This window comes from Crocodylus siamensis, chromosome 1 (genome assembly GCF_052110815.1).
Source record: "Crocodylus siamensis isolate JL-2025a chromosome 1, ASM5211081v1, whole genome shotgun sequence".
In the NCBI taxonomy this organism is placed as follows: domain Eukaryota; kingdom Metazoa; phylum Chordata; order Crocodylia; family Crocodylidae; genus Crocodylus; species Crocodylus siamensis.
In genome coordinates this window covers 185,781,468-185,925,646 of record NC_143395.1, presented here as the reverse complement: position 1 = coordinate 185,925,646, position 144,179 = coordinate 185,781,468, and the positions used below count along the sequence as shown (strand labels likewise).

The following is a 144,179-nucleotide window of genomic DNA, read 5'->3' as shown; positions in this document are numbered from 1 at the left end:
CACTCAGCGGGCCAGCATTGGCAGTAGTCCCCCCATCCCCCAGCGGGCTTAGTTTAAAGCCTGGTGGAGCAGGTCAGCCAGCCTGGCTGAGAAGAGCCTCCTCCCAGGGGAGAGAGGTGGAGGCCATCTCTTCCCAGAAGCTCGCTGCCTCTCTCGCCAAAGAGCGGGCTATGGTTATGGAAGCCAAAGCCTTCCCGATGACACCAGCTCCGCAGTCTTTGGTTGACTGCGTGGATCCTCCTCTCCCTCCTCAGCCCATAGCCCGAGATTGGGAGGATAGACGAAAACACCACCTGAGCTCCCAGACACCTAAGCCCCGCTGCCAACTCCCTGTAGCACCTCATGACCTGGCTGGGGGTGCTTCGAGCTGTGTCATTGGTGCCCACGTGAATAAGGAGCATGGGGTAGTGGTCTGTGGGCCGGAGGAGCTGTGGGATCCTCTCCGCAATGTCTTGGATGCGGGCCCCCGGGAAGCAGCAGACTTCCCGGGCTAAGGGGTCGGGGAGGCAGATTGCCCCCTCAGTGCCCCGCAGGATGGAGTCTCCCACAACAAACACCTTTCACTTTGACTTGGGGAGAGCGGGGCCAGTAGCTGTGGTTGAGCCTGGGTTGCCTGCGGGAGCTGGCAACTGAGCAGGCTCTGCTGGTGCTGCAAGAGGTGTGAACCTGTTGCTAAGCTCCAGTGAGGGAGGGGCCTTGGTGCGGTGGGCCTTAGGGCCCTTGACCACCTTGGTCCATGCCCCTGACTGGGCAGAGCGGGAGAACCCAGAGTCCTCCTTAGTCGTGGAGGGAGACGGTGCTCTCCCCTGCGGCTCCCGGGGGAGAAGGGCCTGGCAGTAGGAGTCTATCTCCTGCTCGCAGTCCCTGATGGCACGCAGTCTCTGGACTGTGGCCTGGAGTTCCTCCAGCTGGCGCGCCAGAGACCCCAGTAGGGAGCAGACCCCGCAAGGGGAGGTGGCCATGCTCCCAGGCCCCAGAGCCTGAAAAAGGGACAGGCAGCCCCCGCAGCGAAGAGCCAGGGGCTCTGTCTGCATGGAGCCCAGAACCATGGGCTCTGTCTGGGCTGCCGTCTCTGAGGTGCCCAATGGGGGGGCCAAAGAGCCCGAGGGGACCCGAGGGGTGTGGCACGTGCCCATCCGTGTCATGCCTCTGATAGGCTGGCTACGGCTGGGGCTGACTACTCTGTGGGGGGGGGGGGGTCGCAGGCAGGGTCTCGTGCCCTCCCACGCCCTCTCCTGCGCGAACTCCGCGCTAACTCGAGCGCCTGTTTACACAGCCTGTTCGCATGGCTCCCTGGGGGGCTGGGCCAAGCAGGGTCCCGGGCGGGGGCCCGACCCAGCCAGCACCAGGCAGCGGCCTCCTCCCAGGGAGCAAGGAGCCAACCCCCTCCCACCACGAGCCTGCCCACCCCCGGCCACACTGGGGGTTGGCAGGGGGCCCCGCGACTGCTGAGGGGGTGCCCAGGGGGCCCCGGGGGAGCGGGGGCACAGTGGGCCCCACCCGTGCGCCTCCCACCACTCCGGAGCCCAACTGAGCTTCCCTTCTTCTTTTCCCCTTTCCCCTGTTTGGAGGGCCCCCCCAAACTCCACACATGCGCAGCGGGCCCGCTGCCGGGGAACGCCGGCCCCCCAGGCCAGGGGGACCCCGCCCGGGACCTGGGGGGCCCTGCCCCACAGGAGGGGGACCGGCGAGCACCCCACTCCCTCTCCCGCCACTCCCCGGCTGGCTGCAATGAGTGCAAGGATGTGCCAAGATATTCATTTTAATTTTCACTGACTGTGAAACTTGGAAGGAAACAAAATATCACAAGTACCTAAGAAGAGGATGACAGGGGTGCATAACAGGAAACAAAAAGCTCAGTTAATAACTGCAATAAAAAGAGATGCAAACATGCTGGAAAAAATACTTGAAATCTGTTGATGACAACCCATGCAGTAATAGTGAGATGGACAGAGCAGTCATCAGATAAAAAAGGAAGGGTTGATCCACAATTTATCTGCCAAGAATCATTGCAAAAGAAATGCAGAGATCCAAACAAAACAGAAATGCTTCATCTAGATCAGAATAATGGTGATGCCATTAGTGATAGAGATGAAACGATTCCCATTATAGGTGCTGGCAATGCCATTTCTGATCCTGCTTTATGGCAACTAATATCATCAAAATTTATTATTAGTGGTCTATGAAAAGTTTAGTAATACTAACTAATGCTAACCTTGATAGAAACAATTCATGTTAGTTGTTAAACACTAGCATGCAGCATCCACCGGCAGTAATAGGTGACATCTGCCTCCGAGATGCGAACTCTTGTCCATACACTAAGATTGCATGTTCAGCATCCACTGAATTAGTTGGAATGGAAAAGCAGTGTTTTGCCAAGGTGTAGGGATGCCAATCAGAAACAGACTCCCAGAACACAGTCAAAGGCATCTAGCACTCGTTGATAAAATTCATGTAAGAAACATGTTCCTTTGTCTTGCTCTTTCTGCCATTCAGTGATTGATTTCAGTAGCCAAGGGTCAAAACTCAGAAAAGGCAACTGAGTGGGGTCAAAAATCCAAACAGTACTAAAAAAAAAAAGGCAGCCAGTTGTTTAAGCCACAGTGGTAGTGACCATTGGTACTTTTAGTACTGATTCAACTTTACAGCTATTGTCTGGAACAATTCTTGTCCCCATTATTTTTCACATCAACAGTTTGAAAGTTGTTGTGATGCTATATCTTTGACCCAGCTTATCAAATCCAACAACTTATTATGTGCTTGGTGGATCAAAGCCTGCCAACTTTCAAACCATGTTACAAGCTCCATGAATCTGATCGCATTTTCAGCCACAAACTTAACTTGGTCTTCAATGTCATCCTGTCTTAAGAGATTGTGTAGTTTAAGCAAGCACTGTGCACCGGGTATGGTTCAAGCTCCTCACACTGGTAGTATTTCACATTCATCCTGAGGTGATGAACTGCATTAAACTACAAATTCTACCTTTATGCACTGGCTCTGGTAGAAGTGACAGTCACAAGTAGATCCCCGCTTTGATTGGCAATGGTCTCCCTGTATTGAAGCTTATAGCCTGAACAAAGTTGAAATGCTTTTTTAAAAGATGAAACCAGGCTATCAACATCAGGAAAATATGTACCTCAGGTGTCACTTACTAAAGAAAGGATGCATGCATTGCAGATGACATGAATTGCATTGGGCATCATTTCATTGAGCATATCACATAAAGTTTTGTGCACACACACTACAGTATCAGACAGAAATGCTGAGATCTTGTTAAATTCTAAGCTGTAGTTTACAACTGGGCTCCCAAGGGAGGTAGTGCTTTTCTCTACCCTGGGGGTCTTCAAGAGGAGGTTGGATAGGCATCTGGCTGGGGTCATCTGAACCCAGCACTCTTTCCTGCCTATGCAGGGGGTCGGACTCGATGATCTATCGAGGTCCCTTCTGACCCTAACATCTATGAATCTATAAACAGCCTTCACTACAATTTGTGCTACAGTAGAAAAATTGGCAGCTATGAAGTGAACCAGCTCTGTTTGAAAAACAGGCATGTCTTGGTCTGTCCAGTTCCCAGGTACAAAACAATATGCAGAACATAGTTATTGTGTGCATCTGTTACTTTATCTGCTACAAGCAAGATTAATTCATATTCTGCCAATACAAATTTTGTACACCAAACGTGCAAAGCAATTACTCCTGGTAGATAATCTTGGTGAAGCATGTTTGCACATGGGAAACTGCATTTGACAGGTGTTTATTCAAGTAGTCCCTTAATTTAGGGTTATCAGTTTTCTCCAGAGGAATGGTGGCAGCCATGAATGCCTTGACTTAACCTCTCATCTTGTCAAACTGTTTCCAGTGGTTCTTTTAAAGACCGAGGACATAGCCACTTGTTTCTTGCTCTAACCTTCAGCCTCTGCTGCAGCCTTTTGCTTTACATGTGATATGCAGGGATCTGGGTTTTCTATTTCCCACAGGGAAATAGAGAAAAATGCAGATTTCCCCCTTTTACCAGAAGAAACTGTGGATTTCTCATTTTAGTAGAGAAACCCATGGATTTTGCAGGTTTGCAAAGAGCTCTCTGCAGGCTGGCAGACTTCCAGCCAAGAGGGGCTGGGGGGAGCAGGAGATGAGTGGTCAGGCAGGGGGCGCCATGTGCATGTATATGCACGACTCCCGACTCCAGGCAGCCTGGAGAGCAGCTCCCACAGGTAAATGGGGGGGAGGGGGGACAGGGCTGGGAGTATTGCCCACCTGGGCAGTGAATGGGGCTTGGGGCCCAGGGCCACAATACACTGCTGCAGATCCCCAACAGGGAGTGGGATGGGGCTGGCTTCCCACCACTGCATGCACTCCTGAGGGCGCCCCACACACAGGGGAGTGCATGCCTGTGCCTGCCCCATGCACAGATCTGGGAGGATGGGTCCCATGCACAGGGAACCCATCCTCCCAGATCTGTGCATGGGGCAGGCTTGGGCTCCTCCCCTGCTGCCCTCCCCTGAGGCCTCCACAGCCCACTGGGTGCAATCCAGTGCTGCAGAGAACAGCAGGGCCACACGGGGATCTCCTTGCCACTGCAAGCTCCACACTGCCCTGGTGAGGTGTCCCCTGTGCGTGCCAAAGCAGCAGGGGCAGCAGCATGGGTTTGTGCCCCGCACTGCTGCCACACAGTCAGGGGACACATAGCCAGGGCAACTCAGAGCTCGGAGTCGCAATGAGCTTTTCTGTGCAGTCCCACTGTGCCCTGCAGCACTGGGTCACACTCGCTGGGCTGTGGAGGCCCCAACAGAGGACAGCAGGGTGGGAGCTCGAGCCCACAGCAGGCAGCCCACTCCCCACTGTGAAACTCTTTCACTTTCCTGACTGATGCTCTTACTAAGTCTATGTCATTAGCTCAGCCTTTCAGGAGCAATCTCTCAAATCACAGGCTTTATGGCTGCAGGGATTTCTATGCTTTCTTTGTATTTTGGTAAACTTTTATTTTGGGGGGGTGATTCCACGCAAAAAAAATCACAGGAAATGCTATTTTTTCATGACGATCACAGAAACTGATGGTTTTTTTTAATGGTTTCCAAGAAAATCATGAAACCGTGATTTAAGTAGGTCCCTTTTTATGGCTCAATCTAATGCTCAGAATTTGAGATCTCCTAGTGACCAACAGTCTACCAAAAGTAAAGGACATGGATTTTTCTCTGAATGACCAGAACTGCCATTTTTCTATTACATTTTTATTCAGAAATCTTGAAAATGGTGAAGTTCTGAAGTGGCACTGGCAGCTCTACCTGGAGTCCACTGGCAAGGTTTTCTGTTTCTGCTGTAAGCATTTTGACTTGAATCCAAAATCTTCCCTAGCATTTGAAGGGTTCAATAATTGGAAGTATTTCTCAGGTGCTCACGCATCATGAAAAGTCACCTAGACATTTAAATTCCTGCTGAACATGGGTCGATGCATAGAAAAGGATGAAACAGGATGATTGCATTGAGATGGTGCTTCAACATGTTATTAAACAAGAGACAAAACACTGGGAGAATATTCTAAAGAGGTTCATGACAATAATACTTTATCTTTCTAAATATAACATGGCTTTTCGAGCTCACCCAACAGGCTCTTCTCAGCAAACAATGGAGACTTCCTGGGTTTGGCAACATTATAATTGTATTATTGACAAAGAAAGTGCTGCAAGACATTCTTAAGAAGTTAAGGAATGCCAATTTCTACTCTATGATGTTTGGCTTACATCTGGAGTACAGTCCTTCTGAAAAGATCCCTTTTCACTGTTAGATTCCTTGACGTTTTGGATGGCAAAGTGACCATCCAGGAGCACTTTACTAGTTTTAAAACTGTGGATGAGTCCACAAGGGAGGGACTAACTGATACTATACTTACTACTCTGAAGGAATGTAACAAATATCTGAGACTGCTGAGCCAGTTCTCTCCTCTTCCCACCCTTGCACATGAAGGTTACAGCACATGTGTAGGTTATTCAAAGGAACTCTCCAGGAATACTTTGACAAAAATAGTATGTCAAAAAAGAAAGTTGTTTATACTAGTATGCCTGTGTCCAGCAAGATCATTGGCTCTTTCCCACTGCCCTCTGTGCAACACAGAATCCTTGAATATTAGTGGAGTAATCTCAAGCCTAGACATAAACGTAGTAACAGCAAATCTGGTAGCAAAAGCAATCAAACTAAGACCCCTGGAAGATGTTAATATAATGGTACAATTGGTATCTGAGGAATTTTATGCCTGATCCCAAAAATAATGCATTCTGCTATGCCAGATGTGCATGGTGAGATGTATGATTTTTGGGATTGGGGATAAAAGTTCTCAGATCTCAACTGCAAAAGTGCTGGGGCTGAATCAGGACCCAGAACTTCCCCCTGCACAATCCCAAGGATCAGGCAGAGGACAGCTTTTTCCCAGGCATCAGGACTGTCCTGTGCCCAGTCCCAGGGATCAGGCAAGGAGTATGTGTCTCCCAGACTCCAATATTGTCCCATACTCAATCCAGACAACTGGAGACAGCTTCTCTCCTGACTGATCCCAATTGTTGACTGATTGTCTAGGTCAGGGAAGGGACAGCCCCAGTTCCAGGTGCATGATACAAACCAACCACAAAGATGTTCCATCTTAACTGTGGAACGTCTTTGTGGCTGGCTGCCATTTTGTCAATCCAGAAATTGGCTGAATGCATGGCACGTTGCAATTTGTCACACAAATGGAATGTCTGCCAGAGCCCTAAAATAATTATTCCAAGTCTTGCTGAGATAAGTGTAACTTAAACAGGGCATGCACATCCAACCACAAAACTAAATAGGCAGGTGACTGCTGAGAAGTAAAAGGCAAGATCTGATGAGTACTTCAGTAACAAATGCAGAGCGTAGCCATTTCCTGATATATGTTGAAAAAAGGGGTGACAGTACATGTTCACTGGAATGATAAAGAGAAGTAAATAACAAGCCCTCCCTTACCGCCAACAAGGGACACCATTTGAATAAATAACTCTGAACAAAAAGTGAAGGCAAGCCTCATAGAAAAGGCAATATTCTTGTTCTAGTGCATCATTAAGGAGATCTAGTTGCAGAGACAGATGCCCTCTTCCTTCTAGACCTCAGTATGCCACTTATTAACATGTCGAGGTCTCAGATATACAGACATCCCTTAGAAAATAAAGGACGTGATACAAAAGTGTACCTGTAAATACAGATGCCTCAAGTAGGGACAAGCTGAAGATTTAGCCATACAAATATGAAACAGTGCAGCTCTTTCCTGAAATGGCTTCGTGGCTATCTTGTTGGGCCAGCTTGAGTTATTGCCAATACCCTCTGCCTTAACAATACAAACATCCCAGCTGGCCATACTAATTCCTTCCATTAGAAAACTGCATATATGCTGCTTAAAAAACACTGATAAAGTGGAATTCTTGCATTGGATGTTAACTATAGCATAGGTCCTGGCTAAGAGCAACCCTGGAAATGGGGGTGACATTGCCTTATACAAATTGGGCTATTAGTGGTCCTACTATATGTCATTTACTAAGTTATATAAATGAACTCTTCTCACCTTCCTAATGTGTTTGGGCCCCTTTATTTAAACACTGAAACTAATTTGAAGTTTATTCATTTTTCATTTTTATCTACATTTGAGAAAATGTTCCTTCACACTCCCATAGAAAAGTGTCACTGATTCAGCCATTCAGATATGAAGAATAATTGGTCTATGAGGTTCAACTAATAGCAAAATCCATTAGTGCAAATAATTTTCCATTCAATGTAATATCTATTTATTTCAAGTTACTGCACTGTTTTTTCATGGTTTTCTTGTCAGACTGTCTGTGTAACTGTCCAAATTAATTAAATGGACCATATCTTTTTTTCAGTGGGACCTAGGCATAACACTTTAAATGAAGCTGGGAAAAATGGAAAGTTTAATGCTGGAAGAATATCTTTTCTTCTTTTTAATTAGGTTTTTTTCAGATTTCAAAAATAAAATATACCAACTGCACAAATGAACAGAATACAAGAAACGATTCAATCTTCCTTTTTCTAATGCCTATGTAATGCTGAGAGTTTTGCCCATAACTAAACACTCTAAAGATGATGTTCAAAGCTCTTTTTTGTTATACTTAAAGATGTTCTTTGACGACAACAGCAAAATTCCGATGGCTTCAGCAAGCTGGAGTTTTATATGCTATTCTTTCTGTCTGAGTTACTAGTAAAAGATACAATACCTCACTATTAGGGCCAGATTTTCACATGCCTTAGCTGAAGAAAATTCCTGTTTGCTTTAGCACATATTCCATTCTACTTTGCTGCATCAGCACGACTGCAGTGGCTAAATCTGAACAATTCTGTTGGAACCTACACAATAGATCAGGCAGAACCCTTTCACAACCTGGACACAAGCAGCAGGTCACGACACTACAAGGAAGTGACCTTCTCATATAGCCATTTGCAATGCCTTCATGGAATTGCCTTTGATTTCAGTGCATAAAAGTGAAGCAAAAGAGCATAAGATACTGTTAATTGAAGAAGGGAGCTGGCCAGGAGTCAGTGTCTGCATATCAGTAGTTAATAAGAGATCATTTTTTCATCTTGCTTATAAATTTCAGCTGGTTTTTCAGTGCTTTGCTGTTCTTCATCTGCTTAATGACTTTCAAGGCCTCTTGATAAGTTAGTGGATCTGCAACATAGTCCTTTATGGAGTGCTGTGGAATTAGAATTTTGGTTCAGGAACTCTTGAAAGTGCCCCTTCCATCATGTGTTGATGGTGGAGCTGTCTCTAAGAACTGCTGTCTCATCCTTGGACCCAAGAGGGGCATCTCCATGGACTTATGGCTCATACAAAGCTTTGGTTGCACTGAACAAGCTATGTATGTTGTGACTGTCAGCAAACTTTTGAATTGCTTTTGCTTGTCCCTTCCACTACTCATTCTTTCAATTTTGAATTTGGCTTTAATATGGCAACAAATGTGTTGCTTCAGTTTGGAGGTGATGTCATTCTGCCAAGCTTTGACAGTTCTCCTTTTTCTGTCAATGAGAGTTTGTATTTCCTTAACATCATCAAACCAATTTCTTTGTGGAGAAAACAGATTTTTCACATACCTCATGGATGCCTTTTTTGAGATTCTCCCAGTGATCAATGGTGTTGAGATCATCTGGGAGATTCAAGAGTTTTTCATTAACACGCTGCTGGAGATGATCAGCTTTATCAGGGTCTTTCAGGCACTCGATATTGAACTCTTTCTTTGTTGTTTCTTTTATGTTGTTTGGGGCAACATGAATGGGCATTAAATGTATTACATGACTAGCCAATTGCCCATTAAGAGTGATAGGTTTCAAAGGAGTGTTTACATGGCTGGCCCCAAAGGGTGAGCGGTGGGTGGGGTGGGGGGTGGCTATGTAAACACTCCCTGCACTGCCGCCTCCTCCTCCAGCCTGTGGCATGGAGGATCCCTTTCCCAGCATACCTCCACGTCTTCCACCCAGCAGCAGGGCTATCCCCCGCCTCCGTGCCTCCCTTCCCTGCTCCCCTCCCTCCCTCCTTCCCTGCCACCTCCCCCTCTCTGTTGGTGTTGTAATAGAAGTTCTGGGGTGCATGAGTGTGTTGGACACCCCACTCTGCCCAGCAGAGGGGGGTACTGCCACACTGACTCCCCCACTCCCCCCGTTTGCCTCTCCATGCCCCACGCAGCCAATTGCTGCCCTCTTGGCAGCACAGGCACAGCTGACAAAGAGCATTACAGATACACAGACAGACACAAAGACAGACAGACTACGCCCTTTATATATATAAAATGATCTGTGCAGTAGTCATGATGGTCATAGCTCTGGTGATATAGATACTACGACAGTCCCAGGCATACATAATGACATAGTCAATCAGGTGTTTTGAGCTGGGAAACATCCATGATGTCTTCTTTTTCTTGCTTTGGCAAAATAAAGAGTTTGTACTGAGATCACATTCCAGACATTTGCTTAAAGTCCTTGCCCACTGTAGCATTGGAATCACCAAGAAGAATTATCTTTTCTTTGGAGACAAATGACAGGACTTGGTCAAACTTACAATAAAATTCTTCTTTTGTTTCATCAACTGCATCAAGGGTCAGTTGAAGATGAAGGGTTATGAGATGCTCATTGATGGAGGCTGGAAATCCCAGGATCTGAGTAATAGTCTTGGTAGCAAAACCAATGCTATGGTTGTATCTGTGTTTTTTTCTTTTCCTTTACAAAAGGTGTGACTATCATCATACTCTGTGCGCCGCTCCTCTCCTGCACATCTGCTCTCACTAAATGCAGCAACATCAGTATCAAATCATGCAGATGCTCTAGAAATGAGTGCTGGCCTTCACTCCGGTCAGTCACTCTTCTGTTTGTTCATGAGGATGTGGATGTTCCAGGTCACAAATGTCATTACTTGATTTGGACCACAAATAGAGCAATCCCAGTGGGTACAGTTTTCCAGTCAGGTGAAATGCCCTATGTTTAAGGCACCTTTTCTAGTCCCTTTTCTATATGGGATGAGCAGTGTAAATCCTAAATAGGCCTTTCTCAGTCATGACTGCAGCTGCTGAATTGCACACTTGTCTTAGTTCCAAGAACAAAACAACCATCATACAGTCATCACCTACATGTAGATCCATGGGAATCCATGGGGCTTTTGGGAATCACTAGCATCTGCCTGTTGACACTTGCCCATTGCTGCAGGACTCTCTCTTGAAGACAAATGCCTGAGTGTATCTTCTTTTAATATGGGGATGCCACTGAACATCAACAACCACATGATAATTTGTGGGGTGGAAAAAAACTTAACTTGGTAGCAAGAAAACCTAGATTACTGGAAGTTTCTATTCTGCTGCCATCATCATCTACCTTTGCAGCTATTGAGAAGTATTCTTGCTTCATCCACCTGCTCTCCATAGAGGAATTAATTTTTTTATTTAGGATACCTATTAGTTTAGCAACCTCACTCTCAACATTGCTGTTATGAGTGAGTGATCTTACCAAGAGTACAAAACTACAGGTGGCACCACTCTCAGAGTTATTGACAGCAAGCCTCCATCCTGTCAAGGTTGTGGTCCATGGGAAGCATTGCACAAACAAGTATCAGTGGTCTCCCCATTAATTCTTAACTTTCTTAATAATGTATGGAAGTAGAATTGCAGAAACACTTGAGCCATTTTCTTGCTAACTTCAATTTGATGAATCCCATGATGTGATACCTAATTAATTCCTTCACAAAGTAAAAATTACAACTCTGAGAACTGTAATTATCTTTTTCTTTATGGTAATCGCATCTAGAGACATCCTGCTGAGTAATCAACTTTCAACAACTAAGACTCACTTTGCTTATCAGGGTTACCAAAATCTTCATTTAGTGACAGATTAATGTACAGACCTCTCATTGATGATTACAGATAAATATTTATAAGGGATGCATTATTTCTTATTATTATGGGTGAAATTTATCCTGTGTGCACCATTCATGAACCACTTTAATTCTGTTTTGAGGGTTTACCCTCAAATGGTACAAAAGCCTTAGAATCATCTTTTCCATAAGGGGGAATTTCACTATGTACCATTGTAAAGAGAGAGGAGGAGAGGCAGGGAGGGAGGGAGAGAGATAAAAACCAACATTCCCAGTTTTAAAAGGTATAAAAGTTATCAAGTGACTGAAGAAAGCTTTTGTGCCCTATTTATCTTTTTCATGAAGGAAAACTAGAAAAAAAATTGTTTATTTTGTTAAATAGACAGGAAATAACTCTGACAACTCAAAAACACTTTTTAGCTTTATGTTAATGAACATATGTACATTAACTAGGCACACAGTAACTTTGCTGCAGGGTAGTACAAATAGTAATTCTTAGTAGATAGGATCTTTTATTATTTTTGCATGGTAGTCAAAGTTTACACTGGCGTACAGAGGAAGATGATATGCTACATTAGATTTTAATTCAGCGGCCAAAGAGCCCAACAAACTCTAAAATCTGGGAACAAACACCAGAACTATCTAAACTAGAAACCAAACTCATATAGTTAATGTTCAATCTAATTAATGACTGGAACATCTCTCCAATTTATATGGCGGATACTCCATCAGTTGGAGAGTTTAAGTCAGGACTGGATGCTTTTACAGAGAATATCCTCTAGCTCAACTACATCCTAATGATGGAGAAATCACTCAGGGAAGTTTTGCAACCTGTGCTCTAGCCCAGCAGTTGGCAACATTTCCCAGTGGTGGGCCAGAATGATCCAGCTCAGAAAGGCTTGTAATAGGACCCGGTTGCTGCTGCCGCCACCACCACTTCTTCACTCAGCCCCCCTGCTGTGACATGAAATATGAAATCTCTCTGCTGTCTGGCTGTCCAGGAATTGTGGTTTTAGGTTGAGGAAGACATTTATTTCTGATTGGGTTTAGACATGTACTGGCACCATTTACTATCTCTCGAATATAGGAATTAGGTCTCCTAGAACGAAACTAGAAGGTAGTGATTTTAAAACTAACAAAAGGAAGTTTGCTTTTTTCCACACAGCATGCAATTAAAGTGTGCACAAAAATCTGACCGTTAACTAGATTTAAAAAGGGACAAAAATCTTAAATGACAGGTTTATCGGTAGCTATTGTGCATGAGAGTTAGGGTTATAACCTCTGAATCAGAACTTCCTAGACTTTAAGTGCTAGAGGCTGCAAATAAGAGGAACGGTGAAAAACACCATCATCATACCCCATTCACTCTCCCTTTCAACATCCACTCTGCCACAGTGGGTACATGTAAACACCATGATATTTGCCTTTTCAGGCACTGCAAATGCATGGTTGTTTGCACAAGTGGAATTTCTAGATATTTTAGAAGTCCTTTTGGCACATTAAAGTAAAACTGCTCAGAAGTAGTTTAGTTTGGCTCACCACAAATTAAAGCACCACATCTATGGATTTGTTATGTGCAAACACAAAGGTACTAAAAGACCTGTAATTACCCGCCTTTTCTACCAGGTAGTGCTGCACTACTTTTGTAGTTCAGGCCTTTGTCCACTAGATGCCGCTTTCGATTGCTGCTGCTTTTTTTTTTTGGCACCTACTCATCCTGTCACCCTGCTCCCCTACTCCTACAGCTGCATGCAGGCAGGACATGTTGCAGGGGCCCCCAGCTGGGGGGCGGGGCCATCTCATCCCACTGTCCTGCATCACAGGCAGGGCACGTCCATGTTATACAGAAATAAAAAGATGGAGGAGCAGGCCAGTAACTGCCCAATGCACACTGCAATCTACTACCCCGTAGTAGTGGTTGTGAACATACCACCACCACCGGTACTGTATGTGCTCCCCGCCACACATACACCCTGCGCCGAGCACCATATTCAAAACTGCGCAATGGTGGCAGCAGGCAGCAAATGATCAGTTTGCAACTGAGGGAGCGTGGCACCTCTTCTTAACACTTTAATATTATTGGGGTAATTTTCCTATTTCCTATAATTGAAATTCCAGAAACACAAAGAATAGTGCAGGCAGATGCTGTATGGGTGACTGGTGTCTCTTGAGTCAAGGGGGCATGTGCCCTCTCTGACACCAGTCAGCGACTGGGAGGAGGGGGGTCCCCAGCAGCCAATCGTGCTGAGGCAGCCTATCCCCCCCAGCCAATCTTACTCACCAAAAAATGGCCACACTACTTCTAGAAGTCCTGCAGCCACTTCCAGAAGAGCCATGGCTGCTTTTTCTGGCAGCCCCACTCCCCAGCCAACACTTGTGGGGGAGGGGGGGATGGGGGGGGACACTGGTGCTCACACCTTCCTCCCTGCCCACTGCCTAAACAGGGAGCACGACCTGACTGGGGTGCACCACCACCTACACATCACCACTGAGACGCTGCATGCCAGATGCACCCACCCAGGATATGCAGCATCACAGGCCACATATAGGCAATGTCAGAAATACCCCACCAACTAGGGAGGAGGTAAAGACAGTAGTGTTTGGACTGTGAGACAAAACCTGTCCTCTTCTTTCTTCCCCTGCAGAAGACTTACAAGTTCGGAAACTGAAAAGAGTGAATAAATGAAAAAACGAATAAATAAGACCAGGAGAAGAAATAAAAGAACAAAATTAAAAAGTACAATAGAAATATAGATATACATATGTAGTGATAGTATCAACAGTGATGTATAAATAAATAGGGTATAAATAATACATAGTAGTTTATAAATAAATAGATACAGTGGTGCAGGGAAGGAAAATCTAGACTACTTCATTTCTACTTTTCTACTAGCATCTTTTTTTTTTTTTTTTTTACACATAATGACTTCTTTTTTATGAGAAAAAGTCATGTAAATGGACCACCATTTTAATGTTGAAATAAAGTTTTGAAATTCATACAGTTCCTTCTGGGTGTACCGTTCTTTTCTTTCATAGGCAGATTGGCATGGGAGTCTGTGCAGTTTGGGGGTGGGTGGGAGAGGTGATGACTGCAGCTTAACATGGGGATCCCTGCCTGGCTTTGTAGGGGTAGGAGCATTTGGGGAGTGATTGGATTATTGGTTTAAGTGTGCCCCTATTGTAATTGAGTACCTGTCGGGGTATGCCCTCGACTGCCTCCCCGCATCGGGGCCGCTTACCGGTCGCCAAGTATCGGCTCAACTGGGGTTGGGCGTTTTACACATGCTTGCCTCGCCTACCACGACTTTGATGTTAATTGAGTTGGTTTGGATGGTCCAGCGCGTGTCGTCCAAATATGAGACTCCTCGGCGTCCCACGGGTCCCGTGTTGATGAGGGCTCCGCCACCCCTACACCCTCGCCCGTTCCACCAGGTGGTGGCCGCCAATCTGGCCCAGCCACGTGTCCATGGATCACCCAGATAGTTCATAAAAGAAAATGTAAGGGTCATCACAAAATGCTAAGGCCAGTGGTTCCCTGGATCAGGCGACTGCTTTAGTCTTCTGCAGACGGCTGCCGATATTCCCCTGTACGCCGTGGAATCTAAACCCCCTCTCTCCAACCCTTGCCGAGATCTTCGGGAGGATTTGTCCAACTCCTCATTTCTAATTAAGGCTCCAAGTGGCCGCTCTGCCCCTATTACCGGAGCTACGGTGCCCACAGTCAAGGAGTGCCCTTATATTGAGTTTATAAGGTACTCGGCTCCTGCCGAGTCCCAGCCGCTCCCGGCTGGTCAAAACAACAGTCCGAGGCCCCGCTGGGCCAGCCACCTGGGCTTAAAAGCCCCGCTGGGGCTTACCCCTTCCCCAAAGGCTCCTACCGCGTCTGAGAGCTGCTCGCAGCCACCGCAACATGCTCTGGCCGGCTTCCACTCTGCCGCCGCCTTCTTCCGGTTCTGCGTCCCTCCGTCTCGCTGGCCACTGCTTCTCTTTTATGTCGGTCCTGGGAGTACCAGCCCCTCCCTTTCCCACACACCTGGAAAAGGTGAGTTCCTGCCCCGCGTCTTGGGCCTGTGTGCACGTGCCTAGTGAGCTTCCACTTGGGCATGGAGCCCCGGAGCCTGCCAGCTCCTTCTCTCCCTCACAGTACCAAAGACAGCACCAGGGTGGATTGGTATCAGAGGTCCGATGCTTGTGGTACCCCCAGTCCCAACGTACAGGGATCCTGGCAAATCAGAATTCTGAGGGGGAAGCAACTTTTGGTAGCTTTGCAAGAAAGGCTTCCCTCCCCCCCCCACACACAGAGAGTGCCCCATCCCAAAGCCGAAAAGAAAAAGTGGCAACACTGCACGAGGGGAGAGCCCAAGAAAAAGTTTGAAAAAATGTAATTAGCAACTTCTCAGGCAACAATGAGTCTAGGGCTTGGCATTTGTTTTTTGTGTCACCTCCCCCACACCCTCCCCTACCCCTGGTGAGCCCTGCCAGTTCCTTGCAGGCAGGCCACAGTGTGTGGATCCCCAGCCAGGTGCAGAGAGAGAAGCTTATCCCACTGTTCTGCACCGCTGCCCGGCTCCCCCACCTGCATGCAGGCTGGTTGGGCAGTGTGGAAGTTGCAGGGCAGAAGGTGGAGTAGTAGGGTTGGGTTCCCCAGCAGGGGTGGAGGTAGCTGTCCTGAGCATGGTGTGGGTAGGGGCACAGTAGGACAGAGATCCCTGGGCCCCAAGGACTCTTAATCTACCTCTTCCCCCTACCACCCCGTGCCCCAATCTGCCATGCTGCTGCTGCTCTGCTTCGGCATTCCCTGGGGTTTGACCTTGTCTCCTGTTTTGCATGAGGATACAAAAGACAGGAGGCATCCCATCTCCTCATGGACACTCAGTCTCACATGCTTCATGCTGTTAACATCCAGTCACAGATGCTCTGCATTTTTCTCCCGATTTCTTTGCGATTTTGCATTTTGCCCTTAATGGCCTCTAAGTGAGTGAGCGGTAAAGGTGAGCAACTTGTGAAGAGACCCAACACTGACAGTGATGCAGTGTTAGAAAAACTACAATATCTGTGACTGTATCACTAACATTAATGAGTCATTGGATGAGGTGAAGCAGTCAACTATCAACACCTCTTGGGGAAAACTTTGGAAGGAGGCAGTCAATGAGTTACAAGGACTCCCCACAATAGAGGCGGAGGTACAGCATATTGTGGAGCTTGCATGAGACATGGGAAGTGAAGGGCTTGAGGACCTACAAGTCAGTGAGGTGGAGGAATTGACTGAGGAGGACCTGAATGAGCTTGTCAAATCCCCCTTGAATGATGACAAAGAGGTAGTGTGGTACAGTCAAAGGTAAATCCTGTCAACCTTCAGGTCATTCTAGTGGCCATGACTCTCTCAGACCTGGTGGTTGAGATGGACCCCTTTATGGAAAGAAGTTTAAGCGAGGGCTGTAAGACCTCATGAAACCATACAAGGAGGTCCAGAAAGTTCTTCAAAAGAAAATGAAGCAGCCATTCATCATTGGTTTCTTTAAAAGACCCACTGCTCAACAGTGAATCTTTTTTAACCTATTACAGGTAAATAAAAGTTATTTTTATGCACTGCATGTTCTTTTATTATTCATATTCAAGTCCCTAACCCCATTTTCCCCATAAGCCTTTTGTCTTACCAAAAACTACGGTTTTGCCAACCACAGGAACTTTCAGGAACCTAACCCCCACAGTTGGCGAGGGAAACCTGTATTAATCCAGGCCACCCATCACCCCTGCTGCAGGACCTTCAGCAGACAGGGCACCCTGAACCCATTTGGGGAATGGTATCTCATAGTTTGGGACAGGCACCCCTGCAAGGCAGACATCCAATAGAGGGACTTTTTTTTGAGAAAAAATCATAGAAATGGAGCACCATTTTAATGTTGAAATGCATTTTTAAAATTCATATAGTCCCTGAACTGGCATCTTTTTTTTCCATAGGCAGATTGGCAGGTGGGAGGATGGAGACACTCATCCCACCATCCTGCACTGAAGCCTGGGTACCCTACTCCCAAAGCCGCATGCAGGATGGCTTGGCAATATGGGGGCACTGAGCAAAGGAAAGGAGGGTGTGGGTTGGGGGAAGCCAGCACACATGTGCACAGATGATGGCCTGGAAGTGCTACACAACATGCTGCACGTTTCACAGACATTTATGAAAGTATATTTGTACTACTTACTCTGATTATTTCTATTCTACTCATTATTTGAGCGATTATTTCTAGTGATATGATAGAGGGCAAACACCCACTGACTAGACCCTGACACTGAGCAGGCAGCCAACGTCATAGTTTGTTCCACATTGGCACTTCCATAATTTAATAGCTTTGAGTCACAACTTACATAGAATAGTTATAATACTTTAACAACAAAGAATTTTTTGTATTTGAAAAATTAAAATGTATGGTGGTCAAGTGCTCAAAGTTTGGGATCCGTGAATTTTTTTTCTTTTGAGAATCACCTGTATTTTTATGAAGTGTTGCATTGTATTTTTTTGTGTTTGTTTGTGGTTCTGTTTTTGTGCATTTGCACTGCATACATACATTGTGATCAAGCACTAGTATGTTTATTCAACAGCACCTTCACACCACAAGTATTTCTCCTTGCATTTTAATATTTGTGTCTTTGTGTTTTTTGCGTTTTTGTGTTTGCGCTGTTTGTTTTCTGGCTTTCTGTGTTTGTGAATTCACATGCTTTGTTTGCTTGTGTTTGTATGGCAGGCAGTTTGCATCTTTACTCTGATTATTTCTGATTATTACAACAAACACCCACCAGGCAGCAGGAAATATGACAGTTACCCACCTACCCCGCCCAGGCACTGACACCTACCACGCAGTAGGAAAGAGGGCACCCCTCCCCCACAAGCTCTGATTAGTATGATTACTATGATTATTTCTGATTATTACATTGAGCACCCAACAGGCAGTAGGAAAGGCGCCGACACCCCCTCCCAGACGCTGACACCGAGAAGGCATTAGGAAAAAGAGGGCAGTCACCCACCATCTTGGGCAATAACACCCACTAGGCAGTAGGAAAGAGGGCCATTGCCCAACATCCTGCGGGTTGACACCCAGGACACAGTAGGAAAGGCAGCACTCAGCCTTACGAAAAAGGGCTGTGTTCCACCGCCCCGGGTACTGACACCCACCAGGCAGTAGGAAACAGGGCACATCCACCCCCACCCCAGGCACTGATTACTCTGACTATTTCTGATAATCACAATTATTCTGATTAGTATGATTACTATTATTATTTCTGATTTTACACTGAACACCCACCAGGCATTACGAAAGAGGGCCATGGCCAACCAGCCCAGGCCCTAACCTGACACCCAGGGTGCAGTAGGAAAGAGGGTACTCAGCCTTAGGAAAGATGGCTGTGGCCCACCAGCCTGGGCGCTGACACCCACCAGGCAGTAGGACACCCAGGACATAGTAGGAAAGAGGGCACTCGGCCACCCTCCCCCACCCCCCCAAAAAACTGACACAAAGCAGGCATTAGGAAAGGTGGCTGTTTTAGAAAGCCTGCTTAGAAAACCAAAGAAGATCCAAGACAAACTGCTTGGAAATCCAGAGAAGATCTACACTTAATATTTGGAATAACAGAGAACAAAAGTCAAGATAACATGCTTATTTACAGCAACAGTCGCTTGATCAGAATATACAAAAAGGTGGGACCTCAGCTAGAACCAGAAACCACACAGCCTTGATAAGCAGATCACACATGGAGGCAGGCTTGCCTGGAATTGTGACATACACACACTGCACACTTAACAGACATTTCTGAAAGTTGTTTTCTAAAGATTAGGATTACTTTGATTATTTTTTATTATTACACTGAATAGCTGGAATAGCTAAAATACCCTAACTTGAGCAAGCTGACCAGACCAGAGGAGGTTGGGCTCCACAAGCAACAAAAGAACAGAATAATGACTACAACATAATGGCAGAACACCCTCTCCCTAACACTGACTATTAATTACTTTTGGAAGCAGATCATTATGATTAGAGCCAGATTAGTATTCTTATAATCATTGATGATGATGATGATGATGACGACAACGACTCTAGATGGACCTAGTTGAGCTCATTTTCCTCACAAGATACAAAGTAGCACAATCATTAGGCACTAAGGCACACACCAAGCAAGCCTGGGCTGGGACCGCAGAGTTTTTGGCAGGCACCGGGGAGAAGGCAGACAGCAAGGCAGGGAGGTCAAGAGGCAGCAGACAGACAGAGATACATTTGTTATTATTGTTATGGATTACCATTAGGAAAAGACATTACCCCAATACCAAGACTTTATGCTAATTATCTTTGTGTACCTGATGAACAAAATGAACTGAATGCCCAACAGTCAGCCGAATGTCAGCCAGCAGACAGCCATGACTGTATCTTGAGAGTTCGCCAAGTAGCGAACGAGGCAGGCACTCATCCACCACTCAGCCATGACTTCGTACTCTTTTGCATCTCGACAGTACTCCAAGCTGTTTTGCACCTGGGAGAGTACACAGTCATATACTAGAAGAAATACACTGAAGTCCAAATTTTTGGCTGTTTGATGCACCTGTGAATTATCTACAATACCAAAACAAAAAAGAACAGGAGTATTGCATCCATCATTTTGCAAAAGACTTAATAAAGCAAATCTGAGTAAGTAGATGCTTGAACTAGCTGAACGTTTCTAATTTTTCAGCATTTCAAAATATTGTACAGTATAGGCAGGAGCACAAGCGTTGTAGGCCAGGACACTGGGCATATAGTCAGCCCTGCAAGCAGGATGCACACAGCTTGCTCCACAGACAGTTGTTACCCTGACCAGAGACAAAAACATTCTAATTATTCATAAATAATATATTAATATTAAAAATAAATTTAAAATTGTAAAAATTTAAAATTATTATTTGACATGCATGTTAAGTTGCTTCTATATCAACACAATACAAGCCCTTATTGGTTGTTTAGAAACTATTAAAAGTCACAGCAGAGAGGGGGGTTAATTTTTTTTGGTACTATAAAAAAATCAGCAGCAGCAGTATGATCGTAATCAACATCATTATTATTCTCGTTTTTTTCAGGATTATTAATCTCAGGATAATGCTTATTTCAGTCATTGAGGCACGCAGGCAGGCAGTGATACTAATAGAGGTTGGGACCCTGACAGTGGGACATGACTCACATTGCCAGTTGAGACAATGCAACTGTGTACAAGGAAGTAGCATCAGGCATCGTTCTCAGGCCTTTGCCCAGCTGGGGGGCAGCAGGGGCATAGGGAAGGGGGCTCTTGCTGCTGTGTGAGCTCCCAGGTGAGGAAGGGGTGGCAGGTGCATCCCCACCAGATCTGTGCGCTGCTGTGGGCCTTCCTGCTGTGTTACCCTTCTCATTCCTTCATGACAGTAATGAAAACCACCCTGTTTACTTGAAAGTTCAAGTAAACAATTCACCCGCCCTGCTTCAGGGCCCAACTTAGCGTTAGGTCGCACTTACCAAAGTGTATGCATGGAGGACATTCACCATGTTCTTGCAACTCCCACATCACATCTTGCACTCAGCCGCTGCATTCTCATTCCTGTGTCCCCTGGGGTCCTTGAGGGGGCAGAACCCCTGCTTCCTTCCTTGTTTGGGTGTAAAAAAAAAACTCCAGACATGCTAGCACCAGGCTGGAAAAGAACACCAAAACCCCCTGTCCAAAGAGAGTGCCAAAACACTGTGCAAAAAAGACATGTAGCTTTTCACAAAAGAGTGCACCTCCCCCTAGTGCTCCATGCAAAAAGTTGGCAGAACTGAACCAAAAGACTTGTTGGGGGGCAGCCCCTTTGGGTAGCTTTGCACGAAACAGTGCACCGCAAACCCCGAGCACCTCCAGCAAAAGCAGCAATACTGCGCCAGGGGAGATCAAGGGAGAAGGTTTTACCTTTGAAAGAGGGCAATTAGCAACTTCTCAGGCTGAGCTCTCCAGGGAGCAAAGGCCTTTTCCTTCGTAAAAAGTTTATTCACCTCCCCACTCCCCCAACACCAGCATTGTGCTTGATCTTAGCCAGTGCTTGGGGTTTGATTTTTGCATCCCACAACCCCATCAGCAGGGATTTTGCTGGCCCTTCACAATTAGGGAGACAGAAGCAGAAAGACAGGGCAACATGAGGCTTTTTTGTAAAGGACACCAAAACAGGCAGTGTTGAAGCCCTCAGTTACTTGGGCTTCTTCACCTGTACCCCAACCCCATCCTACCTGGAACTGGCCCTGGCTCCCTGAACCACAGTGGTGCCTGCCTGGCCCTACTGGCACTCTTGTGCCCCTTGGCTGACTCCACTGTGGTTGGGGAAACAGGCTTAGCTGTAATGCTCCCTGCTACTGCCTGGACAGAGGCAAGCCAAGCAGAGCTATTTTGTCTTTTCTTGGATGGTGCCCACTTTTTAATGCCATGCTTTAGCAAGTGCTGCAGGACATCAGATACCAACTCGTACGTCTTTGGGGCATCCACGAGACACCGCATGGCCACGTCCAGTAACTGGTCCATGTAGTCTAGCAGCTTTTCCTGGAAGGGAATTATGTTGTCTGCAATTTGGTTCTCCCAGACCTCATCACACCAAAGCGATGCCCAGACTTCATCCCACCAGCTATTTGCAGCTGTCACTCGGGTTTGTGACAACTACACCAAAGCCTGCATGCTCTCTCAGGACCATTACTGCCTCCCTGCCGTGCGTTCTCTGCCAAGCAGTTTCATTTGGTTGAGAGACAGTGATGCTACACTAGAAAACAGTGGGTACATCTACACATGAAATTAAGGTGAAGGAATAAACTCCAGGACAGTTTGCACTCCCAGGTGCAGCACTTACATGTGTGCCCAGAACAGGAGCAATTTGAGCCAGGGCAGAATAGGTCTGGGCTGGCAGCAGGCAAGGTGGGGTCAGCCCTGAGCTCCAGGTTGTGGCATCACGTAGCAGAGGCTGGCTGGGTCATGAGTGTACTGACCCTGTGGAGCAATGCAGCCAGGAGTCTGGCCCCACCTGCTCAGCATCTACATGTGCATTTCAGCGCAGCTAACTCTGCCATAAGCTAGTACTGTCAGAGACGGTACTAGCTTATGGCAGAGTTAATTAGTTTACTGCACCTTAATATCAATGCATGGACAGACGGTGACACTTTAGTGCAGAGCTAATTAGTCTACTACATAGTAAAGCACGTGTGCAGATGTATCCAGTTTATAAAAGGAAAAATTGCAAACAGTACAAAGAAGATAAATTAGATCAGTGGGTGCCAAGTCTTCTGGCAACCATGCCATAATTAGCATCACATCCTTCTTTTGACTGGCATCAGATATCAACTTCCAAATTTATGTCTGGTATTATTGCTCAATGTTTGCATTCCATCTACCCACTCTGGGCATTTGTAAAGATTGCAGCTTTCAATTAAGTGCTGTGCTCCATGTCAGACACCACATTCAGACAAGTGGCTGTCCAATATGTTCATCTTGTGAAGTGCTGTTGTGAAGTGTCTATATCCAAACCTCAGACTGTTCCATTTGATGCATGCTTCTGTCAAGATTGTGCCCAATGATGGACTCATTTGGTTTTGGTAGAAAAATGCTGTAGGAATAGTTCTGACCTTTCCCAGAAGTTGGCTCACTCTGTTTAGCATAGGTTTGGTTTAGCATCCTCAATCTCTTCCAGGAGTTTGTGGGCTTCATGTACAAAACAGTTTACAACTTTTAAGCCTTGTTAGCGTCATAAGCCTCCCTCTGTTTGGCCTTCCAGCTAACAGTTGATGGAGCAGGTGATTTTCATCATCTTTTACCTCTATTGCCAGTCATGAAGTTAGTGTCCGTCTTCTTATATTGTTTGGCCTAATGCCCAAGTGTACAGGAAGTGCATCTGTGTGTATGTAAATTTTACAGCCCATTACGAGTCTCAGGACACTGTAAAGCTCCACACCATGTCCAAGAGTCAGTCTGATCCCTTCCTCCTACCTGATCTGCTGCTCTGGTTTCTGTGTCTCGCCCTATCTGCCACTCTGCTGTCTCCTCCCCAGTTTGCCATGTGCTACACACAGAACATGTCTACATGTGTACTTTACTGCACAGTACATTAACTGCAGTGTGCAGTAAAGCATCACTGTCCACAAGTGAATGGTAATTGGACCAGCAGAAACTAATTTACAGTGCCATTAGATCACCAGTTCCCAACCCTGGGTTGCAACCCAAACGAGGGTTACAAGAGCAATGGTGATGCACACAAAAGACAAGCTGTGCCACGTGCCAGGAGCTCCCCTGCCCCTGGGCTGCTACTGCTGCACTCCACTCCCAACAACGGGTCGTGGGAAAAAAAAAAAAAGGTTGGGAACCACTGTATTTGATAGTCTCAGACAGGTACTATCTGTTGGGAGAGTATATTACTGCACTTAAACACATGCTTACATGGTGATGTCAAGATTAGTTTACTCCAGCTCAAATTGTGCCGGAGTTGATTCTGTCATGTTAACTGCACATTTACACATTCCCACAAAGCCTATTAGTGCCACTTGTAGTACCTTTGCTGAAGGTTGGCCACCCCGACCTACATCTTATGGATATGGTAGCCTTAAATAACATGGTTAAGGTTGCCCTTAATCATTAATTGGGCTGCATCTTCATGCCATATTCTAAAACCACCTTATAACAAAAAAGCATATCATTCCTGAATTTAAATGCTGAAATGATAGTAAAGCCAGCAAACATTTGAAGCTAGTGCATGTGCTGTAATCCATTTTTTCTGGTACTTTATCACAAATGGTCTTCCAGAAATGTAAGACATTATTATTTTGCTAAACTGACAGACTTCTATTTCACTGAGTTATTGTTTTATATCTCAGACAGTCAAGCCAAACTTGGATAACCATTATTAGATTTAATTTCAACATTGTGATTGTGTTAGCCTACAGATTTAACTTTAATTTGTCACATTTAAAATTAATAACCCTAGTGCTAAAGCCTTTGATTCCCTGACACCCCCATATATAGAGGTTTCCATTTTTTTTTTCCTGTTAAACATTCAGATGACAGTGTGCCTCATTTCTTAAAGTCTCATGTCATATAAAAGTTAAATCCCAAGTTCATCCAAACGCAACATCTCTAATACAATATCTAATAGACACACAAAACCAGTATTCTGCATGATGCCACATGGGTAAAAGCACAGTTACTACTTAGAAAACATTTTTCTACTATTCTACCAAGAAGTACCTGCTAAAATGAGGTTACATACAATTTTGCTTTTAGTATGGATCTCTTTCCACAATATACCTTGCTTCGAAACCAATGAATTCTTCCCCGTATACTGCATGAGTAAACTGACAACCAGTGGGAATAATATGTTTTGCTAATGTCCATGTTGACTAAACATATTATCGACTAATTAACTAATTAATCAATTCAACTTTCTACTCCATACCTCTCAAAATTAACCCCCCTCCCCCCCGCAAAACAAAAACTAGATCCTGAAAATAGATACAAGCTTCAGACTTATCCTGGCGCATGTCCATGAGGGGCCAGTGGGGGAGGTTATGCTTAGGGGCAACCAACATGGGTCCATTAGAGGCAGGTCCTGTCAAACCAACCTGGTGGCCTTCTACAACCAGGTCACAAAATCCTTAGATGCAGGGGTAGCAATGGACATAATCTTTCCGGACTTTAGGAAGGCCTTCAACGCTGTCTCTCACCCCATTCTCATTAAAAAACTGGGGGACTGTGGACTGTGGTGTCGACACCTACAGAGCTAACTGGCTGGAAGGCTGCACCCAGAGAGTGGTGGTGGATGGGTCATTTTCGACCTGGAGGGATGTAGGCAGTGAGGTCCCCCAAGGCTCAGTCCTCGGGCACGCACTGTTCAACATCTTCATCAGTGACTTGGACGAGGGGGTAAAAAGCACCCTGTTCAAATTCACAGATGACACTAAGATGTGGGGGGATGTGGGTACACTAGATGGGAGGAATAGGCTGGGGAACTCCCTTCTTGTCAGTGCAGAGGCAGAAAAGGATCTTGGAGTCAGTATTGATGCCAAAATGAACATGGGCCGGCAGTGGGAGTGCAGTCAGGAAGGCCAACCATACCCTGTCATGCAGCCACAGATGCATCTCAAGCAGGTCCAGGGAGGTGATCCTCCCCCCTCTATGTGACACTGGTCAGGCCGCAGCTGGAGTACTGTGTCCAGTTCTGGGCACCGCACTTCAAGAGGGATGTGGACAACATGGAGAGGGTCCAGAGGAGGGCCACTCGCATGATCGGGGGCAGTAGGTCAGGCCCTACGAGGAGAGGCTACAGGACCTGAACCTGTTCAGCCTCCACAAGAGAAGGCTGAGGGGGGATCTACTGGCCTGTTACAAATTAGTCAAAAGGCATTGGGGGAGTCCCTGTTCCCCCGAGCACTGCCAGGAGTGACCAGGAATAATGGTCACAAGCTGGCAGAGGGTAGATTCAGACTAGATATCAGGAGGCGCTACTTCACTGTCAGGGCGGCTAGGATCTGGAACCAACTTCCAAGAGAAGTGGTGCTGGCTCCTACCCTGGGGGGTCTCTAAATGGAGGCTAGATAAACATCTTGCTGAGGTCGTTTGACCCCAGTACTTTTTCCGCCATGGCAGGGGTCAGACTTGATGATCTGCTCAGGTTCCTTCTGACCCTACCAACTGTGAAACTATGACTTTTGCTAACGTTGCCCAAGCAATCAACTTTTGTTAGAAATGTTAGTAGCTAGACATATTAGTAATAATGGAAGTGAGCTTAAGGGGCTGCTGATGAGCAGAGATCTGGGTTTTCTGTTTCCCATGGGAAAACGGAAAAAAACATGCATTTTCCTATTTGACTGAGAAACACAGATTTCCCATTTTAACAGACAAATGTGTGGATTTTGCAGTTTTGCAAAAAGATCTGAAGGCTGGTAGAGTTCCAGCCTACATGGGGCTGTTCCTCCATGCAAGTCTTGTGGGGGGAGGGGAAATTGAGGCCCCCATGGCGGGGTGGGGGAGGTAACAGAGTTCAGCAGGGCTGGGGTGCTGCCCAGCCCAGCCCAGGCAGTGCATGGTGCTTGGGGCTGGAATGCATGGCCACAGGACCCTGGCAGGGAGCAGGATGGAATGAGGCAGTAGGGCTGTGCAAAGCTTCAGGTGCTGATTCAGAGGAGATTCAGCCTGATTTGGCAACCAAATCTCCGAATCTGAATCAAATTGGGAGACCAATAAAAAGGTCCAAATCAATTCAAAGCTCTCCAAATCAATTCAGAAAAGATTCAGAGAGCTTCAGAGATTCAGGCAGTCCTGCTCTCCAATGCAGGGAGCTGGACCCGGACTCTGTTCTGGTAAGTAGGGGGTGAGGGGGCTGGAGGAGGGGGCCATGGTGGGACTCTTGCCAGGCCCCAACCCCTGCCTGCTCCCCCAAATTCACCCCAAGCCCTGCCCAGTCTCCCAGCCCCCATGGCTGCCCTGCCTGGCCCCAGGATCCTTGCTTTTAAAAAAAAGCCCCACACTCACCGGCTGCTGCAGCAGCTGTCAGGGCTTCTGGGGGCTTATGGCAGAGCCCCCCCACACACACCACAGAGCAGTGGGGGGGCAAGGGGTATCTACCCTCCCCTCCCCCCCAGCCTGGCAGCAGCTTTAAAAACAAACAAACAAACCAACCAAGAGCTGGGATGCTGGGTCTGGGCGGGGCAGCCATTGACAGAGCAGGGAGTAGGGCCCATTTGATTTGGAGATTCAGCCGATTCAGTGGGAGCCAAATCTCTGAATCAGATTCAGTCAAATCAATTCAGGACAGCGATCTGAATCACCGAATTGAATCACTGTCCCCCGAATCGGCCAAATCTGAATCCAAAGCAAATACTAGCCGCTTTACACAGGCCTAGTGGGCAGCTCATCCAGGGAGCAGAGGAGGTTGGGCTGGCTCCCCACCACTGGGCACACTCCTGGGGAGGGTAAGGGAGGCATGTGCCCTCTATATCTGTGTGCAGGGTGGATGTGGGCTGCACACTGTGGGCTCAGGCTCCCTGCCCTCCTCCTGGGGCTTCCACAGTGCAGCAGGTGAGACCTGGTGCAGCAGAGCAGAGCAGGACTTGGCAGGGAAGCTCTGAACCACTACAAGTTCCACACCACTCTGGCAAAATCGCCCCTGCCCACCCAGCAGCAGTGGAGGCAGCAGCATAGAGTTGTGCCCTTCACTGCTGCCAGGCAGGCAGGGGGTAACTTGCTTCCCTGCCTGGCCCCACTCTGCCCTGCTTTGCTGAGTCCCACCCACTGGGCTGCAGAGGACCTAGGGGAAGGCAGCAATTTGGGGAGCCTCAAGCCTGCAGCAGGCAGCCAACACCCAAGCACACAACAGACTTCACTCCGGCCATACTGCCCGTGGGGGAAGGGGAGCCGGGCTCTGTGCTCTGCTCCCCACTCAGGCCATAGCAGCTGCTGCTTCTTGAGGGCAGCAGCTGGGGCTTGGGCCCTGATTCAGGGGACAGGGAGCTGTGGACACAGGTCCCTGGCCCTGTAGCTGTGGCAGCTGGAGACTGCCAGTAGGGCTGTGGTTGGGGAATAAAGAGCACCAGCAGGGGCCAGGGGGCTGTGGGTGGGGAGTGAGGAGCCTGGACCTGCATCCTAGTGAACAAAGACGACAGGGAAAGCTCTGATTTTCCATGATAAGGAAAACACAAAATCAAATACCAACATTTAAAGGTATTTAGAATTTATTATAGTGATTGAGGCACTGGTAGGCTTCCAAAATTACTTTAACATTGTAAATATATCAATAAAACATTGTGTTCAACTGATATCTATATATTCTATATATATAGTGGCGTTTCATTTTAATCATGGATTTTGGGGGTTGTATCAGAGAATTTGTGATTTTTAAACAGAAAACCAGGATCTCTGCTAATGAAATAAGGAACAATTGACCTCTAGGGGCATGTATAGATATTTGGGGAAGTTAGATTGGGTTAAAAATGGCCACCCAATCTAAGTTAAGTTGGCAAAGGGGGCTGATAGGATCAGGAGGGCACGTGTGGTCCACGGGTGGAATTGGGGAGCAAGAAGGATGCATAGGTGCTGGCGGCATCAGGGGGACTAATGAGAGTCTATGAGGGGAGTTTGGAGGGGTGCTCTCCCTTTTACCAGGAACAGGGGCTAGCCCCGCAACTTCCCACCCGCAGACATACAACTCCCTCCCATTCTGCCCACAGCCCCCATCTTACTTCTTCAGCTCCTGGCATTGAATGCCAGTAAAATGGCACTGGGAGTGGTTTCCAGGATGGGGGAAGGGGGGTTGGCAGGCTTGTAGGGTGGGAGAAACTGGTTGGTCCACAGTGGGGTGAAAGGGGGTTTTCCATCTTGTAAGGGTAGAAAGTGGGGGGATGCTTAAAATAGCCCAGTGCTACTGGGGTGGGTAGAGAAAGTGTAGCCCCAAACCTAGGGCCAGTTGGTGGCCTTTCCCAGCCCCAGGGGCTGCAATAGGAACTTTAATGTTCAGTTAAATCTGTCTTGTTGAACTCAATCCAAGTTAGATAATCTCCAAGGTATGCTTAAACTTAGATCTGGTCAGCCATTTTTAAACTGATCTAACTGTCCTGAACTTCTGAATAGTTCACACTTAGATCCACCAAATTAGGGATCTAAGTGTAAGGTTCACACATAGGCAAACTAAATTTAAATTGGGTAGCCATTTTTAATACAACCTAACCCCTTCTCCCTGCTGCCCTCCCCCACCCACAACCTCCCTAAATGTCTGTATGTAATGTACCTTAGATGGCCAGTCAAAATCCTGTTACATTAACAATGAGCAAATGTTACCATGAGAAAACCACCTTACTGACATGGCTCACAGGAAGACACAAACTTTGATAAAAACAGCTCCGATCCGTGTTGACTCTAAAATTAACAAATCTATCACTTTTCAGTATAGAATCACAGAAAACATACTTTGTCTTTAAAAGAGGGATACAGAAATTGCTTACTGATGCAAGGTCTCTTGAAGACAGTTGTGTCTTCTGCATTGTGCCATTACTCAGCATATATCATATTTTCAATGTAGAAGGAGAGGTGATATTTAGTAACTCAATCCAAAACACTATGAAAAACTACAAATGATATCTAGATTTTCTCTGTGATTATGTGCATGACCCTGGCAACCATCAGGGATGAAAAAAACAACTTTTCATTTCAGAGAAAATTTTGATTTGCATGACCCTGCTGGAAAGAATGCTTCAGCTTGCTGAAGGTTGCTAAGGCCACACATATAATCAAAACCTAGGGAAAAAATGTCAAATGACAAACTATTTTTATGTGAAACAAGTCTAATAGACAGTAAACCAATTATTCCCATGTTCTTTCAAAATACAGAACGGCTCCCTAACATCACAAGCATTTATAGCTTGACTGTGTAAAGCTTTCAAGGCAAATCTTCAATGCAGCGGAAGCATAAACATTACATTGTTCCCAAAGGCAGATCAATAGAGATTTAGACATTAACCAAATTATTCTAACTCATTCTCTGGGTGTTGTTTTATAGAAGCCCCTTAGTACTTTTACAGACATGAAAATTAGGTCTGTCAAATGATTTTTAAAAATTGATCGCAATTAGTTGTGCAACTGAAAAAATTAGTTACAATTAATCATGATCTTAACCACACAGCTTAAAAACTCAAAATTATGCATGTATTTTGTATGGTTGGGGTGGATGCAAGGGTGTGTGGGGAGTGGGAATTTGTGCAGGTGTGGGGGGCTGTGGGTGTGTGTGTAGGGTTTGGAGGGGCTCCACATGCCCTGGCAGGATGGGGGGTACTGTGGGTCAAGAGTAAGGGGCAGCATCAGGGCTGGGGGAGGGGGGATGCTGTGGCTTGGAAGTGAGGGGCAGGGGCATATTACTGCTCCCCCCATCATAACAACCCCACCCCTACTCACAGAGGTATTGTTTTTAAAATTGGAAATATGGCAACCCTACCAGAACGTAGCTCAGCAGCGTGTAGAGCAGTGCCCAGCAGTTAAGTCTGTGGAGGGGAAGGCATGGCGGGGCCAGACCGAGACACCACCCCCCAACAGTGAAGGAGTGGGGCACTGGTAGGGGTGAATGGGGTCCCAGGGCCAGGGCATGGGACAGAGCCATGGGATGCTTGTCCAAGGGCACGGGGGTGGGGCAGGGCTCCCCGCTGCAATATGTACCCCCGGGAAAGGCATGGGGAGCATGTGTGCCCCCTGGATTTGTTCTAGAGGCAGAGGGAGGCTGCCTGCTGTGAGCTGGGACTCTGTGCCCTGCTGCCTTTGCTCCAGGAGCTGCACACCACCATGGCTTGCCTCCTGCTGCAAAGGCAGCAGGGCTTTGCCAGAGCCCCATCCTGCCTCTACCCCACACAAATCAAGGGAGCACATGCCCCCCTCAGGGGTGCACACACCATCATGGAGTCACAACATCCCCTGCACCCCTGGACAAGCCTCCCGTGGCTCTGTCCCACGACCCACCCTGGCCTCAGGGCCCCATTCACCCTAGCCCCTGCCCCACTACCTCCCTCACTATGGAGGCATCGATCTGCCCTCCCCACCCCATCCCTTCCCCTACAAAGACCTACCTTCTGGGTCCTGCGCTACATGCCACTGGGTTATATTCTTATTCAAAATATAAACCAGCATAATTTTTTTTTAAAAAAAAAAATTGAAAAGACTTAAGAGTGTAAATCAAACACACAAAATGCAAGCCACCTTTGGTCTTCTTGTGCACATTTATTACAACAGTCCTCACCTGCATGCACACAGGTGCATGTAATATGAAAAGAAACTAGAAGAATAGCCCCATCAAGAATCCAACACTGTAGGACCAAGCTGCCTTCCCACACTGGTCCTTCCCCAGCATGATTATGCCTCTCATCTCCTGCATTTCAGTCAGGTTAACCTCTTTTTTCCCCTTTCTGCCTGGGCATAAGCATGGAGATTATTGAGAGCACAAGAGACTATTTTTGTTCCTTTCTTGTGATGAATACCTTCCTTGTGATGCATGGACAAAAAAATACAGAGGAAGTCCTGCCCCAAGGACAGAGCAGGTCATTCTGAGTCTCAGGGACCAAGGTACACACATAGGAACTGTGAGGGATGACGGAAGCATGATCAGCACACATCAGAGAAATTAGTCACCAAACTTTAAGCAAGCCAAAGAATTTGTGCAAAATAGCATTCGGAAGGTCATTATTCAAGAACATTTGGGTAGATTTCATGGGGCAGCAAAAGGCACATCCATAATACCAGTGATGTTCTACCAAATTGCATACCCCAGCTGTAAAGCAAAGAAATGTTAGATTTTTCAACTTCATAAACCATTTTGCCTATACTTCTTTTTAAAGAAAGTTTGACTTGGGACATGCACCAATTTCACCCTGAAAAATTAAAGTTAGAAGCAGTTTTATAATAAGCATACTGAGGACAAAGTCTTCTAATGGAAAGTACTTGGAAATCTTAGCTATAGACATAGCTATGAGCTCTACCTATGCTATGTCCATCAAAAATCTAAATCAGTTCTCTGTGTAAAGCTAGCTATTAACATAACATAGCTGTTTTAGCATAAACTTGTCAAAATCATCATGTGCTCCAATCAGAAAAATGTACTATAAAGATGTAAAATAAGATGTACTTTAATAAGTACACCATTAATAACACCCAGAAATTGCTCTTGAGAAATAATTGAAAATTCAGTCTATATTTAAAAAACTATTTCTTCAAGAAATTTGCAAACATTATCAATTTACACTGAAGGGTCAAATAAATTAATAAACAGAAGACTGGTAAAACTTAAAATGGCACTGTAGTATAATTGGCTAATAGGTTAAAGAGTTGGTTTAATATTTAGGATCCCTAGTGATTTATGAACTGATTTGCCATAACAAAGTTTCTGCAGTGTTACCTTCATTCATCATGTAACTTACTATATTTTAGCACACCAATAAACCTCCCTAAAGGTCCATAATCCTTTTAATTTTGAGCACAACAGTTATTAATGAGAAATGCTACATGCTATAATCCCACATTGAAAGTTTTCCCTCTGACAATGAGCTATAAGAGAGTTGGAAAAGAATCAGAAGGGAGAATTCTATTTCAAAATGTTTTACTTCAGTAAACACACAATATAATCTCAGTCTATGATCTGACTTCCCCTTCTAAAAAACCAAAGCCAAAGCCAAACAATGTGTACAAAAGGAAAGAAAGCTATTACTCTGTTTGTTTATTCCATTAATAAAAGGATGGGAAAATTAGTTTTCAAAGCAGCTTTCCTCCTCCTCTATTCATCAGGTAAATGTGGAAGCAGCAAGTCCTTTCCATTATTTGGGTAGTTACTTTTTGGTTTTAACAAATTTTTGTGCTTCTTTCAAAAGAGTGTTAACATCTTCATTATCTTTGTCTTCAGAATCTGGTTCCCAATCAGAATCTTCATCAGTAGGATCAAAGTCTTCCTCCTCATCATCTATAAAGCTGTCATTCAAGTCATATTTATTTGGTTCACCATCGTTGTCACTGTCTTCCTCCAAAACACTTTTTCCTGTACAGGTCAAAATGTAGTGGGAGTAGACTTAGACTTGAAAAACAAAGAACAAAACAGACTAACAAAAGTAGCCTAATACTTGCTCTCTGCAGTTAATTGTGCTTAAATGAAATTTCATTCTTCTCCATATACATTACACTGTAACAAAACCAAGTATTGGGTTATCTAAATGATTTTGGCACTTAATATTTACCGTAATTCTCATTTGAGGATCTCATAGCACCTACAAATATTAGTCAAGCTTTTCATTAGTTTTATTTATTACATGTTATTTCAGTTTATCTGACAAGCCAGTTGTGGCACATGAAAGTTAACTAAACCATCTGAAAACCTCACAGCAATCACTGGCAAAGCCAACCTATAATCCAAGGCGGCTATAAACATACTTCTTTGGATGCTAATTCTGCTTCATGTACCTCTAAAAGAATCACATGCTTACATGTGCCCTCCAGTCTGGTATGCAAACAACTGTTTTGTCTGTTGTGAGGCCACATCTGGAGTACTGTGAACAGTTTTATGTCCCCCCACTACAGAAAGGAAGTAGACAAATTGGAGAGAGTCCAGCGGAAGGCAACAAAAATGATTAGGAGGCTGATACACATGACTTCTGAGTAGAGATTGAGAGAACTGGACTTCTAATAGTCTGCAGAAGAGAAGACTGAGGGGGGATTTAATTTCAGCTACCTGAGGGGTGGTTCCAAAGAGGATGGAGCTAGACTGTTCTCAGTGGTGGCAGATGACAGAACAAGGAGCAACGGTCTCAAGTTGCAGCAAGAGAAGTTTTGGTTACATCTCAGGAAAAAAATTCTCACAAAGAGGGTAGTAAAGCACTGGAACTGGCTACCCAAAGAGGTTGTGGAATCTCCATCCTTGTAGGGTTTTAAGACAAAGCCTTGGCTGGGATGATCTAGATGGGGATGGTCCTCCTCTGAGCAGGGGGCTGGACTAGATGACCTCCTGAGGCCCCTTCCTAGCCTATTTTTCTATGATTCTGCAATACTGGTAATTCAAATTTAACTTCCTTATAGCAAGTTTGGTTCACAAGCAGATGTAATTTTTCTGTTGCAAAACTACTGTTTTTACTCAACTTACAAGACACCCCTGGAAACTTTATAAATGTGTTATACTTTTCCAGGTCTAGAATCTAAGTATTGGACGGCTGTCTTGAATCCATCCCCCTGCCCTTCCCTTCCCCCACCAGGAAGCAGTAGCTGGAGAGGGGTTCAGGTGGCCCCCCTGCCTTCTTCCCCACCCACTGCTTCCCCCCTGCAGCTTTCCTGCCTACCTGCAGTTCCTCAACCCTCTACGACCTGCCCTTCCTCTGCCACTTCCCCTCCAACTCTGCCCAGTCCCTGCCAACTCCCTAGTCTGTCTCTTCTCCCCCCACCTCATTGCCAGACACTGCTCGGGCTGCTCCCTCCCAGAGCACGACATGTGGAAGCTCAGCCCTTCCCTGATGATGCAGCAGCATCCTCACTGCAGATTGGCCAGGCAGGCACTGCAGCAGTGTTGGTCCCTAAACCCAAGCTGCACCTGACCATATGGGGGAAGGAGCAGTGAGAGGAGCAGAAGCTGCAGAGGTGAGGTGAAGGCAGGGAGTCTGAATTTAGTAGCCCTGACCCAGGCTCAGGGTCAGTCAGAGCTGTAGCAGCCACCTGCTGCCCCCTCCACTCCGTATGCAAATGTAAGAGGAGAGGCTTTTACCCCCGTGCTGATTTGGTGGGGACCTCATCATATATTGAAGTATATACAGGACTCGTTTCGCAAAGGTTTGGAAAGTAAGTGTGCAGTTATAAAAACAAAACTGGAGTTTCACATACATGCAAGTATCAGAATAAAACCAGAAGCATTAAGCACAACAGAATGCCCTTTGGTGACGATCTTGCAATTGGCTCCATAAGGACTGGTCAGAGAGATTTAAATAGGATTCTGTAAAGACGCAACACATCTATCAATACTGCACTAGCAGAATAGTCTGTCACTGGCAGTGGCAAACCACATCAGAAGCATTACTGGTAGAAGAGAGGTAACAATATGTGATATCACAATGTATAAGCAGGGGACAGCCAACTTCTAATAACTTCATTCGTGCATCCATTGTAGAATAAGTTTAATCTCAACGGCATGGCATCATCTGCTTCCTTTAATCATCTCTTCCTATACTGCTTATTTGATCTCTCCTCCGTGTGAAAACCAGCCAACTCACTAGTCTTCCGTTCACTCTTTGGTCCTCTCTACACAATTTATGTTTCATTATCCTTTGCTAGCTAATCAGCAAGAACACGTCACTTCATCCTTCCCAGCTTTACCACTTCTTTTCAGCTTGCTTTTTAAAAGATCACATATTATGTGGGCGTAAGGGTTCACTCTCAGATTCTTTTGTAAAGTCAGACTGAGTCTCTTATTCCAATCTCCTTTTTTTTTTTTTAAATGTATCACCATTATTCATTGTTTGACAGCCAGGCATTGTGATAAGCCTGCATTTTAATAATGAAGTTTTTATAGCAACATCTAGAAATAATTATCCTAGTACACACCTTCTAATACACTGCTTCAGGATTATAATAATTAACGAAGCAAGTACATGAAAGCTGTTTGGTTTTTTATACATATGACAAAAAACACTTGACCATAACTTTTTAGACTACCATAAATGTTTCATACCACTTGGTTAGCAACCTTGGTTAAAAAGAAGAGACCAACCTTTTGAAAACAAAATCTATCAAGTTTTAGTGACCATTTTTCAAGACACTTTTAACTTTTCAAATTGAAAAAAACCAGTGCTGCAGAGGGTATATTATTCTTATTTCAGGGAATTTAAACATCAGAATTTCTTATCAGATATCAGTAATTCAGACAGTAAACTAAGATCAGGGACAAAACCTCATTGTCACATAAGCACAAAACTCATTGTGTTGATAATACAGTTTGATATAATGCAAAAGGTATTCACCAGTGTTTTAGCCACAATCTTTACATCAGCCATGGCTTACCTACTGATTCACTTCATGTTCTCATGAGCTGTAGCAATATTATAGAATTAGTTTAAACCATTTAGGGACCTGCCACATGTTCAAATTAAAGCTGTGAATTGGTACACATTTTCAAAGACTAACTTTGTAGCTGGTTGGCTCTTTTTATAGCTGGGTGGACATTTTTATAGTGTGATAATTACTTTGCACGTGTGGCCAGCCTTACTTGTATATGTGGCTGGTCTAAATTTATTGTGCAAATAATACAGGTAATCCTCGCTTAGAGCGGTTTCACTTACTGCGGTTTTGTTATAACCCTCATTTAAAATACCTACCTAGTTTCACTCAGCACTGAGCGTGTTTCACTATAACGTTCAGCGTGGATGTGGGAAGAAACAGTGGCAGCGGCAGCAGCTAGGGAAGTGGCGAGTGGCAGCCAGTGGGAACCCAGAGAGAGGTGGCAGGAGCCCAAGGTCCACCCTGGTACGTGGTGCTGGAGCAGGTGGGGAGGATCGGTACCAGCGAGAAGGGGGCCATTCACAGGTGCACTGGTGGCCAGCGGGTGCGGGCTGGCCGGGGCCATCATGGCAGGGGAACAACGAGGCTGGGAGGAGCTGATGCCTTCCGTGGCAGAGCCCATGTGGTGCCTTGCCAGGAGTGGCCTGGCCAGAGCCGGCAAGAGCGCAGGGCCCGGACCGGCAGGGCCCAGGGTGGGGCTGCAGGAGTGAGGGGTCTGGGTCGGTGGGTGGTGCAAAGCCAATTATCTTTATTTACATTAAATCTTATGGGGAAATGGGTTCCGTTTAACGCTGTTTCACTTAGCACTTGATTCTTCCAGAACCAATTAGGAGCGTTAAGCAGGGATTGCCTGTATGTTAACTGCATAATGTATGTAACCTGTGTCAGGAGCCTAATGTCTCTCTAAACTTTCACAAAAATAGAAGTAAAAACAAAGTTTTAGCTTTCAGAGAAAATCTAGGCCTGTTAATCTGGGGAAAGAATTCAACTTAATTATATTTAAATAGAGCACATACAGAAAAAATAGTGCCCATTGCACAGCTTGAGCACTCCAGTATTTTCAGCATTGCTAACTAGAACCACCTAAAATTTAACCTGCTTTATATTCTGCACACATGACAAGAATAAATCCCTGATAGTAACTGTTAGGCCTTTACAGAAAATTACGAAAATACTGACCTTTCCTATGAGTTTTTTGGCGGGTTGTTCTTGTTTCGATTCCTAAAGAAATAATTGCCGTCATCAGAGAAACAGTATAATTCAGAGAAATCTGAACCTGTCAATGAAACTGCTAAAATATAAAGAGTACTTTTCCACATTTAAAGAAGTTGTATGGTATTCTTGTAAGGCATTATATTCATGAACAGACACATCTAGAATAGATTTTTTTTTTTTTTAAATAGACTGCTGACCACTTCCTGAAATACAAATTCTTTCAAAAACACTTCTAGCAACTTTGATTTTAAGTCTTCCTGGTGCCAAATTCACTTAAGTGCAGTCCCAGGGCAGGGCAGGAAGGATCCGTGGCCCCCAGATTTGTGTGTTGGGTGGGGGTGGGCTACCTGCTTCACGCTTGGGCTCCCCGCCTGGCTGCCCTCCCGCTAGGGCATCTGCAGCACAGCAGGCAGAAGCCAGTGGGGCAGCAAAGCAGGACCAAGCAGAGAAGCTCATTGGCACCATCCCATGCTTGCCCAGCAGTAGTGAGGGACACAACTGTGCGCTGCCACCCCTACTGCTGCCAGGTGGGCAGTGGGCATTTCTCCAGGGTGGTGCAGAGCTTGCAGTAGAGCTTCCTTTATGGCCCCGATCTGCCCTGCCATGTGCAGTCCCAGCTGCTGTGCTACAGAGGACCTGGAGGAAGGGCAGCAGGGCAGGGAGCCTGAGCCCACAGCAGGCATCCTGCCCCCTCCCCATACACAGATCTTGGGGGCACGTCCCCCCCCCCACCTTCCCAGAAGGGCATGCAGCAGCACCTGGGAGCAAGCCCCACGAACCCCCAGAAAAGTAGTCCCACTCCCTGCCACGGCCCTGAAGCCATGTGTTCCAGTCCCAGATCCCAAGCCCCATGCAGTCCCAACCCTGCCCAACTCACTCTCTCCCTCCCTATGGGAGCCTCAGTCTCTCTTCCCTCCCCCTGTCAGGCATACTTGCAGTACCTGCTCTCCAGGCATACCTGCACATAGCACATACCTGCCTAACCACCCTTCTCCTGCTCCCCCATGCCTCTTGCAGGTCGGAACTCTGCCAGCCTACAGAGAGCTCTTTACAGAAGTGCAAAATCCATGCCTTTCTTCATTAAAAACAAAAATCCAATTTTTTTCCCTGTTTTTCCATGGGAAACAGAAAACCCGGATCCCTGGTGATCACCTCTGCTTGGTGTTGTAGTTTGTCTGCTATGCACACAGATGGCATGATATTAGCATTTGAAGTAAGAGACACCTGGAATAGTTTAATAAGTCCAAAATAAAACAGAAAAACAAACACCTTTACAGCTTATAGCTGCAGGTAAATTCAGTATTAGGAACAGCAATGTTTTGAAGTTTTATTTGTAACTTCCTGTCTACAGGTCCATTAGAGAAGCTGAAACTGTTTCATACTAGCTCGCAGATATATATCATTATTTTATTTTAATGTTTTGAACAGTAAAGATTACCTGGAGGAGCAGTATGCTTGTATTCAATCTTGTGCTGTGGATTCTTCCTGCAAAGAACAAACAGTAGAATAAAATGATGCCTGTCACTACACGCCATGTTTCATCAGTCCAGGAGTACTTGCCACAACAGAAATAATCATAAAACCACAAACAAACCGAGTGAAGTTTAAAAATTTATCATCTGTAAATGCAAGTAAATTCAAGTTGCTCAGCTCTCTCGGTACAACAGTAAAAAGAAACTTCCCACAAACAGACAAAGATTTTTTTTCTCCTGAAACAAGCTACATAAAACTGCCTGTGGCTTTCCATAATCACCACTAAAATAACTATATCTCTATAATACTTTAAGGCAAGGCTCAGCAACATATAGGCCACAGGCCAGATGTGACACACAGAACTGGAGAGCTGTGCCAGGGACTGGCAGCTTCCAGCTGCGTTTGTGCCACTGCTGCTTCTCTTGGCCCTGGCCTGACATGGGCTGCTGGTTTTGGCAGTGTGCCAGTGGAAGGCAGGGAGCAGATAGCTGAGCCCACATCACCATTATATCTCCCAGCCCTCCACTCTCCTATTTAATGTACGTTTTCTTAGTGCCCTTAGCTGTGAAGCAGGGAGATACTATCATGACCACTTTCTACACAGGAACTTTGGGTGCATACACGCGTACTAAGTCAACTTAACTGGGTGTCGGACTAGATGATCTACTCAGGTCCCTTCCGACCCTAGAAACTATGAAACTTAAAATACGCTGACTTAACTACATTGACTGAAGTTAAGCCAAGTCAGAGCGTATGCATGTACAGCATCTGCATAGGATGGCAGCCATTTTGTATCATTTTGCATTATGAGCTAAGTCAACTTAACTAATGCATCTCAGAGGTGTATTATCTTGCACTGCATTTCAGTTGACCCAGGTCCACATAAGGGTGTATGCTCTGAGAGTTAAGTCAACTTAAATCAACAGTCGACTTTAATGACTACCTGGCTGGACTCATTTGAGTCCAGTCTTTTCTCCCGCCCAGGCAGGGGGTCGGACTTAAAGATCCACAAGGTGCCTTCCAACCCTAGTTCTATGATTCTATGAAAAAAAACTTAAGTCGGTTTAACTGTCAGAAAGTTAGTGTGCAAGTATGCACTCTTTTGCACAGAAATATAACATGGCTTGATCAAAATGCCACTAAGCTTGTAGCAGAGCAAGGAACTGAACTCAAGTCTCCAGACTAGTAGAGTAGTGCTCTAACAGATGGCCATCTGTCTCTTATCAGCTTGTCCACCATTTTTTCAGGAAAGGTTATTCCTGTTTTGAAGAGTTTGACAGCCCATGTAATTACTTTTTGAATGGGACAGAAAAACAGTGATCTGATTAAAATGGTCTAATTTTCATGTTTTGTCAGAAATCCATAAAGTAAAGAAAGCTGGTATTGCCTACATTTTTTTATTGAGATCAGGAGATAGTAACAAAATTTTAATCCAGGATTTGAAGAAAAAAAAAATCAAAATTCAGTGAATTAAGTTTCATGCCACTCAACAAGGAGTCAACTTCAAAAGCCACTGTTCACAGCTCTGTACTAATATTCTGGAAGGTAAGCCGGCAAACTGCAACAAAAATACTCCCCTATAAAACATAGGGACATTACATGATACTATTGCAAGGTTTTCTGTTTACTATATTTAACTATTTCTACACAAATTAGCTAGTTTTACAAGTAAAAAAACCCCAGTTGTTGGTAGAGAGAGTTTTTCTTTGTTTTGCCTCCCAAACTATCGCCCTATAAAAATCAACAGGATTGTAAAAGTCAGTGAATGAGCATATAAAGCAGAAAAAGCCTATAACTACAAACAAATACCTTAAGTCAGCAGGACCATGCTTATGCTAAAATACTCTGCTGAATAGGACCCTGAATTCTCAGTACCTCATAGGACTGAAATTTAAAACATCAAAGCAATTTAAAGAACATTTTGTTTAGAAGTGAAGTTGCACAGCAGTGCTCTTAGACTTTCTTTGGTGTAGCAGAGTTTTCAATTCCCAAATAAATGCTGACGTAAAGAAGAAAAATAATGCACTAATTACACAGATCAAAGTAAAGTAGAAAATGATCAGTTTGCTATTTAGCAATATAAAGGTAGATTAGAAAGATTTTCCTACTCTACTGGGGGGAAGACTTTTTCAGTTTTTATTTAAGTAGTGATAGTCTCTCACAAATGGAATGTGTACAGCAGGTATCATAAAACTCCTACAGCCAAAGGAATTGTTGCAAAAATTTATGTAAAGATCCTGAAAACCTGCAGGATGTCCAACTTTTGGCTGCGATTCAACAGCATGCACCTATATTAGCAGAATTAAAACTACATGAAGCCAGAGAGTATGAAGAAAGTGATATCCAGCTTCCAGGGTAAAGATGATAATGTGTGAACTAGTATACAGCAAATATTACTGCTTTCACTCAAAAGGTGCATTTTTTAAGATAGCCATAACCTTTTATTGATCGTTTAATGCTAGTCATTTATTACAGCCTAAATCTAAAACGTTTCTGAAGTTTTATTCATAAATATTCTCAAACTACTAAGCCCATGATGAATCTGCAAAAAGTTTAAATAAAATCGTTTGATCATTCTTTACCTTGTCATTTAACGTATTATTAATGCAGCTTCAATTGTCTTTGGATCCAATCTTTGTGCCACAAATTTGAAGGACACATTTTAACTAGGCCTGTGCAAAGTGGAAAGTATTCGCTTCAGATTCAGCTGCTTCGGGGGACAGTGATTCAATTCAGTGATTCAAATCACAGTCCCAAATCGACTGGACCAAATCCGATTCAGAGATTCAGCCGCAGCCAAATCTCCGAATCAGCCCCACTCCTGCCTGCTCTCAATGGCTTCCCCACCTGCTCCCCCAGCTCCCAATTCTCTAAAAAAAAACCAACCCCTGACTCACTGGTCACCAGCTCTTGCCAGATGGAGGAGCGAGATCCCCACTGCCCTACGCTATGTGGAGGGCTCTGCCACAAGCCCCCAGAAGTCCCAAGGCCGCTGCAGCAGCTGGCGAGTGTGTGGTTTGCGTTTTGGTTTTTTTAAAAAGCCAGGAGTTGGGGCAGGTGGGGCAGCCATGGGGGTCGGGCAGGCAGGCCGGGGATGGGACTGGGTGGGGGTTCCCCCATGAAACCCTTCCCCCTTCCTCCAGTCCCCCTCTCCTGCTCCCTACTTACCAGCATGGAGTCCAGGTCCAGCTCTCTGCTGCAGCAAGCAGGGACTGACCGAAGCGCCAATGCCCTCTAAATCTTTTCCGAATTGATGGACCTTTCCACTGGTCTCCTAATTCAATTTGGCTTCAGAGATTCAGTTGCCAAAATTGGCCAAATCTCCTTTGAATCAAATCAGCACCCGAAGCTTTGCACAGCCCTAATTTTAACCTTTCATAATAAAATCTACAGGTTTCCAGATTTCACACTGCATTTACTGTATAATAATTTTTCTCCTCTGGAAGAAAAAACAAGCAAACCCCAATGTCTCCTCCAAGGCCTCAAAAGCACAAAACTTAATATTCTTGGGTTGCCAAACCTCCATAGTAAAAGGCTCATCTAGGCATTCTGTTCCACTAGAGATCATCTCACCACTTTTTAGGGATTATATTGTACTGTTGGGACAATCACAGTTGTTAGTCTGCCTTTAGAAAAGACTTCCACGGCCCTATGGCATCTGAAGTGTAGACTAGTTTTGTGAAAGTACAGGAAGGTTTTATTTCCATAACCAGAGCTGAGAGTTCAAAATATCCTGAATTGTTCTGGAACCTGATACACTTTATTTATCAAATATGCAAACCTATCAGTAAACGTATGTGGGCTCTACAAAACATTTTTTTCAGAAGAAAAAGTCTTAATGTACATGAAGATTTTGGTGGGACCACTCTTGGAAATTTCTATCATAAATACATGACCAGTAGTAACTTGTGGATGAAAAAATTACAAAACTCAAAGTAAATGGACTCCCCTCCCCCCCCCCCCTCATATCCCTCTTCTCACTTTCTTATTTAAGGGTATGTTGCACCTTAAATCCCACTAATGTCCATTTCTAGACACATCCCACCTCCCTGCTCTAATCCATACGATACCAAGCCTATAAATGCAGCTGGAAATACCCTCAGAAGCTGTATCCAAAAGTGCAGGCATGTGCAGTTTGTGGTGCTGCAAAACTCTTTGCTAATTTTGCTACCAGGAAATGCCAGTAGGGAAAAAAACCAAACAAAACAAAAACAGTGAGGAAAAAAAAAGCAGCGTGGCATATGAGATAGGACCATATGCCGGCACACAGAGGCTTGGTACTCCGAGGAGATGCTCTGGTTGCAGTCCAAAGCATCTCCACTCCTTTATTTGCACCTTGGCTCCTCCAGCACACTACAACCTGGGAGGAGTGGGGAAAGGGCAATTTGCCTGAAGCAGGGCAATTTGCCACACACCAAAATGTGCGTGCAGGGGCATGCGCTGCAGCAAAAAGTAGCAGCACAAATATGTGCCACTACTATTTTTGGTGCTGCAAGCACACCCCCCTGCATGTGGAGAAGTGTCCAGAAGGACTTCATGGTCACATTTCTGAGTTTATGTGCATTAGGAAGCAGACCTTGGGAGTGGTCACCACTGGCAACATCAGGGGCACAGCAGAGACATACCTTAAGTGCTGTGTTTAATAGGCATTGACCAAGCGATAAACAACTTTCAGGTCAGGGCAGTGTTTGTTAGAAACATTTTTGTTTCTATTTCCTTCTGTTTTTTTATATAACTTTAGATTTAAAATGTTTAGTCTTTCTGAACTAATGAATTATTTTCAATTTCTTTAAAAGTACACTCTTAAAAGTATCCACAGCAAAGATGTTTCTTACAAAATAGTTTATGTGGCTTTTGCTACCATATTTACCTGCATCTAAGATGATCCCCAATACATGTTTACATGTTACAATTTTCTGTGTGTGGTATAAAATTATTGGAGGGGTGTCTTTAATTCATCCCTCCCCTGCCTACCATGTCTGCACAGGGGCAGGTCAAACAACTTGCCCCCTGCTTGTGCCTATCCTATTACCACCTCTGCCCCCTACCACAGCCTCCCCTTCCCCTTTACTCCCCTTCTTCCCCTCCCCCCTAACCACTGCACCCCCTGTACCCTTGCTCAGCAACAGTAGGCTTTATCCCCATTCTAGCCTGGGGATGAACGTGGCCCCAGCCCAGCCCCTAAAGCAGCTGTGCAGGCTGTGCGCTACTGTGGGGCTGGGTTGGGCCCTTGCTCAGTGCCCCAGAATTCAGCATAGATAGAGCCTGCTGGCACAGAGCAAAGATAAGGAGGGAAGGGAGGAGGGGCAGGCACAGGAGCAGAGGCTGCATGATAGGAGGAAAACGAGTGGGCAAGGGGCTGCAAGGGGAAGACGGCAGGGTGCAGATGTAGAAGGGGAGAGGGGCAGGTGGCAGTTGCAACTACAGCCCCAACCCCAGGTAAGGGATGGAGCCTGAGCCACAGCAGCCACCTCCCTCCTCCCTCCCATACTCTTTCCTAAAATGAAGGGTTCTCCACCCCCCCCACCCCACCCCAGAGTTAGGGGGGAAACTTCATCTTAAAACCAATATGATATCACACTGCATTTTTATCAGCATATGAAGGAAACTAAGTTAAACAGGTTTCATATAATTATGCTTTCAGATGCATACACATGAGATTTTGCAACAGAATTAATCAGGTCAATTTTAAAATGAGTAATTTTTTAAACAAAAACTTTTTTTGCTATATTTAAGAACATTTGACAAATCTTTATTTTGGGTTGACTTTTTTCAACAGTTTAGTAATAGGAACTGAATGCATCTTTTTCCTCAAAGGACAGAAAATGGAATGTTTTCATGTAATGTTTTCCATGTTACTAGGTATTTAAAACTATAATGGGTTTTTAGGTCAATGTGCATCAGCTTCAAAACTGGATATGTGGGTGCTGAGTATCCACTCTCTCATTGATTTCAACTGGAATTGGCAAGGCTCAGGTCTTTCAAAACTTCTTGCTTAGAATTTTATTTCAAGATGCAAGAGAACAATGATCTCACTTCAGTTATTCAAGACATAGATTGTCTGAATTCTGGATATTTTATTCAAGCCAGATATAGAAAAAGTGTTCAGTAGTTTTAGAACTCATCATTGTTTGTACTAAGCATTGCAACCTCAAGATATACTTTCAGCTTTTCTTCTTTCTTAAGGAATAAACAGTTAGACATGTTGTTCAGCTACAGCAGACAGGATAACATGTTCCCCCCCAAAATCTCTCTGAAACGGGCATACTTCCCGAATAAAAAGAACATCTCCACAATCTGACCTTTGGCTCCATTCAGAATACTGGCAAAGACAACAACGACAAAGGGGGAAATTTCAGAGCCCAAAGATCCACAATCACATTGCACTTACTCACTTCAATTTTGTTCCATAGTTTAAAATTTAATTTAAAATTTTAAACTCCTTCTCAGTATGTACTCTATCAAATTCCCCAATTTCAGTGAGTTTGCCTGTATGAGAGCCGAGTAAAAATTGAAGGACATTTCAAGTTAGCCTCAGAATTGCTTATACTTTTTAAAAATAACTTTAAATTTATGTTCTGCACTGGATCCCAAGAGTGTGGGGGCTGAACCGTCATGACACTTGAGAAGAAAACTCCAGACAAGTTGGTATTTAGTATTCTTAGTACAGTTAAAAAGAGCAAAAAAGGTACTTGTATTTATTCAAGACCCCAAGTCTGTTTCCATACTTCCAGGAATAAGTTATTACTCTTACATGTACTGATGATTAGTTGTCACTTCTTTTATAGCACAGGGCAAGAGTTTCAGGTTCACTTTGTCCCATTATTGATCAATAGCCTTTACTAGGCAAAATAACCCTCTAACTTTAATTAGCTGCTTATATACAAGGTGACAAATTACTAGTAAGGATTTTTTTGGGGGGGGGGGGTGGTATTATTAACAGTCACTATATTTCACTGGAATAGATTTCATTTCATGTGCCGTGGTATCAAACTCACCTGGGTCACTCCTGTGAGAAGCCTCCTCTATTAAATCCAGACCTTGCAATGGCAGTATGGTGATAACAGCATTGCTTGACCCCTTCCCCCGCCAAACACATCCCCAACAGGGCTCCATGGCATGAATCTCCACTCTCACTTACCCAGCCCCCTCTGGGCCATATCTTTGAGACCCCTACTATTAACAAAGTAATATACTGAAATATACCAAACAAAATACTATATTTACTATAAGATGAGGCTATTTCCCATTCAACATAAGGGAGGCGGGGGGGGGGGGGGAGAAATCAAGCCATGCCTTATAAATTGCAGACGACTTACTGGAAACCAAAAAATACACAGGGAACAACAAGGTCAGTGAGAAGAAGGCAACACTAGCACATGGACAGCCAGCAGAGGGTGCCAGGGCTCCCCTTCCAGCTGCAGCAGCTCAGAATGACTCAGCACCAGCTGGCCAGAAACCCAGAACTATGGGAACGGTGCCTGGCCCAGCCAGTGCTGGCAGGGTCATTTTGAGCTGTATACTAGGAGCCTGGTCAGCACATGCTGAGTTACCTCAACACCCAGCAGCCAAGCAGCAGTTGGGAGCAACTTGATCACTTGCAAGCCGGCACCCAGCATGCGGTGGAGAGAGGTGGTCAGACATGCAGGAGGGAGGGACCCCACAGAGGCTGGCCAGCACCAAGCAAGAAGGGCCTGCAGCCAGCACACAGCAGAAAGGGACTGGGACTCTGAAAGGGCTCACCTGTACCCAAGGAGGGACCCAAAGGGGCAAGCCAGGCACCTTGCATGCTGCAGGGAGGGACCTGACTGCAGTTACAAGTAACCCAGCATGTGGCAAGGGACCCAATGCATGGTGAGGCTCCAGGCAGCAGTATAGAGGGATCCACCATGCAATGAGACTTCAAGCAGTGGCAACAAGGGATCCAGCACACGGGAGGCTTCCAGTAGTAGTAAGGGACCCAGCATGCGGAGGTGAGGGACCTGGCAGCAGTGGCAAAGGGATAAGGGATCCAGCACGTGACAAGGGACCCAGCATGAACATGCCACTGAGGGATCACAGGAAAGCTCCAGGAAGCAGCAACGACAGGATCAGCATATGACAAGGCACCTGACAGTGATGAAGCAATTGGCAGCAAGGCACCCAGCAAAGAGGGAAGGTGGCAGGGGAGCACCCGGCAGAGTAGCAGGGAAAATATCAGATTACATGCCCTGATCACCATCGACTGGCCAAAATTTAAAACCATAAAAATTTGTGGTAAATTCTGTGGGGTGAGTGGTGACAAACCATGTAGAAAAAAAGAGAAAGTAGCAGTACAAATATGAAGATATGAAAAGGAATGAGGCAAAGCTATGGTACAAACTTTAAAATGAAGGTTATAAATGTTGAAAAAAAACATATACATTGTGAGGCAGGAAGGAAGTATAATGTTACTGAAGCAAATGTGCATCAATGAATACAATTAAAAGGAAAATGTTTGGGGATCCAAAACAAGGTCACTTTCCTGAAATCAATAAGCAAGTTCGCAAGTATGTTCAAGAAAAGGGAAAGGAGGTAATACCAGCCATCCATGAAGTGCTTCAAGTCAAGGTGTTAGAAAAAATAGCAAAGGAACTGAACGCTGCTCTTCAGGTAAGCACGTAGTGGGCAGTGTGTCTGAACAATGAGACATAGTGGCTTCATAGATTTCAGTTCCTTCGCTATTCTTTCTAACACCTTGACTTGAAGCACTTCATGGATGGCTGATATTACCTCCTTTCCCTTTTCTTGAACATACTTGAGAACTTGCTTATTGATTTCAGGAAAGTGACCTTGTTTTGGATCCCCAAACATTTTCCTTTTAATTGTATTCACTGATGCTGGAAATCCATGAAATCTATGAAGTAGTGGGCAGTGTGTCCAAACAATGAGACATAGTGGCTTAGCCTTGCACAAAAAAGTTACCATCATCCTGCAGCAAAATACTTGCTGAATATTCCAGAGGTACATTATCGGGCTATGCAAAACTCACTATTACCTGCTGGACCAGATAGGTAAAGCTGATGAAACTCCAGTCTATTTTGACATGCTGAGCAACATCACCATCCATGAGAAAGGTGAAAAATCCATAATTATGAGAAATACAGGAAATAAAAAAGTTGAGGATTACAGTGATGTTAGTAGTATTGACAGATGGGACAAATTGCCACCTTATGTGATTTTGAAATGCAGAACTCTGCTGAAAGAAAAGATGCCACCAGGAATAGTGGTTAGGTGCCAAGAACAAGGATGGATATCAAGTGAACTGGTTAGACATTGTGTGGAAATGGAGACCTGGGACACTCCTAAAGAAAGGAGGAATGTAAGTTTCAGATTTTTCAGAGGGCATTTAATGCCAGATGAGAAAGCAAAAATTAATTCAATGAATTGTGATCTTGTAGTCATACCTACTGATATAACATCCTAACTCCAATGGATGTCATAGCGAATAAGCTCTTTCAGGACTGTTTACAGTGTCGGTACTCAGAGCGGCTCTTGGCAAGGAAGCACACGCTTACTTACACCTGGTGGGAAGATTAACAAGCCAACCATAACACTGCTTTGTCAATGGAGTCTGATTTTTTTTTAGGGAAGGATATCTTAAGAATCCATTATTAAAGGCTTCAAGAAGTGCTATATATCCAATCCCATGGATAGAACTAAAGACAATGTTTTGTGAGAAGAAAAGGAAAAAGATGAAAACAGTGAAGAATGAGAGAGTGAGTATGCATGTGAAAGTGGCTAGTCCTAAATTGTAGGATCTAGAAACAGAGTAGCACTCACCAAGTTCTGGTAAGAACCTAATGGAAGTAAGTTAAGGTTTTAACCAAATTGCAGCTAATGTTGAATTTATGACTTACTAGTATTACTACAGTTTTTGTCAGTTGGTCTGTTTATAAAAATAACACCAAATTATTTTTTTTCTTGTGTGGAATCTAATTTTATTTTTATTTATTTTGTTTTGGGGGGGCATCTTTGATTTGAGTAAATACTAAAATTTACATAATTAGGTACAGGATTTGAATATCATCAATGGAAGCCTATGGAAGTAACATGTCCCTTTATATTGAAAAGTAATTATTTTAGGTATTGCAGCTGTTGCCAAGGAAAAGAATCTTCAGCCCTTATACTGCAGTTGCTCCTATAAAAACTTAAAAAAAAAAACCCAAACAAGCCAGTAAATCCAGGTAAACTTGACAGAAAAGCAGGTAACAAAATGGAATAACACAATACATTAAATGAGATAATTGGCTTATCTAAATATTATTATTGAATGAACTGCTTCAGGAATATGAACCCAAGGGAATTTTTTACCCTTTCATTTACAAAAAAACCAAACAGAACATTATTTCCATTCCAGTACAGCTGTGCTCCACACAGTACATGCAAAATGCACCACATTCCTCCAAAAACCCCAGAGTACTATTTCTATCCCTTGCACCCTAACACTACAAATGAGAGCACTCTGGAGACAGGAGGAAGTACATAAGAGTCTAGCAAGCAGATGAAAGTATACACAGATTCTTTCAAACTTCAATTTCCAGAGAGGAAGGTCACTCTCAAAACTTTCATCTATGCAGTATGATGCTACTGGGAACAGGATAATTTCCTTATTTTATTACCACAATCTTAAATCAAAAAACTGAAAGTAAAAACTAAGATCAACATTTTATTAGACTCCAGCATGAACTGGCAATATTTTTTAAATCAGTTTTATGATTCAGGTACTGATGAAGTATCTAATGTTTAAAAATGTATTAAACTCAAGCTCTTTACAATGTTCAAGTATTACATTTTCTTATTCCTGAGAAGTTGAAATCCAGCTTATTTATGTACAATGAATTGTCTGCTTTTTCCTGCCAACGTCTACATTCGTTACTGGGCTGAGAAAATTGACCCTAAAAAGTTCCAACTCATTCTCATAAATTATTTCCATTTCATCTTGGGCTCAACTATTTTGTCAAGGTTTCTGTTAGGTCTGCTTGTCAAGACAGCTTCAGTATGAATTAGTTCCCAGCAGAAGCAGCTTACAGAAGAGATATACTTCACGTATTTTTAAACAATATTCAATGAAAGCGACTTAGGTCATACCTCTATGATTTAATATTTTTAAAGACAATTGAAACCCACTGTTCACTAGTGAATTCACATATTTAATTAATCCTTATTACTTATGAAACACAATTGCACTTTTCTTATTAGTGGAATTTTTAATAGTCTACAAATGGCAGTCTTGCTATAAGAACTGTGCAAGTCCCAGCTATTCAACTAAGTTCAGTTTCTGTACTTTTCAGAGGAAAAAAAAGGAATGTGTAGTTACTTTCTAGTAAAAGAACTTATTTGAATTGAACAAATGATGTGCACACAGAATAAACACCCTGCTGATTTGTGATTCTATAGGTACTGTAATACCAAAATACAAAGTTTTCGAAGTCTGAAGCCTTCAGTGATATTCACCTGAATTAAAATTTTATGCAAAGTATTATGACTGACTTCCAAAACACTAAAGAGAATTGGCTCCAGATGTCCTAAATTCGAGAATGGGAATATATAGATGGAAAATGAAATCCACAATGTCCGAAAGAAAATGATTTGTCACACAAACCATGGAAATCATTACCACTGACAGAGCAACAGAGATAATCATGAATAACATTTAAGAGAGTTGAATTAGTACATTTTGCTAACTCCATATAATTTTTGTTACTGGCACTTCGCAGTAAGACACTGCTATCTAATAAAAGATTTATTTATACTTGCTCAATTGCTGAAAAATATAGCAAGCATCAATTTACATTATTATAAAATTTATATTTAGACTAAATGCATTTGAAAAAAATTGTATTTGTTGGCAGTATTTTTTCCAAATGGGCCATATCTTGTCATCATACATATTCAAGCTGCCACTTTTACAGATCACTCCGCCTCCCAGTAGCCATGTGTTAAACTATGCAAAAGAGACAAGTTGAGCTGTTGGTAGGAAATAAAATCTTCATAGAGGTTATTTCCAGAACAAATTAAGCGCACCGTAACTTATAGTAGAAATTTTCCTGTATGAGACACGACATATCGTTAAAGTGCACCTTTTTTTCTAAACTAGACTGCTTTGATTAAAAAAATGGACTCCAGAAAAAACAATTGTATCTTGAAATTTCAGCACTGAAATCCAGCAAAACAAATTATTCCTGTCCTTAACTACAGGACAATACAATGAAAAATTAAACTAGCATAATAAAATGAAACATGATACTAGGCAGACCAAATCCCTAATTAAGAATTACAGCAATATACAAAGAACTGTGATTTTTTCATCAGGTGTGTACTTACTACAACAAACAAACATATTTATCATTATGCAATTGTAACATGAGTCTCTTAATTAAACAGCTTCAGGTATAATGCATATTCCAGTGTATCCTGTCATGACAAAATAACATACACCCTCAAATGGTAAATTTAATGACAGCTTATTCTTAAGGTAGTATATAAAGCAGAAAGGGAATTAATATATTAAATAACTGAAATCAACTTCCACTTTTATATCCTCTCCCAATTCATGTTCATTTTTACAGATAAGTTTTTAAAAGTGAGAGGTTTTGGTCCTTTACTGTGAAGCCAGTAAAAGAATGATCATGATCAGAAATACATCTTCTTTGCAAACAATGAAATGCTACTAGTAGTAAATATCCACATTTCACACAGAATGAAAATATCCTAATTTATTACAGAGAAACAAAAAAGAATTACTGTGACTGTTTATAATAATCTGCACCATTATTTGCATTAAATAGCATCATTAGTTGCATAAAGTAGTATGAACAGACATCCAAACACTATACATACTGGTCACTACACACAGTTGCAGGAATTATTCAGGAGAAATTCAGATACCATGTTTCCAAGAGTAATTTGTGAAAAAAGACATTGTTTAGCTTACAATCATGGTCTGCAACAATAACAAATCGTTATCATTCTGTAACTGAAAAAGTGAAAAGAGAAGTTCCTGCCAATAAATGGTGTTCAAAACTCATAGGAACACAGGAAAATAAGGCTGGAAGGGACCCCCACAAATTCATCTAATCTAGTCCAGTCCAATATCCTACTAATTTGGGATCATGTTCAACGAAGCCACCCCAGCCAAGCATTTGTATAACCTGCTTTTGAGTATTTCCACAATGGAGGATATTCTGGATATTCTGTGTGTTTTAATTCTTGACCATTTTCATAGTCAGAATGTCCCTTCTAATTTCCAACCTAAATTTCTGCTGCTGCAACTTGAGGCCATCACTCATAGTCCTGTCTCCTGTGACCACAGAGAAAAGCCCACCTGCATCCTATCTATAATCACTCTTCAGGCTTTTGAAGATTACTATCAAATCCACCCTCAGGCTTCTCTCCCACAGACTAATAACACTACTTCGTTCAAGCCATTCCTCATAAGTGTTGCTCTCTAGGCCCACAATCATTTTTGTCACTCTACACTGGGTACTTTCTAACCTGCCCACATTCTTCTTAAAGCATGGGGCCCAAATCTGGACACAGTACTGCAAGCAAAGCTTCACCAGTGCCAAATAGTATGGAAGAATTATTTCCTTTGATTTCCAAGTGACACTCCAGGTCATATAACTGACTAACTGTTGGTTTCTGCCTTTTCTTTGTTTCTTTTCTCTCTGTCTCCAAATAAGAGCATACTGTTGGCTTATATTTAGCTTATGGTCCACCGTAACACCCAGTTCCTTCTCTGCAATATGGCAGACTAGAAAGTCATTCCTTAGTCTATATTTGTGGGACAATTATTCTGTTCCAAGTGTAGAACTTTGTATTTGTCCTTGTAGAATTTTATTTTGATTCATTTCTGATCATTTCTTCAATTTATCCCAGGCATTCTAAATCCCTCCAGAGTGTCTGCAAGTCTGCCCAACTTGATGTGATCTGCATTTTGCTAAGTTTGCACTCCATCTCGGAGGAAAGGCAGCAGGAAGGCACAGCAGCCCTCCTGGCTCTTCAAGGATCTAGCAGACCTCCTGAAGGTAAAAAGAAAAACCTATAAAGGATGGAGGATGGGATTCACCTCCAAGGAGAATTATTCTACACTGGTCCGGTCCTGCAGGGAGCAAACCAGGAAAGCCAGGGCTGCAACTGAACTCCAACTAGCTTCGAGCATCAAGGATAATAAAAAGTCCTTTTTCAGATATGTGGGGAGCTGGAGGAAAAGAGCAACGGCAACACTGGACCCCTGCTGAACCAGATGGGGCAACTGACAACTGACACCCAGGAAAAAGCCAACCTACTAAATGAGTACTTTGTGTCAGTCTTTCATCAGTCCCATGGGACGCCCAGGCCCATTACAGGACAGGGAGGTCCAGGTGAGGGAGATCCCCTGCCCTCCATCAATGCTGACCTCGTGAAGGAACACCTTGAGAAGCTGCATACCTTCAAGTCAGCCGGCCCTGACAATCTGCACCCCAGGGTACTCAAGGAGCTGGCGAGCGTCATAGCCCAGCCCCTGGCACAGATCTTTGAAAACTCCTGGCGCTCTGGTGTAGTGCCCGAAGACTGGAAGAAGACCAATGTGGTGCCTATCTTCAAGAAAGGGAGGAGAGTAGATCTGGCTAACTACAGGCCCATCAACCTGACTTCAATCCTGGGGAAGATCTTAGAAAAGTTTATTAAAGAGGCCATCCTTAATGGACTGGCCAATGCCAACATCCTGAGGGATAGCCAGCACAAGTTTGTTGCGGGAAGCTCTTGCTTGACCAATCTCATTTCCTTCTACGACCAGGTGACCTATCATCTGGACAAGGGAAAAGAGATTGATGTCATAGATCTTGACATCAAAAAAAAGCTTCGATCTGGTATCCCGTGATCACCTCTTGGCAAAACTGGCCAATTGTGGCCTTGGGACCACCACAATCCATTGGCTGGGAAATTCGCTCCATGGTCAGACCCAGAGGGTAGTAACTGATGGAAGTCAATCATCATGGTTGACCATGGTGTCCTGTGACCAGTGGGGTCCCCCAAGGCTCTGTCTTTGGACCCATATTGTTCAACATCTTCATTAATGATATGGACACTGGAGTCAGGAATGGACTGGCCAAGTTCGCCGATGACACCAACCTTTGGGGCAAGGCATCCATACCTGAAGACAGGCAGGTGATCCAGGCTGACCTGGACAGGCTCAGCAAATGGGCGGATGAGAACCCAATGGTGTTTAATACGGAAAAATGCAAGGTTCTCCACTTTGGGAAGAAAAACCTGCAACATCTTTAGAGGCTCAGCAGTGCTACGCAGGCTAGCACTACGGAAGAAAGAGACTTGGGGGTCATCATTGACCACAAGATGAACATAAGCCTACAATGTGATGCTGCGGCTAATAAAGCGACCAAAACGCTGGCTTGCATCCATAGATGCTTCTCGCAAGCAAATCCTGGGACATCATTCTCCCCTTGTACTCGGCCTTGGTGAGGCCGCAGCTGGAGTACTGTGTCTAGTTTTGGGCTCCACAATTCAAAAAGGATGTGCAGAAGCTTGAGAGAGTCCAGAGAGGAGCCACGCGCATGATCAGAGGTCAGGAAAACAGACCTTATGATGACAGGCTGAGAGCCATGGGACTCTTTAGCCTGGAAAAGCGCAGGCTCAGGGGTGATCTGATGGCCACCTACAAGTTTATCAGGGGTGACCACCAGGATCTGGGGGAATGTTTGTTCACCAGAGTGACCCAAGGGATGACAAGACCAAATGGTCACAAACTCCACTGCGACCAATTAAGGCTGGACATAAGGAAGAACTTCTTTACTATCCAAGCCCCCAAGGTTTGGAACAGACTGCGCCCAGAGGCAGTTCAAGCACCCACTTTGAACACCTTCAAGACACATTTGGGATGATGAGGTCGAACGGTTATAAACTCCTGCAAGACCACTTCAGGCTGGACATAAGGAAGAATTTCTTTACTGTCCAAGCCCCCAAGGTCTGGAACAGTCTGCCATCGGAGGTGGTTCAAGCACCTACATTGAACACCTTCAAGAGTAAACTGGATGCTTATCTCGCTGGGATCCTATGACCCCAGCTGACTTCCTGCCCTTTGGGCAGGGGGCTGGACTCGATGATCTTCCGAGGTCCCTTCCAGCCCTAATGTCTATGAAATCTCATTGTCCAAATCATTAATGAGGATGTTATACAATACCAGACCCAGGACAAACCCCTGGGAAACGCTACTTAATACCTCCTTCCATCTGACATTAAGTCATTAATGAATACTTTTTGAGCGTAATGATCCAAACAAACAATTACGTATTGAACTTACAGTACTTTCATCTAGTCTCTACTTCCTTAGTCTGTTAATGAGAATGTTGCAGGAGACTCCGTCAAAAGCTTTGATACCTTACCAAAAAGGAAATCAGGTTGGTCAGACATGACTTACTCTTGGTGAATCCATGCCAACTGTTCCTGATCACCATGTTCTCCTCTAGGTCCTTCACAATAGATTCCTTGAGGACCTGCTTCATGATTTTTTCAGGTATCAAGATCAGGCTGTCTGATTTGTAATTCCCTAGATCCTCCTTTTTTCCTTTCTTACAAATGGGCACTGTATTCACCCTTATTCAGTCAGCATTCAAACATTACCTCAGCCAATTCCTTTAGTACCTGAAAAGCATACCCCGCTCCTCCCTCCTGCCCCATCTGTCCCTGCTGACTTGAAAGTATTTATCTAATATTTCTTAGATAATGTTCTTCCACTACGCTGAGCTATTTGTTTCCTTCCCCATCTTTGCTGTCAACTGAACTCACAGTCCGGTTGCTGCCCCTATTTGTGAAGACGGAAGTAAAAAAAGGCTTTAAATACTTCTCTGCATCATCTGCAACTAAACTCCCTTCTGGTTTTCGAGAGGAGAACTGTAGTTTCTTTGGTATTATTTTTTATTTACTGTATTTACTTGCATATAAGATGGCCCTGATTACAAGATGAACCCCCCACCAATAATTAGATTTTATACTGAAGATTAATATATTTGATACAATTTTCCAGGTACGGAATATTATTTTTTGTGGTTTGTCATGAATTTGTCCCCCTCCCACTGCTATAGCGGGGAAAATAAATCCAAGAGTTCAGATAGCCCCTCTGTCCTCTGCAACTTTTTTCCACTGCAGCCCTTTCCCTCCCTCTTTACTGTTACACCCTGCTCTCTCTGAGCACATGGAAGTAAAGGACAAATTTAAAATCTGACCTTGAAGTAAACATAGCTGCAATAATTTACATATAGTACCCAGAGACTTAGTTATTCCAGAATTGATACATTTTACCCTTTTTTGAAACTGCTGTAAGTTTTAGCACAGGTACTCTACAAAAAACATTTTTAAGTAGCACTTTGGTACAAATTTACATACGGAAAAACAACGCTTTCTTTTTTTCTTTGCAAAAAAAAATATAACTGTACCTCTAACAACACATCAGGTGACTACTGTGGTTCACTTAACAGACCAAAACACATTTTGACAGTTACACCATTTTAGTCCCCCTACAGAGTTAACACTGCATGCCCTCAAAACAATGCATGATGTTAGTCCAAAGCCAAAAATACTCGTAATTTATCATATAGTACATTGGGTTGGCTGTGATGGCCAGAACCAGAGGAGTTACTATCATGAGCAATAAATATATGTTCTTGAAAACATCCAGGCAATTGGCTAGCAGTTAAGATTAGCTAATGCAAAGCCTGCAAGTTTGCAACCCGCAAGTGGAATTTGTTTGTCACAAATTAACCAGTGTTGAATCTAACTGTTTGCACTGAACATGGGACTGACTGAGCCCCCGAAATAAGCAGAACTACAAGATTAGCTGATCTAACAGGTTTTGGTTTTTTTTTTTAAAAAGTCAGCCATAACAAGATCTGATCACCTAATATAAATTAGCACATCCCAAGGAATCCAAGGAATAAGAAATCAAGGGGCTGAACTTGGGCAGAGCAATACTAATTTCAAACTTCAAAATAATGTGGTGTAATTTGCTTATTGAGTGAATCCCAGTTTGGGTGGTAACTTTTCATGATTATTTCTAATACCTTTTAATCCCATAAGGTGAAAATAAGTAATCACTTCACCTTTTAATCCCAGAGGGTAACAGCTATAGGGCAAGATTGTGAGTGGCTCTAAAGCCAACAGATTAGCATAAGATAAGGCATAAAGGAACGCACATGTCAAGTAACCAGTCTGAAGGATGGGACAGAAGGACCATCACTGTACAAAGCCTGGACCCTGAACTCCCAGTGTGAGCAAGGACTGAATCCTGACCAAGGGACCTTCCCGGTGACCCCTTGGACAGCGTTGATCGGGGACGCCTAACTTCGCTGGAACAACTTGGCACACACCTGGCATATAGGGACTGCTGATAAGTTGCCAGCCCCATGTTGGGAACTCTTTGTTATTTTGTCTATCTATTGTTATTATTCACTATTAGCTCTTTATTATTGTACTATTTGTCATATTAACCTTTCTGTTAACAGTTGAATGCTAATCTATAAGTAAATTTGCCTTCATTTCACTCCCAACTCACCTCCTCGATCTCAAACCCAGCAGCCTAATGGCTGACACTCAGACAGTCTAGCCAGCCTGTGACAGTTGGCCCCGCCAGAGTCAACAGCATTTCAAACCATAGTGACCCCACAGCTCAGCACTACACAGTATGTGTGCATACTCCAAATATCCCCCATAAAGAAGCTATGTACTAATTAACCCCCACTCATGACTAATTGGTGTTTCTCTGTCATGAGTCCTGAGATGCTCAAAAATTTATACACAGATGAGGCATGGGGCAACCTGGTCCAGCTTCACTTCATTGAGGGCAGGGACACACTAATCATATGCAGCAGGCTGAGAGAAGAAGCAACAGAAGGATTTTGGGTGAACTATTTGTCACCCAGTTTGTGATGTTCACCAGCTATGCACCTGGGGAGGAACAACCGGCACCATACCTACAGGCTGGTGAACTCCCTTCTTGTCAGTACAGAAGCAGAAAAGGATCTTGGAGTCATCATTGATTGGGCCGGCAGTGTGGGGATGCAGTCAGGAAGGCCAACCGCACCTTGTCATGCACCCATAGATGCATCTCAAGCAGGTCCAAGGAGGTGATACTCCCCCTCTATGCGACACTGGTCAGGCCGCAACTGGAGTACTGCATCCAGTTCTGCACGCCCCACTTCAGGAGGGATGTGGACAACATGGAGAGGGTCCAGAGGAGGGCCATTCGCATGATCAGGGGGCAGAAGGGAAGGCCTTATGAGGAGAGGCTACAGGACCTGAACCTGTTCAGCCTTCACAAGACAAGGCTGAGGGGGGATCTAGTGGCCTGTTACAAACTAGTCAGGGGGGATCAGCAGGCTCTGGGGAAGTCCCTGTTCCCCCGAGCACTGCCAGGAGTGACCAGCAATAACGGTCACAAGCTGGCAGAGAGTAGATTTAAGCTAGATATCGGGAGGTACTACTTCATGGTCAGGGCAGCTAAGATCTGGAACCAACTTCCAAGAGAAGTGGTGCTGGCTCCTACCCTGGGAGTCTTTAAGAGGAGGTTAGATGTACACCTTGCTGGGGTCGTTTGACCCCAGTACTCTTTCCTGCCATGGCAGGAGGTCAGACTAGAAGATCTACTCAGGTCCTTTCCGACCCTAGAAACTATGAAACTATGAAGGCTGGTGAAGAATTATGACTCATTAGAAATGGGAAAGAAAGGCACAACTTAGCTGTGAGAGTAAAAAGGGAGTGGAAATATATGCAACGCAGTGGCTCACCATAACTTGAAAAAGAGTTGGTGCTGAAGAGCATTTTACTTGATGGGCACTACCATACATCTTAGTCAGATGGGTTCTACTAACCTATCCTCGTGGTAGGTTCCTATCAGAATGTTTTCCCAACACGGGCTATGTAATTTATAGTTATACTCAGTGTTGGCTGCATTTAAAGAACTTCAGAGCTGGTTTCCACTTTGAGTACATATGATACTTGTAGAATCCATTTTCATTGCCTTATATCCCTTGCCAGTTGCATCTCAAATCATCCCTTGACCTTCCTAATTTTCCCTCTGCACACCCATGCAATACTCCCATAATCTTCCTTAGTAATATGACCAAGTTTCCACTTTTTGTACGAACATCATTAGTAGGTTTGTTAATGGCCCAGAGCTTTTTAAAACATAACTGAGATTTCTTTAAAAAAAAAAATCAGTTTTAAAACTGCTATTTTAAAAATAGAATCATACTTGTGTGCTTGTATAATTTTCTTTTACCTGCACCAAACCATTTTCATGTATTGTTTTATATTTATTTTCATCATCTCAGAACATTTTCTTAACCACCATTAAGAAAGCTGATTTCTCAGAGCTTTATATAATTCAAATGGCAAATGACTTAGAATCCTATAGAGATTTTTTCAAACTAATCTAAAAAATAAAATAATTTCAGTAAACATATTGTTTCAGCTTTCTGCAGCTTGTCTATATTGAAATATTCAGTTGAATTATATTTTTGGTTTGCAATATTTCTGAGAACAATTAAAAAAAATAGCAAACAATCTAAACAAGACTACTCATTTTCAGGATGATTCATTTATGAAAAGCAGAGAAAGAAGGGCTGCCCAGGAAGCATGGCTGCCGTAGGTTAAGTTCTTTGGTACCATTGAAGAAGCAATGGGGGAAGTTAACATCTTTTGACTTAAATTAACATATTCTTGCCAATGAGCTGAACTGTCACTACTGTTAACAGTCACACACAAGCAGCAAGCTTTGTAACTGAAAATAATTTGAACTAAATGCAACCAGATAACTGTTTTAAGTTGTCTGCAGAATCAAAATCAAATATGTCAACTGATCCACTGAGTGTAAGTTATTATTAATTAAACCCAATATAGGTAACAACACTGACATTTTAAGTATTTTACTGCTAGTCATTTCTGGATGACAATCAAATGCATTCAATTCTCTATCATTGCTGACAGGATGGCAGATAGTGGGACAGGTCTCCATCTCCAAAGCATCTCAGATTGAAAGCTATCAGGAGACAGGAAAAATGAGATCTACCTGCTGCCTAAAAGCAAAATCTTCAACTGGCTCTCAGAAACCAAAGACTCCTGCTTCTTGACAGATATCAGTATCCCAAGCAATTGCCTATCCAACAGGTTCAGCTACTGATGTAGCAACTACAAACTTCAATGCAATTATGCTTTCCTTACAAAATTCTGTGGCATGTTGAAAAGTGAAAATAGGTAGGAACAGTAAAATAAACTGATATTTAATATTAAGTAAAGAATGTAAATCTGCCCAGATTAGGGCAGGAGGGCTAGAGAATGAGCATGTGGGGGAGTTGACAGAAATATAATTCTTGGTTTCTTCCACATAATTCAGATGTAACGTTTTGCCTACAATTTCTATAATAAAACCCTATCTTAAACAACAGAAATTTAAAGTAGAAACAAATCATTCCAGAAATACGTTCTCATCATGCCTGACAATATTTGAGGAGTGAAGGAAAACAGGGACTACTAACCAAAGAGCGCAGTAATTCTGAAAGTAGCGAAGAGAACTCCCAGACAAAAAGTTATTGTGGATTTGGGACAGATCAAAATTAAAAAGCCATATCAATTGTTCCTCACTTACCTAATATTGTATGGAGAATCCAACTTCTCTGATCCAACAATGCGCCCTTATTACAAAGAAGGCTAACGGCATACTGGGCTGTATTTGTAGGAGCACTGCCAGCAGGTAGAGGAAAAGGATTATTCAGCACTGGTGAGGCCACATATGGCATACTGTGTCCACTTCTATATAAAGGATGTGGACTCTGGAGAGAGCCCAGCAGAGGGAAACAAAAACAGTTAGGGAGCTGAGGTACATGACTTCTGCGGAGAGGCTAAGGGACCTGAGCTTATTTAGTTTGGAGAAGAGAAGACTGAGAGGGATTTAACCAGAGTCTTCAACTACCTGAAGGATGGTTCCAAAAGAGGATGGAGCTAGACTGTTCTCAGTGGTGGCAGATGACAAGAAACAATGAAACTACTGCCTCAAGTTGCAGCAAGGGAAGTTTAGGTTAGCTGAAAGGTAAAACACCTTTCATGAGCAGAGTAGTAATGCACTAGAATAGGCTACCCAGAGAGGTGATGGAATCTCCATCCTTGGAGGTTTTTAAGACCTGGCTAGACAAAGCCTTGGGTGGGAAAATCTAGTTGGGGATGATCCTGCTTTCAGCAGGGGTTTGGGCTAGATGATCTCCTGAGGTCCCTTCCAACCCTCATTTTATCTGATTCTACAATGAATGCCACACCAAATTTGACCTGCCTTCAAATCACTATAGTTTGATGAGAATTATCTGGATTCTAGCTTCTTCTATGAATTGTTTTCAAAATAATCATCATCATTCCCCCCCAACACTCACCCACCTTCCACCGACTCATAACTAGGGACTTACTTAATTTCCAGTTTCACAGAAACTGAAATCCAGGACTGTCCATGAAGTCAATTATTTTAAAAATACTTAACAGAAATAAGTAGTAGCCAGTAGTTCCCATTGCTGGGAGGGGAAGGCACTGGCTGGCAGGGGAGCACAAAAGGACAGCAGACAAGACGGCAGTTGCCCCCTTGTCCCTCCTCCCCCTGCCAGGGCCTCTTCACCAATCAGCATCAAAGGGTGGGGCCACACAAAGGGCAACCAATCAATATGGCAGCCCCCCCCTCCCTTGGCCCTTCTCCCCCCGGGTCCTCTCCGCCAATCAATGGCGAGAGGTAAGGCTGCCACGAAACAACTGTGGAATTAGAACTTTACACCACGATCAACCTGCAAAAGTCAGTAAGTAGTGATTTAAGTAGACCCTTATTCATAACCTCACAATATTGCTTTTGCGTAAGAGATGACCATGCAGCAAGTAGAAGGAATACACTACATTTGAAGAATGACATTTACATCATAAGCAAACCCGCCACCTAACTATGTGGGACTCTGTTCCCTGACAAATGCAGAGAAAAGGCAAGACAAATAGTTAAACAAGAATTACCAAATTTTAAAGTATAAAGCTAAATAAGAAAAATATTTTAAGCTTTGAGGCATGAGAATGACATGAAGAATACAGAAAGTTTGCCAAGTTGTTGGCTGCAATTCTCTACAAGTGGAATAACTAAATAATTGAAGATGTTTGCTTTTTTATATTATTTATGACCAATTTAACAAGTTTTTACAAAATTAAAAGACTAAATTATAGGCAATCATTCTTAAGAATAAAAACATACCATCTGCAACTAACAGCTGACGTGATAATTAGCAATCATTTTAGCAAGACAAGACCCTGAAAGATGTTTTTTGGCTAAACTAATTTTATAGTGCAAATAAGTTAGAAAACATTATAAAATGGTCTGTACATAACCAAACACACCCAACCACACACATGCATCCAAACACACCTACCCACCCACACCAATTTTGAGAATCCTTTAAAAAGAGGCTGGAATAAGCCACTACCTCTTTCCTCCAAACATTTAAGTGTACTTTCAGCTACAGCATAATGTGCATATCAGTTAAGACTAACACTTTTGAAGTAATAGAAGCCTGCAGCAAACAGAAGCAATGCAAAAACATAATATATTATGAAAGCCCATGATTCAAACATTCTACAGATTTGAGAATGGCAGCTTTACACTAGCTGTTCAATTTATGAGTACTCCTGTGTTATCTACTAATTTTTTTTTTTTGTTCCCAGAGGTGCAGCATATGTAGGCACATAGTAGTCTAGTATGCAGACAGGTGCACAGTAGCCTGTCATAAGCAAGATCACTTTAATGTCATGAGTTAATCCCTCAGCTGCATCTTTGCTATTTGACTTGTGCTAAAGATTTAACCAAGAAAAACATTTAGAGAAACAACTGTTCTTCAGTTGGTCAAGCAACTGAGTTTTACCTGAAACTGGGAATTTGTCATAAACTGAAACTGGACTCAATCTCTAGCTGCCTCTCCTGGTCAAAATAAGCAGGTGCAATGATGGACTTCAGTAAAAGCTAAGTGTGCCCTAGCCCTTCTCACCTGGAAGTAGTCATTATGGTACATACCCATTCTCCGTTCCCCATCCCCATTCATGTGTCCCTGAACTGAAGCCACCTCAGCCCTCCTTGCTCTGTGCAAGTGCTGCTCTTCCTCTCATGTGCTCCTAACTCAGTTCCACCCCTAAGCCTCACTGCCCATTCCTGTCACAACTGCTGCAAGTGGAAAAGTCCATGGTGAGGGAAGAGGCAGCTGCAGCAAGGGGGAAAGGAAGAGCAAGGAGGGCTGGAGAAGCAGCAGGTGACTTGTCAGTATTTACCCTTGCTGCTGATTTCTGTCATATAGTGTTGTCTCCTTTGGAAATGTCAAATCTGTGCTCTTCCTGCAGTTTCCTTTTCCTAATGAATAGTTTGGGAGGTCCTAACATACTAGAACCCTGGTCAGATTGATTTGTGGTACAGGATGCAATTGAAACAACACAACACTTAATGATAATTGTCAATTAATTTACAAGGAAAATTTCACTGGAAACACTCAATAAAAGCGTCTAAATTACTTCAAAATAAAATGATGCACCTCCTATTAAGCCCAAACTGTAACATTTTATTATGATTATAAACTTCTTTTTTCCATAAAGATTTTTGACAATCTTTTCTTTCTTATTCTTTTCATCCAATTTAAATGTCTAGATTATGCTTAATTCAGATGACTAAGGGATTGATATTCTGTATAGTTCCATCTTAGAACCTATCAGAGGAACACAATCTAAGATAGAGCTGAAAAGATTTAAAGGAAAATTCTCTGCTAAACACAGACACTAAGCTATGAAAGCATCAGGATGCTTAAAAAAAAAAATCTAGTCTCATCTAAAGCAATACATTCAGATCAGCTAGTTTTTCCTTTATTCAAACAGAAGTTCACAAACAGAAGTCTTAAAAGGTAATTATGCATTTTCTTTCACAAATTGTTTAGGTTGCAGCCTTTCTTGAGATTAAAAATAAAACAAATTAAAGATGATCATAATTTAGAATACAGTTTGTATATTTTTATAAAAAGGTAGGCATTCACTTTCTCTTGATGGTGGTACTCTCAGAATATACCATATATGGTTAATCTAAAAACTGAAAAGCAACTAAAACAGTTATGTTGAATCACAAGAATTCAGCTTACTTGTGAAACTGACAGCTGTCAGGTTTCAAATTAGTATTTCATTTTAAGAACATTTTCTTAGAGTCAATGTTTCTAGCCAAATTCTGGTAAAGGAAGTTCAACATGCATCACTGCACCCCAGTACTCTTCACTTTTTCACATGCTTTTGTCCAATAAATCAGCTAACCAGCTGCCATCAATTTCAGCTAGATAAAATTATAAAATGCATATATTGTATTGAGAAATTGAATGAAAGTTGTTCACGTCTTTTTAGAAGGTTATCAATTTTCTAACTATATATTAAAATAAACTGCAGAATTGGCACACTATATACTTTTGCTACTACTTATTATCAAGACACCGTGCTTTGGAAAAAAACTGAATTTTTGTACAAGTTACCTTAACAAACAAGATAATAAATACTGCTTCTTAAGAATGATTAAATGTAAAAATAGTTGCCCATGAACAAAGCATAGTATAGCCCACCCCTCACAAGAAAAACACTCATCAGAAACTGCAGTGAATCATTCTCTTTCAAGTAAATGATAAAAGGGTAAAGATGTAACTTCAATAACTGCTCACTATTGTGGTAGCTCTTGTTTTCACAATTCCAGATGGAAATAAGTCCTCCTCTACAAACTTATGTATTATACTACACATATATATAGCTACCATATTAATTGTATTGGATCATGTCTTACCTGTAACAAGTACTTCCATATGGGCATTCAGGTCTGTCATCACTGTCATCTTCACTTCCAACCTGTACATCATGATAATCACTGTCTCCAGGGTGACTGAACTGCTGAAAGTGAACTGGATTCTTCCTACGAAATTTAGGAATATACTGTAAGTAACAGTAAATGACAGGGCATATACCGTTTTGTGTGTATATGGAGAACAAGCAGCTAAAAATCAAATAAACATAATTTATTCAATAATACATGGTTATTCATTTTTTGTGGTTATCTATGTACTATTATGTTGCATAAAATGTCAGTTATGAGTCATTTTTGGAGATAATTCATAGCAAAAAATTTTAGCCTTGTGTTCTTGCCCAAGAAACTCCATTATTAGGATGGATAAAAATCAATGATTTTTTATTTTAAAAAACCTAATTTTTTTATTTATTTATTTATTTTGTTTTGTTTAGGATTTGTTTTTTAAAAATACACTTATGTAAAGATAGTTTTAATTTAAGATATGTTAAAGCTCAAAGATATCATCATGGAATAGGGATTATAACTTCTAATATACTATTTGAGACAATATATTTCATAGATTTCAAAGACATTAGGGCTGGAAGGGACCTCGGGAGATCGAGTCCAGCCCCCTGCCCAAAGGGCAGGAAGTCAGCTGGGGTCATAGGATCCCAGCAAGATAAGCATCCAATTTACTCTTGAAGGTGTTCAATGTAGGTGCTTGAACCACCTCCGCTGGCAGACTGTTCCAGACCTTGGGGGCTCGGACAGTAAAGAAATTCTTCCTTATGTCCAGCCTGAAGCGGTCTTGCAGGAGTTTGTGACCGTTCGACCTCGTCATCCCTTGGGGTGCTCTGGTGAACAAACGTTCCCCCAGATCCTGGTGGTCACCCTGATAAACTTATAGGTGGCCATCAGATCACCCCTGAGCCTACGCTTTTCCAGGCTAAAGAGTCCCATGGCTCTCAGCCTGTCATCGTAAGATCTGTTTTCCTGACCTCTGATCATGCGCGTGGCTCTCCTCTGGACTCTCTCAAGCTTCTCCGCATCCTTTTTGAATTGTGGAGCCCAAAACTAGACGCAGTACTCCAGCTGCAGCCTCACCAACGCCAAGTACAAGGGGAGAATGACGTCCCGGGATTTGCTTGAGAAGCATCTATGGATGCAAGCCAGCGTTTTGGTCGCTTTACTAGCCGCAGCATCGCATTGCAGGCTCATGTTCATCTTGTGGTCAATGACGACCCCCAAATCTCTTTCTTCTGTAGTGCTATCCAATGTAGCACTGCTGAGCCTATAAGGAAGCTGCAGGTTTTTCCTCCCAAGGTGGAGAACCTTGCATTTTTCGGTGTTAAACACCATCAGGTTCTCGTCCGCCCATTTGCTGAGCTTGTCCAGGTCAGCCTGGATCACCCACCTATCTTCTAGCGTGGATGCTTTGCCCAAAGTTTGGTGTCATCGGCGAACTTCGCCAGTCCACTCCTGACTCCAATGTCCACATCATTAATGAAGATGCTGAACAGGATGGGTCCCAGGACAGAGCCTTGAGGGACCCCACTGGTCACAGGGCACCACGATGAGTGACTGCCATCGATTACAACCCTCTGGGTCTGACCACGGAGCCAGTTTCCCAGCTAGCGGATCGTGGTGGAGCCAAGGCCACAACTGGCCAGTTTGGCCAAGAGGTAATCGTGGGATACCAGATCAAAGGCTTTTTTGAGGTCAAGATATATGACATCAATCTCTTCTCCCTTGTCCAGGTGACAGGTCACCTGGTCATAGAAGGAAATGAGATTGGTCAAACAAGACCTACCCGCAACAAACCCATGCTGGCTATCCCTTAGAATGTTAGCCTGGGCCAGTCCCTCAAGGATGGCTTCCTTAATAAACTTTTCTAAGATCTTCCCCAGGATAGAAGTCAGGCTAATGGGCCTGTAGTTAGCCGGATCCACTCTCCTCCCTTTCTTGAAGATCGGCACCACATTGGTCTTCTTCCAGTCTTCGGGCACTACACCAGAGCGCCAAGAGTTTTCAAAGATCCGTGCCAGGGGCTGGGCTATGACGCTCGCCAGCTCCTTGAGTACCCTGGGGTGCAGATTGTCAGGGCTGGCTGACTTGAATGTATCCAGCTTCTCAAGGTGTTCCTTCACGAGGTCAGCATTTATGGAGGGTAGGGGATCCCCATCACCCGGATCTCCCTGTCCCATAGCAGGCATGGGCGTCCCATGGGACTGATGAAAGACTGATGCAAAGTACCTATTTAATAGGTTGGCTTTTTCCTGGGCGTCAGTTGTCAGTTGCTCCATCTGGTTTAGCAGGGGTCCAACATTGCCCTTGCTTTTCCTCCGGCTCCCCACATATCTGAAAAAGGACTTTTTGTTGTCCTTGATGCCTGAAGCTAGTTGGAGTTCAGTTGCAGCCTTGGCTTTCCTGGTTTGCTCCCCGCAGGACCGGACCAGTGCAGAATAATCCTCCTTGGAGGTGAATCCCATCCTCCATCCTTTGTAGGCTTTCCTTTTTAGCTGCAGGAGGTCCGCTAGGTCCCTGGAGAGCCAGGGGGGCTGCTGTGCCTTCTTGCTGCCTTTCCTCCGTGTTGGAATAGATTTAGCTTGTGCATTGAGGATCGCTTCCTTGAGAAGCAACCACTCTTCTCGAACTCCCATCTCCCTGGGGTCACGGTCCCCGAGGGCCTTACCGACTAGCCTCTTGAGCTTGTCAAAGTCGGCTTTTCTGAAGTCAAGGACTTCTGTGTTGCTGACTGACTTGCCAGCTTTACAGCGGATGGTGAAGGTGATCAGCTCGTGGTTGCTGTCACCCAGCTTCCCATCGATCACTAGGTCGCCGATTAGGTCGTCCCCCGTAGCCAGTACCAGGTCGAGCAGCGCTTTGCCTCTCATTGGCCCATAGACTTCTTGAGTCAGGTAGAGGTCATCCACGCACGAGAGAAAGCTTTGCGACCGCTCGGATTTTGCTGAGTGATCTTCCCACGAGATGTCCGGGTAATTGAAGTCACCCATGACAACAAAGGTCCTGGAGCAAGTGGCCTCAGTCAGTTCCCAGGCGAACTCCTGGTCAAGCTCAGGACTTTGAGTGGGAGGTCTGTAGTAGACTCCCACCGTTGTGTCCCCTGTGCCGTATTCCCCACGAATTTTTACCCAGAGGGTCTCTAGCTGTCCGTGCCGGTCGCCAACATCAGCTTGCAGGGACATGTAGCTTTCCTTGACATAGAGAGCTACACCTCCACCCCTTTTGTCAACACGATCCCTCCTGTACAGGGTATAGCCCTCTATACCCGTGGTCCAGTCATGGGTGGAGTCCCACCAGGTCTCCGTTATCCCAATGACATCACATTTCTTTGCACTGAGCAGGAGAATGAGCTCGTCCTGCTTGTTGCCCAGGCTCCTGGCATTAGTGTACAGGCAGGCAAGTGTGCCCTTGGGGGCTCTTGCCTTGCCCACAGATTGTGCCAGGGCTGGGGCAGGGGTGGGCTCCCTTAAGGTGTCTGTCCTAATCTTTTTAGGAAAGTTTTATAAATTGGTCACAACAGGCTGTGGACTATATTGGAGCCCAATTTTATGGACTATATTGGAGCCCAGACTGTCCTCTATAGATTAGTAAATATTAAAGAAAACCACTCTACTCAATGGGACTCAGTGCTCAGTCTAGAAGATCCTATGAAACGTTGTGATGCTTAGTTTCAGTTCTCAAACTGTGGACTTTTGTCTCCAGAGATAACATCCTTATTAACAGCAGTATATAGAGATGAAAGATAACAGACCTGATTACTTACCCATCAGCCCTTTTTTCTCTGCAAGTTAGTGTACAGAGCCAAGCCCTTACCTCTCTCTAAAAAGTGCAAAGTTTCAAAAAGTTAAAAGAATAGAGGATTGTTGAGGGTGGAATAGATCAGGGCAAGGAGGAGCAGTCTGAAGATAAATGAAGGGTGGGAGGAGCAGTAGAAACAAAAGAAAAACATTTTGAGTAGACTATTCCAGAAGTCTTGAAAGATAAGTTTCTGAGTATAGCCACTCCATTGATCTGAGATCTAGTGAGGGAATGGTACAGTAGAAGGGAAAACCAAATCATGGCAGCAGGCTTGCCAGGCCATAAAAGAAAGAAGAAATCAATGATAAGAAGAAATCTAGAAGAAAGTAAAAAAGCCTCAAGCTAACAACATATGCCTGCAGCACTTATTTGATGTCTTCCTAACACAGTATGGCAAAAATATCCCTTAACTATCCATGGTTAATTTAATGAATTGGAGATAGTTCACCTTCCAATGACTTTACAAGTATCTGCTTCAATTAGCTTTGGTAAATAAAATAGCCAAATCATAATTCTGTTTTCTGATGTAGCTGCAAAATTAATCTGAAAAAATAAGTCACTACTTTAAAATGTATAGTGTGTAACTTCTAAAAATGAAAACAACATCAACCTCCAAGTTGTGAATAATATGTATTATGGTTATATCAAACAACAAGAATGCACTTTTTGTAGCAAGACCAGCCATTTAAACTGATATGATTTAAATCAAATCCACACCGTCCATTATGCTTTCATCCAACTTTAAGCAGTTTTCTCTGCTGACTTCAAATGGTAATAGTACAGACACTGACTAATATATAAACATTCACCTGCCTTTTTCAGTACTTCTGTACAAATAGAACAGTTCTATAGAAGAAACTAATACAGACAAGCTTGCCATATTAAAGTCACAACTCTCCAATTAAAAAGCAAAATGTCCCAAATTAGGTAGAGCCGAGCCATTTACTTTCCTGACATCCATAGAATTTCCTGGAAAATTAAAGCCATTGTATGGTGAAGAATCTCTATTAGAGAACTTCTTACAATGTTCACTGCATATGTTAATGAAGTATTACATACAATATTTTATTATGTCTTGTTCAAACTCAATGAAAGAGATTTCACCAAGTTCGTGCACAAAACTTCAGACTGCATCTTCTTCAGTCTCCTTGGACAGATCATCAAAACAGACAACCTGCTCCAAAAAGAAGAGAGCCTGAACTTCAAACTTCAGAGCTGTAATTCTTGGTTTATAATATTAAAGTGATTACATCCACAAACTGTAGTCTCACTCCAAACACTAAATACAGAGAAAGGCTAACTACATGCACAGAAAAAGAGACACCCTGAACAAACACCTTAACGAGACTTAGGATTCATAAACACCTAAGACAGAGGTTCTCAACCCCATTAGACTCCAGATGCCCCTCATTAAATGCCAGCTTTCACTTGTTTCTTGACTACAGAAAAATAATAGATTAATTATTTTGTGTGTAAACCGTCAGGGCCGGCTGACAACCCAAAGTGGAGGGGAGTTCAGGACAAGTGGTTGCTCCTCAAGGGAGCAGTCCTGGATGCGCAAGCAAAGTCTATCCAGTCTCAGAGGAAAGCAGCAAAAAGGCAGAGCAGCCCCCTTGGTGCTCCAGAGAACTAGTGGACCTCCTGCGTCTTAAGAGAAAAAGCTACAAAGGATGGAGGACTCGAACCGCTACCAAGGAGGAATACCCTGCTCTGGTCCAGACCTGCAGTGAGCAAACCGCGAAACCAAGGCTGAGACAGAACTCCAGCTAGCTACAAATATCAAGGACAATAAAAAGTCCTTTTTTAGACATGTGCGGAGCCAGAGGAAAAGCAAGGGCAACACTGGACCCTGTTAAACCAGATGGGACATCTGACAACTGATGCCCATGAAAAAGCAAACTTGCTAAATGGGTACTTTGCGTCAGTTTTTCACCAATCCCTTGGACGCCTCTGCCCACTGTGGGTCAGGGAGGCCCAGGTGAGGGAAATTCCTTACCTTCCATCAAAGCTGACCTCGTGAAGGAACACCTTGACAGGCTGGATACCTTCAAGTGGTTGACAGAAGCCAATCGTCTTGGTGCGCAGTCACCAGTGTACTCCCTCAAGGCTCTGTCCTAGGGTCTATATTTTTTTAACATCTTCATCAATGATGTAGACACTGGTGTCAGAAGCAGGCTGGCCAAGTTCGCTAACAACACCAAACTGTGGGGTAAAGCATCCACACCTGAGGACAGAAGGGTGATCCAGGCAGATCTTGACTGGCTCAGGAAATGGGCGGACGAGAACCTGATGGTGTTTAACACCGAAAAATGCAAGGTTCTCCATCTTGGGAGGAAAAACCTGCAGCATGCTTATAGGCTCAGCAGTGCTACGCTAGTTAGCACTACAGATGAAAAAGACTTGGGGGTCATGATTGACTACAAGATGAACATGAGCCTTCAATGTGATGTTGTAGCTAGTAGAGCAAGCAAAACACTGTCTTGCATCCATAGACGGTTCTCAAGCAAATCCTGGGACGTCATTCTCCCCTTGTACTTGGCGTTGGTGAGGCCGCAGCTGGAGTACTGCATCCAGCTTTGGGCTCCACAATTCAAAAAGAATGTGGAGAAGCTTGAGAGGGTGCAGAGGAGAGCCACACGCATGATCAGAGGTCAGGAAAAAAGACCTTATGACAACAGGCTGAGAGCCATGGGACTCTTCAGCCTAGAAAAGCGCAGGTTCAGGAGCGATCTAGTGGCTACCTATAAGTTTATCCAGGGTGTTCACCAGGATTGGGGGAACATCTGTTCACCAGAGCGACCCAAGGGATGACAAGATCAAATGGTCACAAACTCCACTGCGACCAATTAAGGCTGGACATAAGGAAGAACTTCTTTACAATCCAAGCCCCCAAGGTTTGGAACAGACTGCCCCCAGAGGCGGTTCAAGCACCCACTTTGAACACCTTCAAGACACATTTGGATGTTTATCTTGCTGGGATCCTATGATCCCTGCTGGTTTCCTGCCCATGGGGCAGGGGCCTGAACTCAATGATCCTTCAGGGTTCTTTCCAGCCCAAATGTCTATGAAATCTATGAATTCTTCTGTTGCAAAGAATTCAGAAAGACCACACGGGTCGAATATTTTTGAAACTATCGATTCCTATTTGAAATCTCTGGGCTTCCCTTGTGAATTACATACAGGTGTTTGCACAACTAATATTGCGACATACCTGTGGCACCCTTAATTGGATCTTGTGGCACCCCACGGCACCAAAGCACCCTGGTTGAAAATCAAGGATCTAAGACAACTCAGTACATATATGAGCATTAAAGCCCCTTTCAGCCTTAATCTCTCCAGTGCTGTGATAATGAGAAGCCTGATTGTTTCAGCTACTATTTCTGCAAACTGATCTGCACAAAGATATTGAGCTGACCTTATTTCCATTTTGAGACTGAAAATCAAACGTACATTTTTACCAGGTAAACTCCTATATTTGAAACCCAAAGCCAGAACTACTACCATCATGTTATACCTACATAACATCTTCCCTAGAGGGATCTCAAAACACGCCATTTCATGAATGCAGTTAGCTGATAGCAAATAGAGCTGTCAAAAATCAGAGGAAGTTATTGGATTCTATCTAGGCGACAGATTTGGTGTCCCACTTTATCTGGGGTTATCACTACTGCTTTCTTTTCTCCCACCCTTAAAATATACATGGCCCTAGTCTTAGGTGGTCCACATTCAGCTGTATGCTCTTTTCAAACTTCAAGTTACAGAGCATGGAGAAGCCAATGTTCTCATTCCTGGCTGAAAAAAAAAAGATTGAAATAAAGTAAAAGACCACCATATCTATTACTGTAGATACTTATGGCACACTATCAAAATGGCTGATTTCTATAAAAACTTCTGAACAGTAAGGAACTCTGGTAATCATGACTAGAATAAATTTATTTTTCTTGTAATAGTAAGCTCAATATATCATATTTTCTCACATACAACATGCCTCCCAAATACATACTTTGTTTTTGAAAGGCAGAATAAAAAGAAAACATCTTTCCTTGAGAGCCTCTGCCCAGAGGAAAGAGTATGTCCACAGCCAGCATTTAGGGAGACCTGCAGGTAGCACATGCAGTTTCTTTCACTGCTACTGCACTTCCTTGATTACAACACTCAACAAAATTACCAGCTGATGAATTTTGAGGAAAAAGGAGCAAAGCACATTTTATATTAGTATAAACCACTGTAAGCTATGCAATATTGTAAAATAAAAGGTTTACAATAATTACCATATATATGTAAATCAACACCTCATAGAAATATTGCAACTTCACCTTGACTTAGAGGTCACAGATGTATGCTACATCTGTAGTGCTAAATAGGCCCTTGCAGAGTTACAAAACAGTGAGCATTCAACCTGCCTGTAGCGCTACAAAGAGGGTAAAAGCGCATAAAACATTACCTCTTTCAATGAGGAACTTCTCAGTAAGATTATATTTTGAAGCACTATGTGTAATCCCTGTACAGTTACATGTATGCCTACAGGATTTCTAGGATGACCAACATCCTACAGTCCCCTACTCACCCTCCTCCCTCTAAAGGGAGAAGAAAGGAGAGAGAGCATCTGTTCCCTGAAACCCTAACCAGGACCCTGTCACCCCTGATGGTTCAGAAGCCCCTGAAAGGACAACGGCTGTTGAAGAACGAGCAGCGATTCCCACCACTGCAGTGTCCAGTAGAGTCACAGCCAGTCTCAGCTTCTAATACTACTATTAATATGGTCAGCTTCTAATGCTATTAACAAAGCACAGAAAACTTAAGAGTTTGGGTGACATCTTTGTTCAGGTATAAAGGATATGACAACTTCCAAACTCCAGTGGCACAAATGAATAGATGTAACTGCTAAAGAGGAAGGATGCTAATTGTTAAAGCCCTTGACTAGGATTCTGGGGATCAGAATTAAACTCTTAACTCTATTGGTAATCTTGGACAAAAAATTCTTAATTTTCTTTACCAAATTTCCCATTTGCAAATTAAGGTTAATCCTGTATTTCCCCACCTTTTGTTTATTTGGTTTGATTTGAGGATATGCTCCTTGGAAGCAAGGAGGGTCATATACTACATATAAATATCACCTTGTAAAACCGAAGTCTGATCCCATTTGCCATTTCTAAGCGCTATTGTAATGCAGAAAAATAAATGACTAACAACCATTCGTTAGCAAGGAGGAATACTGGACTGCCACAGAGCAACATGGAAACCAAATATCTTCCCTTTGTTATTATTCTTCAAAACCACTCCAGCCAACGAAAATAGTTTACAACTGCTTGGCTGCTTTAGAAAACTAACCGAATGTCTATCCAATGTATAAGCATTGCTACTGATGATGCTATATCCTATTCACATTGAACAAAGGTGGGTTCACTGCTCTCGTAACATATTCACAAATTCTGGCAACAGACAGCCCCCTAGTAAGAAATCTGAGTATCAGGCTTTCAGCTTTTAACAGCAGTGCCCCCAGCTTTTTAAGGGATACACTACCTTTTTTGTGAATTAGAAGCAGAAAAAAAAAAAGAATGACTGATCATACAAGCAGTAAAGATATTTTCAAAATAGAGCAATTTTTATTTAGTTGCTTCCTGCCCTGAAATGCTTATACTCCTCCAGGTAACTAAAGGTTTAATGCAGTGATTTTCAACTAAGGTGCCAAAGCAGTCAGGGGCAGTATGAGATCCTTTTAAGGCTGTGCTACATTGGCACTGGTTGATGCGCAAACATCTAAATGTGATTCACAAGATAAACCTGGGGCCCTGTCACAACTTATATACACTATGCAATTAAACAATTATCATGCCATAAAAAGGTCCATCCAGCTATAAAAAGAGCAAACCAATTACAAAGTCAGTGCCTGAAAATGTGCAGCCACTATATAACAAGTTTCTATCCAAGCTTCAATTTGAACGTGCGCCAGGGCCCCCAGAGATTTTAAATAGGAAATCATAGGGTCAAAAACATTCCAAATTGTTGTGGCTCTTCTGAGTTTCCTGCAACAGAAGAATTGCTCTGTTATTTTTCCCTAGTCAAAAAAGAAAGCAAGATAAGAGCTGGTATTTTCCAGGGAGGGCCTCAAGTCTAGCAAGGGGTGCCTTGAGTCTAAAAAATGTTAAGAACAGATACATACTATTTTAGGAAAGCACCAGAATCCCGGTTACAGGAAGCTGCTGGTTAATGTGGATTTGGCACAGGTCAAATGCCGTTTCAATCAGCATCATTTTCATATACTGCACCAACCTTATCAAGCAGAGGTGAAAACTGTAGGGGCCATTTGTTAGGACTTTAACAGATTAAGACTGATGCCGTCAAGGCCATTCAAATACTCCAGTGAAAGAGTGTTAATGAAGAGAGACTGCTCATAGAACATTCATAAAAGCAAGGAAAAGGAAGAAAAAAAAAAAGAAATGAAAGAAATTAAATAGTGATGTTACCTTCTCCATGAAGTGGGAATTTAAAAGAACAGCTAGTCAGAGCTGAGCAGTTTGTCTTATTGACAGGCTATATATAAATAACTGAAAAGCAATGACTAGAAGGACAAAGTGTGTATCACAAGTACTTGTAGCAGTACCAAAGCAGGAGAGATTTTCAGGAAGCTTGCCTTCTTTAAAACTCATATGATGCACTATTATTTCCTCTGACATACATGCAATATAAATATTGACAATTTAAAAGTAGGTTTGCTAGCTGGTAATAAACACAATGCACAAATGTACACAGCTCTTTAGAAATAGCCGATAGGTATTACCATAATTTTGGTAGCTTTTCAGACTAACTCCTGAAAAGATGGGCTGGGGAGAAGGAAATAGAAAATTTAAGACACACCTTTTCTTTCAAGAAGATATCAGAGATACGAGAAACCTCCATCAGGCCCTTTGCCCAAGTAAAATATTGGTCAGAGAAGAAGAGAGTAATTAGAATGAAACATGCTCAAGAAATAAACGGGGCTCTCAAGACCTCCTGCAAACCATCTCACATACCTTTCCCCAAACCATTCTACTTATTAAAAGCCTATGTTGCATTAAATATTGCCAAAAACATTTAATTCACAGTTATTTTCCCCAAATATGCATCCAAGCACAAGTGCATATCCAATTCCCCAAGGACCCAGCAGTCTTTGGGATTAAAACAAAATATCTTATATAACATTAGCTTCTCTAGCTGTAAGGCTGAACTCTTTCTTTTTTTTTTTTTTACATTCTTAGTGTTCCTTAAAAAAAAAAAAAAAGTAAAGCTGCTGCTTCCAAGATTGAACATGAAATTCATATCAACAACACAAAAACTGTTATGCATTATTTTATAATACAGTTTCTCGCGCAAAAAACATTGCCTGCTAGGCACGAGTGACAAGAAAAAAAAAATCTATTTTAGAGCAAAACGGGGCCGATAAAACTAAAAATCCTACAAGAGTTGCTAATGAAATGCATAAGTATAACTTGCTGAGAGATATTTACCAATAAAGGTTTTATGCATGACCCTCAGGGAAACATGCACACACCAATAATTTATTACCGAGTCAAATGCCTAGGTTATACTCCCATTGTTCTTTCAGTGCTATCATCCATCATCCTATAATTTCCTGCCTCAGCCTCATCCCATTGAACACAAAATGCAACTAAACCCTACCTCTTAGCATACATGGTTTTTAAGACAAGTTTACAGTCCTACTTTCATGCTCCATTCTATTTTCATAGCAACATAAGATTTTATTTTATTCCAATCCTGACTTCTCCTTATTTGCTCCAAACTGAAATGTAGCTTATGAACCCTAAGCCCTTCTACTTCCTTCCAGCTCATGCATGCAAGTCCTGAACAATGCACCCTAATTTGAAGTTTAGCTGTGGCTAACTTTCTTCTGCCTCTTGAGTTCAAATATGACTAGTTGGAAAAATTAAATTTCAAGTCAAATTTTCCAGAGAGTTAAATAAACCCCAGCACAAACAAGGCTCTGCCACAAACATGACAGTCTTTAACAATTTTTGCCTGAATAGCTACCTTGTTTCTGTACTTTTATTTTTAAATGAGAATATACTACTGGCCTACTGCTCAACCCCAGAGGACCACTGTATATAGCTTTGGACTTGTACCCTATCCTTTGACCTGTCCTATTTGGAAAAGTCTATCTAGGGTTTCACACAAACACACCTAACAGTTCACACACATCTTTCAACAGCCTCCTGGTGCAGCCCCCAGGGAAGACAAGAAACATGTGAAACAGTAGTGCTCTGTGGTAGCAGAATTTGAAGAGAGGAGGACAAAAAAATCCAAACATGCTGTTCATCTTTGCAGGCTAGAAGCACTTCAAAATGTTGGCACAGATCATGCACTTCACAGGCCAAGCAAAGTCTGGGGTAAGCCATGAAAGGCTCCCTGAAGAGGTTGAGAGAGATGGGGATGGCATGTAACTAACTTCTACAGTACTGAACCTTTATACTGCAAAACAGAAAAATTAATATACAAAAAGCAAGGTTCATTTTAGCTTAGTACTGAAGACTAAACACCAGGCTATCCAAGAATAAAAATGTGCATAATTTAAAATGCTGAACTGTTTGGGGAAAGCAGTTACATATTGCCATAAACTCATAGAATATGTCATTGCTTGGGGCAGATTAGATAGCCAGGTTCAAAAAGGGACTGGATAAATTAATGGAAGATACTATTATTGGTATTGAACAGAATGGTTGGAGTCGTTTCCTCTGGCATCTTTAAACCAATAACACTGGATGCCAGAGAGGATACTGGATAAGGGTTAGATCATTCTAGATAGCTGGTTTAATGCTCTCCCTCTGTAGTGTACCATTTCTGCCACTCAGAGACAGAATACTGGGCTAAACAGATCATTGGTCTGACCCAAATGGCATTTTTTGTGTTCATATGTTCCCTAAATGCAAATATTTAAAATATCATTGATTTACAAAGCTTTATTTGTTAATAGAACAACCAACTGTTGATCTTCCTCATCACTTACGTTTCTTCTCTCTACTGTAGTCACAGTTGTCTAGTTTTTAGCCAAACCCATCATTGCCTATTTCTTTAATGAACTGCGTCTTGTAATTTGTTGAAGTATTTTATCCCCAGCTTAGTTTATTATACTGTTTGTCAGTAAACTTCCTATGTTTCTAAAAACACTGCTATTGCATTTGTTCTTTTCCAACAACCAGGACTAACATTTTAACCACTTCCTCTTTCATGGGGTAACAAGCAGCTTCTCAGCAATTGTCTGAATAGAACTTATTTACAGCTTTGCTTTACCTGTAACAACCTGTTCCATACATGCAAGGGACCCTCTTGTGCTGGGTTTGCTTAGAACTCTGCAGAGAATCTTTGCTTCCTGTTGAATCAGAAACTCCAGTACCGGGATCTGGGTTTACATCAAGCTCTGGAGTCTCATCCTGTGAAACCTGAGACTGGGATGACTTGTCCTGGTTAGCTGGTTGGCTTGCAGAAGGGATGATCTGTTCTATGTTTTCCATTTCATTGGTCTTTTTGGCCCGAGTACTGAGCTGGCCTTCTGCAACTAGCCTGTGGTCAGAAACTTCACTATGGGGTTGCCAATCACTTTTTTCCATAGATCTTTCAGCCCTTTGTATCACAGACTTCTCATTCCCTTCCATTTTTTTCACAGCCATTGCAAATGGGGTTCCAGATGCACTCTGTGAAATAGAAGACAAAGATCACAATCTCCAGACACTTTAATATTCAAAACAAAGCAAGCAGAAAGACTAGATATGGCTATCTTTTACTCCATTCAAGATAGTTTAATTCTTTACATATAACTGAGGGAAACTAATGATATTTTGAGGCTAAATGATCAAAAACTTAATACCAGCTTTAGAAATACTTGTGGCTTCTGTAGCAATAACATTTTCTTGGTGAAGTAATTAATTAATTGCAGAATGGCACTCAATCCAATTTTCCCTATAAACTATCAAGAAAGATGGTTGTGCTGCGTTCAAGAACAACACACAACATTTTGGAAATGGTGTTTCTCAGAAGAAATGCACTTGCTAGGACCTGCAGCTGTTGAATGAAAATGATGTTGCAGGTGCCCTCACATTTTCCAGGCTTGGTGTTCTGGAGCTGCTCAGTGAAACTGACACTCCAGCATAAAAATGTTATCATAAGGTATCTAAAGTGGCACATAATCACAATACAGGATCAATCATAAAGTTAAGCATTACTCTGCACATGCAAGTAAAGGTGCAGTTGGATCTAATGCACAATCCATAGCCTCCTGCCATGCCACACATGCATGGCAGGTAATGTGATTTGAGGACCATTCACTAGATCCAATTAGGTCTTACTGCTGGAGTAGGAAGAGCCTGAACCTGGGCTCCCCCCTGCATCTGCGAAATGTAGACTCCCATAGCTGGGAGCCTCCTTTGTTGATAGGGATCCCAGCCAGAGGAGCCACGCAGAGCTCAGACCAACAATCCTGTGCCTGACAGAGCTCTTGGTACTAGCCATACATGTGGTGCAAAAACCCTGTCAACTGCGGGACTCTCAACCCCGTTAACTGTGATGCACTTCCGCGGTCTCACAGCTATGGCAGTGCATGGAGCACCCCACAGCTGGGAAATCGCAGTGCTGCAATCTCCCAGCCACTGCCTGGAATGCCCCCGAGTCCTGGTACCCCGTTGCTGGGGAACTGCATTGTGCATTTCAATGGCTGGGAGATCATAGCAGCTGCAGTCTCCCAGCTGCAAGACTACCTACATATACAACATTAAGCTAGATAGAAACCAGCTATAAAGTTATTACATGTTTTTGAGCAACAACTTAATAGCTGGTTGGAGCTTTAAGGCACAACAGTTAATTTGCCCATGTGGCCAGTTTAAACTTACTGTACAAGTGACAAGGTAATTGCATAACAGATATAATGCATAAAAGGGGGCCTATGGTATTGTCAACTGCATTCAATAATACTTGAAATAAGGTGACTTGGCAACAAGCAAATAACCAGTACCTGTGATGTGTTGTCTTTTTCAGTAGTTTTGTTCTTCTTTCCCTGATCTTGCTCTGTGTCTTCACAATCCTCTCCAATGTCTTCAGTAACTAACTGTTTTCTAACTTGAACATTTCTCACTTTTGATTCTGAGAGTTCCCTGCTGTTTTTTTCTTTCCTTCTTGTTACTCTGCAACCTTGGAACAAGATAAAAGGAATTTCAATACTTTAACTGGATGCAATGATTTTTTTTCTTTACACTCTCCAAGACAACAAATCTTGGCCCTGTAACTGTTTTATTTTTTTTTCTTCTGTATAACTGCCGCGCGGCACTCTCACATTTATGTAACCTCGAAGTCTTAACTAGTAAGCTAAATGAGCACTTTGTATTCTTCTCTGTTGGCATTAAGCTACACATGCACATTTTGTAGATTTTATTTCTCATCTAGAAATGTTATTTTTGCAGAAATGAAACTTATGTAAAAAATCTGCCTAGCAATTACTATGTAAAAGAAACTATCCTATCCCTGTATGCTCAGCTTATATTATAGTTAGTATCACAGAGGCAGTCCAACCAACATCTATAAAGAGGCAAAGAAACAGAAAACAGCAGAGGCGACGACCGGAAAACTCTATAGGCCCGATCACCCTATAAGACCGGTTCTCAGCCTCTCCATCTGGGCGTACCCCAGCGAAGACAAAGGCCTCGAAAATCCAACTGACAACAATTCACCGTGTTACAGTTTTGTACTGTATATCCCATTCATGAGCTGTTGACCAGTTCTGGGACTTAAAGAGCCGGCAGCCGCACCTAGCTTTGGACTAGCTCCACTGTTGGAACGCAAGGGCTGGCTCTGGAACCTCGTGAACCAACGGACATCCTATAGAATAAGAAAACTAACAACTTACTCTAAGTCTTCTACTTGTGCCAACTTAGCGAACCTCGAGGGCGGCTATAAAGCTACCTCCAATCCCGCCCCACAAGCCGCGCGCTCGCACAGCTCCCGCAGCTCCCCTAAGCGGTGCCGGAACCGCTAGCCTGGCATTCCGCCACAGGCCCATTAAAAATTTGGAACTTTCAATTAATATGCAGGTTGCTGAGCTGTGTGTCCTGGCCTAATTAAGTAGCTACTTTGTTGATCCACATTTTGACCAATCATTTCAACTGAATATACATTTTTCATCTCCTGACCACCTTGTGAGAATATTAATCAAATATTTAGAACATTAAACTCTGTGAATAAATATTAGAGGGGGGTGGTCACAAACCCCACCAATGCCTGGTGGGGAGAGGCTCATGGAGCATCATACAGATTTTCTTGTATTTATTTAATTGAGAGAGCATGTGTAATCTCATTGAGAAGCCCATGTTAGTTATGCTGTACTAATTTATGTTACTATTAATCATTATATATACAGAGAGCGTAACATAATCCACACATCTTTTATGATTCTGGATATGGTTAGGTCAAGGAAATGGAGTGGGTGCAAATGATAAATTTCTTTTGCTATTGTGCCACTAGGACAAGAAGATTTGCCACTCCCACACATACACAGAAAGAAAAATTAATGGGTGGGTCATCCAAGGCATTGCTTGCCTGTAATGGGGAAAATCAATTCCTTTATTGCAAAGGCATCTGTGAGAAATGGCCCAGCAGCTAGAGCAGAGGTTCCCAAACTTTTTCTTATTGAATAACCCCTTCCAGATTTACCAGCTGCCCGTGTACCCCTACCAGCATACGTTTTATATTTTAACCCCCTAAGCGCTGATTATTATTATAATGAAAATTAAATCCACCATTACACAATTTCTCCCAGAGATGTCTTGCATACCTCCAGGGGTACACATACCAGTTTGGGAACCCCTGACCTACAGGGATGCCAGGTGTCCCAGGGAGACAAATTTTTGAAGGATTCTGGTGACTCATGAGCAATTTAAATAATGCTGATGATCAAGACTGCTTTGGAAGTTTTTAAAAGTCTAGCTATGATAGAAGCATGGTCTTTGGATTTTCCCAGGCTTACTCAGGATTCCAGGTCCCCAGCAATCAGGGCAGGTAGAAATCAGCAGAAAGGCTGATCTCTAACACAAAAAAAACCCTGAAAGAAACAACAACAAAAAACTGGCAGGCATCTCATGAGCTAGGGTATAAGCTGAGTAAGAAATTTTACTTGTCTTTTTACACTGTGTTCAAACATATGGTCAGTATTTCTTGTGTAATTCTTTTTCCCTATACAAGAAATCTTTTCATTGTTTTATCTCCTTTAGCAATTGCCTGTGGCAAAGAATGATCTCTGGGTAAGTGATACTCTAGGCTTACACACTATGTGGAAAGCAGGATCCGAAAATATGTTTCACAACTCAAATGGAAGGCCATATGGGGCAGACAGAGATTCCCCTGCTGCAGCTGTGAGGTCCAGTACTAAGAGCAGCAGATAGTAGGCTTGAGGGTGAATAAGGTTCTTCTTATGCCTGATGAAAGGCATCTGTGCCCGAAAGCTTGCAAAGAACTTTTTTCCAACTATTTAGTAGGTCTAATAAAAGATATCACATCTACCCAAAGAACCTTGCCTGCCTATGTCCTTAGACCAACATGACTACATCCAACAACCCTGCAATATATCTTACCCTTTCTGCTTCGTTACCTGGTAAAACAGTAAAATAAGTAAAATGCTCCCTATTCTTTAAACAAAAGTCAGGCAAATTTAGGGCTGTAACTGAGGTGGAAACATGCCTATTTTCTCTGAGGCATGCAGTGCTCAATATGAGATGGAATAGTTCCTCTTCTGATGCACCAGCCCACATACGGTGATAACACAAGGAAGAACAAGCTGCTCTCAAAATGCTGTTGAAGCAGATATACTGCTTTTTGGCCATGACAACTTTTAACCCACATGGCTTTTCCATTCTGCGTCTACCTTTTTTCTCCCACTTCTCACTTTTGCCTGTCACACACAACTGATGAAAAAAGACAGGGGAAAGTTTGCCCAAATGCTTTTTTCAGCAGACATTTCCCGACCTTTTCCAGCAGATTAGGCACATAGCTTTCATCCTATAGCCACCTATACATATTACAACTTCTGTTTCACATATAGTTGCTGAATTGGGGCAAAAAAAGAACTGAATTGTTAGTGATTGTGTAGAGGTATATGTTTACCATGAAAGTTACTGTATTTATTTGAATCCAACATGGGGAAAAAGAAACCCTGTCTTAGATCAGAACAGGGATAGGAAACCCAAAAGCATTTTGCTTGGCAAGCATACCTCGAGGCAGATAGCAGAGGAGCCACAAGGGGCCTGATCCTTGTTATGGCAGCGCAACCCTGACCCTTTCCCTGCCATCCATCTTGACGCATGCATGAATCCGCAACTGGTTACAAGCGGGGCCCAGGCTCCACAGAACCCAATGCAGCTGCTTGCAGCCTGGGCTCTGTGGTGGGTGGCAGGTTCCTGCCCAGAGCCCAGGCTAGCTGTGGCAGGCAACCGGGAGGCTGCAAGCAGCTGCACCAGGATCCAGCAGGTGCACACACATCTCGGTGCAGATGGCATGGAAGGGGCTGAGGTTGTGTTGCCACAAGGATTGAAGGATGCCTCATGCCTCCCTTAGCATGCCAACATCTTAAAAATCAAAGTTGCAGGCATTTTTGGCACTCTGCCCAAAAACATTACTGACCCCTGAATTAGAGTATAGCCTGGGGCAGGTGGTTGCTGTGGCTCCAGCCCCAGGCCTGAGAAAACCACAGAGTAGTGATGGGGAGGGAGGGAGGGAGGAAAGGCAAGTGTGGCAGAAACTGCACAGTGCTAGGTGAAAAGTGCAGGGGAGATTGCATAGCAGCAAGGGAACTGCTGAATCCCTGGCTCTGGCAAGTTGGGGGGAAGGAAGGCATGCACAGAGGGAGAGTGGGGACAAGTTGAATGGGGGCAGGTACAGGTGGACATGGGTAGAGGGGCAGGCAGCTTGCATCCCCACCACTGCTTGCCTTGCTAAAGCAGAGGGGAATTAGTTTAAAATGACCCCGCCAATAATTAGCTTCTATATATGGAAGAATTATAGCAAATTTACACGACTTAAATTCAAAGTCATCTTGGATTCAGTAAAATATTCAGTAAAAATTGAACAGGTAGTTTAGCAAACTGCATAACTATAAGCTCATTTCACAAGTTCGATAGCTCACTTGAATGCAGCTATTTTCTCATGCTTGTTAAGCTTAAATATTTCAAAAGACAAAAGGATTTAGTTAAAGTCAGAGCTATCAACTATTTATGTAAATGAAAGCTTATGAAATGGAAACTCTTCTTCTCATAAGACCTGCACGCAAAACCAATGTTTGAAATTTGCATAATCAATGTAAGGGATTCAAATAAAAACCATGAAAGAGACTGAAAATTATTGCAGATTTGTCTTGGTGAGGTAAAACTGTATTCCATGTAACTGAATTCAACAATGCATTGTTGCCATGTTAGAAGTAGAAACTGCTAAACTAAAATATTTTTAAGAAAGGAGTTCTCCAGATGTTTAGTAGATACTATAGAAAAAATAACATGCGCGCACAGTGATTTAGACAACATGGATTTGAAAAATGCTAAGCAAGTTACGCAAATATTTTGAGAGCAAAATACAAAATGCTTATTACATGATTACTTGATAAACTCTACACTGGTTCAATAAAAGCAATACTGAGATATAGGGCTCCTCAACCAGAAGAGAAGGGCTCATTCTGTTTGGCAAGATGACACCGTTTCAGGAGGAGACATATCAGCTCCTCAGAGTTTAAGGTCAAAGGAGGACCCAGGAAATCAAAAACTAGTGGTTACAGGATAAAGCCAAGGTGTTTGTCAATGTACAGCTGACAATGACGTGCAGAGTTTCTTCCAGGCATCAAAGCCATCTACACAGTCCAACCTCCCATGGTTTTACTTTCCTGAGATCACAGAATGATTCAACACTCGTAAAAGACAACAAATCTATCCAAAATAGATGGAAAGGACACTTTGAGGCACTTCTAAACCATGAGTTGATTGTAATGGATGCCACCAGATGAGTGGGCACGTACCTCTTGCCCCATCTCAAATCCCTTTCCAAAGGCCAGAGGATTGGAAAAGGGCCAATGTGGTTCCCATTTTCAAAAAAGGGAGGAAGAAGGACCCAGGAAACTATAGGTCAGTCAGTCTTACCTCAGTCCTGGGTAAGCTTTTTGAGAGAGTTATCCTGGCGCATGTCCACAAGGGGCCAGCAGGGGAGATTATGTTTAGGGGCAACCAACACGGGTTCATTCGAGGCAGGTCCTTTCAGACCAACCTGGCGGCCTTCTATGACCAGGTCAAGGAATCCTTAGATGCAGGGGTTAGCAGTGGACGTAGTCTTTCTAGACTTTTGGAAGGCCTTCGACACCGTCTCTCACCCCAGTCTCATTAAAAAACTAGGGGACTGTGCCGTCAACACCTACACAGTCAAAAGGGTCACTAATTGGCTGGAGGGCTGCACCCAGAGAGTGGTGGTGGACAGATCATTTTCAACCTGGAGGGATGTAGGCAGTGGGGTTCCGCAGGACTCGGTCCTTGGGCCCGCACTGTTCAACATCTTCATCAGCGACTTGGACAGGGGTGTAAAAAGCACCCTGTTCAAATTCACAGATGACACTAAGATGTGGGGGGATGTGGGCATGCTAGACGGGAGAAATACGCTGCAATCGGACCTAGACAGGTTACAGGGGTGGGCAAATGAGAACAGGATGGGTTTCAACCCTGACAAGTGCAAGGTGATGCACCCAGGGAAGAAGAACCAGCAGCATACCTACAGGCTGGGGAACTCCCTTCTCGTCAGTGCAGAGGCAGAAAAGGATCTTGGAGTCATCATTGATGTCAAAATGAACATGGGCCGGCAGTGTGGGGATGCAGTCAGGAAGGCCAACCGCACCTTGTCATGCATCCACAGATGCATCTCCAGCAGGTCTAAGGAGGTGATCCTCCCCCTCTATGCGACACTAGTCAGGCCACAGCTGGAGTACTGTGTCCAGTTCTGGGCACTGCACTTCAGAAGGGATGTGGACAACATGGAGAGGGTCCAGAGGAGGGCCACTCGCATGATCAGGGGGCAGCAGAGCAGGCCCTATGAGGAGAGGCTACGGGACCTGAACCTGTTCAGCCTCCACAAGAGAAAGCTGAGGGGGGATCTAGTGGCCTGTTACAAACTAGTCGGGGGAACCAGCAGGCATTGGGGGAGTCCCTGTTCCCCCGTGCACTACCAGGAGTGACAAGAAATAATAGTCATGTTGGCAGACGGTAGATTCAGGCTAGACATCAGGAGGCGCTACTTCACTGCCAAGAAAAGTGGTGCTGGCTCCTATCCTGGGGGGTTTAAGAGGAGGCTGGATGAACACCTTGCTCGGGTCATTTTACCCCAGTACTCTTTCCTGCCATGGCAGGGGGTCGGATGTAATGATCTGCTCAGGTCCCTTCCAATCCTACCAAATTATAAAACTATGAAGAGGCATGTGTGGGAATGAAAAAAGAATGAAAAAGCCGACCAAGCAGTAGAGGGGCCCTGAGGGCGGCAGGACCTGGCTGGGCCCAGAACGTGGGGACCACACACTGCACCAGGTTCCACCACTAAGGGCCCAGCCCGGCCAGGCAGCAGAGAGGCCCCAGGGCCAGGCTGGGCCCGGCCTGCAGTCCCCATGTGCCGCGCTGGGTCCTGCCACTAAGGGCCCAGCCCAGCCAGGCCAGCAGGACCTGGCTGGGCCCGGCGCATGGTCCGCACTGTGTCCTGCTGCCATGGCTCAGAGCGCCCCACTCCCGCTGCTGCTGCTGCTAAAGGTAAGTTATAGGCCCTAGGCAGGTGGGCTGTGGCCCTCCAGGGGGAGCTGGGACCCTGGATAGGGGGGCTGTGGCCCTCCAGGGTGTTTGGGACCCTGCGCGGGGAGGCTGGGGCCCTGGGTAGGGGGGCTGAGGCCCTCCAGGGTGTCTGGGACCCTGGACGGGGAGGCTGAGGCCCTCCAGGGGGAGCTGCACCCTATGGGGGCCAGGGGACCCACACCTCCTGAGCAGCCCCCCCACGAGGTACCCCACACCCATAATCCCCCCAGCAATTGCCCCACACACCAACCCACATCCCTCCACACACACACACACCCCCACCCGCCTTCCCCACACTCCTTCCCACTCCCTTCCTGCAAACACCACATCCCCCCATCACACACCCATCATGTGCAAAGAAATCCAAAAGTACACATCAACAAATATAGGTATTTAGAATTTATTTCATCATGATGTTAGAGACACTGGTAGGCTTCCACATTGCTTTAACACTGTAAAGATACCAATAAGCATTGCCCAACTGATTGCTGTCTCTCACCCTCTCTCTCCAGATGCGTGTATTTTTTTTTTAAATTTAGATATAGATATAGATTTTTTGTGTTAACTGTGGAAAAACATGGATTTTGGGATATTTATAAAAATGGATTTGGGACAGTGCTGCAGCAATCCAGCTGGCACAAGGGGTAGTGTCCCCAGGTACCAAGTGGCCGAGCCCCGGAAGCTCCCGAGAGTGAGTAGCACTGAGCTGCTTGCCAGGGCAGCTTTTCGTATGGAAGAGGCCAGGACAGGGCAGCTTTTTATACTGCTGGGGATAGCACAGGTGCTGCAGATCCGGGAGGAGCCAGGCAGGGTTATTTTGCCCTAAGTGGCACAATTTGCTCCACAACAAAGTGCATGTTGGAGCACATGCACTGAGGCAAAAGCCCCAACTCAAATTTTCACTGCTTCTATTTGAGCTGCTGCAAGCACATGTGCTTGCATGTGTGGATATGCCCACTGAGTCCATCCCTCACAACCTCAAAACAGGATCCATGCCTCACCAACTCTCTTATTCTAAAAGTCTGGTGTGCCATCAGAAGAACCAGTTCCGCAATTTTTCAGGAAAACCAAGAACAATAAGGCTATTGAACCAGATGGCACATGCCTAAACCTTCAAGGATGATGGTTAGGAATATGTACTGAGACTCCATAAATTGATTATGAGTTTGGAACAACAAAGACTTACCTAGGGACATGAAGAATGCCAACATCATGACTATCTTCAAGAAAAGGGTAAGTCTGTATGGAAACTATTAAGGTCATCCTCCTTTTCCACAGCAGGGAAAAATCCTCGCCTGCATCCTCCTGAACAGTCTTCTATCTCCTGCTGAGAAAGTCCTGCTGGAATCTCACTGTGGCTTCAGACCATCCAATGGAGCAACTGACATGATCTTTGTTACCTGCCAGGTTCAAGAAAAGTGTCAGAAACAACATCAGGACCCGTATATGGCCTCCATTGACTTCACTAAGGCTTTTGTGCTCTGTCAATTTCAAAGCCTTTTAGAAAGTTCTGGGCCAAAAAATACATGAAGGTCCTGAGGTGTCTCCAAGACTAGGTGACTGACTATTCTTTGTAGAAGATCAAAGACAGATCCAGTTTTCATCTGAAGTGGGGTCAAGCATGGATGAGTCATAGGCCCAATGCTGTTCTCCTATTTCTTGGACTGTCGTCCTGGTTAAGGACCGCCTCCCTTCTGGAACTGACAGTGAATACCAAACAGATAGAGGGCTCTTCAAATCCCCTTCTTCAAATCACCATTTAGGTAAAGACCCTGGAGGTAGTCAAGTATTTCCTTTTCTTCGGTAGCCCCTTCTCTCAAACAGTGAATGTTGATGAAGAGATTCAGCAAAGGATCTAGTGTGCAAGCACTTCCTTCAGGTATTTACGTTAACACATTTGTATTGATTGCAATCTCCTCAAAGACACCAAGATCCGGGTCTACACCAGTCATAATTCCCATTCTCTTCTATGGACGTGAAACACAGGTGACCTACCAGTTACCAATGATGCCTCAGAAAATTTTCTACATCAAAAGGCAAGATTGCTGCACAAATGCCAACAATCCTTGCTGAAGCCAATGTTACCAACACTGAGTTGGTGACCATCAAGTACCAACTTCCACACACAATGTCTGGTTCAGTGGTGCCTGAATCTTGAATTCCAAAACAAGTTATTTAGTCTCAGATTAACTGCAGCCTGAGATCTCATGGAGGCCAGAGGAACTGCTGTAAGGATGCATTGATGGCACAGCATAAGAAAAAGGATGCATACATCAGGAACTATGAGGAGCTGGCTGCTAACCAACACCAACGGATCTGCAACCTCAACTAGGCAGTAGCCTTCTTTGAGGTAAAATCATCTTGCCCTCAAGCCAGAGGAGGGTGAAGGAAGGAGAAAGGAGAGAAATCCTGGCCTACGGTCTACTCACTCCTTGGAAAAGACCTGTAACTTACTGTGTCTCCAGAAGAGAAGATTGAGGGGGGATATGATAGCACCCTTTAGCTACCTGAAGGGCAACTCTGAAGAGGATGGAGCTCAACTGTTGTCAGTGGTGACAGATGACAGAACAAGAGCAGTGGTCTCAAATTGCAAAAAGGGAAGTTTAGATTGGATATTAGAAAAATCTCTCTCGCTAGGAAGGTGGTAAAGCACTGGACCACTTACCTAAAGAGGTGGTAGAATCTCCATTCTTTTAGGTTTTTAAGGCCTGGCTGGAATGGTATAGTTGTGGCTGGTCCTGCTTTGAACAAGAGGTTAGACTAGACCTCCTGAGGTCCCTTCCAACCCTAATTTTCTATGATTCTATGAACTTCTGTAGATGGTTCTGTGGCTTAAGGATTGGACTCTTAAGTCACCCCAACACACATCAACGAGCTGCAGTAGAGAGCATCCTCGAATCTAGGGATTGCCAACAAATTTGTTGGTTCTTTGTGCTCAAAGAGTAGCCATCGCTGGCTTCCTCTTGTTACTGACATGTTTGTAGAAACTCTTCTTGTTACCCTTCATGTCTCTTGATAGCTGCAATTACAATTGTGCTTTGGCCTTCCTGATTACATGCTTGCATGCCTGAGCAACATTTTTACACTCCTTCCCTAGTTGTTTGTCCAAGTTTCCACTTCTTTTGCAAGCTTTCTTTTTGCGTTTTAGTTCATCGAAGAGCTCCCTGCTAAACCAAGCCGGTCCTCTGCAAGACTTGCTACTCTTCCCGAACATTGGGATGGTTTGTCCCTGTGCCCTCAGTAAGCTTTCTTTAAAATACAGCCAACTCTCCTGGACTCCTTTCCCCCACAGACTGGCCTCCCAAGGGATTCAGGCAACAGTCACATTTTACTGATTACAGACAGATGTCCTTGATAATCAATTTTCTAAACAACAGAGATCATAACTTCAATAAAACATTTTGGTACTGTATGGGAAATTAGCTAAACTCGTGACGACTTGAGCGAATATAAGAATTGGAAGGGGTGGTGGGTAAAGAACAGAAAATGACAACTTACATTGAAAAGGTAAACACAGTATGTTGCATTGCGTGGAAACATAATGTGTTTACATTAAATGAGCTAAATTAAAAATAGCAGTATGCACTCCTAACTATAACTCCATTTTCTTTTACACAGAATGGACGTATGATTTATAATACAACTGGTACATGGTTTTATACCTTGTTAGTATTTTGCCTTTGTGTACTTCAGTAACATTAAAGTATTAAAATACTCTTGGAAAATTATTTGACTTAATTGAATGACTTGTGAAGATTTTTTTTTACAGCTTCATGTACATACTAAATAAAATGGCTCATAGTTTACATCATCAGTTATATCATGCATCAATCAAGCTAAAAAAAAAAAGCAGGGTTTTGGACAAAACTACTTGATATGCTCAACACAATGATCCTTTCACTAGATTGGGCAGGAGGGGAAGGAGAAGAAATTCATTAAAAAGCCTAAGGTTAGTCTGTTTGTTTTTAATGTTTAGAGAAAAAGAGGTGTAATATTACTCCACTGTAGCCAAAGGTTTGAATCCTACAAACACAGAAGAATGCATATTTTTTTACTCACAAATCTGGTTTCTTTGAGTTGAAAAGGACTACTTGCTTATGTAAAGCAACTTGTGTATGCCTTTGTGTATAGGCCTTTATCACTGCAACTGAAAATGCATGTTAAACTATCATAAAATTCAAACAACATTGAGAATTCCCAATATAGTCAAAAAATAGGCAACTGGAGGTAAGGCTGAATCAGGATCAATAGTTAATGTATCTTAATCATTCTGATTAATTCCACTTCACAGAATCAAAATGTTGTATAGAGAGTCACCACACTAAGGGTGAGAGGTAAAGACCAAAGAACTTGTCCACTTAGTTACCTTAACAAAAACGGCCCACGGATATTTAAAGATTAAGATACATTAACTACAGATCCTGGCAAAATTAACGCACTCATAGTTAAGTTCTAATTACCTAACTCAGCTTATGCTTTTATTTAAAAAAAATGTCTAATATGCAATTATTCAGTGTTGCCATGTGCACCTGTTGCAATCACCTCAGAAAGGGCAGCATTCAGTAGTATGAAAAGAAATTCCCCGTTATATATTTCTCACCTACTCCATACTGGGATGCTGTAAAATTCAGTTTATTAAACATGGCTAAAATATTTAGAGGCAGAGTGAAAATTATAAGAATTTCTTATCTACAGATAAGTACCGTATTTTTCAGACCATAAGACGCACCTGACCATAAGACGCACCCAGTTTTTATGGCAGGAGAGACTATGTGTGCCGGTGGCTGGCCATTTTTATTGCCGGCTCCCGGCCACCGGCACGGGTGCCGGCTTCCGGTGTAAACAAGCGGCGGATGTCCCGCTCGGGCTCCGCCGCCTCCGCGGGCAAGCTCCGCCCCGTCTCCCCGGGACACGGCATAAACAAGCGGCGGGTGTCCCGCTCGGGCTCCGCCGCCTCTGCGGGCAAGCTCCGCCCTGTCTCCCCGGGACACACACCTTCGGACCATAAGACGCACCCTCATTTTCCCCCCACTTTTGGGGGGAAAAAAGTGCGTCTTATGGTCCGAAAAATACGGTATATTTATATGAATAAATGAGGCATCAAATGTTAGCCTATAAGGGGGAAAACCCCAATATTTTAAAAGTAATAAATTGTTGACTAGAATTTGCATTTTAAGGGTGCGTCCACATGTGCAGCAGCTTAAATAAGCGTGCTTGCAGCAGCTCATATAAGAGCAGCACAAATTTGAGCTGGGGATTTTTGCCTCAGAGCACGTGCCCAGACATGCACTTCAGTGTGGAGCAAGTTGGGCCGCAAGCACCCCAATGGAGACTGCTGCTGCGGGTGAGCTATGGGCCATGCAGGGGGAGCATGTGGGCTTTGTGGGGATGGGAGAGGGACCCACCCCTCCCAAGCTACCCCCCCATGGTTCCCCACACCCTCACAGCCCCCACCTCTTCCAGCCTCTCTCACCCCCTACTTATCTGGAACAAAACCCGGGTTCAGGTCGCTGCAGCCTGCATCACTGTTTGCCTTGCACAGGCAGGCAGTGTGCTGCAGCATTACAGCAAGGGGCAGGCATAGAGAGTTATTGGAGTGGCTCTTTGGAGGACCTGAGCCCCTGGTTGCCTCACAGCATGGTCCTGGATTGTGCCCTGCCCTGCTTTATTTTCTGGGGGAGGGGTTTTTTTGATACAGGTATCAAATTTTGAGCCCATGCTCCAAATATGCAGCGCAGAGAACATTTTTTTTTGTTCCCAGCATGCTTCTTGCTGCATCTCAGACTGCTTTGAGATGTAGTAAGAGGAATGTGCAGGCTCATCTGGATGTGCCCTAAGAAGGTAAACCAGCTCACTGTCCCAGACTTGCAAGTCAGAATAAAAAAATTCTAAAACACCACATCATTAGCTCAGCCTCTGAATGAATCCCCAAACATCAGAAACTTTCACATGCAAGACAAATGGGACAAAAGTACTAGATATGTTCAGTCATCCAAGCTACAATGAAGATATGCAAAAAGATTCCAAAAGGGGCAAGGGGAAGAAAATCAGTTTATTCACATGCTTTATATGTCACTTTATCATACTGATTTCCAAAAAGGTCAAAGAAGAGATCGTCATAAAGAGGTATATTATTATCACAATGAAACTTTGTATCACAAACATACCTCTTTTAGTGACTGGGGTAGAAAGGTTTTGAACCACTAGGTCTCCTTGCAGCATCCAAGGTGGAAGCACCCTTTTCCTCTGGGCAGGTTTTCGTTGCTCATTTTCATTACAATTGGCAGAAAAAACCTAAAATAACATTTAATGCTTAGTACTACACATACCTCTTGTCCTAGTTTTAGCACAAAGAAAAATATATATTTCTTTTCTATATATTTGATTTAGAAAAAAGAAATTTGTAAGCAGCTAGATCTTCAGCTACAGGCTGGATGATGTGGTCTTCTGCTAAGCCAGTCACAATGCTAAACACTTTGGTCCCTCCTACTCTCTTAGCTGATCAGCCTTCACAGAAGCTTGTATTCTTCCAATAAAAACTTCTTCAGCATAATACCATATGTTAATTCACCTTTATAAACCCTTTTGTTTTTGGTGATTTCCAACTCTCAGGTATCTTGCAAGTACTGCTGACTCATGGCTTATGCATACTGTACTGAGACATTAGAGAGAATGCTCAGTCAGAACCTGACATGAGGTAATCTGACTAGAAATTTCTCTGCGGAGAGGGTTCTGATTGGCTACCAAATTCATATAAAAGTTCAGTGAACCCCTCCCTTGCAGGGAGATCACGTTAGCTGGAGACAGAGGCTGGTGCTCCAGGGACTGTCGTCCAGTCAGGCTTCAGGGCCTGTCGATCTCCTCCTTTGCCTCCATCGTTTGGCATTTCGTATTACTTGCTGTGTTACGGCTTTGACTCCGCTCACCTGGCTTCCGACTTACCTTGGCACTGACTACCGACTATGATTCCGGATCATCCATTGGACTTTGTTTGCAACCTCGGCTCGACTCACCTGGTTTTGACTTCGGCTTCTGACATCATCGCTTCTCATCGTTGTCCTACGGGACTGGCGTCACGCAACTTAGCGTGTACAGCGTGTTACAGTTTTCCGTTTCGTTGTTTGTGTTCCCCATTAATGAGCTGTTGACCAGCCCTGGGACTAGGTCTTCAGACCGAACCTCGTGGGCCAACAGACCCCTTCGTTGTTCACTGTTGTAAATATTGTAACTGAAGACATCGCTGCCTACGCCTAAAGCGTAAGTTAAATAAATTCATCTTCATTCAAATCCACTCTGGGTCCGTATCTCCTGACTCCACGCCAACAATCCCACCTGTCTGTATCTGATTGCCACCCCGGCCCACCGTGACCTTGGGGCCCCAATTCATTCTGTTCGGTTTACCCCGACACAACTCTAGAACTAGACTACCAAAACAAGAACAAACATACCATATTTATTCAAATACAAGATAAGTTTTTCCCCCAAAATGGCATGGGGAAAAGAGCCCCTCATCTTATAACTGCAAACAGGGAAATCTCACTAAAAACATTATCGATCATTAAACTGCTGATAAAAGCAGCATGAGCTCTGCAATGGAAACCAACTGGGAAGTTGATTAAATACAGCCAACACTAAGCATGGCTATAAAACCAATGGCCCATATTGAGCAAACATGTTTGAATGGGAGCCTACCACATGGATACACTAGTGCAACCACTCTGAATAAGACAAGAGCAACAGAATAAGGGCAGCAAAGACGGTAATTTGCAAGCAGTTTCCTGGGAGCAAAGAGGAAGGGAAAAAGAAAAAGGAAGAGAAGCTAGGCACCAGATCCTGCGCTGGAAAGGTAAGTGAGCCAGGCTGCCTGTGTGTTTGGCTTTCTGGGTGTTTGTTTGATGGGCTGTGTGTTTGGGCATATGCTCTGAGCACCTGGAAGTGCTGCTGCTAGCCGAGTGATTGCTGCCTGTGTCTGACAAAAACCCTAACAAGGGGTTAGAACCAGCCCAGGCTCAGGAGGATATAAAAGGAGACTGAGAGCAACCAGGGAACAAGAGAACATGACAGCAAACAGTACGGTTTGCAAGTTAGTTTGATGCCCCCCTATTAGCAGGGGAGTCTTTAAGGAAAGCTCTTTCTTTTAAAAAAGAGCAACTAGCCTAGATATATTTAGTTTAAGCAGCTAAAACTTGGAAGTTAGACCAATAGTTAAGCCCCTTGTTTAACAAGAGTGAGGGGGAGTCCACTAGACAGTTTGTCTGGAAACTCTCACACCTTCTTTCACTGTAAGCTTGGCGACAGGAAACAGGCTAGCAGGGAAATGGGAACTGTTTGGGACCAAGGCACAACAAACAGGTAAGCTTACAGGGGAGTTAGCTAGGGAAGGTTTGTTGGAGAAATAGCTGGAGGACACTGCAGTGCCAGAGCCACTGCTGCTGCCAGCATTTCTTCTGCCTGCACCTGTGAGGCATCTAGTAGGGCTCTGCGAAATTATGCCAGCTGTTTCATTTCAATGCGGTTTTGAATCATTTCAAGCTCGAAACAGCTCAATTGAAACAAAACAGAAGGCTTTGAAACAGCCTTGAAACAAAACACAGCCAGTCAAAACGTTTCGAAGCAGCAGCCCAGCCTGGTGGTGGAAGGCAGAGGAGAGCCAGGGCTGCACTCCCAGAGGCTCCATGCAGCCCCACATGGTTCAGCCCAGCGGAGAGCACAGCCCTGGCTCTCCCTACCTCCCACTGCCACGCTGCGCTCCAATCGGCTCCACTAGTCCCATGGAACTCAGCCCTGTGGCGGAAAGGAGGCAGAGCTTTACCACCAGGCTGAGTTCCAGTGCTGGGAGCCACTGGGCGCTGAGCCTGGTGGAGGTGGGGGGGGGGTGCAGCCCTGGGGGCTTTGAGATCTTGGAAGACACTTTTAGAAACATCTTAAGCCAAAATGCAACCATTTTTCACCGCCATCCCATTCTTTCAGTCTCATAAAAATGAGACAATGTATTTTCATGAAAAAGAGGGAAAATATCGACCCTGGTGATCAAAACACTTGTGACAAGCCTCACCCATAATATTTTCAAGAGAGGATATTGAAACACTCGTCTGAAAAAGGATTCCTGATGCAAACACAGAGAACCTGAACTCTAGCAGTCCTCCAAGTATCATTACAGTAACAGCAGAACACAAAAAGTTAAAATAAAACCAGGGATAGGGTGCAGCAGTGATAAGTTTTATAGAATGCCATGTGTGTTGGAAACTTGGTCATAAAAGTACATAAAAACTATCATCTTCAACTTATTTAAAAATGAGTCAGAGTAAACAGGGAAATGTGCAAATATGTTCTATGATCATTTTACTGAATAGGGGTTTGGCTTCTACATCATTCCTTTAATAGGAGCTCTTTTTAAAGGATGTGTGAGAGAGAAAGTGCATGTAAAAAAGAAGGAAGGAAGGAAGGAAATAAGGTAAAAACGAAAGAAACCCACAATCCATTTATATATTTCCTAAATGTTTTGCACAATGCCTCTGCTGGCAAATACAAACCTACTGTAGGTAGGTCCTTCAGCAAGATCTTACAAAGTGCTTTCCTGTCTTCAAGTGACTCACGACTTTTACATTTTATATGTTATTAATAGCATTTAAAACATATTTCCTTCTCTTTAAAATTGTGAAAAATGCAAACGTAGAAACAAAGGAAAATGAATACACTTTGATACAATAAAGCACTTCATAGCAACCTGTTCCGGGTCCTCTTATGTGCAAATAGTCAAAAGACTGCTGATTGCTGTCATTCTCTCAGGTGAATTATAATGAAGCTATTTAGAACAGGCAATTACACTGGCTGTAATGCTGAGCACTGGGGAAAACTCAAAAAGGCCAACTGAACTGGGTTCCCAGTGGCTTGCAGCCAGGTGGAGGCAGGCACGGCACAGCCCAGGGGCTGCACTTCGCCCCTACCTGGCTCAGTTCCCAGCCACTTGAGACCCCGTGGAACTGAGCCTGGTGGGGGGTAGCAGAGCAGAGCAAAGTGCTGAGGCTGCGCTCTACCTCTCCACTGGCTCAGCTCCTAGGGAGGCACCAGTGGCTGCCTCCCACCCGCATCCCTGGGAGGGCTGCAGGGCTCTGCCAGACTCCTCCCCCGGGGTGCCTTGGCGAAACGTTAGAACAGCATTGAAACTTCAAGTGTTTCAACGAAACAAAAAATGTAACAGTGCTTTTGAAATTAAACTAAATTCAAGACGAAACGCTGTTCCGCTGAAACATCAAAACACAAGTCGAAGCCAAACGGTGCTGTTTCGCACAGCCCTAGTGTCTACCCAGGTAGGGCCACTCACCATCTTCTCCTGGGAAACTTCCACCCAGGTCCTAGTATGGCACTGTGGAGACTGGTGCTTACTAGTTCCTTCTAGTTACAACCAGGTAGGGGAGTGCCTACAATATAAGGGACAGCCAGCACGGGTTTGTTGCGGGTAGGTCTTGTTTGACCAATCTCATTTCCTTCTATGACCAGGTGACCTATCACCTGGACAAGGGAGAAGAGATTGATGTCATATATCTTGACTTCAAAAAAGCTTTTGATCTGGTATCGCATGATCACCTCTTGGCCAAACTGACCAGTTGTGGCCTTGGCTCCACCACGATCCGCTGGCTGGGAAGTTGGCTTCGTGGTCGGACCCAGAGGGTTGTGATTGATGGCAGACACTCATCATGGTGCCCTGTGACCAGTGGGGTCCCTCAAGGCTCTGTCCTGGGACCCATCCTGTTCAACATCTTCATTAACGATGTGGACATTGGAGTCACGAGTGGACTGGCCAAGTTCGCCAATGACACCAAACTTTGGGGCAAAGTTTCTGGCAAAGTTCCACGCCAGAAGATAGGCGGGTGATCCAGGCTGACCTGGACAAGCTCAGCAAATGGGCAGACGAGAACCTGATGGTGTTTAACACTGAAAAATGCAAGGTTCTCCACCTTGGGAGGAAAAACCTGCAGCACCCGTATAGATTCGGCAGTGCTACGTTGGTTAGCACTACAGAAGAAAAAGACTTGGGGGTCATCATTGACCACAAGATGAACATGAGCCTGCAATGCGATGCTGCGGCTAGTAAAGCGACCAAAATGCTGGCGTGCATCCATAGATGCTTTTTGAGTAAATCCTGGGACGTCATTCTCCCCTTGTACTCGGCCTTGGTGAGGCCGCAGCTGGAGTACTGCGTCCAGTTTTGGGCTCCACAATTCAAAAAGGATGTGGAGAAGCTTGAGAGAGTCCAGAGGAGAGCCACGCGCATGATCAGAGGTCAGGAAAACAGATCTTACGATGACAGGCTGAGAGCCATGGGACTCTTTAGCCTGGAAAAGCACAGGCTCAGGGGTGATCTGATGGCCACCTATAAGTTTATCAGGGTGACCACCAGGATCTGAGGGAACGTCTGTTCACCAGAGCACCCCGAGGGATGACGAGGTCGAACGGTCACAAACTCCTGCAAGACCGTTTCAGGCTGGACATAAGGAAGAATTTCTTTACTGTCTAAGCCCCCAAGGTCTGGAACAGTCTGCCAGCGGAGGTGGTTCAAGCACCTACATTGAACACCTTCAAGAGTAAATTGGATGCTTATCTTGCTGGGAGCCTATGACCCCAGCTGACTTCCTGCCCTTTGGGCAGGGGGCTGGACTCGATGATCTCCCGAGGTCCCTTCCAGCCCTAATGTCTATGAAATCTATGAAATAAGCAGTGCCTCCTGGTGGTGTCCCTCATGGACCAAGCAAGAAGGCTACAGGGGGAGGTAGCAAGGCTCTGAAGCCTCCTCCACCATGAGGATTTCAATCGATTCCATGCTGGAGGAGACATCTACGACTGCAAGGGAAGGACTGCCAAAGGCAGTGCTAGAGAATAAAAAAAAAAAAAACATGAACTCCCAGGATGGTGGAAGTCTTCATCTCCACATGTAGCAGTTTGCCTGCAGAACAAATGGAACCCTAGCAACAGAAGAGGAGGAGGAGCAGGAGCACATTCTGTTGATGGAAAGAGACCAGACCAGGCATCCCCATGATTGGAAAGATTGAGACTACTGACACCAAGAAGAGGAGACATGGGTGGTGGTGGTTGGAGACCTCCTCCAGCAGGGGCATCCATTTGCTGGCCTGACCTGTTGTCTCAGGAGGTCTGCTGCATGCCAGGAGCCTGCATCCAAGATGTCACTTGTGGGATTACCAAGATTCTTCCAGCCCTCTGACTACTATCATGTGGGCACCAATGATACTGCCAAGGGTGACTGAGCAGATCAAGACTGACTACAGGGCTCTGGGTACAAGGGTGAAGGGGAAAGGGGCTCAGGTAGCATTTTCCTCAATCCTTCCAGTCAAGGGGAAGAGCTTGAGCAGGAGCAGCTGCAACTTGCAGATCAACGCATGGCTGGCTGCACAGATAATGTCCCCAGCAAGGCTTTAGGTTCTCTGAACACAGGATGTTGTTCCAAGAGGAAAGTTTCTAGGAAGAGACAGGATCCACCTGGGAAGAAAGGAAGAGCATTATCATAGACAGGCTTTCTAACCTAAAGACGAGGGCTTGAAACTAAGATCACCAGAGGATGGAGCACAGAGCCCTGAGGTAAGGGAAGAAGCAGGTAACCTGGAGGAACCACAAGCAAGGCTCTCATTCTTCCTGAGAAAGTAGGGCAATTTGTTAGTTACCTCAGGTGTCTGTACACAAATGCACAGAGCCTGGGAAACAAGCAGGAAGAATGGGAAGTCCTTGCACACTCATAGACCTATGATGCAATTGGAATAAACAGACTTGGTGGGATAGCTCGCATGACTGAAGCACTGTCATGGATGGGTACAAACTGTTCAAGAAGGACAGGCAGGGAAGAGGAGCAGGAGTTGCACTTTATGTAAAAGAGCTGTATGATTGCTGAGACCTCCAGTATGAAATTGGAGATAGGCCTGTTGAAAGTCCTTGGATTAGGGTCAAAGAGGACAGCAACAAGGATGACATCATGGTTGGTGCACGCTATAGGCCACCAGACCAGAAGGATGAGATAAATGAGGGTTTCCTCAAACAGCTACAGTAAGTTTCCAGATGACCAGTCCTGGTTCTCATGAGGGATTTTAAGCACGCTGACATCAGCTGGGAGGCAATACAGCAGTGCACAGGCAATCCAGGAAGTTTTTGGTGTTGGGGACAACTTCCTGGTGCAAGTGTTGAAGAGGCCAACTACAGGCTGTGCTCTTCTTGATCTGTTGCTCACAAATGGAAGAACTGGTGGGGAATGTAGAAGGGGATGGCAACTTGGGCAGCAGGAAACATGAGATGACTGAGTTCAGGATCCCAAGGAAAGAAGAAAGGAGAGCAGCAAAGTAAGGACCCCAGACTTAAGAAAAGCAGACTTCAACTCAGGGAACTGATGGGCAAGACCCCAGGAGGCCAGGCTGAGGGAGGAGAGCTGCCTGTGTTTTAAAAAGAAATTTTACTGAGGGAACAGGAAGAACCAACCCAAAGCACAGGAAAACAAGCAAATATGACAGAAAACCAGCTTGGCTTAGCAGAGAATTCTTCAATGAACTAAAACACAAAAAGGAAGCTTACAAGAAGTGGAAGGTTGGACAGACAACCAAGGAGGAGTTTAAGAGTATATATCCAGCTTTTTAAAATTTCAGCTAAAAGAAATCCAATTTCTAAATCCTCTTCTAAAATTTCTAATTTTTTCCAGTGGCAAAAAAAAGGCTAAAGGATTATTTAGAAAAGCTGGATGTGTATAAGTCCACAGAGGCAGACATGATTCACTCAAGAGTGCTAAGAGAACTGGCTGATGTAATTGAAGCCCCACTGGCTGTTACCCTTAAACTTCTGTAGGCTGGGAGAGATCCCAGATGACTGAAAAAGAGCCAACACAGTGCCCTTCTTTAAGAAAGGGAAGGAGGAGGATCTGCAGAACTACAGACCTGTCAGCCTCACCTCAATCCCTGGAAAAATCATGGAGAAGGTCCTTAAGGAATCTATTTCTAAGCACTTGGAAGAAAAGGTAGTGATCAGAAATAGTCAGTGTGGATTTACCAAAGGCAAGTCATGCCTGAACAACCTGACTGCCTTCTATGATGACATGACTAGCTCTGTGGATGGAGGCATCCTACATGGTAGATGAAAACTGGTTGGATCACTGGGCTCAAAGGGAGTAATCAATGGTAGTTAGCAGGCAGTATCAGGTGGAGTGCACCAGGAGTTGATCCTGGGGCCATCAAATGACCAGGAAGATGGGATGGAGTATACCCTCAGCAAGTCTGCAGATGACACAAAGTTTTGGGACTAAGCAGGGTGGGGAGCAGTACATACACAGGAGGGTAAGACTCAGATTCAGAGACACCTTAACAAATTAGAGGGTTAGACCAAAAGAAATGTCATGAGGCTCAATAAGGACAAATGCAAAGTCCTGCACTTAGGACAGAACTATCAGTCACTGGTGCAGGCTGCGGATCAACTGGCTAAGCAGCAGAACTGGAGAAAAGGACTGGGGGTTACAGTGGACTAGCTGAATGTAAGACAACAGTATGTCTTTCTTGCAAAGGCAGTTAATGACATACTGAGCTGCATTAGTATGAGTGTTGCCAGAAGACAGAGGGAAGTGATTATTCCCCTCTATTTGGCACTGGGGAGGCTACAGCTGAGGCCAGATCTGGAGTACTGTGGCCAGTTTTGGGCCCCCACTGTAGAAAGGATGTGGAAAAATTGGAGAGAGTCCAGCAGAGGGCAACAAAAATGGTTTGGGTGTTGGGGCACAATATTTCTGAGGAGGCGCCGAGCGAACTGGACTTACTTAGTTTGGAGAAGAGAAGACAGAGGGGATTTAATAGCAACCTTCAATTTAACTGAGGAGGAATTCCAAAGAAGATGGAGCTAGACTGTTCCCAGAGGTTGTAAATGACAGAACAAGGAGCAATAGCCTCAAGTTGAAGCACAGGACACTTAGGTTGGATAGCAGGAAAATACTCTCACTAGAAGGGTAATAAAGAACTGGAACAGGTTCCTCGGAGGTTGTGGAATCTCCATCCTTGGGGTTTTTTAAGACCTGACTGGACAAAGCCTTGTGGAGGATGATGATATAGGTGGGGATGGTCCTGCTTTGAACAGAGGGTTGAGCTAGATGACCTCCCAAGGTCCCTTCCAATCCTCATTTTTTATTACTCTATAACACCTAGTTCCGGCCATGAAAGGGGGCTAATAAGCATATGTGAAGTACCTGGAGTACATACACACAGCACTGTTGAGCTGTGAGGTCACCATGGCTTGAAATTCTGTTGACTCGGGTGGGGCCCAGCTCAATGAACTACATGGTAAAATCACAAGCTTTTGGCTTTGAACTAATATCATGCATAGTTTGTTCTATGTAAGTAGGTGGCAAAGTGCTGCTCAAAAGTGTTCTTATTGAGTATCCATGCTAAAACTTGCAGCAGTTTCAAAAAAAGGTAACATACATCAATTCTGGATGAACTAAGGTCATGGGTACTATATGCAATACTACAGTCATGTTTAATTTCAAGGTTATTGTTCTCAAATTTGCTCCTCACTTATGTGATCAGGAGGATTAAGGTTTGACAAGAAGAGGGGGAAGAGGCTGCCAGGGAAAAAAGTTGGAGGGAAGCAGAAAGCAAAGAAGCTACCTGACTCTCCAGATTTGTTTTTCTTGTTCTAGCAATGGGAAGGGAATAAATTCAAGGCAAGCCTCCAATAAATTAGATTCTATACCTGGATAATTGTAGTAAATTTTAAAGTTTTCCATATGTAGAATCTAATTATTGCGGGGGGGGTGGGGGGCATCTTTTAATTAGGGTCATCTTCTATTAAAGCAAATATGCTGCCAATTTATATATACACAGTTATTTACTGCCACATTTACACTTTTGGATTGATATAACCTCTGTTTACCAATGAGAGAAATATCTCTTTTGGAAATCTGAGTTTATTAAAGGAGATATTTCAACTATTTTACTTAAGAAAAATAAGATTTGCTCTATATAAAATTGTCCCATGCGTCTTCCTTAGCATGCAAGGTTTTCCCAATTATGAACCAAAGTAGAAGTTAAAAATAATACTGATTAAAAAAACCTCTCATACTAATTAATTCAGCACCTGAAGATCAGACATTTCACCTGGATGCAAGAAGAGAACTCCTCCAAAGCTCTAGAGCAGGAGTCAGCAACCCCCGGCACACATGCCATTAGTGGCACGTAGAGATGTTTTTCCCAGCACACCTAGAGGCATGCAAGAAAATTGTTTCGTTTGATTGGGTTTTTTTAAGTCCTGCTCTGGGCTCTCCCGTGCAGCCACAAGTCCCACCACTGCAGGAGGCACTGGGGCGGAGCCAGAAGAATACAGGCAGGGATGCTGTCTGCGTTCTACTCCCCCTTGCTCCCAGGCTGCGCCCTTCAGCCCAGCTGGCCCCTGGAGGGAGCTGCAGGTGGACAGGGCTGGGGCGAGACAGGTGCTGTGTAGGGTTGCTGCCCTGGAGGCTTCCAGCAGGTGGCAGAGCCCTGGGCCCAGGCAGGCAGGCACCCTGTCCCACCCAGGTGGGGACGCACTGGGGTGCTGAGGGCGGGCAGGCACCATGAGCAAGTCAGCCAAGTCAGGTCCTTAGGAAGGTGGGGGCTGGATGGGAAGTGAGGGCTGCCCCAGGGCTCTGCAGGCTCGAGCTGTGGTGGCTGGGCAGGTGGGGGGGCCCAGCAGCACCCATGGTGGGGTCTGGCCTGGCCCATACAGCTCCTCAGGGATGGACTGCAGCTGCCCTGCACACAAGGGGATGCTGCCTGGCTGGGGCAGGACACCAGGCTTGGGGGGCTTCCCTCGCCAGGATCGGCTTCCCTGCATACTAGGCACAGTGCAAGCAGGGCAGAGCCATCCCCGGTGCAAGGGCCTGGCCACAGGAGCCCCCTGGACCCTGGGAACAGCCACCACAGCTGCCCCAGCCTGCCTGGGCCCCAGCCTTACCCACCCACAGTTCCCCTCAAGGGACCAGAGCCGGGGCAGGCACTGCACAGAGCTGTTGCACTGCTGGCTCGGCCCTGAGCACCCACTGTAGCAGCTGTACTCAGAGACCGGGGTAACAGCCAGCAGCTGCAGCTCCCACTCACACTGTACCCAGCATGCACAGAGGCCAAGAAGGAAGCCCCCTAAGCCCAGAGTCCTGCCCCAACCAGGAAGCATCCCTTCACAGGCAGGGTGGCTGCGCCCCATCCCGTGGAGCTGCACGAGCCAGCTGTGCCCCACCTTCGGTGCTTCTGGGCTCATCTACTGTGGCCTGAGTCTGAGGAACCCTGGGGCAGCCTCTGCTCCCCGCCTGACCCCTGCTCTCATCCTGCCATGTACCACCCCCCACTCCCCGCCCCAGTTTTATTTTTGTGACATGCCAGCACTCTGGCACCTTACAAGGTAGACATTTTAGTTTTGTCAGCACTCTGGCCAAAAAACGTTGCGTGCCCCTGCTGTAAGAGGACAAGTGTAGGAGGCTGTATACACACTATAAGTAGATCTTATTCCCTGACCTATTCCCAGAACACCATAACCACAGTTTTAGCTACATAAGTGTAAACTTCAAAAGCTTTTAGGCAGAATATAAATATTGAATTGTACATTACATCAGGCAATAATTTGGGGGTGTCCTGCCGCCCCTCTGTGCACAGGCCCCCAGGCCTGAGGGACTGGCAGCGCAGGCTGCTTTGCCCCGGGCCGTGAGGGCTCAGAGAAACCGAAGTGCCACGATGGGCGCCTCCGGTTTCACTTAATCTTACAAACCAGCATGCCAGTTAATTGAGCATGTCGGCTTGTAAGATGCCAGTTAACAGAACTTTTACTGTATAATTTATATTATAGCTATATATAAAATGACATGTATGTCTGTTCACTTATAACTTGAGAATGGTTGGTCCTATCTACTCTACCTTCCAAAATCACTGAGTACCACCTAAGAAAAAATTTTAGGCAAGTTATTTTTCACTTGACCCTTTTTGGGGCTTCCAGTGACTATTTAAGGGAACAATGCTTTTCACACAGACAGTTATATGTGGCTTGCTCCAGAGTTGGTAGTCAAAGACGGTTGTGTATGCTAGTGCCAACAAGAAGCACCATAAACTTTGTTTACAAAGAAGTTCTACAATAAAGATCATTCATCTGGATCTCACCTGAAGCGCTGCTCAATATTGACTATGTTGTACTATGTTCTTTAAAAATTAAACAATATTTTTAACCTAAATATGCGGTACGAAGTTATTTGAAAATAAACAAACACTGCAAATACAAAAATAATGATGTAAGAGAAGAACAGGTCCTTCCGCTAGTCTATAAAATACGTGTGCAAGTGTGAGAGAACAGAAGCAAGATACAGTACTTTTAAAAATACAAACAAGTGTCACAGTATCGGAAAAAATATTAGACACTCACTGAATCTTTGGAAGCCATTTCGTTCTTTGGCACTTCAACTTTTCTTTCCAACTGGGAACAGCCTTCTATTTGGATATCACTATTAGCACACCTTGGACTACATGACATCTCAATAGGATCAACACTTGAAGGAAAATTCAGTGGTTCTTGTACATTAACCTTGTCATTTTTCCTGTGGTGTGATAAAATGCATCTTTTAGGGAAAAATATTTTAAACTTTATATCTACTGAGGTTCACCATGAGACTTTAAAAATACTTTCATCCAAATAACATAATAAAGCTAATACTTGTTTTTAACAGAACAACAAAGACCTCCACTACAAAGACCTGCATTACATTTATCATATATTTTTATTTTAATTTTTTTAGAATAAATGTCCCCTGCTTTGTTACTGCATAGTACAAAAATACACCTAGGGGATGAGCCATGCGATTACCTGAAGGTAGCCCTTCAATTTAGTACTGCTTTTGGTTCACAGATTAATACTACATACATTATATAAATACATAAAGTAAAACTTAGTTTTCCCTTACATGTACTACCAACCAAATAGCAAACTGGTTTTGCCTCAATTTATTTGTTAGAGATATTAACTTACAATGCTATCATTGTTATTTTTTTAAAATAAAGTGAATGAATGAATGAATTTTATAAATTAATAATTTAACAAGATACCTGACCACAGGCTGAAAGTGCAGAAGTACAGAGCTGAGTTTTCTCCTGAACTGAAATTTGACACTAAAGATCTGTTTCCATTTTCAAATTTTACTAGGTTTTGCTTTGAACAAAATTAGAAGCCTTGTTAGATGTTTCAATGCAGTTTGTATATAATAAAAACAGCAAATAAAGCTTTTCCAAAATTTGGACATCAGTGTACAAAGAAATTTTGAAATGCTGTTACTAACTTTAAAATATCATTACAATTCTTTCACCTTACTTTAGCATCTGCCACACTACTAGCTCTTTCCTCTCCACAACTTAGAAAGTATGTAGTATCCTAGAAATAGAGCGAGTTGCCATTTAAGAATAGTCATTTTGGTGACTATAAGAACCATCAGAAGCAAAATGTCTAATCAGTTTAAGTATTTCAGTTTCTCAAATCATCTGATCTTTGGGTCAATGGCCTTTACAGTTTATCTTTCTCCTCTAAAATGTTATGGAAACTTATATGCATAAGGAAGCTAAGTAGAAGGGGTTACTTTAACATAAACGGTGCTCCGCTACCAATAAAGATTTCTATTTCTATATATACCATACTGCTTCTAATATTGTTTAAGACAGATAAATAATTTCATAATTTATACCACTCAGGCTTTCACTGGGACTTGGACACTATGCCTTTGGAAAAACATCTGTTGTGTAAACAGATAAAATAATACTTTCATTCCATGCATCAGATCACTAACAATTAAATACTTAATCCAGGAAGCAAGATTAGCAAAGTTTTCTTGCCTAAGATATTACTTTATAACCTGACCTATTGAAATACCAAGAACGCAAAAGCAAAATCTCTTGTACAGATTATTAACCTTCCCCAATTATTCAGTACTATAAGAACAATATTTTAAAAACTTTAAGCAGGCTTTTACATTTAAGTTTTATTCATTCAAGACCTGCTGTATGTAAAAATCTGTAAGACAAGTTTATGTTACTAATATAATACTATCATTTTTCTACTTTAGGAGTCATTACCTTAGTGTACTTTCCACATCTGAGTGAGCAAAAAGGACCTTGAAAAGATATTTGTCTATTAACAGGGAAAAGCTGTCACCTGGGTTCAGAGAGTGCCACTCATGTGTCTCCAGTGGTAATAGGTCACCATTTTCAGATGACTGAAGAAAACAAGGATTTACATGGACCTGTCAATTAAAAAGATCAGCATTGGTATATAGTTTACTTCACTATAGCTGCCATATGATCTTACATGAAGCAGCCTAGCTTTTATGTAATTAACTCTTCTACTTCGGTTTTAGAATGGCTGCTGGTATGATAAAATAATAATGAAGTATAATATTGGAAACAAAATCTACTACTCCTTGTGCCAAACACTGTGAAAATACTGAGACTTGCTCAAGAGCAGTTATAATAATAGTTGATATGTTCACTTAGATTCATTTTGTTTACTTACCATGAACAAATTATCTTACCCCCAAATTTACAACACAAATCTAACTAAGATTTAATTTTGGGGAAATTGCAAAAGAGTTAATTATAAAGTTTGCTTTAGTAACCCATTTTATAAGTTCAGATATTACAGACTAACAATTTATGGATCTTTCTAGTCCCACTCAGATTTCCTAACAACCACATTTCTGAACATCCAAGACACCTCAGGGTCTCTGCTATAGGCTGTTGCATACCAAAGAGAGAAACATCCTATAGGCTAGGAAGAACGAGTCCTTTGGCCAGCAAAAAATTTCTTTTTTACTATAGATTTTCAAGCGAGAAGTCCTTCTGAAACTGACAGAATTAAATGGATGGGTGAGTCTTAAAACTGATCAACAAAACAGAAAGAATAGTTGTTACAATTGCTCAGCACCATAAAAAGCCACTTAAATTGTCCTCTTACAACTCTATAACTGATGCTGGCAGACTATAATTTGTACCTATTTAAATCAGGGATGTTTCACTTCTAAATCATGGATGAGCAACCAGTTGCACCAGAGGGCCACTTACAAAGTTTTGATGAGCTGTTGCGAGCTGGGTCAGCACCACCCCCTCTCCCTGGCCTGCAACAGTTCACCAAAACTCCGCAAGTGGGTCTGCCCTGAGGCCCAGCCTCATGCTGTCACTACCCAGTAATCCAGATGCCACCCCAGGGTCTTCATTGACACCAGCCTGGGACCCACATGGGCAGGGTGCACTTGGCCAAATGGATGGGATGGGGCCACAGGCGAGCAAGCAATGGCATCCGAGGAGAGGATGGGAGGGTTTTTGTGACATCATGAGGCTGGGGCCCTGGACAGAGCCGTGATGTGCTCCCAGCATGCCCCTGTCCATGGTACCAGTGGCCATTGCAGGGATGTGTGGACAGTGGGTCACGGCTCTGCCCTAGGGCATGGCCCCATACTGTCACCTCTCCGTGATCCCATCATGCAACACCAGCTGTACCCCTGGACCCCACCCACCCATCCTGCTCCTGGATGCTGCTCCCCATCCACCTGCGGCCCCATCCCATCTGCCTGGCCCAGTGCTCACTGCCTGCAGAGATCCCTGGCTGGTCTCCATGGAGACCTCACCTGCCTGGTCTGTCTGGCACCCCAGCGATGGATTCAGAGTTGACGGGCCAGGGTGCCCAAGCAGCAAGGCCAAGTCTGACAGTGGTGGCAACACTAGAAGCAGCTGCTAGAAGGTGCCACCACTGCTGGGGCTGCCAGGAATTAGAGTCCAGCCACTACACCATCCCAGCCCTGCTGTGTGCCATGGGGCAGCGGGACTGGCCACATGCACCACAGCCTAAGCTGAGCCATGCACCTGGGCTACATGTGGCCAAGAGACCCAGCACAAGACATACAAAATCCCTTGGCAAGCTGAATCCAGCCCACAGACCATATTTTGCCCACTGCTACTCTAAGTGGTCAATGGCTACACACTAGGGGTGTGCAAAGTAGGCAGTATTCAATTCAGATTCAAATTCAGCCCAATTCAGGGGATAGTAATTCAATTAACTGATTTGGATCACTGATCCAATTCAATTTGGCCAGGAAGCACCAGTCGCCAAGCCGGGAGGGGGAAAACGCCCCGTGGCAGATCCAGAAGTGGAACGGAAGTACTTCTGGTCCACTTCTGGGTCCACCACTGAGCATGTGGGGCACCCCCCCACACTCCTGTGGGACACTCCATCCGCCCCACCATCTCAGTACCTCAAGGTGTGTAGAAAAAAAAACATATAAAGCCATGTCCGTGGCCAAATCGTCGAATCTCTCCAAATCGAATTGGAGACTTCCGATTCAATTCAGAAAGATTAATGGGTCTCCTGATTCAGAGATTAGGCCACTGAATCAAATCAGTGACTGAAGCTTTTCCTCTCAGGCAGCACTGGGGGAAGGGTGGGGGGGATGACAATGGGTCCCTGGGGCCACACACTAGGTACACTCCATCCACCATGTTGCACTGTGCACTCTCTATTTTCCCATCACACTCTATGCTCTCCCTGCATAAGAAGAAATGCATAATTTTACCCTTTGAGAGTCACATGTAGACCACAAACTGCCAGCTGAACAGCCCTGATTTAAAATTTTTAGTGCCAGACATAACAAATATGCAAATTCATAAAGACAAGCTAATGATTTAGGGAATGGCCTAACAATATGATTTTGGTTTGCTTAAGAAAATCCACTAATGATTCCCCCCCACCCAGATGTCTCATCTTTGCAGAACAAAGTAGGACACTTAATTATCCATATACTTTTTAAAAGGTACACTCTAACTCTACTGACATGAGAAAAAGGTAACATGCTTTCAATCAGTATAAAAGTTAAATTAGTCATATGTCATGAAGTGCCCAAGTAATTTAAAAGAGTAATTTAACTCTTCCTTCATGCAACAGTTATTAATCCTTAACAATTACCCTGTTTTATTAGACCTGCTAGAACTTGATTTATTTTTTTTATAATAAAGTTTACCTATTCTCGTTTTTTCCTACTTTTAACATGAAACCAACAAGCTACAGATGTTTGAAAAAGATGAATAAGAGCAGTCTAAAAATACTGGAGGAAATACTGTATAAAATTTTTTTTAAAAGCACTGCACATTTCCTAGGATGAAAGCAGGCTTCAAGTCAGAGGTCTTCAGTTCAACAGCTATTTGCCAGCGCAGACTGAATCATTTTGGGTGTATAAATTTAATCAGTCTGGATGATTATGATCGTTATAAATTTGCAAAAGAGGTAAAGGGCAAAGATTACAGATATATAGAATTCAATTATCAGTTAAATAAGGACCTGTGATTGCGTTACACCTTGCACATGAAACTTAAGCAGCAGATTAGTAACATCACCCTGATAATCACTTCTATATTGAATGCTACATGACTTAGCCAATACTGGTATTTTTCTCTGCACAGATGGCAAGTTGAAGAAAAAGGAAAAAAAATCTACATTTGAACTGCTCTAAAAATCAGGGACACTTTAGACTATAAAGATCATTTCAAACCCCAGTCAAAAGTTAAAGAGACTTCTGTCTGCCTACTTTCATGTTACCCTCAATGCCCATAAGACTCTTAACTAATACACCCAAGGCAGTCTCATCACACTGTATCAGACTACTTTTCTTATAAAATCGTCTATTGGCAGTATCCACATGCTATATTATTTCATACTGAGAGCCCTTCAGGACATGGATTTGGTCTTTTCTACCATGGGTGCAATCATCTGCAGTGAAGTGCTGCATACTATCAAAATGCTGTACCAATAAGATTCACTGAAAATATCATATATACATATAATTAAAGCTATTAAAATTCCAAGTAAAGTATAGGACTCTTCATTTTTAAGGTCTGTTTAGTTCAATTGCTGTTGAAACAAGGTTTAGATTAAAAGTGTGACATAGAGATGGTTACAACATCGATCTGCATAGTACCTTTCATCTTAGGGAGATCAGATAAATGGAGAATGAAATGGATAGGGAGGAAGATTCTGCTTGTTTTACATTAGCAAAGGAGCCTATTGCCTGGAAAACTAGTGAAGCAATGACATGACAATAGGAACAGTTGAATAGTGAAAGGACAGGATTTGCAATTAAATAACAAAAAATGGTGATCAAAAATGGCATCCTTGTAATTGCTCAGATTTTACACTCTTGCCTCTCATGACAGCATCACATCATTAGCTCCACAGTAAGAATTTTCCACACCATAGTTTCTCAGCCTGTGGATCGCAAGAATGTATGAAAAAGTCATGAACAAACTTTAAAAAGGGATCAACAAACTTTTAAAATGGATTCTCCTTTAAAAGGAGAAAAATGTGGGAAACCAGGGGTTTTCCCTTGCAGGCTGGCAGAGTTCTAGCCTGCAAGAGATGCTTGCCCTCCCACCTCCCCCATCCCCCATACACCCCTTCCTAAGCCACAAACTCACCCCCTAGCCCCACACACTGTGAGGCTAGGGGGGGTTTGGGTCAGGGCCAGGAGGTTATTTTCTACTTAAACTATTTACTGGGTCAAGACTGACTGGCCATCAATGTTTACAAACGGGTCCAGCTATAAAAAAAGGTTGAGAACCACTATTCCAGACAAAGGCGGAATTCCCAATGTAAAAACTAGCAGATTCCCTGATCCAGCCACGATCACCAAAATACCCCAGGTTTTTAATGCACTATAAAATATCAAAAGAGAGCAGAAACTCCTTTCCCCCCACCACCACTTGGTGAAAACATGAAACCAACATTTTTTAACTGAAGAAGTAGCTTTTGATGCTATCTATGCAGACAGATAATGGGGCTCTTCTAGTTATGAACTTCACCTTGTTTGCTACTCATGTTTTTGAGCAGATTAGTTGCTCTTCAGATAAATATAGTGTGTGGTTCCACCCCTTGAAAATTAACTGCACGTGAGACTTCAAGACACGTGTTCAAAAAAGTGTCCCCCCAAGGGACACACATTTTGCTTTTACAGCCTACCTCAATTTGTTGTGAGTTCATTTAAAACAAATAGTACAAGCAGGCTGGAAAAAGGATGTTGCCAAGTAGCCTGTAACAAATGGAAAAGTTAGGTCTCTTGTCAGCCGCACAAAAAAGGAATAATAAAGCAGACAGATCAATCACAGCAGCATCAGGCTACCAGTCAGGAGTGAAAAGAAACTAAAGAAAGAACTGCAGAGAAGAGCAACAGAAACGAACCGCCTGTCTGGAATAGGACTAAGGGTGGTCCAGAGTTCAGCAACAGTAAATGCCTTGAGAGAAACACATTGACAAGCACATAGGAGCTTGTTTCAGCTGGCTGTGTGATCAGAGTACAAGCCTGTAACAACTGAAGAAAAACAAAACTGGCTTTGGATTTCTGGAATACAGTCAGTTCAAAGGGAACAGGAAAAAAAACCAAACAAAGTTTAAACCTATGAGCAAGACAAGGAATGTGGGGCTGCCCATAATTGCAGGGCCACAGCCCATGAGGCTGCCCAAAAATCTCAGATGACATGGGCCAGAGACATGAAGCCGGGTTTGGTTGGCCACCCCTTGTTTAAATGGTTTAAAATTTCCCAGCTAAGTCCATATAAATTGTATAATACATTTTAGAGGCTTACAAATTTAGTAGAATCTTTTACATAAATTACCTGGTTCAGAGCAGTTCCTAAGAACTTCCACTTTTTAATCTACTCCCTCTTATTCCACATTTGAGGAGTTTGGAAAAGTTGGTAAAGTTTCCTAGATAGATCTGTTAATTTCACGAGCTGGTCACAAAGCTGAGTGATTATATGCCACTTGGACCACATGGGATCAGAGGCCAGACTTAGGAAAAAGGCACTTTTGACCAATATTAGGCAGTTACTAACAAATGAAGAGGGGAAAGCAAAATGAATGCCTTTATGTGCAGTAGCCCAAAGAACTCTTGAGGCTACTTTTCTGTAAAAAGAAAATGTATGGGCCTCATTCCACTATCATTTGGGTAAGCAAGTTCTAGCATTGTAGGCTGTTGTATATACCTATAAACCTGAAAAAAAACCTACAACTAAAGTTTGCAGTGTTACTTGCAATACAGATGATGTTTAAATATACATAATGGATAAAAAGTTTCTGAAAACAAGACGGCTGGAGAGAATGTTTTTATTAATTAATGCATATTATAGAAATCAGTAACGTCATTAACAGGCACAAGCAGAAAAAATCATTTGAACTTGCCCTCCAATTTGCACATTCTCTTTTCTAAGCACTCCTCATTAACTGCAACAAAAACACTCCATTTTTTTCCTTTTTGACTTACTACCAGTTATTCAGTTGCAGCAAGAAACACAAGAAGAAAATAATAAAAAGAAAAAAAAATAGATTTGGTAACTTATAAAGCCAAACAAATGTCAGTGAAGAATGAATAATTCTTGTGTAGCTTATACTTGCTATCTAAAGAATTCAATAATAAATCTATACATGATAAATCTTAATACACCTTCATACATGACAACTTCAATTTCACTGTTAAAATACGGGGCACTAAAACCATTATTTCAAAAATAAAAACAAAGCAACCAAAACGTAATTCACTAGTAATAGACAAAAAGTTCATTAAGGTCAGTTTACAACTAACTTTCAAGACGTTAGCTGTCTCTTCAATTTTTTCCAAAGGAAAACAGTAAAAACCAAGGAAATTATTCAAGGCTAAAAAACCCCCCAAAGATGTTAAGGCAAGGAAGGGACAGTTAAAGACTGTAAAAACCCTTAAGCCTGTAGAAGTATAATGCAATGCCTGTAACTGGAATCACAGCACTGTAGCATTTGTGATTCAAAATTAAAAACTTAAAAACATAAGTCTTATTTCCGATGGTTTCATTTTAGAATACAGCTAAGCAACTATTTCAGACATCTCTTTAGTATAGTCTTCACTCTGAATTTTTCAGGTTTAACCCAGCTGTAATTGTGATAAGGGTAAAATGTTAGAGATGATTTAATTAATCTGCCAATACAAGCTCAATATTAACTATATTACTGTAGTTTAAAGTTATTATACAAACACTAAAACTGGTTTAAAAAATAATGCTACCAATCAACATGTAGTATCAACCTTATTGTTCCAATTTATGGGAAGATTCACCAAACATGAAAGAGAGCCAGAGTACACCCATCACATATGGTGACACTGCACAGTACCCTGCAAAACCCTTAACAGGATCTTGTGGCATCCCAAGATTCTCACCTAGGGTGCCATTGTACCATGTGTTTAGCAAGTCATATTCATGTAACTGGCACTGAGTGAGGGAAGGGAAGGTAGAGCTTAGTCCAACTCTCAGTGCTTTCAGGGATCCCCCACAATCTGGCCAATACCCCTCATAGCACCAGTTTCAACATGCAACGAAGCTAAAGCAGCAGTGCTTTGAGCTGCTCTACAAGTACTGATTTCCAAGCTGATGTACAGCCACAAGATCCTTGAAGTGACAAGGTCAAGTACCAGTGAGAATGCTTGAAACATGTTTATTCTCCCTCGTACAAACTCAGCCATTTAAACCCACAAAATTGTTGCATGCAAATAGTGTAAAGGAAGAACAATGATTTGTTGAACTCTGATGTCATAGTGACCTTGCTTAATAGATACCAGAGCTGTTGTCCTAAGCTAGCCAGTAATCCATAACCATAGGGCTTGGTCATTAATAGCTTAGCTTAAGTAGAAACCATTTTTTTTTCAAATACAGCTTAATGCACAAGATCACAATGAATTTTAACAACAGAGAAAGTGCAGTTTATGGACTTATCTACAGCAGCCAGAGACAACAGGCACAAAAGTGGGTGCTCAAGATAAGTCTGGAACAGCCTAACAGACACGCTTATGATATGGAGTACATCAGCTGATTCTAGAAGGGCTTTCTTAGCTCTGGTCTTCTGGGGCACCTATACACAAGGGCGGAGGCTACTCCAACATGCTGTAATTTCAGTGCACCAGAGCAGGCTCAATTAATCATATCTGCCGGAACATGGCAATTACCATGCTTCAGCCAGCTTCTGCATCTTTTGTATCAATATCCCTTCACTTCAAAATGGCAGCAGGATCACCTGAAGTAAAGCTTGTCAAACAAGCTTTAGTTCAAGCACCCCACCACCATTTTGAAGCACAGAAATGCTGATAGACAAGACGCTGCAGCACTTTGAAGTGGCCCTCAGAGCCATTCTAATCAAAATGCCACACCTCCACCCCAGAGCATGTGTAAAAGTGCCCCTGGAGACCTGTGACTGATATAGCATAGATAAGCCCAACATTATTCTATTGAAATGATTCAAGTCAAAGAAAATACTAGCAGAGTCTTAACTTAATCATCAGATTTACTGGCAAACTAACAACAATAGATTCTGAACTCAGAGTGAATTCTTATGGTTTGGGAAAACTATACTGTATCTTTCATCCAAAAACCACAAAACCCCTGCTTTAAAAGTGAAAACATAACAACTATAGCAGGGGTAGCTAACCTGCAGCACCCATGGCATAAGTAACACAGGCAGCCTGTGTGTGTGGCATGCAGTAGGTAGGGGAGGGGACAGACAACAGCAGATCAGGCAGCAAATAGAAAGCAGAGCAGTAGTTTGGGTAGGGAGCACAGAGCAAGGAACAGAAAGCAGCACAGCAGATTGGACAGAGGAAGGGGATCAGAGTAGCACTTGTGGAAGATGCAAAACTAAGTTGTAGTACACCTGCCAAAGAGGTTGGCCCCCAGTGAACTACAGAATCATGACAAGCACCTCCAGAACTATGCTTTATTCCTTTTAGACACTTCCAATGTTACATTAGCAGATAAACAAAATTATTGAGTTTTTTGCCACCAAATGGTATTCGAGATACATGAATAAGAAGGGGGCAAGGAGTCAAGTGTCCTGGATCCAGCACAACTTGTTTTTTAGCAAATCAGTCTCTGTAAAGAGGGATCCCCACTTTGTGAATATACTAATATGTCTGGAGAATGTCAACGTCTTTGCATAATGTAAGTTTCACTCTAAGAATTGCTTTTTAAAATTCCACCATGTTATTCAAGTCAGCATCAGACATTCCTGATGATCTGCCTAAAGAGTTCTCAGTAAGAATCACAGGAAGTCAACTGAATCTTATAAAGTAGGTTGTGAAAACTGGCTGTTACAAAAGAATCATGAAGTTAAGTTACCGGTTTGATGCGGAGCTGGTCACCCACCACTTCTAATATGGCATGTTTCCTAGATACTCGCTTATCTGTAATCTGGAGGGATGGAAAAAAAGAAAGGGAATCAACAAAAGCAGACTGCAGAATTTATACGATTGGAACGAATAAAGCAAGAACAATCAAAACAAATCAAAACAAACAAATTACAAGGTCATACTGAATACAATTTCAGCAGGACATAGCATTCAGATATGAAGTAGATCCACATTATCAATCTGCTTTATCCTCATTTTTAAAACTAACCCAATGACATTTTATACTAAAAGCTAAATTAAAATGTTTCCACTGCAATTTTCAGAACCAGACACCTCCTAAAGTTAAATACACATTTAGTAATTTATCCTGAAGAGGTAGATTGATTTTTTTTTCAGACCACTGGGCGTGCAGTAGCTTACCAACTTAAGAGAAAATTGCTGGTTATTCTGAAGATCTAAAAGTAAGGCCACTTATTTAAAATACTTAAACACATCCTTAGTCATTTATCTTTAGTCACATCAGTTTTGAAATCCTGTGCCTAACACAGGAATGAGAAGTACTCAAATGTGAAGAAATAAAAAGTTTAAAATCTCTGCCTTTCACTCACTTAACAGTGAGGATAAACATAAATATTTAACCCTTGCATCACTCACCATACAGTACAGTCTACAAATCTTTGTATTCTGTTGTACAGCCTTTTCCACATAACCCCTACATATCAGAGAATTGGTAACTGAGCCTTTCACTTCACCGCTTGCAAATCTAATCTCTAGTACAGATGCATTTTTCAGAGATAAAAAGCACTTGCTGACTCTTCCTCACCCCTACATGAAGCTCCTTTCCAAAGATGAGATATACAAGAGGTGAAGAGATCTTTAAATCCCTGGTTTATACTGAAGAAGTCACCATATTAACTATTCAAGGCATTTCCTCCAAAATTCTTCTTTGGATGATATTACTCAAACTCACTTTCCAGAATTCATATTATGGCTTTGTGCTATATATTGAAGAAATTTAAAAGAGCAATAGAATGGGATACAAACTCCTATGATGATTTGAAAAAAAAACAAAAACAAAAACAAAACCAACAATTTTTGTCACTAAGACAGCCTGAGATTTACATGGTCTAAAACCCATTTGCTTTTTATCATATGATATTTAACCTATGCAGCAGAAAAATAAATGTTTTTGATGTGTGCAAAACACTGCATGCTAACTTTAATTGATGATTCCTGAGAAATATTTTCACACCCCAATGTTCCATTCTATTAGCAGCTCAGCCTGAACATGAGCACCAAGCTCCCAAAAGCTGCAGCCATTTATTCCTGATGCAAGTAATCTTACTAAAATCAATAAGTTAACTCATGTACTCGTGTAAGTATTTGCAAGATTAGGTCTAATAAATGCTTTTCAACAGAAGTTTCCTCAGAGAGAAGGGGAGAGGTTGGGGGGAGTTAGAAAGGGTATGACAATAAACAATTTATTCTTGGATAGTTTCTAGGAAGAAGGAAGTGTTAAGAGGATTTTGTTAGGAGATATGCATCTTTACAGAACTAATGTATTAGCTCCCACAAACCCAGTTAGAGCTTTCAGACCAGAAATTTGTATAGCCCAATCTATTTGCTTGGCATTTATCTTTAACATTAACTTATCACCAACATAATGCAGTATTTAATGTAAATAATATCATTACTAGTTAAATCACCAATTATAATATCTAAATATATTTAAAAAACTACTAAAAATAATCATCTATCCTATGTTTAAATTTAAGATTTGCATGTTTTGACTCCTGTGCAAGAAAGTTAACTCCCTGGCATATTCAGGGAATTAATGCAAGCAAAGTTTAAAATGGACATGAGTGGGTTTTCTTATTTCATTTTTACAGCAGATTCTCTCTTTGATCAAAAATTTTGACTGAAGTGGGGAAAAAAGATATTATACCAATGTATAAAGGTATCAATGTAAATGAAGATGATAGAGAGTAATGACTGACATTACTGTGGACTGTGTGTATTCCTCAGAAATATAATGTTAAATGTGGCATTTCAAAAGAATGATAAAAGACAAATAAATTAAAAGAAATAAGGGAAGATGTTCAAAAGGGAATATGGTTTTACCCTATTTATGACCCAAGAGGAAAACATGTTGATATCCAGGCAAAGAGCTCATGATTTGTAACATTTATTGTGCAACAGGTACCCTGGGAAGATCAAACTCTGCTTAAGAATATAGCATTAGAGTTGAAAGAAAATAGAATAATTGCCTTTAAAAAGTATTTGTTTCAAATTTGCAGGCTTCAAAAGTGCAATGGCCTTTTTGTTTTATTTTTCAGAAAAATACATATTTAAAGTTGGGTTTTTGTTTTTTAAGCTCCTTTTTGCCACCATGAAATACAAAACATCTCTACTTCTTCATTTTTGTTTTGCTAGTTTAAGATTCTCTCAATTTTAACTTTTAAACTGAATTTGTTTTTTTATTCTGGGAGAAGCAAGGATTTCTTAGGTTCATCTTTTATTGGACTAACTATATAGTTACGGTAGAGTTCAACAAGCTTTCAAATGCAAGACATTCTGTCAGGTCTGCCTAGAAGAATGTCTTGGACCACCAGTTACAGTATCCTAACACTATCATTTTTTATCCTGAAATTGTGCACCTTTCCCAAAGTTGAAGAAGTCTTTAAAAATTAAGAGCAGTAAAGAAACAAATAAGTGTTTAAAAAGCTAGGCTTCATTCACCAGTAGGAACAAAAATTTTGTATAAAAACCTAATTAAATAAAGCTTTCAAAGACATCTCAAAAATGGCCTCTTGAGAAAAACAAATACTTTGAGCAACTAAGTTCACAATTTCTGGATAGCTGTTTTCAATGACAAGGCAAGTTGCATTTAAAATAAAACAGCTGAAATAGGTCTGCAACAGTGTAAGACAGTGATGTCTGGCCCATGATGCTGAAAGGCTGAGCAAGTGGAGTGCACAGACCAGATCCCATGCATAGGGACAGTTCATGGGTCAGGTCCTGAGCAGGATTAGCATGTGGGTTCAGTCACTGGGTGTGATCCAGCCACACATGCCAGATCTCCACTGATCTCATGCACTGGCCACACCACACATCATCATGATGTAGCACACAGAGCTGTCAACCAGCCTATACGGCTCCCCCTGGGTCCAAAAAATGATCCCACTGCTCTCCCACCACCAAATTCCTGGAGGCATATAGAGATCACAGGGCTGGATGACACAGGCTCATGGGTCAGAGGCTGAGCACCATGGATGTAAAACATCACTTTCTTCTGTAAGATTACAGCTAATCCAAAAGTGATTATGACCAAGAGGAGGCATAATGACATGGCCAGGTACCTGGCCAACTACCACATGTGAGCAGCAGTAACTTCCAGTTACCACTGGCATATGTGGCCGCCTCAGCTGCCCTGCCCTAATTACACCACTGTGACCAAATACTTAGAGCAAGGGTGCTCTCAATCCCTGGCCTGTGAGCCAGATCCAACCCCTCTTGTGGGGATCCCTGTGGGCTATGGTCCTGATCAGCCAGGTGCAGCACTGAAACTCTGGAGCCCAATCCTGGCTAGGTGGGGACAGTACCCCATATTGCCCCAACCCAGCCCCTATGCACTGCGATTGGGCCACTGGGGGCTTTGCCACTCCCAGCCAGCTGGGATTGGGCTCTAGCTGGTCGGAGATAGCATAAAGCCTGGTCCAGGCCACACTGGCCCTATGGCACTCATCTGGCCCATGGTGCTCACAGTTTTGGCCCCACTGTTTTTAGAGTATATATTCAAGTTAGCTTGTGGTTCTGCAACTATAAATTCAATCCTCAATTCTTGCTGGCTTCATTTTTTTGTGTGTCAGCAATTCACAACCAAGGTACCACCAAAATCCTTTAAAAAAGTGACACAACATGTGAGGAGAGGCAAATGAGGGCAGGCTCCAGCTTGTCCCTGACTGACCAGTCCTCAATACTTATGGCCTAGCCGCTCTACAAGAAAGCAAGCACTGTAGTACAGGCATACCTCGGAGATATTGTGGGTTCGGTTCCAGACCATCACAATAAAGCGAATATCACAATAAAGCGAGTCGCACGAATTTTTTGATTTCCCAGTGCACATAAAAGTTATGTTTACACCATACTGTAGTCTATTAAGTGTGCAATAGCATTATGTCTAAAAAAACAATGTACATACCTTAATTAAAAAATACTTTATTGCTAAAAAATGCTAATCATCATCTGAGCCTTCAGCAAGTCGTAATCTTTTTGCTGGTGGAGGGTCTTGCCTCAATGTTGATGGCTGCTTCCTTTCACTTGAACACTTAGAGGCCATTGTAGGGTTATTAATTGGCCTAATTTCAATACTGTTGTGTCTCAGGGAATAGGGAGGCCCGAGGACAGGGAGAGAGATGGGGGAACAGCTGGTCGGTGGAGCAGTCAGAACACACACAACATTTATCGATTAAGTTCGCCGTCTTATATGGGCGCAGTTCGTGGCGCCCCAAAACAATTACAATAGTAACATCAAAGATCACAGATTACCATAACAAATATAATAATAATTAAAAAGTTTGAAATATTGCGAGAATTACCAAAATGTGACACAGAGACATGAAGTGAGCAAATGCTGTTGGAAAAATGGCACCGACAGACTTGCTTGACGCAGGGTTGCCACAAACCTTCAATTTGTAAAAAACGCAATATCTGCGAAGGGCAATAAAACGAGGTATGCCTGTATATAAATTTGTTTTTCAAATTAGGTGCCACAATTCACAACAGTTATGGAGAGTTGCCTCATGTCCAGTGAGGTGGGGAACCACTGATTTAAACAAACTGAAGAACTGGGTCTTGTCTATAAAATCTATGAATAAACATTTCTGGTGATACTGGTAGCTACCTTAACTCGTTTGAGTTGCTGGTTTATAGCTTAAACACAGATGCTATTTGAACTACAATTTACACCGCTATTCATTATTTCCACAGAGTTTACTTTTAGTACTAAAGTAGGATGAAATAGTCCCCCTGCACCTTCTGCATTTTTATTATGGATTTATTTAAGACTATTGAGTATTCCAATATGTTGTACAGAAACAGCTGTACTAATAGGCATAATTCCAAGAAACAAGAATTCCAAGAATTAATTACCATCCTAAGTGATGAAGTGCTCTCTGGGCCAGATTCAACCAACAGGACAGTATGAAAAAGCTTACATTATGGCTACTTACGCATTTCTTGTTCTGTGGTTAAAGGCTTTGTTCCAGCATGGTTTACCCAAGTGGTAAATTTACATGTTAAGAAAGCAATATAAATGAGGCAAGATTTTACATAAACCAAGTTTTTATCATTATACAGTCTCCAAGTGACGCTGAAATTAGGGATGCACTGATAAAGATTTTTCTGGCCAATACCAACAGCCGTTTATTCACCAGGCATGTTGGCTGATACTGATCTAATAACCAACTTGCAGGAGTGCAGCCAGGCAGCATGGAGAGCAGCTCCCTGCAGGTAAGTCTGTGGAGGGGACGTGGGGGAGGGAAGGAGTGTGGCGGGGCAGGGACTGGGACAGGGGCAGGGAACAGGATGGAGCTGCGGGCAGCACATCCAGGGGTTCAGTGTCCTGGGACTTAAAAATGGCAGCAGTGGTGCTTGAACTAAACCTTGCCAAATGAGCTACTACCATTTAAGTGCTGGGACACTTTTAGTAGCAGAGTTGAGTGGGGCCCAGAGCTTAGGGCTCTCCACTCACTCAGCTGCCTTTGCCCTGGGAGCCGTGCACTTGCCACACATCCCTTGCCCATCTGGCAAGAAGGAAGCACAAACTGCTGCTGCGACTGCTACTGAACAGGCTGGAGGCACATGGCCAGCACACTGTTCCCACGGCAAAGGCAGCAGGGTAGAGAGCCCCAAGTCCACAGCAGGCAGCCTGCCTCCACCCTGCACACAAGTCTGGGGAGGCACATGCCCACCTTGGGGAGGTGCGCAGTGACAGGAAGCCACCATCCCCCCCCCACACCGCCCCGGATGAGCTACCTGCGGCTTTATCCCTCTCCCCACCCCGGCCCCAGGGTCCCATTCACCACCCGCAGCTCCACTCCCACCCTCACCATGCAGGGGGCTTCAATTTGCTCCCCCACCCACCCCACACACACACCCTCCCCTCTACAGACTTATCTGCAGGTTGTTGTTCCCCATGTAGCCCAGCTACACTCCTGGCCACATGCATGCTGCAGCTGGGCTCACGCACACAGCATCCGGAAACCCTGCCGAGAAGGCATATTGTATTTAAAAATTGGTGACATTAAAAAAAAAAAAAGTCGGCCACACTGGCTAAAAAAAGCCAGTGTAGGCTTTGGATTGGCACTGGTAATTTCCCTTGTACTGGTGTCGATCCAATATGGCACCAATATAAGGGTGCCCTTCTAGCTGAAATAAATCACCGTGTTTCAAAAAAAGTGTACAGTGACCTAAATTTCTAATACAAAACAGTTTCATCTCGATCAAAACTAAGTAAAAAAATTTAAGTCAGATAGTTCTTGGAAGCCAGAACAGCTTGATTCTGGTTATGTAGTTTGTGGCATCTTAGTACTGTCAATGTTGATTTTATCGTAACTCACAGTATTTATTTTTCCCCTCCTCAAGTGCTACCTCCCGCAGTCACCAAGTGAAATCTCAGTATTTAAAAATAATAAAAAGTTTCAAGCTTCTCTCCACATCATCAATTTAGAAACAAAAGCCACAAATCTTAAGGTTCAAGAGAAAGCCCCACAATTATTTTTTTTTTTCAAGTATCCAATTTGACACCTGACAGCTCTTAACGGAAAAAGATAGGAGTAAATATTTAAAAGAAAGATAGAACAAGCCATTATGTCTTAATACATTAAAAAAAAAACCAACCCACAAAGGCCCTTACTTGGGTAGGTTGGTCTTTAACACACTGGTATCTGAAAAGCAAAAAGCCAGGTTTGCTATAAAGAAAGTTTCAGGACAGCAATAACAGTTCCCAAAGAAATTATAAAAGTTAATTCTTAAAAACTACGTTATAGACTTTATGTATAATGCCAGCCTTTAAAAGAGATTTTTTTTTTTTAATCTAACCATAACCTCTCTCACTTGGAAGAGTCTGGGATCCTAAAACAAAAGACTAAGACAAAAAAAAAAACCTCTCTCATTAATTATAGCAACAAGGCCATACTTCTACATGTCTTCACTGTTTTTACAAATAATGAAAGCTTTCCCAGTCCCTTCAGGCATAGAACAATGGGAAGATCAGATACATCTTTGCATGAAGTTATGAATATTAGAAATGCATTATTAGATTTAAACCTGCATATTCTGTCTGGCAACAAAATGCCTCACAAATTGTACGAGTATATTGTGACATCTAGTGAGTAACTAAGTTATTGCATTTGACCAAATGTGCTCCAAGTATTTTTGTATTCTCTTAAACTACATTTCATAAGGAAAAAAGACGTGTAAAACTACTGAAGACTTAACATTTCACTGCAACTAGTATACATCCAACTAACAAATTTCATTTTTTCTGTGCCTCACTATATTATTATTTTACACAATGCATACTAGGGGGAAAAAATGCCATGCTGAATCATGAACAAGTACTCCAAAATAAAATGTAGGGAAAATGGTAAAACTTTACAAAGGATAAGTACATATCTGGGGGAAAAAATAGCTGAATTAGAAGACTCGGAAGCTATAGCAAGCGCTGGCAACCTTCAGCCTGCAAGCCATGCTTGGCCCACAAATGGCAGCAGGGGGGCAGCTGCATGCTACTCATCTCCTCCACAGCCCTCTCTGCTGCTCTCATGTTCTTACCCTTGTTGCTTCCCTGCAGCGAGGACAGAATGCAGGCAGTTTGGATGCCAAGGGATTATGGCAAGGCAAGACAGATTTGCAGCCTGCAGTAAGGGTCACAAATTCCATCCCATGACAGAAACAGGTTGCAATCTCCAAATTTCACAAGCAAAGAATGGGTACCAGGCAATAAAGCCTCCTTAGCTACAGAGACACTGTCACTAAGGACAACACTGCATGAACTATTCCACAGCAGAGACTGTATAAAGTACATGTATGGCATGTATAAGCAATGCTGCAACATGGGAACACTGAAGAGCTCCCACTAAGTCTGAGTCCCTGGAAACCCCATGTTACTCGAGTTCACAACCTGTATTAGTATCTACAACAGGGAAGAAGTACATCCAGCCTGCAGGCCAGATCTGGTTGGCTGGTGACTTCATTTCCCAGCCGCCCCTGCCTGCGGCTTGTGCCAGTCTCCATGGAGACCCCAGCCCCAGCCGCACTGGCAGCGCACGCGGCAGAGCAGCACAGGGGGCCACTCCGGAGCTGCTGGGAACATGGGATGGGGGAAGCTTACTCTGGGACCTGGACAGAGCTGTAATCTGTAGCTTACACACTCTGAGCAGGGGCATGCATGCAGGGGATCATAGCTCTGCCCCGGTTCCTTCCAGCAGTGACAGCCTGTCTGGAACCAGGGCAGAGCCATAATCCCCTGCATGTATGCCCCTGCCCGGAGTGTGCAAGCTACAGATGGTGGCTCCGGAGGAAGCTGCCCACCGTGGCACATTCCCGGCAGCTCCAGAGCAGCCCCTTGCACTGCCAGTGCTGCTGAGGTCTCCCTGGAAACCGACACAAGCCATGTGAGCAGGGGCAGCTGGGAAATGAAGCCCCCAGCCAACCAGCAGCACAGAGGTTCCCCATCCGTGATCTACAACATACTAACTCAAAGCAAAATAATAAGACAAATGGCAAGCAAAAAAAAAAAAATACCAGGGGAGTACTGAGGAGTGGGAGAGATTCTCACCTATCATACCCTATACAATTACTAGGAGTCGCAGGGTTAGTGGTTGGCAGGTGCATAGTAGCTGTGGCCATCCATGATGCACGATGCTGTTTTCTGCACACACTTTCACAGCACCCCCAAAAGGCGCATAACTACCCTGACTTCATCAACGATTCTGTCAGACTACCAACCCTCCAGCCTGTTCATTTGAGGAAAATGAATACAAATCAATATACTCCAGGAAGCAAATTGCCAGAAGAATAAATCAAACTTTTGTTGTATTGACACACAACATGTACTCCGCAAGAAAACAAGTTTGTAGATGGTCATGAGTGATCCCTGTGTACATGTGCACTACTTCTAGCTAACTGCTATGGGACTTGTACTGATATCTAGAATCATCTTAAATCATACCTGCATTTTCACTCCCATCTGTAAGCAGTGAATATTCTCCACTGCGGGCCCTGCAGCTTGCATGCTTTTAGCTAGCACTGGTGTCACTCATAAATCTGGGGTTAACATAAATCTGGTAGTTCCAGTGTCTCTGCTTGCTACTCAAATTCTTGCCAAGGTACAAAGAGAAGTTAACGGAATTCAAATGGATTTACTGCTGCTATTCAGAATCCGTGATCCGCAGTAAAACCAAAAAAAAGGTAAGTTTCACACTGTGGCTTGAAAATGCTATGAATACCAGGGGTTGTAGACAGCAGGGTTTAAACAAACAAACAAGCCTTGAGTAAAGTAGCAGTGATCTCTCTTGTTCATACAGTCAATATAACTAATCTGGCAGGATTAATGCAACAGACCTACCCTCCCAAGCAGGAATCAGGCAGCTCTGGTGGAAGCAAAAAACTGAGAAGAATCTTTTTCATTAGACAGAGGCTGTTAAGGTCACTTCATATTTATTAGTTAATGAGTGTTTGGGAAATAACTAGCAACTGATATGTAAGTGGAGCCCCTAAGTAGAATCTATGAACAAATCATTAAGAATCCCAACCACCATTTTCCAACAGCTATGTCTGGCTGAGCCTTTGGACCTCTCAACCTGCATCACTTATGTTTCTTACCAGCATCTCACTAGTAGACATGAAGCAGAACCTAAAACAGACTGAAAAATGAGGCTTTGGCAACAAAATTTACTTTGTATCCTTCCATGGAAAGCAAACATCATTAAGGGAAGGATAAAGCACTAGTGCCTGTTATCACTGAATACTTCCTATAGCAAAGAAAGCAACTAAACGTATTTTTCATACATTTCCTTATCTAGTTGGATCTCTCGTGTAAGCACTGCAATCTTGTCCCAGCTGACTCTCCCCTGGTCAAGCCTTCCTTAAGTGACACACTCAGCGCTTTAGAAGCCCAAACACTGAAAAGCAGTCAGCAACACTGGACCACTCATCAGAAAAGCAGTCCTCTCTTCCTTCCCTAACAACCAGTCCAGTCTTGACTTTTTGGCATGTCTGCCTGAAATTAAATCAAAGCAATTCTCATTAATAGTATATATACAAAGCAACAGCATCAATATCAATGATGATTCTACCAATATAGCAGTTAGGATGAACTGTTATACCCAAATACTCCTATAGCCCTACAAGCATAACAAAACTATTACAGCTTCAAAGCCATTTCATCCAACTAAAACAGAGAGCAGCCTAGGCAATAGTGACCATGAAATCATTACGTTTACAGTCCGTCGCAAGGCTGACAAGACAGATACCAAGCTCAGAGAGTCTTAGATTTCAAAAACGCAAATTTTAATAAGCTCACATCACTAGTAGAGAATGCCCTGAGACCAAGGACCACATGTAAAAGGGAGCACGAGAAGAATGGACATCCCTTAAGGACACGATCCTTAAGGCTCAGAAAGAATTAATTCCCTTACGGAGAAAAAGTAGCAGAATGATTAAAAAAACCCTCTTGGCTAAGCAGGGAAGTTGCAGCCCGCCCTCCTACAGAGAAACAAAGGCGTCCAAACAATGGAAGCTTGGGACACCCTTTAAGGAAGACTACTTGACAATGGCCCACGCTTGTAGAAACCAGATTAGGCAAGCTAAGGCAGAAACTGAACTAAAACTAGCTACAAGAATCAAGGACAGCAAGAAGTCGTTCTTTAGCTACATAGGGATTAGAAACAAATTTAATGGGAGTGTGGGGCTGCTGCTCAATGCCTCAGGATACCTGGTCACTACCACTCAGGAAAAAGCGGAACTCCTAAGTAACTACTTTGCCTTGGTCTTTCACAAGACCAAGGGGAATAACACGCCAGGTAGGGCACAGAACGAGCAGGGTGGGATTGACACCATTCCCACCTTTGCCATAGAAGTGGTGTACAATCAATCAAAGAAATTAGACGTCTATAAATCAGCAGGACCCGAGAGTGCTGCAAGCTTTGGCCAAAGAACCCTGGCAAAGATCTTTCAGAAATCATGGGCCTCTGGAGTAATCCCAGAGGACTGGAAGAGGGCCAATGTTGTGCCCATCTTCAAGAAGGGGAAGCATGAGGACCCGGGAAACTACAGGCCAATTAGCTTAACTTTTATTCCAGGGAAAATCCTAGAAACATTCACCAAAGAAGCTATAGAAGGCATGATACTGAATGACAGCCAGCATGGCTTCATCACAGGCAGGTCTTGTCTGACCAACCTCATTTCTTTCTATGATCAGGTGACTCGTCACCTGGACAAGAGAAAAGCAGTTGACATCGTATACCTTGACTTCCAGAAAGCCTTTGACCTGGTATCCCAGAGGGTACTGATCAGAAAATTGGAAGATATTGGGCTCAACTGCAGGACCATCAAGTGGGTGCAAAACTGGTTGCGGGGTAGGATGCAGACAGTCCAAATGAATGGATCAGTGTCGTCCTGGCAGGATGTGGAAAACAGCGTACCCCAGGGCTTGGTACTTGGCCCAGCGCTGTTCAGCATCTTCATCAATGACCTGGATGAGGGGGTGAAAAGCCCATTTGCCAAGTTCACGGATGGCACCAAGATATGGGGTTGTGTAGACACACCTGCAGATAGGCTGCAGATACAAGCAGACCTAGACAGGCTGGCATGTTGGGCAGAACAGAGCCAGATGAGGTTCAACATAAGGAAATGCAAAGTACTGCATCTGGGCGGGAAGAACCCCTAGCAAACCCACAGGCTGAGCATCACTAACCTGACCAGCACTACAAAATGAAAGGGATCTGGGGGTAACAATAGACCCCAGCATGAATACGAGCCAGCAATATGACAGTAGCCACTAGGATTAATAACACTCCAGCATGCATCAGAGTGCCGCACTTCAACAAGGACATGCTAAAGTTCGACAGGGTCCAGAAAACGGCCACCTATCTGATCAGGGACCTGCATAGCAAGCCATACAAGGAGAGGCTGAGGGATCTCGGACTCTTCAGCTTAAGAAAAAAAAGCTGAGGGGAAAAACGAGAAACAACAGCCACAGACTCCTGGAACATAGTTTGGAATATACGCTGAACATCAGGAAAAAATTCTTCACAACTAGGATGACCAGACTATGGAATAAGCTCCTCCCAGAGGTGATGCACTCTACTGTAGAGGTCTTCAAGAGAAGACTGGACGGCTACCTGGCTGGGGTCACCAGAACCCAGATGTCTTTCCTGCTCATGCAGGGGGCTGGACCCAATGATCCTTCAGGGCCCCTTCTGGTCCTATGATTCAAGATTAAAAGATTCAGCATTTTAGCCAAGTTGCATCACTATAGATATACAAAGATCTAAGAGCTACATCATTCCAAATGACTCATTCACCAACAGCATTTTCTCCTTCTCCTTTTAAAACTGTTAAAAGTTACGTTTGTCCATAGCCTAAAGCAGAATCTTAAGGTTTCACATTACAAAAAAAATAAACTTGTCAGTTCTGAAAATAACCTTAACATAAAAAATGAAGCACAAATGAACGTACTGATAATTCCTTAAAAATAACCTGAAACACAAGCAGAGAGAATGGCCGCTATTTGTCTCAGGACATTGCCAGGGTCAATATTGTTAATTATTTCTTTGTTGATCAAAGCATAGAAAAACACTGTGGGAAACCCTATCAAACTAAAGTCTTCTGCAAATAGAATTATGGCTGTTTATCAAGCAAGTGTAGCGTTACTTATGCTCTGCCTGGATTTGAGTAAAGAAATATACAACTCTCCTCATTCCCCAATTTATCATGTGGCTCCTTCCCCCTCCGCACCTCATTTGTGGGCAGGCAGGCAAGATGCTTATGAAACTAAGAAAATGAGACTCAGTGGGCACAAAATGCTAAATGTACAATAAACTAATTCTACTGCGCAGCAGCACAGCAGGGTGAAAGCTGTGCTATCCCACTAAAGCACAAAGTTACTGCCCATTTCACTGGTACCTGTTATTACAGGGACTCCACTTATTGTGCAATAACAACAGCACATTAAATGTATGTGCAAACACATTCAGGGTGGCCAGCTCGGCTACACCTTCCCTAACTGTCAAAATATTAAGGGGCTGGAAAGAGAGAAGAAGGAAGGAAGAAAACAAACCAAGAAAGCTACAGCCACTTACAACTCTAAACCCTGGCATTAAACAAGAATATTAATAAGCTGGTCCCCTGGTGTTTGGGGAATTGTAACCTTGTTTTCCACTTAATCCACATGGCTAGGTCGAACCAAAGGCCCAGGGGATGAAATTTAAAAGTAGTCTGTGCCGGGAGTGGATGTGGAGGGGTGTGCACCGATTCCTGCTCCACCCAGTTTAAACCCAACTGCCTGGCACTGGCAGGAGCAGGACTTTAGCCAGGCAGTGCTGCAGGAGCCCCTAACTTCGCGGGAGCAGCGCCCGCTCCCCGCCTCCTTTTCAAGTGCTTCGTTCTAGGCAGTTACAGTCTGTCCACTCCCAACCGCGTCACTTACCCGCCCCCCAGCGCTGGGCACCGCGCATGCTTCGGCACCGGAGGGCGGGGCGAACTACTGTACCACGCATGCGCAAGCAATGCCCCGCCCCCAGCAGCGCCCCTCAGCCGTGCCCACGCAGCTTGGGATGGGGTGGGGTGGGGTGGGGAGGGGACGGGACCGATTCCACGCTCCGCCCTCCCCCCCAGTGCCACACTTACGCCCAGCAGGGGGCCTCTTCCTATCACTGTCTCCCCGCGCGGTAGCGCCACAGGGCAGCCCCCGTCCGCGGGCGCTAACTGAAACCCTGACATGGCGAGAGGCAGCCTCCCAGAGGGAGGTTTTTCTCCCCCCTCCCCCTTCTCTGCTTCCACTTTCGAGGCCCCGCCCACTTGCGTTGAAAACCGCCCCCAAGCCCGGCCGTGCCTCCCGGATGCGGTAGTCTCCAACAGCCACTCCCCCCCCTTCCCGGGAAAACTACATGTCCTAGCATGCCTCGCGGCCGCCGCCCTTCTCCAGCGCATGCGCCCGGGCCGGGGGAGGCTGCCGGCTTGTAAACATCCCGGTTGGAATGGGGGCGACTCGTCGCGGCGCGAAGCCAGGTACTGGGGAAGGGGGCGGGGCTTAAGCCGGAGCCGCCGGGTGGCAACTTCGCTCCTGCGTTCTGCGCACGCGCGCCTCGGCCTACGGGCTCGAGGCGGGAGGCAGTTGGGCCAGGGTCGACCCGCTCTGCGGTCGTTTCTGGACGCAGCGCCTGCTTCTGGGTTGGTGGGGCTGGAGCTTTTGGTCTGCCGTTGGCTTAGGGGCTGGTTGGAGCCAGGCCCCACTGGGCCTCTGCCCTGGCCTTTTTCAGCCCTTGCCTAGATTATGCCATTCACTGCCCAGGCATGCACAATAAAATATAGACTGGCCACCTATGCCAACTCCTTATGCCAAAACAGAAATAAAAAATGTCCATCTAGCTAAAGAGAGCCAGTTCACTACCAAGCTGGTGCTCAAAAACATGCAATGATTGCACAGCTGGATTTTCTCACCAGCTTTCATTTGAAGGTGGGGTGGGATCCCCTCTTATCAGACCAATTCTGGAGTCAGGATCAAAGGCAGATGAGCTTTTCAATGCAAGGCATGCAGCCCAAGGAAGATGGTCTTGGATCCAAAAGCTTGTCTAACTTTTATCCCAATTATGCAGCTAGTCCAAGAAAAGAGAGCGCCCTAAGATTGATGCTCAGTCTCTTGGTTCTGTGGGCTGCATGGGTGGCCTGGAGCTAGTCTGTGGGGTGGATGGAGCCCCACATACAAAAATCAGGCCCTTTGACTCAGCACCTTTAACACCTCCATGTAGCTGGTTGGACCCTGGGGTGCTGAGCCCTCTTACCCCCCACAAGCTGGGATGGGGTCCAAACACCACTCCCTTTTACCCTTCCACACTGCAGTTGGGGCCTGGCACTGCCCCTTCCTGACCTCTTCCCCCAACCCCTCCAGGATTTGGCCCTGGAGCCTAACACCACCCTGACTGGCCCTGTGCACTGGGATCTGGCACTTGATCTAGCATGCAGGGCCTGGGGCTTCCCATGAATGGCAGCTTGGCAACAGAAGAGCAGTGCTGCTGCTCCCCCACTGCTAAGTTTCCAGACCTGTGGGGAGTCCCAAGGGCCAGATGACATAGCCAGATCTGCCCCCAGGCTGGGGGTGAAGAACCCCTGCCCCAAGACATCTTTGCCCCTCACACATTTTCTGGACAATCACAGCAACAACACCACTTCTCACTCCTTTGTAAAGTGCTGAGAGAAACATTTGGCAAGAGAGATCTTCCCCTCTACACAGACAGCATCCCCATGCTGTTCGCTCCCAATTAGTCTTCGTGGTTGATTTGCAGTGTTGCTAGTTCTTGCCCTTTTCTGTGAAGTCTCATGATTGGAAAGTTACTGAAAGCTGCAGCTCCTGGAGAAGTGTGGTGGTATGGGAATAATATTGTAGGTCCAGGCGTTACCCTTTAGCCATCTTTTTTTAAAGCTTCTAGCCCAACAAAATTCCTGAAGGGGTTTTGTGTGGGAGGGAGTGAGCCTCTTCTCTCTCTTTTTTTTTTTCCAAATCATTGAAGTCACCAGTGATGTTTGGGGGCTAAAGAATTAAAATTCTGAACATTTGGCTTTGACAATATTGTCACCATCCTCTAGAGATTTGGATATTCATAGGCTATCATTTATATGGTCCAGGTTACCATATATTTTAGTTCCTGGAATAAGCAGCTGGCATAACAGTGAGCACCTGCTGATTTTTCCCTCCATCGAAAAAAAAAAGCATTTAAGATTTCAGGACTGCCACCTCCAAGAAAGAATTCAATGGAAGCACTATACAGAGGGAAGGCTAAGATGGCTTGCAGAACAGACTTGTAGTCCAAAGAATGCTATGGGATCATTAAGGTCCATAAAGGGTAACCAAGTCCCCAATATAGCATCCCAGTTAAAAAAAGATTCCCCATGCAGCAAATTCTGTAGCATTCAGAAGGTATAACATTAATATGCATGTACCCGAGATATCAGTGCGACATTATATATGAATAAATCATCTTCTGGTTTTAAGTTGCAATACACAATTCATTTCAGCAGCCAGTATTGGGAGTGTAATACTTGTTTAACTAAGCATTTTCTAAGAGATCAGAGTATAAAGAAACAAAAGATAAATAAAAACGATGAGGGCAAGTGTTGATACCACTTATTATAGGATCAAAATAATATTAATAATGTTATTCCAGTAACTATCCTTTGTTATTTTCACTGATCATTTCGTAATATTTTCCCTGCTCCCCCAGGTTTACAGATTTGATTTGTCAAGGCCTTAAATTATGCAGAAAACTTCCAAGAGGAACAAGCAGTCGGTTGTTTCTTGTGAAGAACCAACAATCCTTCCTCCCGACAAGAGAAAGAGAGAAAGTCAAGAGAACTTTGTAGATGTTTTGCCTCCAGAAGTCAGTTGTAAAATTTTCAGTAAACTCGACATTCAGAGTTTATGTAGTGCAGCAATGACATGCAAGAGCTGGAATCACGCTATTGAGAACAGTGACAATTTGTGGAAAAACCACTGTTTAATTGTAAGAGCTGTCTGTCAGCGAGAGATTGATTGTGATCGAGGAAATGGATATTCATGGAAGGTAAATTTAAGCATTAACATTAGGTTTGGGGAAACTGAAGAGTTTCAGGAATGTGTAACAGAACATAGAGAATTGCATTTCCAATCCATCCATAGTCAATAGCAATCAAAAGTTGTCATCTAGTAGCTATTTTTTGCCCATGAACAGATCTAATTCTGCAAACTGATAAATCACCAAAAAACTTACAAAACATATCTTGGAGATAAAATAAACTATCCCTTAATCCCCAAGAAGAGATCATTCAAGAAAATGAATGCAATACTTTTGAGTCAGGGACACAATTACTGATTGACATGTTTCCCATAATTTCACTTCAGTGGAATAAGCCTGCCTGGATATTTTGGGAGTCCTGAAGTCTGCTGGAATAGAGAACACTTCCATGTATACAGCTCCTTATCCAGGTATGGACAGTAGATGGGAAACAACAGCTACAGCTGCTCCCCAGGAGGATCTGAACTTGCCAAGCAAGTTCAGAGGAGATCAAAAAAGGGATGGATTTAGACACCACCTTCAACCAGGATAGGACAGAAAGAACAGAGTGGATTTTGAGGTCTCCATCTGATTAAAGTCAATTGGCTATTGCAACTCAGCGAGTAAAGCAGCTTCAGAGCCATCTCCTTTCAGAAGAATTGTTCTAATGGATCAGAACGAGACTAGGGTCAACAGAGACAGGACTTTGAGCAAAACGTGCTCATTCAGTTCTCACAGATACAGAAGCAAAACATACCACCTCCTTGTAATTGGCCCTGTTAATAAAGCAAATGAAATACAGGTCTTTCCCTCTTTCATGACTAAAGCTACTAAAATGGCAGCCCAACCCAGGCCAACACTGTCCCAGTACAATGCAAGTACTGCGCATGTGCAGAACTGCACTATACTGGCCATATACTTTCCAGTTTGGGAGAGAAAATATTCAGAGGTCCATTTAACTATAGCACAACAGCAGAGTGTGATGCATTTTGAAGAGAGAAAAACAAAACAAACCTTTAAACCATGCCAAAAATCTCAATTTTTCCAATTTCTTCAGGACTCCAAGACAGCCATTTCCAAAGCAGGCCATTTGGTAGTTTTATACATAACCATTTCCCAGCCATTTCCAAAGCACTTTTTCCACCTCTCTCTAGGTGGTGATAACAAGCTGCATCCGCCACAATAGGTCAGAACTTATTGTGTGGCAGACAATAGGGTAGGTATATAGAACTTGACCACCTGCTTGAAGAACATATATAAGAAGAGGTCATTCAAAGTTCTCAAATAAATCCAAACTCAGGACACATTTATTTCAGGACAAATTGAAAATTATAGAAGCTTAAGAGGTAGGAGTTCAACCTCCCCCTACAATGTAAGGCTCCTTGTCCCACACTAATCCCCATGCCTTAAGATTCAGTGGGAGAAGTGAGACTGATCCTCACCTTGACTGAAAGACAGAAGTTAGAAGCCTTGGTCTGCTAGAGGATAGCGGTATATTTGGACATTACACTGAAGACCTACACATTTGTATGTATTCTAAATGCTTTTGCTAGTATAAAGCATTAGTTTTCCCAACTCCCCACACAATATATTCATAGGGCCCTCTCAAGTTGACTTAGTTTTTGCAGGCCTCTTAATGGTTTCATTTTCTTTTAGATCACACTACTGAGAAATTACTGGAAGAGTAAAGTGAAGCAGGAATGGCTGAATGGCAAATACAGCAATATTCAGTCAAGCAGTAGTTTGCCAGAAACAAGCATGTATCCTATGGATGCTGATACCTGGGGAGAAATACTGAAAGCAGAACTGGAGAGATGAAAAACCCAACAAGGATCTTGAATATCAAGACCCAGGACAGGACTATTGTAAATGTTTTATTTACACTATTTCCAGGTGTACTTAAATCTTTTTTGAAAGCATGTGCATTTACCTAGCTTTTTTTTTTTTTATTATTATTTGTACTTTATCCAGACAGCCTCCTAAAGTTTTTTTTTATGGCAAAATCCTGAATGAGATGAAATATTTAATGTTCAATATTCAGTTTTTTTAAATGATCTGCTGTAATGCTAAACAAAACTTTATTGATTTCTTTTAACATGAACTTTTGAAAAATGAGACATGTTTGTCAGAATTCGTGTTTGGTTTGACTAGTGAGAAGAGTAGGACAACAAGGGGACTCCTTAACATGGCTTTAAAAAAAAATTCAAAAGGAATGACTAGAGCAGGCTGAACTTTTTCAGTTTGTAAAAATACAGTTATAATCAGAAAAGGGATCAGGTTCTTGTGCATCGGAAGTCATAGTTGCTGAATTTTATTTAAACACAAACACAATATGTTCATAGAAAAGTAGGGCTGGAAGGGACCTCAAAGTCATCTAATCCAGCCCCCTGCTCAAGGCAGAATCATCTCCGTTAAACCATCCCAGCCAAATGATGGGATACCAGATCAAAGGCTTTGTTGAAGTCCACATATATGACATCAATCTCTTCTCCCTTGTACAGGTGATAGGTCACCTGGTCATAGAAGGAAATGAGATTGGTCAAGCAAGAGCTACCCACAACAAACACATGCTGGCTATCCCTTAGGATGTTGGCATCAGTCCATTAATAAACTTTTCTAAGATCTTCCCTGGGATTGAAGTCAGGCTGATGGGCCTATAGTTAGCCAGATCCACCTTCTTCCCTTTCTTGAAGATAGGCACCACATTGGCCTTCTTCCAGTCTTCGGGCACTACACCAGAGCGCCAAGAGTTTTCACTGATCCATGCCAGAGGCTGGGCTATGACGCTCGCCAGCTCCTTGAGTACCCTGGGGTGTAGATTGTCAGGGCCAGCTGACTTGAAGGTATCCAGCTTCTCAAGGTGTTCTTTCACAAGGTGAGCATTGATCTCCCTCACCCGGCCCTCTCTATCCTGTAGCAGGCATGGGCATCTCACGGGACTGATGGAAGACTGACAAAAGTACTCATTTAATACGTTGGCTTTTTCCTGGGTGTCAATTGCCCCATCTGGTTCAGCAGGGGTCCAATGTTGCCCCACAGATTTTAACCCAGAGGGTCTCCAGTCGTCTACCCTAGTCACCAAGATCAGCTTGCAGGGACGTGTAGCTTTCCTTAACATAGAGAGCTATACTCCCCCCCCTTTTATCTACACGATCCCTCCTGTACAGGGTATAACCATCTATTCCTGTGGTCCAGTCATGGGTGCATTATGCCTACGATGTCATAATTATTTGCATTGAGCAGGAGGACAAGCTCCTCCTGCTTGTTCCCCAAGCTCCTGGCTCCTGTGTACAGGAAAGCAAGTGTCCCCTTGGGGGCTCTTGCCTTGCCCAGAGATTGTACCAGGGCTCGGGCAGGGGTGGGCTTCCTTAAGTGCCTGGCCTGCTGGCTTTGCAAGGGTTGCTCAGCGGGCCAGCAGTGGCGATAGTCACCCCGTCCCCCAATGGGCTTAGTTTAAAGCCCAGTGGAGCAGGTCAGCCAGTCTGGCTGAGAAGAGCCTCCTCCCCAGGGGAGAGGGGCGGAGGCCATCTCTTCCCAGCAGCTCGCTGCCTCTCTTGCCAAAGAGTGGACTGTGGTCATGGAAGCCAAAGCCTTCCCAATGACACTAGCACCTGGTCTTGGTCTTTGGTTGACTACATGGATCCTCCTCTCCCTCTTCAGCCCATAGCCCGAGACTGGGAGGATTGATGAGAACATCACCTGTGCCCCCAGACCCTTTAGCCCCACTCCAACCCATGTCATTGGTGCTCACATGAATAAGGAGCATAGGATAGTGGTCTGTGGGCTGGAGGAGCTTTGGGATCCTCTCCACAAATATCCCAGATGCAGGCCCCTGGGAAGTAGCAGACTTCCCGGGCTAAGAGGTCGGGGAGGCAGACTGCCCCCTCAGTCCCCCTCAGGATGGAGTCTCCCACAGTGAACACCTTACATTTTGTCTTGGAGAGAGCAGGGGTGGTAGCTGCAGTTGAGCCTGTGTTGCCTGTGGGAGCTGGCAATTCAGCAGGCTCTGCTGGAGCAGCAAGATGTGAATACCTGTTGCTAAGCTCCGGCAGGGGAGGGGCCTTGGTGCGGCAGGCCTTAGGGCCCTTGACCACCTTGGTCCATGCCCCTGACTGGACAGAATGGGAGGTCCCGGAGTCCTCCTTTGTCCTGGAGGGAGACTGTGGTCTACCTCTGGCTCCCAGAGGAGAAGGACCTGCCAGTAGGAGTCTATCTCCTGCTCATAGTCCTTGATGGCACACAGTCTCTGGACTGTGGCCTGGAGCTCCTCCAGCTGGCGCACCAGAAACCCCAAAAGGGAGCAGACCCCACACAGGGAGGTGGCCACGCTCCCGGATGCCAGAGCCTGAAAAAGGGACAGGCAGCCCCTGCAGGCGAGAGCCAGGGGCTCCGTCTGCGTGGATCCTGGAACCATGGGCTCCATCTGGGTGGCTGTCTCTGAGGTGCGGGGGGGGGGGGGGCCTCAGAGCCCGAGACGATCCTCGGGGTGCGGCGCGTGCCCATCCGTGTCATGCCTCTGGTAGGCTGGCTACGTCTGGGACTATCCACCCTGAGGGTTTGCAGGCAGGGTCTCGGGCCCTCCCATGCACCCTCCTGCACAAACTCTGCGCTAACTCATGCACCAGTAGACAAGCGCGCCTTTTTGCGCAGCCTGTTTGCACAGCTCCGGTCGTGTGGCTCCCTGGGGGGCTGGGCAAAGTAGGGGCCTGGGCGGGGGCTTGACCCAGCCTGACTCCACTCAGCCGCCTTCTCCCACTCACTCAGGTTAACCCCCTCCCACCATGTGCCCCACTTGCCTCTGGCTGTGCTGGGGGGGGGGAGAGGTCGGTGGGGGGCTCCATGGCTGCTGGGGGGGGTCTTTGGGGGACCAGGGATGCAGCGGGCTTTCACCCGCGCATCTCTCGCTGCTCCGGAGCCCAACACCTAGTGGTGAAGGGCAGGGGAAAATAAACTATTGAAAAATGAGTAAAATTGATCTGGCTGCAGTTAGCAAACAAAGTCCATTTTATTCGTCCTTTTTATTAGAACTGTCCTTGAAATGGAGGAAAAGGGATTCAGTTTTGTTCTAACTCATGCTGCTTCACATAAAGCACCATGAGTTAGAGCAACCACTCCTCCCCAACCTCTACCCAACTAGTGTTTGCCTTGGAGCCGATCCAGCAGATGAGTCTGCCTGCAGCCTCTCACCCCTAGTCCCCCTGTCCTGTCCCATCCCATCCCTGCTCTAATGCTGTCTGTGGGAAGGAAGTGGGGAGAAAGCTAAAACGGGGCTGTGAGGCAAGGGACTCCAATCCACCCACCCCCTCTTCAGCTCAGGCCAGGCAAACCCCACCCAGAGCTCTGCAGACAGCACCCCTCCCTTTCTGCAGACAGCACCCAGGGCAGGGCAGGGCTGTATCAGCCCAGCCCTAATCATACCAACAGACTGACCCAACCCTAGGGAATACATGTTCCCTAAAGACACTCCAAAGTGGTGATCCCTCAGTTCAATGAGGGTTAAATCTGTTATACGGTCAACCACTTTTAAAGTACTCTGCAGCTGTGCATGCATGTCACAGCATAGCTGTAGAGCACTTTCCAGGGACCAAACACATGACAAATGTCATTTCTGTCAGGACTCAAATAGTCTATTTAAACCTAGATTTGAAGTGTTACACACAATAGCAAGGAAATATATCATCCATCCTCTTACCATGGTCCAGCTAGTTTACAGCACTTGCTTTTTGCTCCATGGACAAGGAGACTTCTACATAACACTTCACTCCTGTTTGGGATCCAGTCTTAGAAAGGAAGGGATAAGGATTCATCAAGAAATCATTTGAGAAAAAGGAAAGCAAAGAGATCAAAAGACTTTGTGCAAGAGAAGGCAGAAAAAGGATATCTGAAGTCATTGAAGGGAAGCAGCAAAAGAAGCATAGAAAGCAATAGGGATTGCACAAAGAAGCAGAGAGAAGAAACAGCAAGCTGGTAGAATAAACTCACCTCATCTCATACTCATTGCTTAAGCCTAGTTTATGCACAGTTTGTATGTGAATTAACAGCTTCTTTTCATGGTAATCATTCTTTCAAAATAGAATTACTACAAATCCCAATGTGGCTAGTTAGACATAAAATCATAGAAAAGTAGGGCTGGAAAGGACCTTGAAAGGTTATTTAGTAACAACCTTATGTTCAGGGCTAGAAGGTTACCCATCTAGTACATTTGTCTGGGATGGTTACCTAACCTGCGCTTGAACTCCCAAAGTTCCTACAGTGTCTCTAAGACAGTGGTTCTCAGTCTTTTTAGACTCAAGGCACCCTTCAGAAAATAGTGGCTCTTAGTTTTCACTCTCTAGTAAAAAAAAAAAAAAAAAAAAAAAAATTGAGCAATTCTTTTGTTGCAAAGAACTCAGAAAGACCATAACAGTTCATCATGTTTCTAATAATATAACTTCCTATTTGAAATATCTTGATTTAATCTTATGAATCATGTTGGCACACTTCACAGTACTAATATCATATGACACCATTCTTAAAAGGATCTCAAGGCATCTAAGGGTGCTCCTACACCCTGGTTGAGAATCATTGCTTTAAGACACTGATTTTCAACAGACACCTGGGAGTCTACAGGATGTCTAAAAGGTCTGCAAAAGATGACTATGATACCCACACTTACAAATTCAAAGGGGTCCTCATCTCCATTCAGAATTTCCAGTGGGGCCCACACACCTCCATTCAAACATTTTTTAGGAGTCCACAAATGAAAAAAGGTTAAAAACCACTACTCTAGGAAGTCCATTTCAGTATTCTGTCACCTTCATTGTTAGAAAATTCTTCTTAATGTCTAACATAAGTTTTCCCTTGTGGCAATTTAAACTTCTTACTTCTTATCAACTGGGTTCATGATATGGATTGCCACCCACTTTATAGTAAAGTATATTGATGACTTATTAAATCCTGCTTCAGTCTTCTCTAGATAAAAATATCCAAGTTGTTCCAATCTTTCCTCCTGTTGTATTTTCTAGACTTATACTCTGTTTTGTTGCTCTCTTCATTTCATTTCCTTTTATTTGTCTACAACTGTCTTGAAGCATGGAGCCAGAATGGATCACAGTATTCCAGGCAAGACTTCACCAGTGCTGAAAGGCATGGAAGAAATGGGTCCTATGACTTCTGTGACATTTCTCTTGATTCATCCCAGCATGGTATTAGCCTTTTTAGAAAGAGAGAAGAGAGGCATAGAGAAGGTCAAAAAGTGATAGAACAGAATGAGTGGGCAGAGGAAGAATTGGTCACATTGCTGGGGTGAAACAAGGCTCTTGAGGAGATGGACTGAAAACTAATAGGGCTCAGAGTCACCAATGCCTCCAGCCAGCTTAAATTTCTAATTTAAACTGCCTTTATTTATTTACTTGTGTTTCTTCAACGTTCTATTCCCATACTACAGATGCACTTCCTCCATGTCTTCCCCTAATAGTTTTCACTTTCCCTTTCAGCCACTGCAGAGTTTTGCAGCACAAGACCAATGGAACATAGCACTTGACGCCAACAAGGGGACTGCCACCATGTATAGGTTAGGAAAATATTCCCAATTCAGACAGCCAAGACCATCATCTAGTGGAGTACTAAAGATAACCAGAAAGCATTGTTCAAACTAACTACAGTATAGACATGTCATAATGAACCCCCAGCATTCTCTAAGAAAGGATGTCCACCATCATAGGGTTGGCCAATTTGCTACGTCATCTTAAATGAAAACTGGTTCTTGCTATTGGGACCATTAAGAGGGAGGCTTGTTATAAACAGGGTTCATTATAATGGAGACTTCTTTCTACTGTGCGATAGTCCCCTGGTCTTGCCATTTTGTGGGGTTCTCTTCCCCACTCCCCTGCTATACATCCTTGAGGCTTCAAAAAGATCTTGCTTCTGGGAAGACTTCCCTTGAATGAGCCACACCACTGGAGCTTCTGTGGACTTCTGTTAACCCTTAAAAGAAAGCAACAGTCACCCTCCCATCATTTTCCACCCCTCCTTCCCCTACCTGGTGCTGTTGCTTTCCCCACTGACCCGGAGTAGGGGAAGCACCAGAGCTGTTCCTGTCTGCCCCAGCATGTGGGCTGTGCTCAGCCAAGAATGAGGACAGCAGCCTTGGGCTGGGGGCAGAGGGATCCCCTTCCCTGGGGCAGGGTGGAGGACAACTACTCTCCTGCGCTGTTGTTCCCATCCCCAGATGAGTCCAACCTGGATGCAGCCTAGCTCGGGTAGGCAGGAATAGCTCTGGCACTCTCCCACCCCTGGAGCAGCAGGGAAAGCAACAGCACTCTCCCAGCCCCCGGAGCAGGTAGGGCATCCATAGGGGGGCTGGGAGAGCGGGCAGGGGATGGGACTGGCAGGGGTCCCATATTCCCCTCCTCACTCCCCCACCCCCTACCTACCAGCTTGGAGTCTGGCTGCAGCTCCCTACTGCAGCCACCAGGGACCGTCTGAATCAAAGCTCTCCAAATCTTTCCCAAAGATTCAGAGAGCTTTGAATCAATTCAGACCCTTTAATTGATTCAGTTCAGATTTGGAGACTCAGCCACCGAATCGGGCCAAATCTCCCCCAAATCAAATCACCACCTGAAGCTTCATACAGCCCTAGTCTGCACCTCCATTCAAATTTTCCAAAGGGGTCCTCAAATGAAAAAGGTTGAAAGCCACTGCTGTAAACAGATCGCTAGTATTAGACCATAAAAAACAAAATCAACCTTAAACCAACCTGAAACCAAAAAAATCAATTATAGAAAATCAACCTTCTGAGGAGACATTTTTCTTCATGTACAATGCAATGCAGGAATATTGAAAAGTTTAATTGCAGTTAATCTCAGATGTGTTTATGTTTTCCATTCCCCACGGGGGGGCTTGCTTCTAGACAAGTATACAAACTACTGCCGTCAACAGAACACAGGCCAAAATACCTGAGCGAACAGGAGATCAGCAGAAGTAAAGCAAGAGGCTTTCTGGGTCTCAAAAGGTTTTAATTTGCTGAAATGCTTTTGAATACTCAAAGCCAAAAATTAAGGGGCACCTGTTAAGGTCACTTTTTCTTTCTTTTTTCTTTTTAATCTTTTCCACAGTCAGAATCAGCGCAGTTTTCTTAGTTATATGGATTCTATTACTGCGTGACAACCACCATTTCTCCTCAAGGGTAATTAAATACTCAACTATCTTACTGTAAAACCATCATGAAGACAGTATTTTATACCTGTACCATGAGACACTAAGAGCAATCAAGGAGGTGTCATGCTAACCCAGGGGCGATGTGTAGGGGGTGCACATGCACCCCCCCCCAAGCATGGCGGTGCACCCCCTACAAAAAGGCACCACCGACAGTCAGCAACGCCTGCAGGCGGTTAAATTGCTTGCCACCCCACTGCCAACACTACCGGCAGCAGTTGTGGGTAGTCGCTGACCCTTAGTCAACGCTTGCCACCCCTGCCCCCTGCTGCCAACAGCGCCTGCCAGCAGCATCTGCAGGAGGTCCCCCACTTGCCACTGCCATGCTTCTGCTGTGCCCCCTCAGCTGGTGGGGGCACATGCCATTCATGTGCTAACCTAACTACCGCTCAGTAAGAACTAAACGCCCTTATCTCTCTCATAATTTTAAGCAGGATAGCTATTGAGCATTATTATTATGTTTTATCATTTATGTGGTAAACAACATTGCATTGAAGACATAACTCTACTACCTCCCCACAAGATCAGCCAAGATAATTTTAAAGCTAGATATCAACAACATATACCAAACGAATGAGAATGGAGAAGGAAGGAAGATGACAAACAATGAAATCTTATAGCAACACGGCCTAATTAACGCCCAATTTATCATCCACCCTTGTCATATCTTGTGATTATTACCAAATGAAACAAGTCACCATTTCCTACTCTGTCCTGCTCACTCCTAACCATTTCTACCCCCTCACCTCCTCTACAGCTGTTTATCACTTATCATTTCCTGTAAGTTCCCCAGTGCCCTTAGGGCTGATCTATGCATAGTGTGGTTTTTTCTAAATGCTACCATTATTTTGGGTAGGGATGTGGTCAAAGTTATTTCAGTTCAAGTCCTAATATGGATGCAATTTTTTCACCACATACAGACTCAAGACACCCCTTGTTCAATTTAAGGCATCCCTCAAAAAAAGTGTCAGCTCTTTAATTTTGGCCCATTTATCCATAGTCAAAATAATGTTACAGCCAAGATGTCTCTGGGGGGTTTTATTTTATCTGAAAAAGTACAAGACAAGCCAAAAGTAGTTCCTCCAAACTATACACTGGTTATGAATCTAGCAATATTAACAAGAACAGCTGCATACAGCAGAGATTACACAAGCATATCCAGTCCCAGATGACAAGGTCTTGGGGCCCTCAGGGTTTGAAGCAAGTTCCAGACTCCCACACCTCTGCCTTTGTTTCATACAGTTCAGATTCAAATGTTTGTATTTCTACCTATTCATCTGAGATAAGGATCTCTTGGCCAAGTCAGAAGGGAAACTGAGTCATGGCCTGTGATCACTGGTCTTTCCTGAGGCCACGTCATTAATATTGGGTGCAATCACTGACCTACGCATCTCAACTCCCCTGAAACTGTGTGTCAATCCACTTCTCTTGCATGCTAATTATTGCAATTCAGACTGAACTGCTTCTGAGATCAGAATATCTGTGAGGAGGAATATAGCGACACACCTCGCACTGCAAAAAGGGGGTGAGGGGTATTCAGGACACCCCAGAAATAGTGCAATTTTTCCTGTTGCAAAGAACTCAGAAAGGCCACAACAGGGCAGCAAGTTTAAGGGTATGGATTTCTTTTTGAAATCTCTGGGCACATCCAGATGAGCATGGACATTTGGTTCCTTGGAGACGAGTAGCAGCAGTGCATCACTGCTACTTGTCCCTGGGGAACGCCCATGCCACACACTTTGGCGCTGAGCAAGTTACCCCAGGTGGGGTAGGGGCGGCTTGGGCCAGCACTGGGCTGGCCCCAGCATCCTTACCTGGTGTCCTGGGAGCCTCCAGCAGTGGCAATTCTGTCATTTGGAGCCTGGTCACCAGCTGGAGCATGGCTCCAGGTGGCCCAGCTCTGCTTTTGAGCAATGTGCACTGGCTGTGCATGCACTGCTTCACTCCCCACCAGCCCCTGCCCACAGGTTTTTGGTTGGTTTTTTTTTTTTTTTTTTGGGGGGGGGGGGTTGTTTTGTTTTTGTTTTTTTTTGGGGGGGGGGGTTGACTCCTGGATGTCCAGGAGCAACACACCCTTGCAGCATAGAGAACATCTAAAATGTTCTGTATGTGGGGCTGCAGACATGTTTGTCTGGACATAGCCTCTGGGTTTATCTTCCAAGTCAATTAGGTGTTTGTACACCTAAATCAGTGAAAAATGAAGAGATGACATTTTTTGAAGGGTGTCTTCAGTCTAAGGCTGAGAACCACCAATTCAGAAAAACAGCTAAAATAAAGAGAGCGCTGTAGAACAAGTGTGCACCTTTACGTGCATATTAATGCGCTGCAATAAACTATGCTTATTGCACCAGAGTGTATTGCTCCCAGGTGTGATTTTGCACTTGTGCCCAGGATCGCAGGACATTGAGCTGGGTCAGAGCAGCCCCAGCTGGCAGGGGACACAGAGGGTTACCCTGCCAACCCAGGGCTGCTCCCCTGGGCTCAATATGCTGCAGAGGGGAACATGAGGGTGCTTCAGTGTGGGGCTAGCTGGCAGGTAGCCCCCATACCGAATCATCCTCATGCCCCAGCCAGCCAGGACAGCATCTACACAGAGCTTTTTACCCCACAGCAGGACAGTAATTGTAAGTTACCCATGGTGCAGTGTAAAGTTTACTCCAGCCTAATAGGGGCTCATGTATTGACCTTCAATGCTTACTGCACAGCTAATTAGGCTACTGTGCAGTAAATGACTCATGTAGACATGTCCAGGATTCCCCATTATTCAACAACCAAAATAGAAAAGATCTATAAACTCCACAAAACTCCCTGAAGTATCTGCTTATTC

At 43.9% G+C, this 144,179-nt stretch overlaps 2 protein-coding genes across 3 annotated transcripts; one reads left to right on the top strand and one right to left on the bottom strand.

Moving 5' to 3' along the window:
- Positions 1-28,902: 28,902 nt before the first annotated feature.
- Positions 28,903-129,432, bottom strand: APLF (aprataxin and PNKP like factor). 2 transcript variants are annotated; one of them, XM_090051050.1, is made up of 11 exons: positions 129,258-129,432; positions 115,333-115,404; positions 106,237-106,403; positions 104,543-104,714; positions 92,296-92,422; positions 79,294-79,469; positions 77,580-77,980; positions 64,473-64,598; positions 38,562-38,608; positions 37,088-37,129; positions 28,903-32,915 (listed from the first exon to the last, which is right to left on the bottom strand). In XM_090051050.1, exons 1-11 carry the CDS (start codon positions 129,348-129,350, stop codon positions 32,710-32,712), a joined length of 1,629 nt encoding a protein of 542 aa, XP_089907176.1. In that variant the 5' UTR covers positions 129,351-129,432; the 3' UTR covers positions 28,903-32,709. The 2 variants fall into 2 exon arrangements, with proteins under 2 accessions (XP_089907176.1, XP_089907186.1); XM_090051060.1 differs by lacking the exons at positions 104,543-104,714; positions 106,237-106,403.
- A 64-nt stretch (positions 129,433-129,496) lies between these two features.
- Positions 129,497-134,264, top strand: FBXO48 (F-box protein 48). The gene is made up of 3 exons (XM_090051072.1): positions 129,497-129,638; positions 131,849-132,187; positions 133,814-134,264. The coding sequence occupies exons 2-3, from the start codon at positions 131,882-131,884 to the stop codon at positions 133,973-133,975; spliced, it is 468 nt and encodes a 155-aa protein (XP_089907198.1). The 5' UTR covers positions 129,497-129,638; positions 131,849-131,881; the 3' UTR covers positions 133,976-134,264.
- Positions 134,265-144,179: the final 9,915 nt, after the last annotated feature.

Excerpts from the sequence above, each read along its gene's own strand:
- APLF (XM_090051050.1), bottom strand. The coding sequence starts at position 129,350 with ATGTCAGGGTTTCAGTTAGCGCCCGCGGACGGGGGCTGCCCTGTGGCG. Across the intron at positions 115,405-129,257 it reads GAAGAGGCCCCCTGCTGGGC|ATTACAGATAAGCGAGTATC; the intron begins GTAAGTGTGGCA and ends CCATCCCTCCAG. Across the intron at positions 37,130-38,561 it reads CAAGCATACTGCTCCTCCAG|GAATCGAAACAAGAACAACC; the intron begins GTAATCTTTACT and ends TTATTTCTTTAG.
- FBXO48 (XM_090051072.1), top strand. The coding sequence starts at position 131,882 with ATGCAGAAAACTTCCAAGAGGAACAAGCAGTCGGTTGTTTCTTGTGAA. Across the intron at positions 132,188-133,813 it reads GAAATGGATATTCATGGAAG|ATCACACTACTGAGAAATTA; the intron begins GTAAATTTAAGC and ends ATTTTCTTTTAG.